General features: G+C 34.9%; 1 protein-coding gene across 3 annotated transcripts; it reads right to left on the reverse strand.

Annotated features, from left to right (window-relative positions):
* Window positions 1–44,128: 44,128 nt before the first annotated feature.
* Window positions 44,129–104,682, reverse strand: LOC117933708 (protein ARABIDILLO 1-like). 3 transcript variants are annotated; one of them, XM_034855206.1, is made up of 13 exons: window positions 104,473–104,682; window positions 102,915–104,308; window positions 102,495–102,653; window positions 102,341–102,421; window positions 102,107–102,238; window positions 80,122–80,249; window positions 73,764–73,851; window positions 72,469–72,563; window positions 54,480–54,543; window positions 50,144–50,319; window positions 45,133–45,354; window positions 44,792–44,876; window positions 44,129–44,669 (listed from the first exon to the last, which is right to left on the reverse strand). In XM_034855206.1, exons 2-13 carry the CDS (start codon window positions 104,250–104,252, stop codon window positions 44,493–44,495), a joined length of 2,745 nt encoding a protein of 914 aa, XP_034711097.1. In that variant the 5' UTR covers window positions 104,253–104,308; window positions 104,473–104,682; the 3' UTR covers window positions 44,129–44,492. The 3 variants fall into 3 exon arrangements, with proteins under 3 accessions (XP_034711097.1, XP_034711096.1, XP_034711095.1); XM_034855205.1 differs by having other exon boundaries at window positions 102,915–104,371; XM_034855204.1 differs by having other exon boundaries at window positions 102,915–104,682.
* Window positions 104,683–144,179: the final 39,497 nt, after the last annotated feature.

Consider the following 144,179-nt stretch of genomic DNA (forward strand, 5'->3'; position numbering starts at 1 on the left):
AATTTCTTGATGCCCAAATGAACCTTATACATGCTTTCTTACACATATCCTATCGAAGGCCTCTCATCACAATCAACAATATGCAATAAACGCATTAGTGGAGACATAAGATTCACAACAATCAAACAATCATTCCAAAATATATTATCCAAGATGATGAAAACAAACTTTGCTTTTATTAGCCCTTGAATATCTAGAGTCCACAAAAAACTTACTAGTCACCAAAGCTTGCTAGTCATGCTTATGATCATGAAGACTCTTGAGTGCAATGAATGTAGTAGCAAAGCGAGTTGCACTAGGTCGGAGAATCTCTGTCCATCCGTCTCTTTTTCTCAACCAACTTAACAAAGCAACATGATTATACACAAGAATTGTCACATTTGATGCACGTCTTACAAGTTCAACAACATTGTCCATCTTACCAATATTCTTAAAGATCAAATTAAGATAATGAGCTGACCAATTGACGTGTTTATGATTCTAATAAATCAATCTCCCCACGACCACATAATTTGTTTATTAGTCACTATATGAACTACATTGAGTGGATCCACCCATTCAATAACCTCATCAAATAACAGAAACAAAGTAGTTGCATCCTTGACAATGTATAAAGCATCAACAATTTCACAAACAATATTTCTTTAGGACAATACACAAGGAAGTTGATGAGTGTTCTTTGTCTATTATCTGTCCAACCATCACCAATTATTGTACACCAAACTTTTGCCCTAATTGCACCATAAGAGTCCAGAAGTAACTAAACTTCCTTCTCGGCATCCTTTAAAAGATTAACCAATTGTTGATGGTAATTTGGACCCTTATATCTAGGACAAATGGCAGATATAACATCTAACATTGACTTGAAGTATAAGGAATTCACAACACTAGTAAGAATGCATGCATCATAAAAGAATCTTCCAACTACCATATCTGCTCTCCAAATAGCTTATTTCCCAGCTAATACACTTTTCATGGAAGGTTGAGCTCCTTGAGTATTTTTTTGGTACAAAATACTTATCCACTATTGATTTTTTTTTTCTTTTTCCACTACTAGCTGCCATAGGACTTTGTATTTCTTGAACCTCTTTTTCACCTTTTGCCATATCCCCTTCAAATTGTGACATATTAGGACCGTAAGGATTTTTATATTCATATGCTTCTTGGGTTGCTTTCTTGGAATTCACAAACTCTTGCAAAGAAATTTTCATTTGAAATCTGACATCAGGAGGAATCGATTTACATGGACCAATATCTCATTTCACTCAAACAAGATGTTGTTTCATTCTATGAATACCCCCACCTTTTGCAATCTTTTTACAATACAAACAAATAAGAACTTTCATTCCATTTGTATATCTTTCTTCATAAACATGCTCCCATGCGGGGTTGGTCTTACTTCTAGTTGTTTGTGAATTGGTAGTTGAATCTTGACCAAATGATGTGGTTGAGTTTGATTCCATTTTTTAATTTCTCTATCAAATTAGAAACAAAAATCCCACATTAATCTAGAGAATGAAAGTCATCAACAATTTAATGATTTATAATCAAGTCATCAACAATTTAAAAAAAAAAATCAAAGAATTAAAAATTTTGAAATTTATTAAAGAATTTTTTTTTAAAAATGAGAAATTTACTTTCAAACCAAACATTTATCTAAAATTTATAAATTGTTGCCACCACAACCGGGAGGGGGGACCTTATGAACATTTGAAAATTGAAAATTCATATCTTGCCACTATAGCCCACATGCTTAGTCAAATCTCACACTCTTTTTACTTCATCTCGAAAATAGTCTATGAAACAGTGGTTGCATTCATCATGAGTTTAAAATTTCACCAAATCTCACTCTTAATTTAAAATTTTTATCCAACTCCTCAACAATGGATTATAGACAACAACAAAATTTATTTCAATAAACCATACACCAATGAAACCTAACATTTGAGTTGAAATGAAGGTAGGGGTTACATCTTACTTAGGATGAATCAATGGGTAAAGTTATCTAAAATTTATAAATTAAAATGTGTAATAAATAAATTAAAAATTGAATATTAAACATAAAAAATAAATTTCAAAATATCAGACCTTTGCAATAACTACTGGTCAGAGTGGGTCGGGTGGGGCTTTATAGCGAGGGGGGGGGGGGGGGGGGGTTAGTTTACAGTGGTAAGGGGGTTTGCAACGGCGTGGGAGAGAAGAAGCGGTGCTGTAATGGCCGATGGAGGGAGGTTTTGCAAGGTTTCCAGGCCGCCGGTGGCAGTTGTCCCGACGTGGGTGTCGCGGTGCGTTGAGGGCGGCAACTGCAATGCTATAACGACCAATGGTGAGAGGTTTTGGTAGTTTTGCAAGGCTTTTAGGCCGCCGATGGGAGTTGTCGTGGCGCATTGGGGGTGGCAACTGTTGAGGTTTGGACTGAGAGAGGGTTTGGAAGGTGCTTTTATATTCTCCAAAACAATGTTGTTTTGATGCTGTAAAAAAAAATAAAAAAATTAATCGAATCGTTCGGTTCAGAGGGAACTGGCTGGTTTGTTCGATTGGATCATCGGTTCAACTAGTTCGATCCTGATTCAACCTATTTTCGGGCCAATTGACTAGACCGAACTGGAATCGTGACTAATCGGTGGCCGGTCCGGTCCGATTTTTAAAATCATGGTATTTTTTACTTATCAAAATTTTGAATATAGGGTAAACTCACTTTATGTTTCATTCTTTTTTAGAATGCATTTGAAAGATGAAAGCAAATATCTTTTTGAAAAAAAATCTTGAATTTTTTTTTTTTTTTTCTTTCGAGCTTTGTTTTATAAAAAATTGTTATTTTATTTTCTTACATCGAATTTCTTTTGATAAAAAACTAGAAAGTGTTTTTTTGGCTAAATAAAAAAGTCGAATATTCAACTAACATAACTAAATTTGTTATAAAAAATAATTTATTGATATCAACCAACATAACTAAACTATGACTTTTTCTATTCAACATGGGTTTGTTTTCTTAACTTGAAATAAGATATAAGATTTTTATTTTTTATTTTTTTACATATTTGCTTTATTCCATCATACAAAGTAAATGATAATAACTTATAGATGGTATGAGAAAAAATTATGAAAAATAATATATCATACCTTGTAGTTCTTTGTTTTTTTTTCCTCTTAAATGAAAGAACAAGAAATTTTTTAGAACTCTTTCTTATAAATTAATTAAATATGATTTATTTAGAATTCTAATTTTATTATAACAAGGAAGATTTTATCTAAAAGAGTTTAATTTAAACTTAAAAGAAATTCAATAATCAATTAAAATTTTTTTTTCATGAATTTTAATTTTATATACCAAATATAAAATGTTTTTATTTAAAGGTTTTAACATAATAGCACATTTTATTGAATAAAAAAGGATAAAATTTTATAAAAGCTTGGAATACATTAAAAGTAAACAAAATTTAGGCTATCAATTGACATTTATACTTAAAATCTTACATCCATCACCTTTTTTCATCTTTTATCAAACATTTATGGAGTATAAAATGCTAAAAATATATAAATAAGAAGAAAAATTATCTTAGAAAGACATTTTTAATAAAAATATATTTCAAAAACAAGACTTAACCTGTTTCGTTATGTGATTTAAAACCAATTTTTTGTTTTAAAATATAGAAAGCTGTTTTTAAAAACTTCTAACATTGTTTAACTATTGTTCTTTAGAAATAATTTTTAAAAATAAAGTGAAATAAAAACCAATTTTTAGATAGCAAGTAGGAATTATTTTCATTAGTTTTTAAAAACAAAAGGAATACATGGGTATGTTTGATCATATTTTTTAAAACTTGTTTTTAAAAACTGTTTTTTATTTTTTAACTTAAAAATAATTTTTAAAAACAAGTTTAAGAAAACATGATCAAACAGATTCTTAGATTATTAAGGTGTTCTTACATCCCAAAAATTTATTAAAAAAAAAAACTTTTACATAATACTCATGAAAAACACACAATTACTACCAATGACAATTACAACAACCAAATTTAAAGCATATTTTTTAGGGTTTAAAATAGAAAACTTTTATTTTTTATTTTTTTAATTCTTTTGTGTAGATGTATAATTTTGATAATTCCTTTTTTCGTTAAGAAATACTTTTTTCTTCAACTTATAATTTTTTTTTTTAAATTTCTATGATATTTCTTTCATACTGATAATCATAACTATGGAGAAAATTTAATTAGAATTCATAAAATGTCTTGTTTTCATTGCATCATTTCAAAAATAATTATAAGAAAGCTAAATACAATGCCATATTTTTCTAATTTCTAGTTTGTATTTTTTCCCCTATTTATTTCTAATCTTATGTGCATATTAGTCAAGTTGTCAATGATGATTATTATTATTTATAATAACTTGAAGTTAAAAGCATCCTCGACGTATCTCTCTCTCTCTCTCACACACACACACACACATGCTTACAATTCCCTTGTTTTTTCTCAAATGTTTTGATATATATATATATATATATATATATATATATATATATATTAATCCTATCAACAAACAAGCAAATCACAAGCAATTATAGATGCACCAACATTCTCCCAACAAGTTAGTCAATATAAGTTACATACAAATGAATCAACACTCTCCAATCATGACATCAATATTAAAAATTGAAATGTACTATGTTCTTTCAAAGCTTCAATATTCTAATTTCAACTTATATTTCAATTAATTAACCAAAGTAACTCAATGGAAATATCACAAGATAATGAAATACTAACCAGAAGATGAAATAGAATAAAAAAACAATAACACCAATATTTCAACGTAAAAAACCTTCAAAGAGTTAGAAAGCCATGGACCTCAAGCAATTAAATCATCCACTATAAAGAAAATTAATTGAGCATAATGATTTACCTAACTTTAGCCTCCCATCCTCTCCTAGACCACTTACTTAGAAACTTCAAGCTTTAGCTACCCATCTTCCTTTTTCAAAGATTGCTTGGCACTCACTCAAGCTTTGATCTTGACCTTTTCCTAAATCCACACAAGAAGAAATTTGGGTTTCATCCCAAATATATTGAATATGAGAGTATGATTCAAGAACACACTAAAACAACCCATTCTTAAAAAAAATTCAATCAAAAAATGATTTTCAACTCAAACCTATAAGATTTTTTCTTAGAGGCAAACACATTCCCAATTTGATAAGAACCGTAAATCTCAAAGGGGTTTTTCTTTTTCCTTTTTGTCTAAGCTTTCATAGTTGTTTCTTCCTTATATGGAAAAAAGGGCTTAAATATTACAGTTTTAAAACCCATCAAATGGTTGAAATTAATTCATTTGGAAAAAGATTGAAAAATTGCATATGTGATTGAAGTTTAATTGATCAGACGAGACTAAAAAAATCTAGGTATAATAGAAACTATTATCCTTTAGTATGATCAATAAAAAATCGATCCAAATGTTTTACACACAATATTTTACACTATTAAACTTCAATTCCATTTTTCAACAAACGGTTGAAAGATTAAAACTTAGTTTACCAATGTTTGATATCATGCATCACCTTTCAAAAACATTTACCATCTCATCCAGTAATCTTATTCAATTTCACAAAGTTTAATAAGGACAAAAAGAAATGAATGAATTATGCAATTTCACATTTTCTATGTCCTAAAAAAGAAGAAGAATGAATTGAATATAAAAAGATGTCAAGTTAAATTATAATTATTGATAGGGTGATGTAAAATTAGCAAATAAACTAATGAAGTTTTTATTCAATTCTAATAATAATATATAGGAACATGAGTGTTTTAATGATAAAATTACAAGGTGGGATGCAAATGGTTGAATCCTCTCTAATCTTCAAACTGATGTATAATAATTTGACACCTGGTATTTTAAAATTTTAAGATTTTTTATAAAAACACTTCATCTCTTTGTCTTTTTATTACAAAATTGAATAAAAACTTCTAATAATGGTTAACTAAAAAATGATTAAAATTGTGAATAAAAGTAAAATCAAAATTAAAACTGAAAATATAAAAATGAAATAAAAAAAAAAAGCATTAAAACTAAAATAAAAATAAAAGATTAAAAATATAGAAATAAAATATTGATTCCCCATTGAAAATTTATAGCTTTCTCAATATTCATATATTTTTTTTCTAGAGCAATTCTTCAGTTGATTTTTATTTTTTTATTTTTAAAAAATTTTGAAAAAATGTGAAACTAAATATAATTAAAGGTGAAAACTCGATAATTCTTAACAAATTTGTGAACCTAAATCTAACTAATTTAGTTCAGAAAATAAATTACTGTTGATTTATCTTTTAGAAATAAAAGTTAATAAAAATTAATTATTACACTAAAGCTTCTCATTTTTTATATCCTATGCATGTGCCAAGGGATTAAATGCACACTATCCATTCAAATACATAATCTTCAAGTTCATGTTTAGTTAACTATATATCGTATGAGATAAAATAAGAGAGAGATATTATATTCTATCCCACATTTAGTTGGTAATGAGATAGGATAAATTATCTCATCACTTATCTTATTTTATATTCAACCAAATATGAAATATGATAAATGGTGGGATATGCTATGCACCCTATTTATTTTTTTATTTTTTATTTGATCATTTTTACATGGGAGATGTCAATTTCAAGTTAAGATATGAGATATGTATATTCATGTATCATAAATTTATTTTTTATTTTTTATTTTTTTATATACTCATTTTGTAAAATATATTTTTTTATTATAAATTAAATTTATGGTTAAAAAAGAAAAACTAAAAAAAATATATAAACTAATATTAATATATAAATTATTTTTATATATTGAACAACATAATATATACAAAAAAAATAGTTATAAAGTTTGAATATTTTAGTCACGGATATTGTTAAATATAAGAGAAATTTCAAATTTTAAAATAGAAAATATTGGAATGTGATATAATTTTTATTTTAAATAATGAAAATAATATATATTTTATATTATTTTTTATTCATTTCACAAATTAATATATAAATATAATATATCATAACATATCTCATTAAATATGCTACCTTAAACTATCATGTTTTTGTAGGATATGTATATTATTCGAAATCATATCATAACATATGTATTTTTTATCTAATGAGATATAATATTTTAGGATATATATATATATATATATATATATATATCATATCATATCTTATCTTATTATATCATATCCAACCAATTAAATGTACTCCAAATATTTATATTGAAAATAAGTAAATTCCATTAATCAATACCTCATGTTTCATATTAGAGGAACCGAGTATATATTAATTATAAATTCTCCTTCTTTTATAAAAAAATATTTTAAAAATAAAATATTAAAAAAAAGTAGAGTATTCAAAATAGAGAATACATATGTATCATAGTTGAAAATGAAATTTTGGGAACAAAAATAAAAGATTTGTTCATTTCAAATGGTAAACCCTAGGTTAATTATCTTAGAAAAATGTTGAGCTTTTGACTTACATTTTAGGGTTTGGCCATGGTTTTTGATTTGAAAGATCTTTAAATTAATTGTTTTTGAAATTTTCTTTGGGCCCTTGTACTTATGCTTTAAGGGCGTGTCTTCATGGAAATACAATTGAAGATGAAGTTTGAAACTTGAGTGCATTAGATTTTGACTTCTCTTACAATCTCCATTTGTTTTGCCTCCAAGAATAAGATTGCATTTATTTTCTCATGATGGTGACCAACGCCCAATGAATGGAGGAGGTTGGTGCTACCACTTTGCAATCTTGTAATATAGTACAAATTATAATATAAGTTATTTATATCTGACTTCAAAGCTAAACTCCAGCATATTCTTTCTAAAATCAAATCACCTTTGTATCTTTCTTCCTTATTAAACCATTTTTTATGAATGAGTCCTTCTCAAATTTGAAAAATAGAAGCAATAAGCTTATCTTTAAAAGGCTTAACATTCAATCTTTTGATAATCAAACTTCATAGGGACTGAGTGGATGGTTTGAGTGTTAGAATTATTGAGTGAATGAAAAACACTTTTCTTGTTCTAAAACAAGTACCTACTTATTTTTAATTATTATTTTTAAATTAAAAACTCTATTTGGATATGCTTTTGAGAAGGTAAAAATTATTTTTTAAGCTCAATAAAAACTTTTACGTTTGTTTGATTAAAGTGTGTTTGATTGATTTTGAGAAGTGTTTATAACATTTTTAAGTATTAAAAAAAAATTAAAAACACTTTTTAGAATCACTGTCAAACACACTCTAATTATTTATTTTTTTAATAAAAGTAGTTTAAGTGCAATAAAGTGTATTTGAATTTTATTTTCTTAAAATTTTTAGAAATTTTGAGTTTGAAAATTATTAAAAGAGTTGTGACTTTCTTTGAATAAAATCTTAAGGCTATGTTTGGTTCCTCGAAAGTACTGAGAAAAAAAGAAATGTTCAGCAAAATAGTTTTTTAATGTTTTGTTTAGTTATGAAAAATATAAAAAAATCAAATATAATTAAAATTAATTAAAAATTTATGTATCTTAAAATTATTTAATCTTGATATAATAAAGAAAAATAAGTAAAATAAATTTGAAGAAGCATTTAAAAATAATTTATTGACTTCAAATCTATTTTTTTTTCACTTTTTCTTTCTTTTTACTTTTCCTCTCTATTTTTTATTTTTTTATTTTTTGCATTTTCCTTTAAATTTTTCAGTAACCAAACATAGCTTTAAAGTCTTGAGTTTAAAAATTGTTAAAGAGTTGGGACTCTTTCTAAATAAGATTTTAAAATGAAGGTGGTTTTTCTCAACATTCACATCTAACCATTCGAAGATAGTAGTAACCAGATCAATAATCACTTCTTTTACTAATAAGGTGAATTTTTATCCTAGAAGACACAAAAAATATTTTCCTTAACAAATTCTTCGAATTTCTTCCATTTTCCTAAGAGCATATCTTTCCTATTATGATCATTGTTGGTAGAAGATTAATGTAACTTGAAGAGCAAATGCCTACAAAATTGTGGTACCATAGCAGGGGCAATGTTGCTTTAAGACATTGCATTCATGCCTAAGCCTTCTAATTTAAGAGACAAGTTTATTTTTCTTCAAATGCTCTATTTCACTCAAATTCTTATTTTAGAAAAGCCGATTTGAATTCTTGAGGTAATTCTTCTATATAAAAGTATTTTGTTTTTGAACATATTTCTATCATTCTAAAGTGAAGTTATTTCTGTTTTGTTAGTTGAAGAGGATTCTTGAAAGTGGGAACATTATGGTTTTGTGTTGAAATTTATATCTTAAATATAGGCTAGACAACATATTTTACAAAGTATATTCTTCTTTTGGTACTTCCACCAAATTCTAGGAACATAAAAAATATAAAATAGAAGAATTAGTCAGCTATATCATTGTCTACTATATCATGTAATAATATCTAAATAATTCATAAAAATAGAGTAAGATTAATAAAATATATACAAGGTAATTTATTTTTTCTAACAATTTTTATATTATAAAAACATTCATAATGCTTTATTTGGGCTTACGAGTACAATCCGTATTAACTTCAACCACTAGTTGCAGACTTTCGATGCCTAATCTTTATAACAAATCCTCACAGTCATATTTTTTCCTATTGATTGTTGCGAATGTAGTATCGTTATTTATTCATTATTATTTATCATATTTATTTTTCTTATTTTCATTATTGCTAAGTGAATGCATATACAATCTCAAAAATTATAGTCATAAGCTCTAGAATGGAGGCATTGTTCACTATTGTTTTTCATCCTTGTTAACCTAAGGTTTTTCTATATATTCGATTTTGATGATTACAAAACAACGGATAATTTTATTTAATTATGTGCATAAGTGTTTTATATTAGGTTGAAAAAAATGAAGTCATTAATAGTTTTGAATTCCAGCGAAGGACACTACATCATGCATCGTAGAGAATCCATCAAGGTTAAAGACAAGTTTTAAAGATAAAAACGTTGTTAGGTTGAGGTGCACTAACCAAGGATGCATGAAAATACTTTTAAGGCACCAAAACATTTTAAGACCGAAAAATCATCAAATTGAAACGTAATTAGTCCTAATTTTTTAAAATTTGATTGATTTTTTTTGTTTTTTCAAATGAAAACTTGCTTCAATCTAATGCATTTATTGTTAAAATGGTTTTCAAAATGATTAAAGAGTTTACAATAACATTTTCCTCAAGGGTATTGGGCTCAACATTGAGAATCTTTTAACATTGCTAGAGCATGATAGGGAGAGACGTGTTACAGATCTACTACCTGATCAACTAGTTTGGGCAATTCTCAAAGGACTTCTCAAGTAGTCTTGGACTACCTAAGGTTAGCTTCAACTAGGGAAGGATTAATTAAGCTAACCTCAACTAGTTGAAGGGTGGCTTCAGTTGATTAAGGGTCAATCGAGCTAACCTTAACCGATTGGGTGGCTTAGAAAAGAATGTTGGTAATGGCAAATGGATGCAGAACAATTAAGATTTTTGCTTCAACTAGTTGAAGACCAGTTGATTAATCCTATTTCGTTTGCTTCATTGCACTACTTTTTTCTTTTTTTTTGGTCATATGCACTAAAATTTGTCAAAGAGACCAACACTTGATTCAATTCCTCTCTTGAGTGTGTTAGTGCAAGGTTTACCCTGGGTTTTGATGATAACAAAAAGGGTTAATATTATTAATGACTCAATTGAGTTAATTATTTCAAGTTTTCACGAAAATACATATAATTCAAGTCAATTCAATACTCGATCTTAATCACTAAAGACTTGACATTGTTGAAGACCTAAAATAATTAGAAACCAATGCAAGATTATTCTTGTTAGTGCACTTTAGTCATTTAAAATCATTCATGTACTTAACGATTTCAAATCATCCTTATATGCTTTAAAATTGAATGTACTTTTGCAAAATTGGGTGATTTCTTATTTTAAATAAACCCTAGCTTGAATTCTTTCAAAAATGATATTTAAAGGGTTGATAAGCATAAAAGCGTTTTTGTATATTCATAGTCTTGATTTGACCTTAAAAAAGCTTTCAATTCATCTAGTAGGTTGTGAGGAATTAGTTGAGTTAGTTAAGCTCGACCAGTTGAGGACCGATCAAGCTCCAAGCCCCCAACAGTCACTTATCAGGGCATTAAATGCCTGAGGGTTAATCAATTAGTTAAATTAATTGCTTGACAATTGAGCCTAATTTTTAGGTTTTGGGATCTTTGAGTTACCTAATTGTTGATTACTTTAAGAACTTTTATGAATAAGAGACCTTAAGCATTCAATAGCTTACCAACCAAAAATCTCATTCGAAATTATTTAGTGCATTTACTCATTCTTTCGCAATTCTCTTTGTTTATCATCTAGTCAATCCTAGTTTCCTTTATTATGAGCCAAATTGCATCACTAGGATTGAAGTTTCCTTTTACCTTTTTATTCTAAACTAGTGTGAGAGTGGTATTCAAGTGTGGTAAATTACTTGAGATGATTTGTGAAGGTTCATTGGAATTTTGAAATCCAATTGTATCCATTAAAAGTTTAGGTTGGAGCCTTTAAAGATAGTAGAACCCTCATTTGGACAAGAGCTTCAGGAAGGTGAATATAAGTAGATTTTCAAACAACTATAAATCATATTTTGCAATCTCTTCTCTCTATTAGCTTTACATTTGTGTATTACATTGTATTTATATTTCATAAGTTATTCTTTTCATCAAAGTTTTAAAAAGTGACCTATACCTAATTCACGCCTCTTGGATGCATACTTAGATTTAAATTAGTTTATTTTCACAAATTATTTACCTAAAATTGTTTATCTTGATTTTACATTTATTAATTAATTGCAATAGTTATATTAGCTTAAGGCTGCAACTTGAACGGGTTGGTTGGGTTGATGACTCAAGCCTAACCTAAATTAAGAAACAACCAACCCAACCTAACATCTAACTTGAGATACTCAGCCTAAGCCTAACCCAACATCATTTTTCTAAACTCAGGTTGAACTCAAGTTGGTTAAGTTAAACTCGGATTGATCGGGTTAAACTAGGATTGATTGGGTTACACTTGGTCAAATTGATTGGGTTGCATGCATGATTCAAAATCCACATGTGGTTTTTAATTTTTTTTTTTATATATATTTATACTAAAATTTAAGTAATGATAACACAAAAGATCAAGATAATAATAAAAAAAAAATAAAAATGTGTGATATCAAAATAATATAAACTTATATGTTTTCTTAAAAAAAACATATGATATAATTATAATTTGATTTTTTTTTAAATCTAAAAAAAAAATATTATCATATAGGATAATAAACATCATAAATATTATAAAAATATTAAATTAGGTATGAGTTAGGCTCGGGTTGTTCGAACCTTGACCCAAGTCTAATTCAAATTAAGCTTAGGTTGAGAAAATCTAACTCAAGTTCAACCTAAGTAATGAAAATATTTGTCCAAACCTACCTAAACATTGGATTGGGTTCAGATTAGATTGAGTGCACCCGTCCAAATTACATCTCTAAAAACACTCAATCTTAAAAAATAAGTTTCAAATAAGTTTTTTCTTTTATAAAATTATTTTTATTAACTCAATTAAACATGTTTTATTGTTTTTCTTTTACAACAAAATGCTATTTTTTAGAATTTAGTTTTAAATATAATTTTATTTTTAAAAACACCAAAAAAAAAAAAAAATTGCAAACAAAGCTTGAAATTCTCTGTTATTTATTTATTTATTTATTTTCTCTTAATTTCCTTAAACAACTCTTGGGGCCGTGGTATCAAATGAGGAGTCCTGCTGAGTCACTTGTTTGTATTCACTTCCATATGACATTCATTTACACACGTTAAGCCATTATGACAAAAGATCCACGTCATATTCATACTCCATGAACCTAACTATGTGATTCACGTGTTGTGTTTTCCTTTTTCATACTACTTAATAAATTAATCTCACGCTCTATGAACCTAACTTTGTGATTCACGTGTTGTGTTTTCCTTTTTCTTTTTTCTAAGTATTTTCATAACTTTCAATAACCTTGTCATATATGCCTCTTTTTTTTTTTTTTTTTAAGTCAGCATTTGGCACGTCCTAAAAAAATGAAAAAGAAAAAAAGTGAGTTTTTCAAAAAAATAATTCAAATTTCATGTCTTTATCGATCAAAGGTAATACTTAGGATGATCAAATATAATATCTATATCATTAAAATATAATACTTGAATGATTAAAAGTAATAATTTTTACCAAAAAAATATATAAAATGTTATAACTATTTAAAATTTATATTTTATAAATTTAAATTCGTATTTTATGGGTTTTTTTTTTTATATGAGTATACGAAAACACTTTTTTTTTTTTTTTTTTTTTTTTATGAAAAAAAACAATCATCAAATAAACTTCCCCCTCCTATGGTTTTATAAGAGGCTATCTATGACATTTGAGATCGTGTTTATTTATATTTAAAATGAAATTATTGGTAGAAAATTTTTAGGGTATAAAATCAGTACCTACCCAACATTGAATATCTTGATTATTAAACGTGTAGTGCGAAATTCAGGTCATTGGATGAGGGTGTCAATATAAAAATATATTGGATTAAAATACAAAAGAATAAGACTAGACAAATATGTGACCACGTGAATGTTATTAAGGCATTTTTTTTTTCCTTTTTCATTGTATTTTGAAAATTTTTAAAATATAATAAATTATCTTCTTTTTAAAAAAAAAAAAACATAATGGTTATTTTTTAAGAAGAAACTCACCTGATTATCAAGTTTTATATACATTTTTATCCTATAAATAATATAAATAAAAATAGCATTTAACATAATTCAAAGCTTAATAAAAACATACATATCATTTAAATTTAAATTTTCAATTCTATTCATACTTAGAATAAATCAAATATTGAATGTCTCCAATCAAATAGATTTTTAGAAAAAAATCACCTAATAATTTGATATTAATTGAAATTTTTGATGAAAATGTGAAAGAAAAAAAGAAAAAGAAAAAATGATAGAAAAAAAGATTAAAAATTAATAAATTATTTTCATATCCTACTTCAAACCATATTAACTTATTTTATATCTTCTATATATAAATTAAATAATTTAAAATTATATAATTTTATAACTAATTTTAATTATATATATATATATATATATTTGTATTTTTATAATAAAATAAAAAATAAAAAATATATATTTTCCTTATATATATTTTTTCCTTTATTACTTCCCTAGAACTAAATATACCTTAAATTTTGGACCTTACTTCTCCAACCCAACAAGGGTAAGGTGATAGTTTTAGAGAAGCAACATCCTCTATCAAATAGATTATTGATTGAAGGCCACATAATGAAATCTTGGACCTCTTTGTGAAGAGAGTTCTTCAATCATATTCATTCTATTATTGGGTGAAGCTCCACATGCCCACAACATTCAAACACTAAACTCTAGATCCCCTCTACATATCAAAACCTACCCCACTATTATTCCCAAACAAAAGGACTAGATACTACTATAACATGACAACCCCTCTATTATTCACATACTCAATAATGCTTGTATTTATTATATATTTTTTTTATTAATCTCAACCCTCCATTTGCAAATCCAATTGGACGGTTGTAACTGGTCTTGAAAATATAGTCATGAGCCAAAGACTTGACAAGGACTTGTAGGGGGTACACACACCTTAGAAGATAAGGTCGCATTTTGTAGAAGTTGGACCAACTTCATCGGCATTAAGCTTGTGGGTTATTTAAAAAAGGGCCTACAACAGAAGAAGAATTGAATCAAGTCATTCATGTGGTGGAAAGTTCTCTACATTTCATATCATGGAGGGGACCTCAAATTCTTGCCACATTTGAGCAAGCTCACATATAAGTTTCTTTTTTCATTATTATTATTATTATTATTATTATTATTGAAGAATATTTATTTTAATTTCATTTGTTAGGGGAAGTAAGCAATGAAAACAAAAAAACACAAAAACAAAAAACAAAAAGTTAGCAAAAAGGCAATCACACTAAAAAAAAGCACAAGATTTAATATGATTTGACCTATCTTTATACCAATGTGGAGAGAAAAGGTAATTACAATCCTCAAATTTCTTAAATCCACAAAATAAATTTGACACTTTTAGCATCATTGCATTGAACATATACAACTTTTTTTAATTAATATTTTTTTGGGAAAAAAAGACATTAATTCAATTATATTATTTTAAAAGTTTTTTTGGGAAAAAAAGACATTAATTCAATTATATTATTTTAAAAGTGCGTTTGATATTAATTTTAAAAAATATTTCTAAAATTTTTAATTCTTCAATTTTTTTATTTATTAAATATTAAAAAAATTATAAACAGTTTATAAAATCACTGTCAAACATATTTTAAATAGAATTAGTTAGTAACGTGAGAATGAATTTTGTAAAAAAAAAAATAATAATTTGACAAAACCCAAATTTTCATATATTATTATATATTTATTAGTTTTAATTGTTATTATTAATTATTGTTTTTATTATATATTTATGTGCAATTTTTTTCATTTTTAATTACATTATACTAATAAATTATCATTCTTGTCTGGTTCTTAAACTATTTTTAAATATTTAACCTTGAGTTTTGAATTGTCATTTATATTAAATTAGTAATTAATAATATATTTTATATAATATATTTATATTGTACAATTTTGAAAAAACTATTTTATTTATTTGGAGACTTCATTATAAGTCTTTTGTTTAATAACCATTGAAACCCTTAGGACCCATAGAAATCCGAATTGCTCGAGGATTGATGTGGTTGAGAACAAGGATTGAAATATCGGTTTTTATGGATATATCGGTACTTCGATATTACGAATATATCGAAAATATCGCAGAAATATTGGTGGATATTTTTTCACAAATATCGGTAGAGTGAAAATTATTTAAATTAATAGGAATGCTTGAAAAAATTTTAAAAAAATGATAAAATAAGTAAAAATACATATTTTAAAGTTATCTTGTAAGTGTAATTGACATATATATAATTAAGAAGAAAAATATCGTAAACAAAGATATATTGGTAGATTTGATATTTGAATTTTAAAAATAATATATATGAATTTTGAAAGTGTATAAAGTTAGAATTGAGTTAAAAAAATATTTGATTTTATTGAATAAAAATAATTTATACATAAATATAATACATATGAGATTGCAATAGTCCTTATACTAAGGAAGAGATCGATGTGGTTTCATTATATTGTTAGATGAAGGGAGTTCATCTTGTTGAATATAGTATTTATTTTAAAATTTTTAAAATAATTTTATTAAAACATATTTTATTATATTTTAAATGAAAAATTAAATTAATTTATATCAAATATCTTATTTGAGATTTAATTTTTAAAATTTTATTAAAAATACGTGGTAACAACTTTTTCTATTAATATTAATTTATTTAATAATCAAAATAAAGGTTGATAATTAATAATTATTTATATAGAGGATGGAAAATTGTTCTCATGATTTTTTATTTTATTTTTATCTCCACTAAATCTAAAAATCAAAAGGGCACCCACTTCTCTCTCAGGCATCAAGAACCCTTTTCTGAAGTTGTCCTCCAACGAGAGAATCCCTAAAAAAGCCCTATTTTCCTCTACTACTCTCAAATCTCAATCCTCGCAGGTACTAATATAGTCATGTTATTATTATTTTTTTTTGCAACCCCCGTTTGATTCCCAAGAAAATCCATCCCCCATTCGATTTCCGGGAAAATTCATTCTCGTTTGATTTCCGAGAAAATCCATTCAAAACCCTTAAAGAAAACAAAAAAAAAAAAATTGCTTTTCTTTTGCTCCCTATGTTTTCTGGATCTGTTTTAGGGGTCTTTTTACTGTTGTGCCATTGGATTTAAATTTCACGAACCCTAAATCCATGATTTTTGAGCCAGATTTTGTATCCTGTGCACGGGTTGGACTGGTAGGAAATATTGGGAAATTTTCCGAAAAATCGGTAAAAATACCGAAATATCGGCAATATTTTCGGCGATTTTTTGAAATTCTCCTCTGGTTGCTCCGCGCGTCAGATCCATTCGCGATTTTTCTCCTATTTATCGGTGCTTCACCGATATAGACAATTTTACCGATTTTTTAGAGATATTTCTGTGGATTGATAATCGGTGGCGTCGTTTCGTTGATGACCGATATCCAATATTTCGGATTCGACGATATTTCCCGATTTTTCAATCCCTGGTTGAGAATTCCCAATTGGACCTCAAATTAGGTTTGCAGTGGTTGTAAATATTTGTAAGTAGATTTCATGCAAGTAAGCCTTCTAACACATCCAAATTGCAACTTTAACTAAATCCATTGCTAGAGAGGACTGATAACTTTTATGATGATACAAGATTATTAGAACTTTTTTTCCCTGTACCATTTGGTTGTTGGAAAAGTTGAGGTTAAAAGTGACGACAAGGAGAATATGGACAAAAAATAAAAAGAAAGATGTTTACATTTAAAATCAACAAATTATTTTTACATATGTTTTTAGATTTATTTTATTTATTTTTTTCCTTTTTAAAAATAAAATATTAAATAATCTTATAATGCATATATTTATAATTAATTTTAATTATATTTAATTTTTTATATATTTTATAATATAAATTAAACATAAGAAAAGTGCATTATTTTTCCCCTTTTTCACTATTTTTTTACACTAAACATATATTGATGATCATAGTTTTAATGACAAAAATAGAGTTAATTTACAACAAACCTTTATTCTCGAAACCATATTTTATTATTTATTAATAATTTAATGATATATTTAAAACTTTTATTAAACCTTAAAAATATTTAAAGATTTTTTATAATGGTTTTTTGTCCTTTACAATAAAAATGGTTTTCTGACTCCATTTGTATTTGAGATTTGACATTTCATTTATAATTAATAATTTTTTAAATTTTAAAAATATTTTATTTATGTTATGTTTGATTTTTAAAAATTTTGAAAAAAAATTGATATAAAAAGAAAAAAGAAAAAGGGACGTGTAAAAGAAAAATATAAAATATATTTAAAGTAAATAAAGTATTTTTATGTATATAAAATAATTTGAATTTAATGTAATATTAGAGTACTAAAAAAATGTCACCTCAATTTGACTAGACAACACGCATGAAGCCTTTGTCCCTTTTTCTTTTTCTTTTTTGAAATTTTGTGCCCCAACTAATAATATAAAATAATTTGAACTTAATGTAATATTAGAGTACTAAAAAAATGTCACCTCAATTTGACTGACAACACGCATGAAGCCTTTGTCCTTTTTTCTTTTTCTTTTTTGAAATTTTGTGACCCCAAATGTCCCAATAATGCATAAAACTATTCCTTCCTAATATTTAAATATTTTTTAAACATAAAAATCAGTGCCCATTTTATTTTTTTAAAAATAATTTTATTTTAGTATTTTTAAGAATCATTTTGGGTGTTTTATTATTATTATTATTATTATTTTAAAAATATATTTTAAAGTTTCATTTAAAATTTTTTAAAAACAAATAAATTTTAAAATAAAAAATCAAATCATATCAAGAATACAATGTTTTACTTTCACTTGCAAATACCTTTAAAAATTATTAAAAATCATAACAAAATTATCAATCACTTAATCACTTTTTATATATAAGTGATTGATAATTTTCTTATGATTTTGTGATGATTTTTAATAATTTTTAAACATATTTGCAAGTGAAAGTATATATATATATATATATATATATATATATATATATATATATATATATATATATATATATATATATATATATAGATATTAAAAAATGTTTTATTTTCAGTTTTTAGAAAATAGCTTTTAAAAACAAGCTTTAGAAAAATCAAACAACTTTATGTTTTTCTTTTGTTTATATATATATATATAAATATATATATATATATATATATATATATATATATATATATATATATATAAAAGATGTTTTCATTTTTAATTTTAGAAAATAGTTTTTAGAAACAAGTTTTAGGAAACATGATCAAACAAGTCTATTTTTCTTTTATTTTTAAAACTTGATAAAACCATTTTTACTTGTTCTTTAAAATTTTTTATTTATTTTACTTTGTTTTTAAAAATTATATCTAGAGAATAATGACTAAATAGTTGCGGACCCCACATTTCGCTTGTTGTATTCCCACTCGATGGCGAAACTTGTTTTTTTTTATTTATTTATTTGGTGAAAATATGATTTTTATAAAAGACTTGGAGTCGCCACTTTTTTATATTTTATTTTTAAGAAAGAATAAAATAAGAAAGAAAACTCTAAGTGTGACTCCTTATTTGGAAAAGACAATCTGTAAAAAATCAAAGTCGGGTTCGGGGGTTAGGTTACTTATTAGAAAGGTACAATGAAAGACCAAAACAACCCTCTAAGACCCAAAAAATGGGTCTTTACTAAATAAGGTGAAGCAAGCGTGTCAATTAACTAGGAAATCAATAGATACCAATGAAATGATCAAATAATAAAATGAATCATGTATGAGAATAAGCAAAGTGGGAGTGAGATCGTACCTTAGCAGCAAGTAATAATATGCTATCATGAAAACAAGGTTAGCTTATGTATAAAATTATCGCATGCATATCAAAAAGCAAGATAAAGATCAAGCAATATTCATTAAACATGACAGTTGACAATCAAAGGAGAAAACTCATATGTAGGGCCCCTACCAAATCCCAATTAATTTTGCATGAATTAATCTCACAAATTTCATTACTTTGGAATTATGAAAATCATATGCATGCTTATTTAAAATTAAGAGAAACAAAAAAATTATTTTAAAATCAAAGAAAATTAGAGAAAAGTGTTTACCTAAAAGGAAAGGTAACAAGTTTATTTAAAAACGAGATTTTTAGCGACTTAAAGCCCTAATGAATGATGAAAAGTGGTAGAATTAATTTTTTTTTTGAAAACTGGAATGAAATTAAAATTATTTGAAAGAAAACTAGAGTTTTGAAATTTATTTGAAAATTGAAGCCTCGAAAATTATTTGAAAATTGGAGTTTTGAAAATTAAATTTAAGAATTGAAATTTTGAAAATTAAATTTGAAAGAAATTGAAATTTTGAAGATTATTTGAGAATTGGAGTTTTGAAAGTTAAATTTAAGAATTTGAATTTTGGGAATTAAATTTGAAAGAAATTGGAATTTTAAAAATTGTTTGAGAATTGGAGTTTTGAAAATTAATTTTGAAAGAAATTGGAATTTTGAAGATTATTTGAGAATTAGAGTTTTGAAAGTTAAATTTAAGAATTGGAATTTTGGGAATTAAATTTTAAAGAAATTGGAATTTTAAAAATTGTTTGAGAATTGGAGTTTTGAAAATTAAATTTGAAAATAATTAAAGTTTGGAAAGTTAAAGTTTTGAAGATTAAACTTAAAAAATGGAGTTTTGGAAAATTAAATTGAAAATTGGAAATTTGAAAAATTATTTGAAAATGAGAGTTTTGAAAATAGGAATTTTGAAAAAGTATCTTACGATTAAAGTTTTGAAAATTAAATTTTTGGCATCAAAAGTTGAAGAAAAATAAGAAAATAATAATAATAAAAAAAAGACATATGACCTTGCATCATTGGCCAAACGTGTACAGACATAATCTAAGAAATAAACAAATAGAAAAGGTGAAGCACCAGCAGCACCACAAACCCATTTTCCATCTGGGTTACAATAAGCACCATAGAAACTAGCAGCAACTCCACCATATCCCATACCATAAACGTCATATCCACCATAGCTACTGTAGCCACCATAGTCAGCATTTTGATGGATCAATATGGGAAGCCGTGATCGGACATGATGGAAAATGAATGATTATGGTGGAGAAAATGGGTAGCTAGGAGCCACTGTGGTGATGATTGCAGTGAGGTGTAGATGTTGGGAAAGGTGGAGGTAGGGGCTGCAGCGGCGACTAGTTGTGAGAATGAGGTGGCCGCTGCAAAAACTGGCAGTATTGGCGACGAGGGTGATAACGGTCCCTGTCTTTCCATGTTTTTCAAACTTTTGGATCTTCCTTCTCAAACCATACCACTCAAATAAATCTCAGTTGTCCTCCACGAACACAAAAACTAGAAATCCCACAAGCAAAATAGAGCAACCTGAAGCATGCACATGGATTGATGATATATAGAGATGAAGATAGAAATACAAATGCAGGTAAATGAACAACCCAGAACATAGTATAACTAACATCATAAAAAAAAAAATGAAATGGTCCATTAAATGGAAACCCATACCATGCTGAAATCAATGGGTTCTAAGACCAGTGATTCAATCATGAAAGTTCAAAGCAAATATTAAGGTAATGTCACCAACAAGCTCCTGCTAAAGAGTGAGCCATTTTAGATCAAAACATGAGAGAAAAATAGTGCAACATCATATCCATTCCAAACAAATCAAATAGTGATCAAAGTCCACCAAAAATCTTGAAAAACAAAGTGATGAAGAGAATAAATATGAAATATGCATGGAAACGGTACTTGAAAGTGCTCCTCTAAGCTTTGTTTTCGCTTTTCCTCCTAGAATCTTTTTCCCTTTCCAACCTTTTTCTCCCATCCCAACTCTCACCCTCACATGCTAAAAAAAAACTCTCTCACACATCTCTTTCCCGTTAATCTTTCAGACCTCTCTTCTACATCCTCTTGCTCTATTTTTCTTCCAAGCTCTCACATTTGCTACCCGCTCCACTATTCCTGATTTAGCTAATCTATCACTCTCTTCAACCACCACCATGGCGAGGTAGTGACATTCTTCGCCACACGTTCCATGCAGCTTGCCTATGGAAATAGTCCCCCACCTTTCCAAAAAATAAAAAATAAATGATTGGTTCCCCCCGGGTGCTCCTCAAAGGTGGTAGAAAAAATTAAAAAAAAAAAAGGGTTTACAAATATACCCCTTTTCGGTAGAGTTCACAAGTGCAAAGAATGTGAACATCGAAATGAAATGAGAGTGTGAATAATGAGTATAACGAAGTGAACTCTATTGAAGAAAAAGAAAGACCCCTAAATGTAGATAAGTATAACACAAACTTGATCAAACCAACAGAGGAACTAAAAGGGCTCTAAAACCCTAAGAGAATGGTAGCTATTGGAGTGCCTCTAAAGTTGCGCTATGGATCCAGGCTCCCTTTAAGATGCCTCCGAAAGTGACTAGAAGATCAATGTAAAAGATGAGTAACGGTCGAACCACCTTGGAGTATAGGAAAGAATGCGTCTAAAGGGGACTGCCCTATGTGAACTACATGAGAACACTAAGTGTAAGGAGCCCAACAGCATGACCGAAATATGTGCCATGAACTCAAAGGACTATGTCTTGTGCAATGGAAGGGGAAGTATAGAAGAGCATGATGAACAAGAGATAAGCACAAAGTAATGAGGTGAGGAAAATGAGGATGAATGTAAAATTGTGAAGGCAAGATGTGTAATGCCAGTGAATATGAATGCCAAGAGCTATGACTCTGAATGATAAAGCTAAGGAAAAATGGCTCTGAACGCCAAAAGGAGGAAATATGGTGACTCTAAATGCCTGAATGAGTATGCACAACGGCTCTGAACGCTAAACTGAAGAAGATGATGGCTCTAAATGCCAAACTGAAAACATGGCTCTGAACGCCTAAAACTGAAGACATGACTCTGAACGCCAAACTGAAGACATGTGATGATGGCTTTGAATGCTAAACTATGGAGAGATAGTGGCTTTGAATGCCTGAAACTGGAAGAGATGAGTGGCTCTTAATGCCTAAAACTAGAAAAGATGGCTTTGAACGCCTGTGAAGGAAGATGGTGGCTCTGAATGCTAAGCTGGACAATGGCTCTGAATGCCAAAATGAAGACACAAATCTGAACGCCAAACTAAAGACATGACTTTGAATGCCTAATTAAAAAAATGATGATGGCTTTGAATGCCAAACTATGAAGAGATAGTGGCTCCGAATGCCTAAAACTGGAAAAGATGACTTTGAATGCTTATGAAGGAAAATGGTGGCTCTGAACACCTAAAAGGTGAAAATGGCTCTGGATTGTGAGCTTAGGGTTTTAAATGCTAAGAATGACTCTAGGTCATAAATGAAAAGAACGACTCTGGGTCGTGAGCTCAGGGCTCTAAATCCTAAGAATGACTCTGGGTCATAAATAAGAAGAACAACTTTGAGTCGTGAGCTCAGGGCTCTAAAAGCTAAGAATGACTCTGGGTCATAAATGAGAAAAACGACTCTGGGTCGTGAGCTTATGGCTTTAAATGCTAAGAATGACTCTAGGTCATAAATAAGAAGAACGACTTTAGGTCGTGAACTCAGGACTCTAAAAGCTAAGAATGACTTTGGGTCATAAATGAGAAAAACGAATCTAGGTCGTGGGCTCAGGGCTCTAAATGGAAAAAAAATAACTTTGGGTCATAAATAAGAAAAATGACTTTGGGTCATGAGCTCAGGGCTCTAAATGGAAAAGATGACTCTGAGTCATAAATGAGAAAAACGACTTTGGGTCGTGAGCTCAGGGCTCTAAATGGAAAAGAAATGACTCTGGGTCATAAATAAGAAGAATGAATCTGGGTCGTGGGCTTAGGGCTCTAAATAGAAAATAAATGACTCTGGTTCATAAATGAGAAAAACGACTCTAGGTCGTGAGCTCAAGGCTCTAAATGGAAAAGAAATTACTCTGTGTCATAAATGAGAAAAACGACTCTAGGTCGTGAGCTTAAGGCTCCAAATGGAAAAGAAATAACTTTGGGTCATAAATGAAAAAAACGACTATGGGTCGGGAGCTCGGGGCTCAAAATGCTAAAAATGACTCTAGGTCATAAATGAGAAAAATGACTCTAGGTCATAAATGAGAAAAATGACTCTAGGTCGTGAGCTTAGGGCTCTAAATGGAAAAGAAATGACTCTAGGTCATAAATGAGAAAAACAACTTTAGGTCATGAGCTCAACGCTCTAAATGGAAAAGAAATGACTCTGGGTCATAAATGAGAAAAACGATCCTGGGTTGTGAGTTCAAGGTTCTAAGTGGAAAAATATGACTCTGGGTAATAAATGAGAAAAACAATTTTGGGTCGTGAGCTTAGGGCTCTAAAAGCTAAGAATGACTCTGGGTCATAAATGAGAAAAATGACTCTAGGTCGTGAGCTTAGGGCTTTAAATGGAAAAGAAATGACTCTGGGTCATAAATGAGAAAAAGACTTTAGGTCGTGAGCTCAAGGCTGTAAATGGAAAAGATGACTCTGGGTCATAAATGAGAAAAACGAATCTGGGTTGTGAACTCAGGGCTTTAAATGCTAAGAATGACTCTGGGTTAGAAATGAGAAAAACGACTTTGGGTTGTGAGCTCATGACTCTAAATGGAAAAGATGACTCTAGGTCATAAATGAGAAAAATTACTCTAGGTCGTGAGCTTAGGGCTCTAAATGGAAAAGAAATGACTTTGGGTTATAAATGAGGAAAACGACTCTATGTCGTGAGCTCAGGGCTCTAAATGATAAGAATGACTCTAGGTCATAAATGAGAAGAACGACTTTGGGTCGTACGCTCAGGGCTCTAAATGCTAAGAATGACTCTAGGTCATAAATGAAAAAAATGACTCTGGGTCGTGAGCTCATAGCTCTAAAAGGAAAAGAAATGACCCTGGGTCATAAATGAGAAAAACGACTCTAGGTTGTGAGCTCAGGGCTCTAAACATCTAAAATGAAAAAGATGACTCTGAATGCTAAATTAAAAGAAAATGAGAACTCTAAATGCTGGCAATGTGGCTCTGAACACCGAGCTAAAAGAAAATGGTGGCTTTGAATGTCGGGCTAACTAATGGCTCTGAATGCCAAACTGAAAAACGATGGCTTTGAACGCCAAATTGTGGAGAAATGGTGGCTCTGAATGCCGAACTGAAGAAATGGCTTTGAACGCCAAACTGTGAGGGAGTGATGAAGGGGAATATGCCCTAGTGTGGCATGTCGCCTGATTACTACTCAAAAAGTGTTATTTGATAGCTTGTAATTAACTCTTTTAAACACTTTTGAGTAGTAGTTATTACCTTTTAACCCAATTAACATATTAAGGACCTTTGCAATTATTTCTAATCACTTTGTGTAAGTTTTGAAGTTTTTGTTAGTAATTTGATCACCAAATCAATCCAAGATTGAGGAGAGTTCTTTGGAATCCATGGAAAAGCAATGGAAGGCTCAGAAACATGAAGAACCAAAGCTTTGAAGTCCTTTGCCATGAGCAAATCCGGAATGCAAGGAGGGGAAGCAAAGAGAAATCTGTCATGAAGCATTCTAGATGACAGTCATGATAGCCACTTTTGGAGCACTTCATGGAGTTCAATTTATGCATGCTATATGTTGTTTTGAAGCTCAGGAAGTCAACAATCCAATGCTTCAAATGGTGTGCGATTCGGAGTTGAAATGAAGGAGTTATAGTCATTGGAAGCCGATCACTCCAAGCTGAAGGAAAATTTCACACGACTGCGAAATCAGCCTTGGGCTGCGAAATGTTGTCCTTTTTGCTGCGAAATTTCGCAGCCCTCTCGTACGCATAGCTGTGGTGTTCTCCTGAAGCTTTCCAATATTTGCGACCGACATTTTGAGATATTTTGCTTTAGATATTTGATGTCTAAATCCCCAAACTCTCCTTGTAACCCACCTATCATAGGATTCCTTATTCTTTAAGTAAGAACAAAGGGTGAATAACCTCTTATATATAGTTTGTAATTTTCTTTACACAAGCATGATCGATCTCGGGAGCTTGTTCTCAGAGATGCATCCTTTGTACAGTTTTGCAAGGAAGTAAAATACAGAGCCTTTGCTCTGCCTTACCTTCTCGTTTTGATTGTATTGTATATTATTTACTTTTTCTTTCTAACCAACCAAACTCTGAGGATTTTTCCTTAGAGGATGAGAGGCTAAGCTCTTCGTCTCTTGGAGTGAAGAAAGCCGGGTAATTTTTCACATGCATAAATTGGAAGTTTTGTTGTTTTAATTTTTAATGAAGAGAAAGTGTGACTCGTTAATGGTTTTTATCTTTTTAGTTAACTTAAAACGCCTTTAAATCACCTGAGCCAACACTTGGTAAGGCAAGTGATCTCCGTCCATTGAGATGCACTAGTTTATCTCTTGCGAGCCTTTGGGAGGTGGTTTGAAGGTAGGATTTTCTAGAATAGCCAACACTTGGTAAGCTTTTGGACTCTAAGGAGACATCCATTAGTTATCTCTTGCGAGCTTTTGACGGGTAATCCAAGGTTAAGGATCATCTTGGATGGTAAATGCTAGGTGAGAGGCATGAGTCATTGCAAGATGCATCAGTGAGAGAGAATTAGTGTTTGAATCCATTAAGGGGAAGCATCTGTACCACACCGGTTAGAGAATTAACTATATGTTAATTCTCTAATGCGAGGAAAAGAAACAAGTGACTGGAACTCCCTTTTTGTATAAGGAACCTGAGCCTAGTGATCTGAAACTCCAAGAAACACTTTTCTTTATAATTAAAATCAGTTACTATTTTTGGTTAGCTTAAAACCAAGCCTTTTTCAACCAAAGTTTATGTTTTCTTTTAAAGCTAACCTTGAAATAAAAAGACACCAATTCAACTTTGGATTAATATCAATTGTGGAGTGAAAACTCATCCCAGTGAACGACCCTAGAGCCACTATGCTATGCTAGCTGAGGCTATCCTAGTACATGGTGTAATAGGTTATAAATTTTGTTGATTACTCCCTTCTAAGGACCACAATCAAGGGACACCAGCTGGACACGAATCAAATGGTACCACTGTCAGGGACCATTGAGAGGACATGAATCAGCTGAGACACCAATTGGGAACGAATCATCGCCACAACTCTCAATCCATAAATCATAAAGCTTGAAGAAGTATCATAATAATTTGGATGTCTCTAGCTCAAGATACTCCACTGGAGAAACCCATCGTCGTCTCAAAGGAATGATTGATTGGGGGTCTTAAGAAAAATAGTCCACTAGGGCAACTGTCACCATCTTAACATAACGATCTACTGAAGAGTCATAGGTAACAAGACAATCAAAACCCAAAGGTCAGGCTCCTCTGAAGGCTCATCTCAGCATAAATAATTGATACTGTGACTAGTAATGCGAATAACTATCCCTTAACTGAATAAAGAAAATGGTAACAACTCCATGAGAAGACGATCATCTCCACAATAGGAAATGGGAAATATGCCTCAGTATAGCAACTAGTACATCTAATCCGTCATAATGACTCGAGAATAACTCAATGGGGATGTATAAGAGATTTGACATGCACTCTACTGAAATGATGATATGAGAGTCTATGCGCCTGAGATAACTCCATCAAAGGATCACAACAATATCATAAAGTATGAGCCTGATTGAATGAATTAAGAAATGCTACACTAGGGAATCATCGTAAAATAAAAACAAATCATCAACTCGACATGTATCTCGTAAATAGGTATGATCATACAAATCAATGGAGATCTACAAATCTCAACCAAAATGGAAATTTGCCCTAGTATGGCATCCGATGTGTGGTAGGTGGGAAAATCAGATGACACCAAATCATCCATCACTAAGTGTGTTATCCTAATCATCCACATCCATAGTTGAATTAGATCCATATATCAAAGAAGCGTCCCCCAAAAAAAGAAGCATGATGATATCTAAATGCCGAAAAGTGTGAGCCTAACTGAATGGCCTAAGAGAGACTCTACTAGGGTATCATGATAAGATAACAGTAGACTATCAACTTGACATGCATCTCATGAGTGATGAGGATCATATGACTCCATGAAGATCTACAAATCTCAACCGAAAGGGAAATATGCCACAGTATGGCATCAGATGTATGGTAGGTTAGAAAATTAGACAACACTAGATCATCCAATCATTTTGTTCCATTTTTAGTAAAATAGTGAAGGATATTCCATTAGTAATGAAAAAGGGGGTTGAGGGGATCCGTATATGTTGTTCAGGTCGATCAGAAGGTGCAGAAATAGCTAGAACTGAATGCGGAAAGTATGGAAAAACATCTCGTAATGTATTTAACCAGAAAATCGATTATGCTCCTGCGGAAGTATCTACTCGTTACGGAATCTCAGGTGTCAAAGTGTGGATTTCATATAGTAAAAAAAAAAAGGGACGTGCTATATCCGAAACGTACGAAATATAGTAAATATCGTAAAGGCAGATGTAGTAGGGGTCGCGAACCGGACGGTACACAACTTGGTTTTGGAAGATATGGCACTCAAAGTTGTAGAGCTGGTCGTCTTTCATATCGAGCCATTGAAGCAGCGCGTCGGGCTACAATCGGACAATTCCATCGTGCTATGAGCGGACAATTCCGAAGAAATGGTAAGATATGGGTCAGAGTTCTCGCGGATCTCCCTATTACCGGGAAACCCACAGAAGTCAGAATGGGAAGAGGAAAAGGAAATCCTACGGGTTGGATTGCTCGTGTGTCCACGGGACAAATCCCATAAGGCAAACCATCATCTAACTCTGCCTCATCAATCAAGCAATAATAGACAGGAACTGATCTCGACTCAATCAGTAAAGGGCGAACAACAATATCAACAAGAATATCAATCATGGAAGCTAAAGTAGCTAAGACATCAACAAACTGGTTCTACGCTTTAGGCAGATGTGTATAACTCAAATCATTAAATCTCCCAACCAATAGCTCTAAGTATTCATGGTAAGGCTTAAGCTTCACGTCTCTAGTCTTTCAATGGCCCTGAATCTGTCTCAATACTAGATTAGAGTCACCAAACACTTCCATCTGTCTAATCCCGAACTCAAGAGTTGTCTCTAATCCCAATATACAAGCCTCATACTCAACAATATTGTTCGTGGTAGGGTGTTGATTAGAGAATTCCAAACGAATAGATCTAAGAATGTGGTCACCATGAGGGGATATCAGTAGAACACCTATCTCGTATCCAGAATGGTTGGCCGCACTATCAAAATACATGCACCAACCTGAAAAACTAGTCACTGTAGTGATATCCTCATTTGGAAAGTCATCATCAATAGCTCTACCATCAGAAACTGGTAATGAGGCTAAGTGATCTGCAATAATGCTCCATCTGATAGACTTTGGAGTGACATAATGAATATCGAACTCAGTTAGAAGTACCACACATCTCATAAGTCGACCAATCAAAGCAAGTCTGTCAAACAAATATCTTAGAGAATCTAAACGAGATATTAAGTACACTGCATACTCCGTCATGTAATGTCTCAATCTCCGAGTAGCCCAAACCAATGCCAAGCAGAAGTGCTCAATCATGACATATCTCGTCTCATAATCAAGCATCCCCTTACTCAAATAATAAATAGCTCACTCATTTCCCGAATCATCGAGTTGAGCTAACATGCATCCCAAGGCTATATCTGAGACTAACGAGTATAGGAGTAAGGGACGACCCGGTGTAGGAGGCACCAAGACTGGAAGTGAGAACAAGTACTCCCTGATCCTCTCAAATGGGCGTTGGCACTGATCATCCCAAATAGTAGGTTGACTCTTCCTTAAGAGTCGAAAAACGGACTTGCAGATATCTGTCAATCTGGCGATGAATTTACTAATGTACTGAAGTCTACCCAAGAAACCTCTGATCTCTCTCTCAGTCCTCGGTGCAGGCATGTCAAGGATGACTCTGATCTTATTTGGATCTACCTCTATGCCTCTCTTAATGACCATGTATTCTAGCAGTTTCCTAGAAGTCACTCCAAAAGTGCACTTCTTAGGATTCAGTCTCAATCTGAACTGTCTAATCATCTCAAAGAATCTCTCTAAAGCTGCTAGGTGATCTGCTCTATCTCGGGATTTCACTATCATGTCGTCTACATAGACCTCGACATCTTGATGCATCATGTAATGGAAAAGGGTAGTCTTTCCTCTCTGATAAGTAGCTCATGCATTCTTCAAACCAAACGACATCACTCTATAGCAGTAAGTACCCCACTCGGTAATGAAAGACATCTTCTCCATGTCCTTGGAGCCATTAGGATCTGATTATACCCAGAAAACCCATCTATAAAGGACAATATCGAATTACCTGTTGTACTATCAACTAGCATGTCAATGTGTGGGAGAGAAAAATCATCCTTAGGATTGACCTTGTTGAGATATCGAAAATCAACGCAAACTTTCACCTTACCGTTCTTTTTGGGAACAGGGACGACATTGGCTAACCACTCAAGATACTCAACCACTGATAAGAATCCCACACTAGGCTGCTTCTGAATCTCCTTTTTCACCTGTAAACTCCAACGAGGATGTAATCGTCTCAACTTCTGCTTAATTGGTCTGACATGAGGCAGAAATGACAAGTGATGCTGGACTATGAATGGATCAAGGCCCATCATGTCCTCATAAGACCATGAAAAAACATCCAAATATGATTTAAGCAACTGGACCAGGTCATCTCTCTCATCTATAGACAAATCCAATCTAATCCTCAGCTCCTTAGGCTGATCTGGTGCACCAAAATCAACAATCTCAGTATCTCCTATGGTAGACGAAACTCCCTAATCATTAGGACTTGAATTAGAAGCAGAAAAAGAATCCTCATCTGAATCATGTTGTATAATCTCATCATCTATATCAAATATTGGTGATGTGGGTGAATGAGGTGCAAATAAAGTGATGTCACGAGAGATAGGCAAATACTAAAAAAAAAACTCATATCCATATATGAAGAAAGAGTTTGTACATCATCAGAACGAGAGAAAAATCTCGATAGTACATCAAAAGAAAGTGGTCGGTCCACATGCCCGGACTCTACCATGACTGGGCTAGTAACGCCCTCAAATACATCATCATCAAGAGCAACAACAGTAAGCAGCCCATGAGCAGGGACAAGCTAAACATCCTTAACCATCTCAATAGAAAGTACCCCAAACAAATCAAGTAGAGAAACAATCTCTGGCTGAACATCATCGGTAATTTGACTTATGTCTACAATGAGCATCTCATCACTATACTCGTCACATGGAATAGCCCCATTTATCGTGTTTGCAATCTCGACAAATGTCCCATACTCATCGGTCTTCTCTGGGAAATAAAGCGTTAACAGGCTCATACGGTTTAGAGACGGAGGAGTAACCAAAATAGAAGTGGAAGTGCTAGGAGCTTCGTCACTCAACTGCAACTGATGAACTAGACGGTGAAGCTCAGTCTCCTGACCAACACTAAGTCCACTGGTGATCCTCTCTAAATGCATCTATGTCTTTGGTGCTCTCATGAAATAATCTGCTAAGCTCATCCTGTATGGGCGAACAGGATAGTCAAATGGTATGTGGAGCAAATGAGCTCTGAGTCTCTCCGCAGAAGCGCCATGTATCTATAATCAACCTCAGTAGGAACAAAACCAAGACCGAAAGGGGTATTGTGATCAACTGTAGAAATGAACTCTCTAGAGCCATGCTGACGACGCCCTAAACCCAAGCCAGGTAAGAAAGACATAGATCTCATCATGTTCAAAACCATTATACTACCATGCTCATCAAAGGGAAGCACCACTTGATCTCTACAAAACTGATCAACCTCCACAGTCTATATCTTGTCAAAGGTGAAACTAGTCAGAAATAGGTCATCATCGCCATGAGTAATCTCTAATACTGGATTGGAAGTAGAATAAGTGTCTCCAGTAGACTGTATAGTAATGACTTTGCCCTCATGGATGAACTGCACCTTCTGATGAAGAGAATATGGTATAACTCCTGCTTTATGGATCCAAGGCCTAGTAACATGTTAAAGGATGTGGGAATCCTCAAAACCTGAAATAAAGTAGAAAATGTGACTGGGCCTATCTGCAAATCCAATGTCAACGTACCCCAAACTTCTCTACGTGTACTGTCATAGGCCTGAACTGTCTGAGAAGATGGCTCAAAGTCTGAAGGTTCGAAGCTAAGAGTGGCTGTTGTAGCTAGCGGGCAAATGTTTAAGGCAAAGCCATTATCCAAAAGGACAGATGAAACTCAATACCTAGAACAACCAATAAAAATGTAGAGAGGTAGAGTATGGTCAGAACCTCTAGGGGGTTGATCATCAATAGAGAAGACAATGCATGTGGCCCTATCAGCTATCAACATGTGGATCAATCCCTTAGGAGAGATAGATGTCTCAACTCGTATCTGACTCAATGCCCTGACCAGAGCCTCCCGGTGGGATGTAGATGATGCCAAAAGACTCCAAATGGAAATGCAGGCTTGAGTGCTCTAGAGCTACCTAAAAATCTCATCGTCCTCTTGTCTGGTCTCATCTTGAATGGCATCGCTCTCTAAAGGTTTAACAACTGTGGGAGGCTGCTGTCGTACCACCCTACCCCCACAGATGACATCCTAAACATACTGAGTAACCATCTCATCAGGATCTCGACTCAATATAAACGGAGACTGAATGTTATAGCATGAGTGAATCAATGACCCAAACCGTGGTCAACTGCAATGGTGGCATGTTAGAGACCAATCTAAATGGTACAGATGCCTATGAGTCTGAGATCACTTCATTAACCTCATAGCTCTCATCCACTACTATGGGCTCTGGCTCATTATAATCCCAACTTAGCATGTGAATGCGATCATTAAGCTCAGTGAAATCCATGAAATGTATACCGTCGATTGGCGGAGGGACTACATGTGAAGTATGAGGTGGTAGAGGGTTAGTGGTTACACTTGGTTGACCCAAGTGAACCACACCCTGATCTATCAAGTCCTGGATGGCGTGCCTCAAAGCAACGCAATGGTCCGTGTCATGCCCTAGACCTTGATGGTAGGAACAATGTAAATTCATCCTAAAGTGAGGTGCACGGGTTGGGGTACAGGTCGAGGAGCTTCTGGAAAGCTCAGCTCAAAGGAATACCTAGCTGGGAGAACTGTCGTGTTGACCTTCACACAAAAGGAATAGTAGTCTGTGGGGCTTTGAGTCAAGGGTATAAAGCAAGAGGTCTCTTTGTGACTTGTGCGGCAAAAACAGGCTATGAGATTGGATGTAGATAAGTAGGAGTCATGGGTTTGGAGAGAGCAGGCGGCTTATACTACACATGAGGTGATGGTGGGTAGTAGAATCCAAAAGTTTGCCCAACTGTCTGATAGAGTCTAGGAGGTCTCAACCCATTGAATTGATAACACCAACATCTCCTGATCTTTGTCCTCCTAAAGGCTTCTCCCCCTTAGAGTCAGTAGGGGAAGACTCGGACCATAATCCTCTAGCCATGCCCTCATCTATACCGTATGAAGCCTGTACCATAGATCCAAAATCCGTATGAGGAAATCCCATCAAGTGCCTAGCAAATCGAGGCTGCAAGCTCCTCATGATCATACTAATCTGATCATTCTCTGAAGGACAATCAATAACCTATGAAATCTTCTCCCTTCAGTGGGAGATAAACGAGGTAACTAACTTCTCTAGCCTCTACCTCAAAGCCTCTAACTCTCTCCTCGAAACATCAATGACAATGTTAAATGCAAACTGTCTCAAAAACTCCTAGGCCAAATCATCCCAAGTCCAGCGGCATGATACATCCAATGAAGCAAACCAACGTTGTGCTTCACCACTCAAGGACATAGGGAAAAACATAACCATTTGGGCCTCATCCAATCCATGGGCCCTCATAACCGTACTGTAAAGCCTCAAATGGATGTGAGGACAACCAATGCCCGTGTACCTCTCTATCTCAGGCATCCTAAACTTGATCGGTAAACTGGCCACTAGTGCTCCATCAAAATCTTCCTAAGTAATAGCTTCGTCTGAAGCCCTCATCTGCCTCAACCTGTACTCAAGTTTATCCATACGTGTATGTGGGTCCTCTAAGTTTGGGATAGGCAATGTGACAAGAGGAGGGGCAACCTCGGTCTGACTATGCAGAGTGAAAGGTATAGCCAGTGGTGTTGACTGACTGGGTGGAAGGGGTGGTGGTACTGTAGGGTCATATTATGCGCCATCCTAAGGCAAGACCTGCCGGGCCTACTGCCCATTTATCATCTGGCCAAGACCAACTATAGCCTCCTGAATTGAACCCATGGCTGAAGCAAACTGATCAATGGTAACCACCTGCGAATCCATATCTCTCTGATCTGATCTTTGGTCTGATTGGTCTGATACTCTAATCAATCTACCTCTAACCTTAATCCAAGAAGCTAAACCCAGACCGGACGTATCGATACTCCTACAATAGTAGAAATACTAGATAAGATATGGTGTAAGGGAAACTCTACAAGGAATGTCTATCAAATATGCTGAAAGGTAACCTGGAAGTATTCAAACTGATATCCAATTCTAAGCAAATATATAAGAGACTACTACGAAGGTAACTATACCTATCACTACTGACTCGGCTCTGAAGGCCCACAGATGCACCCACGTGTAGGAAAAGAAATCCTGATCGAATGATCTAAGACTCAACCTACAAGGTCAAGGTGGCTTTAAAAAGAAGAGATATGGACTTTAAAGGATCCCTAGCATAAGCGATCATACCCTCCAGCGATACGCAACCCTCTACATGTCTCTGAAGAGACGGGGCGCTTCTATGCAAGGTGGTCATCATCTTCACACCTGCACTACCTCAACATCCTAGGGAGGTTTCCTATAGTAAAAGCTCTCGCAACTCTCAGCACTCAGTAGTCAACTAAAGTGCACAGTGAGTGGTGTGGGTGCATCCGAAAAACCTATGAAGCTAAATTAGAAAAAAAAAACACACTGGTCACACAAATATCCATGAAACCTAGCTCTGGGCTATATGGCTCTTCAAAGATTGGACTCCAATCAGCATCTATGTGTCGGCCTCCTCCAGAATGCTCCCAAACATCGATATAGCTCGTCACTAGACCCTACTCCTAATCATTAGCTCAGTTGAAGAGCAAACAAAGCAACAAACTCATATCAAATACGAGATTAAGGAAAACAAGGTCGACCAAGACTAAGGAGTTGGAGATAAGGAGATAGGTGTGTGTCCCGCATAGAAAAACAACTCATGCAATCACACGAAAGGAGAAAAGTCATGCAACAAACAGTCATGCAAAGCACATATATATCATCCAAATCTACACACATGCTAATCGAGATAAATATCTAGCAAGAATAGCATGCTCCATAACAACCATGATAATATATAATCAAGAGAATCAATCATATCAAGATGAACGAGATAAGCAACAAGAAGAATGTACATGTCAAGGTGAGCAGAGTGATCATACAACAAGGAGAGTCAATATGTGAGGATAAGCAAAAGGATTAATCAATATAATCAACATGCCAATGCCTCAAGCGAATACAATAACCAAACATGCATCGAAGATAATGATATCAAGAGCTCTCAATGTGTAAACAACAGTCAAGCAAACAAAAGCAAAAAGAGAGGTAGGTATCCACTGATCGACCAATCAAACGCCACATTTGCCTCATCTTAAGTTCAAGCTTGACCTTCTAAATTCCCAGTAAAGTCGCCATTTTGTGGACCCTGCATTTGGCTCGATGCGTTCCTACTCGATGGTGAAACTCGTTTTTTTATTTATTTGGTGAAAATATGATTTTTAGAAAAGACTTGGAGTCTTCATTTATTTTTGTTTTATTTTTAAGGGAAAAAAAATAAGAAAAAAACCCTAAGTGTGACTCCTTATTTGGAAAAAACAGTCTGTGGAAAACCAAAGTCGGGTTTTGGAGTGAGGTTACTTATCAGGAAGGTATGACTAAAGACCAAAGCACCCTTCTAAGCCCCTAAAAATGGGTCTCTACTAAATAAGGTGATACAAGCATGTAAATTAATTAGGAAATCAATAGATACCTTTAATCATTTAAAATGATTTTATATATTACACAACCTATTTGGGAGTGATTTTAAAAGATAGTAAAAGCACTTCCTAATGCATCAACACGTCCTCTTATAAAAATCATGTGAGTGTTTAGTTAGGTCAGTAATTTCAGACAAAAATTCTTGAGTATCCCCTAACTTAATTTTCCGAATCCTTTCTTGAACTACTTGATTGATAAATTACAAGATGTAAAAATTTCCTAGAGGTTAAGATATGTAGTTGAGGTTATAAATAGATGAAATTGAATCAATCAATTTTTTCAAATTGCTATTTTTTTGAAGGTTTTTTTTTTTTTCAAAAAAAAAAAAGTTGAGGAGGCCAAACCAATAGTTTTTTATCCAAGTGTTTATGTGCCTTGTTCTAGGATCAATCCAGATTTGGGTCGGCCAGTAGTTGTCGTACCCAACTTCTTTAGATCAAGCAAATCTTAAGAGATTATTGAATGGATTAAGGAACCATGGTTGTTTTTTGTGATAATACCAATGTGATCCATATCTACAAGAATCCCATTCTTCACTCTACGACAAAACACATAGGCATTAGACATCACTTCATTTGTGACTTAGTAGAAGATAAAGTCATATCCTTGCATAGGTTTATGTACACTCGGTTGACTATCTCTAAAAATTGTCTAAAAATTGACTATCTCGATGTCTTTAGAAGTTCCTAAGTGTCATCATGTTGATGTTTGTTTTATCTTGGTTATTTTTCTCTATTTTTTTTTTATCATAATTGATGAGTAAATGTGAGTGGCATATTTGTCCTTTTTGTATAAGAGTGAGATTGACTCATAATGATTTTAAAAGCTTCAAGATGTATTTGTTTCCATGGTTGATTGATGAACATGATACCGAGTCTTTTGCCATTTTGATTTGCTTAGATAAGCTATAAAAGATTAATAGCATATCTTCTAAGTGAGTAAAAGTTTGATGTTGGACTTGTGGTTTCATAAAGGTGAGTAATAATCTTTAGGATCCAAATGCAAGCTTATGTCTATCTAATGTGCCTTAGAGAGTGATTAAAGTCACCCAAAATCTTTGTGAGTGTTTGGGATTTTTTTTCCTTGATTGTTTGTCCTATTTTTTAGTTTAAAAGAGGAAAATAAAATAAAAGGAAAAATATTATGTTCTCCTTGAATGGTTATGACACCTTGGTAATGTTTCAAGTGTAAAAAGCCACCATTGCAAGATTTGGACATTCCTTATGTTGTAAAGGCCACCTTAGTGATCCTTGAGTCAAAAACTTATCCTAAGTGAAGTATGTTTGTGTAATCATCAAAATGATAAATGTGAAAAACAAGTGAAGCATGTGTTTTTGAAGGGATGTGAAAGGTTGTACTTTAGCCAAGAGAGGTGCAAATTAACTTTAAGAGACATACTCTTAAATTTCTCTAGGTGTGAATGTGTGTTCTTGAAAATGATTTTTTTTTTTTCTCATGGATAGATATAATCTTATAGGTGGAAATTAATTGGCATTCTCATTGTTTATGGATTCATGAGTGAATCTTCCTTAAGCTTGAACTTTCTTGTTAGATTGTTAATAATCATTCATTTATTTTTATCTATATGTATGATAATTTGGTAATATTTCTCTTTCATTGCTTTTTTTTTTTTTTTAATCCTTATAGTCTCTTGGTAGCATTTTCGATCAATATGCATCAATTTTAACTTAATGTTTGAAGGTAAGTGTGTCACTCCATGTTTCTAATTTTGTTGGGATTGGGATAAAGCCCGAAAAAGTATGACATGATGTAACAGTTTTAGATTCATTAATACGTTTATTTATTTATTTATGTTTTTGATCACTTTACTATCCCTTATGCATGAATTGGTTATTTGAGTATACAACCCCATATCACTTGCATTGTCCATGACTTCGATATATAAGGAGTTGCACAAAAGGCTATAAGTCATAATTTCCTTGTAAGATAATAAGTTGTTTTGCAGTTGGTTCCTAGATTTAACAGTCCAATAGAGACTATAGTGCATAAGGGCGTTTACGAGAGTTATCGAGAGAAATATTATGGGTTTATGAGACTTCCAATGACCACGATTTGATTCTTCATCACATGGATTTGATTTGGGAATGTCCAAATCTAAGGTAAAGTTTTCTAAAGCATTTAATCTAGATCCTTTAATGTTAAAAATTCTAATTTTACTTTCGTTGAATAGGATCTAAATGCCTTACGTAGATTTCATGCTCTTAACCTGGTCTTGGATAGGGAACGAAGAGATCTAAGATTTCCTATGGTTGGATATATATATATATATATATATATATGTGTGTGTGTGTGTGTGTGTGTGTGTGTGTGTGTGTGTGTGTGTGTGTGTGTGTGTGTGTGTGTGTGTGTGGTTCTCTAACAAAAAAAAAATTGTCTAAGTCATTTTTGTGTTAGGTTTGGATCGATTTGATCTAGGGTTAGATCAATCAACTGTGTAGTTAGTCCATGACTGAGAGTCCATGATCGATATGTGGATCAATCTAGCAAGATCAATGTCAAGTTGTTTTTACATTTAACCTTTTTTTTTGTGCTAGTATCCTATTTTCAAGCTTTTATAGTCTTTGACCGAGAACTCAAGATCGAAAGGTGGATCGATCCACCAAGATCGATGTCATGCACACTCCACATTTCTCACTTACTTTTAGCCATTTTTTTTCTACTTTTAAGCTTGTTTATAGTCCTTAACTAAGAGCTCTTGATCGATAGGTAGATCAAACTAGCAAGATCGATATCACTTCAAGTTTCTTTATGAAAATTGCCATCTTAACCTTAGTTCTACGTGTTATCCAACAAGTGTTTGAGTGGTTAAACTATCTTTTACTATATATTTAAAAAATAAAAAATAATTTCACTTTGTAGTTTTTGAAAAAGCTAAAATCCTCAAATCCTTTTAATCATTTTATTTTATTTTGCCCTAAGTTCTCATCTTTCCTAAGAAGAGAATCCTTTCCATTGGCTAAGCTCTTCTCTCCATCACCGCTAGCAAGTTGCTTTCTCTAATAACTATTTCTCTTATAGTCACTTTGTTAAGGTTCTCTCTTTAGCAACCATTATTGTTCAATCAATCCATTTTTCTCTTTTGTTAACCTCGTTTGGATTTTGTCTATTTGTGAGACATTCTCATAGTAGGTTTTTTCTTTATGTGGGTTTCTTTATCTCTAGATTTTTTTTTTTTTGTGTTTGGGTTTTAGCATATCTTGCTTAGGGTAGTGCCTCTCAAATGCCGTGGTGGTAAAGCCTTTGTTAGAGGATCAAGCTCTAGGTCTTGGAATGGAGGTCGGGATGAGAATGTTCCTATTGATTCTCCTCTTCTAACTCCCACCATTCCTAGGGCCCAGAAAAATAATCCATAAATGACATCTCTTATTGCACTTTCCCTACTATGACCTATAAAGAGAGGTGTACAAAGTTCATGGGGACCCAATCCCTTGTTCTTGAGCAGCAACTTCATCTGGAATCTTTTAAGGACACTTCGAGTTCTAGAATTGTTTGCAGAATTTAATTAGATCCCCCTTGCATTTTTCACTAGGATTGCATGCGCTCAGATTGTCCATCTATTCTATTCAAATATCATCGAACATGATATGGATGAAACTTACCTCAAATCAATCATTTTAAGGACTATGGTTGAGGTAACTCCTAAAGTGGTAGTTAAGGTTTTAGGTATTCCTTTGGTTTATGCATCTTTCGTGTTTGAACTAGAAGTTTCTAAAGAGTTGTTGGACTAAATTTCGATTGATCTATAGGACAAGGTGAATGGTTAGTTAAACACTGCAGTTTATATTGGTAGTATTTCACGATTAGGTTGGGTTTTAGCCACATTCCTGACATATTCGATTTATCTTTCATCTCACCAAGTTGAAATCTATAGGTATGGGTGCATTCTCTTATCCCACATTCTTCATCGGGAACCTATAAAATTTGTTGCTTGCATTGTAGATGAAATGATTTATATGGGATATCCATCAGTATCCAAGAAGAAGGTTATTTCATATGGGATTTTGATTACTAAAATTTTCTAGAGGGTTGGGGTTGCATTTCCATCAAATGCTTCTTTTCTTAAATTAATGGGTCTTATTAAACCTTGTCATGGAATCATAGTAAGGGGTAGATTGATGGTGCAATTTATCTTAGGAAGAAAGTGTGTCGCCCAAGGGAAGATGACATCGTTGGTGAGGATGACACTCATTTAGTCTTAGGAGCTGGTGTCTTAGATTAGTTGTTAGCAAGGTTTGATGCTTTGAAGACTCGGATTTTTGCACAGTCCACTCATTTCTCTTAGCAACTTTCCTGACTTCATCAGCATATGGAAAAAGGTATCTCAATGATTGATGGTTAGATTTTTTGCTATGTGGATCAAGTTTATGCACTTTAGGAATCCCTCCATAAATGTCTTCCTTAATTTTCTTATTATAGCTGGATGTATGTGTTTTGGATGGTTTATTTTTGTTATTTTTACCCACTTTTGGTCTCACTACACTTTACACATTTGTAGGTCCTAGTTTTTGGATACTTTTCCATCACACACACACACACACACACACACACACACACACACATATATTAGTGTTAAATCTTTTCTTGGTTATACATGTTGGTGTGAGGAACTTGTTTGTTTTTGGATTTTAATATACATGTGAGATTTCTTTTGGAATACTTTGATATACATGTTGATATGAGATACTTGTTGATATATTGTGTATATTCAATTGTTTCACATAGGTGTCACTAATTGTTTGAGTTTTAATTATAGAATTTGGAGTACCTAGGTGATGAGAACTCAAATAATAAACTAGGATAGCTCTCAAAGAGCCAATTCTAGTATATTTGAGGCACTCATCATAGACCCACTCCTTCGTTGCTAATGCCTTAGAAAAATTCATTTAAAAGTGTTTTGTGAGAATTTTACAGGATTAAGGACTCTTTCAACATTTCATGAATAGAGAGTAGATAAGTAAGAGACACACTAAGAGCCTTAAATTTTGCATTAAGTTGGGTTTAATGAGAATAGCGCACCTAAGAGGATAGCAGGTCACATTGTGTAATAGTGCAACTTTAAGTGGTGGTGTGGATTGTGCACTTAGGGAAGCCATCAAATTGCGCACTTAAGACACTCTTCTTAAATTATGTTATGTCTGATAGTGCACTTTTCTTAGACACTCCAACTATGGCACACCTCCTATTGCATACTTAAGGAACCTCCATCAAATTATGCACCACTCAAGCGTGCTGAGAAGGAAGCACACCTCATCCTAACTTGCATAATGCTCACATAACCAACCACTCATAAGTGCACTATTTATTTCACAATAAATCAAGCTCACATCAAACATTCCTTAGTGTGTAATTTTGTTGAGTAATAAATCAATGCACTACCCTCCTTAATAAAAGCGACTTATCTTCTCCATCATAAAACACACCTTAAAGTTTAACTCGGTACATTACCTTGGATGCTTTACTTGCACATAAGCTATATCTTCCCATCTACGTGCACTCATTAAGCTACACACCAAATAGTGCCCTTGAAGCTCTTAGACGTTCTATCATTCACATCATCATGTTGCCACACTGAAAAAAGACAGGAGGCATAGCTACCACCCACACCAAGCTAACATGTTTTGATTAAGGCAACCACATTGTTACATCACCAACATGGGTAGGTGGGAAAGCTTAGAGGGATTAGCTTTGGAACAATGATGAGGAGAGAAATTTTGTTACCTATTAATATGAGAATTGTAATTAGTATTCTTTTACCGGAGGACTCTCTTAAAGAGGACACTCTACCTCTTAAATGAGAGATACATTCTCTTTCTTTAGAGCAAAGATGTTAGAAAAATAAATTAGTTTGTTTGTTTCTTTTCTTAGTGTAACTTACTTCAATTTCAATAAAGTTTACATCTTTGTCTTAGAGGAGATTTCCTTTTTGTTTTTATGTTTCTGTTTTTGGTTTTCTGTTTTAATTTGACACACCATAGTTTAGTTGTCTATGGTTGAAAAAGGCCTTACAAAGGTCCGTGGTCACGAGAACCAAAAGGAGCCTCCATAGGCTAGAGTTAGTGGTTATGAGGACCAAAAGGAGTAGCCATGGTCATGAGTCTAATATATCATAAACAAACTTTTTGACTCGAGAATAAACCCATAATCATTTGATTGCAAGGACCAAAAGGAGTAATTGGACTAAGTTAGGCTTTCATTGAGGTGGTTGATTCTCTTGTTGATTAGTGTCCTATTGTTGGTGTAAACCTCTTGGTTGATCAAGAGGCCCATAGCACTAGGTTAGGACCCAACGTGTGAGTTGAGCTTGAGAGAAGGAATTTAAGTGACTTTCTTTTCCAAAAGTTTGCATTTTTCTTTTAGTTTCTAGGTTTCCTACATTTCACCAAAAAAATACAAAATATGTTTCTTCCCCTACGCTCACACCCAAAAGTCCTACCTTTAGTATTGTTAATCTGAAGTTCCCTATGAATACGACCTAACCACTATACACCTATTAGTTCTTTTTTTCATTTTCTTTGGTTCAAGAACTAAGAGTGACAACAAGTAATCTAGTTTAAAGTTTTGTTCCTATAAAACCTTATTGTTAAAATTAATTTTGGATTTTGTTTTAAACCAAAGAATGTCAAACCACTAGGTTGTGAGGTTGAGTGGGTAAGCGAGTGGCCTTGTATGAGAGAAGGTGAGACTTTCTTGCTTGTACTTATTTGTGTTGTAAAGGGTTTTGTCCCAAAATTATTAAAAAGGAAGATTGCGAATGTTTAGCTAGGTTGGTAATTGCAGACAAAAATTCCTAAGTGTCTCTTAACTCGGTTTTCCGAATCATTCCTTAGACCACTTAATAAAGGTTAAGATGTAGAAATTGTCTAGAGGTCAAGGTATGTAGTTGAGGTTGTAGATGGATGAAACTGACTCAACCAAGTTTTTCAAATTGTTATTTTTCTTAAACTATTTTTTAAAAAAAGAGATGAGGACCTATAGTCATCTTCTATACTCTCTTGAGATTTCTCTTGCTCATACCAAATTAGGAGTGTTTGGTTGCCAAGAAAATCCTCTTTCACTTGATTTCCAAATCATTTTTCCATAAGATTCTCTTAAAAATGGGTTGATTCATCCCATTCATTCATCTCTTATTTTCTCATTTATTTGAGCTTGGGTGAAAACCCATTTTCTTCTTGATTAAGCTTCAAGAAGAGCCCAAGATCAAGCTTGGTCAAGTATGTTCTAGAAGACGAAGACATGTAGCTAAAGTGAAAAGATGTTGATCAACTAGTTGGTAAAGGATTAGTGGACTTGAATTAGGTAAAGCCTTGTACACATTGCTTGTTTTTTATAATGGAAGTTTTTTATAGTTGTTAGGCTCATGGTTTTTGATCTCTTAGGAGATTTTCTATGTAAAAGTTTGGCGTCATTGTTTCTCTTTCGTTCTACTTTTTGATTTATTTTCGATTATTGAGATCATTTGTTATTGAGCATGCATATTGGATGGATGAAAAATAAGTTGAAATAGATGTAACCATCCTTTGAAAATCTTGATTAATTTTTTATTCAATTTGATTGATATCATGTAGTAATTGGAAATATATTAAGGAAGTAATTGTTTTTTTTTTTTTTTTTTTTTTTATGAATTTATGTTAGTGAGTGTTGAAACATTTGCATACAACTTACATTTATAAATCGTTGTAAATGTATTGTTGCATTCATGCTTGTATGTGATTTTCGTTCTTTTTTGAAAGGTTGTCAAAAGAAAAGAATATAAGAGAGTATTGTTGTATTCATGCTTGCTTGTGATTTTTATTCTTTGTTGAAAAGTTATTGGAAAAAAAGGATATAAACTATGAGAATTTCCAAGGATATTATGTCTTTCTTTGGGGGAAGGGTAGCATATCTTTCTTTGGGGAACTTCCCCCATGTAGTTCATCATTGAGATTCATCCTCAAATAAAATATTTGACAAATTCCAGAAAACCACGTTTATTATTTCAAATTATCCAAAGTACTGATTTACTGTGAAAATGTTTTTAATGAAAGTACTACTAACAAAAAAGTTAGGAGTTTAAAAACTTTTTAATCAAAATCATTCCTAAATGGACTATGAATGGATGCAAACACTATCAATAGAAGTGCTAAAACCTAAAACCTTTAATTACTTTGGAAGAGCTACTCTCATTTTCAGGAGTTCATGCCAAAAAGAGAAGTCAGAAAGCAGTTACCAAATTCAACTACAACTTGAGCGGAATTTGAGCATTTTGCAAAGAGAGATATCAAGGAGGAGACCAAAATGGGGCTTCTCGTTCATTATCATTAGTAGTAGAAAAAACCCAAAAATGCAGTGAATATATGAAATGTAAACTGCTCAATTATCAAATTTTGATATGGAAATGTGGAAAGTAAACTTAATCACACAAAACCATATAAAACAACCTTAAAAACCCAAGATCTATTGGGGAAAGAAAGCCGAATCCATCCTTATTTCCAATTATCTCCCATCCCCTACTCGAGGAGACAAATTCTTGTTGGTTAGTCTCTGTTGCAGAGAGTCAAGGTTGTGTCTGGCTTCAAAGTTTCTTGATTTTGTAATGGGGGAGACCAAGAATTCATGGGAATCAACAAATAAGATTGGTTTTCAAATTGAAGCTTCTACCTGGTAGTGCTCTAGGTTTCGAAGTACAATTCTTGCAAAAACTTTGGCTTCGACAGGGGCAGTTGCGGCTGCAGCTGCAGCACGCAGGGTCCGCAATGCTACTGCCTTTTGCAAGAGGCTTGCATGGTGCACTGCATGCCTGCTGCCTGGGATGGTAAACTGCAACCGAATATATTCATAAATGGTACCAAATCCTTAGAAGTCTGTAATCTCCATCAAATTGCAGAAAGAAATATGGTAATGGTAACATTCTAGAAAGAGATGGAGCATGTTTGGTTTACCTGGAGAAGAGCAAAAGCAGCACATGACTTGAGCACTGGAGAAGGGTTCTTTAGCATGGTTACAAATCTTCCAATCTCAGCCCCACTGTGAAAACACCAAAATAAAAAACAGAAAGCAAAAAATGAATAGAAGGAAACACGTGAAAAACATTAGATGAGATCTTACAGAGAAGTTTTCCTTCTGAAAAGCTGATGTTAACATCATACATGTATTTGAGTTTATGAATTAATTTTATTATATATTTTTCATAAAAATATATCCTTCTTATTACAAATGAAACAGTATTTCTGAATTTGAAGTTGGTAAAAAGTAAAGGAAGAAGAAGGTCAAATAAGAAAACCTGCATCTCAGATGGCCTGCTTCTTGAATGCATGCCATCTCTATGACTTGTACAAGAGCTGTGGGGGCTGATGATGCAAGAGCAAGACCAAAGGTATGTGGGTTTGTAAATGTAAGCACAAATGCTTCGATATTCTTCAAGGCCATCTTTCTAGCCCCATTGATGTTTCTACTCTTTGAAGCACCCTCTGATGAAGGCCCCACAAGTGCAACTTCATCCATTCTGTTTCATCAACATTTTTCCACAGTACAAACATCAGTCAAGCACAAAAGCTCGCACAACATTTCCATTTTTAGTTTATTATGTTTCCTTTCTTCAGTCTTTTTATCACAATATCATGGCCATTTATTTTCGTGCAAAATAGTAGGCTGGTCATTTCAAATTTCTCCATACTGTTTCCTTCAAGAATCAATGTTTGCATGGGTTTGGGTACAAAGTAAACCGCCTCCATGGAAAAGGGGGAGAGATAGGAGTAAGGGAATTGAAAGAAATACTTCTTATTGATATTTATTTTAATTTTTCAAGAACACAGTAGTTCTGGTGCAAAAAGAAATAGCTCATGGAATGATCTTCATCAGAATGATACTGAACATTGCAATATTCTAACTACCCAATTTTGTTAGTATTTTTCTAAAATAATGAAAACTTTTCCAGTCAAAGACAAATATATCACTGGCGTTAGCTTCAGAGAATACCCGTGGACAATGCGAAATCATGAAAAAAAATCAATCATAGGTGCAGAGGACAGAATCCCAAATCTGGTATCAAGATATCTTTTGAGATTTGACACAAGTTAGCATGGAAAGAAAAAGCTAAGCTACAGTAAAATATGAGTAAGACATGCTAAGTGGATAGGATCTAATAATATGAAAAAGGCTTTAACTATTGTTGATAGACAAAAAAAGCTGCAATTTTTCTTTTCTTTTTTTAATCAGAAACAAACTATATATTGATAATAATAAAAGTTTGAGAGAAGGATGAGAGCTTCTTCCCCCAAAATATAAAACCTAATCACAATAAGACTATACTCCACTATACAAGAATAACTACAAATAAAGGCTTGTACAAAATATCTCAAAAACTAGAATCAAACTATCTCAACATTATCTACTCCTTTCAAATTGCAAACTGAAAGCCAACTAAGTTGATAACGCTAAGTGGAATTCCTCTAAAAGCAACATCACAAGAGGCCCAAAATGAGTAGATGTGAAGAAGATCCCACAACATCCCTTCTAATCTGCACTTTTCCTAAAAAATCCTAACATTTTGCTCTTGCCACACAATCCACAGCACAGTGAGGCAAAGCATTTGCCAAAGAGTCTTGCCTTTGATTGAATTCCCTAATCCTCTAAATGAGATAATAATCATATCTCCAATACTCCTAGGGGGAACCCAATCCATATTAGCTCAAGTGAAGAGCTTATACTAAAGTCCTAATGTTATTAGGCAATGTAGAAAAAGATGGTCAATTGATTCTCTATTCCCTTGCATAGAATGCATTATTGAGGACTTAGAGAGTTGTAGGGTCTTCTCACTTGTAGCATGTCATTGGTATTTACCTTCTTGTACATCACTAACCAAGCAACGCCCTTGACCTTTGAAAGGGCTTTTGATTTCCAAATAAATTTGGTCGGGATGAGCGGGATTGGATTGAAGGACTTGGACAAGAGTGTGAAAAAAGATTTTATTGAGAATGAACCAGAGGAAAAAAAGGACCAAGCTCTTGAATCCACGATAGAAAGAGACAAGTACATTTAAGTTAGTGAAAACATAAGTTTTTTGAGAAGTTCAATTTCTACATTAGTGAGATTGCGTAGGAAATTAAAATTCCAAGACGACGGATAGGAATTACCAAGGATGACTGAGATGGTAAGATTTCTCATTGAAACAACTCTATAAAGACCTAGAAATAGTGAACACAAAGGTTCATCTCCCCACCATAAATCTTCCTAGAATTAGATTCTCTCCCCATTCCCCACTACAACTTTCCCTAGGAAACCTCCAAAGCCACTTCCTTGAGAGAGCACAATTTCTCAAGGAAGTCTTCTCAGATCTCCAAATTCCTTTGGCCTACACACTACATCCCAATTAATAAGATGATCTTTCTCCTCCTCAGTTCTTGACTAAAGGGAATCCTTTTGCATTTTCTCAATCTTTAAGACTATTGAAGCTAGGATGTTAAAAAGAGAGAGAAAATAGCTAAGGATGTGAGACATGACTGAATTAAGGTTATCCTCCTACCCAAAGGCAAAAAAGCCTTTTTCAACCCATCCAACCTCGTCAAGATTCTATTAATCACTAGGTCCCAAAATCCTATTGTCTTTGGATTTCTTCCTAAAGGAAGACCCAAATAAGATAGTGCCACTTTGAAACTCTACATTCAAGTGTCAAAGCCAACCTGGATATCAAGTCTTGGCTTACATTAATACCAAAAAGAGTACTCTTCTCTAAATTGATTTTCAATCTTGATAATTGCCTAAAAACCAAAGGATTAACTTAAGGTGTTGCAGAATTTCTGGAGAGACTTTAAAGAAGAAAATAGTGTCATTTGCAAATTGTAAAACAGACACTTTGGCCTTATCCCTACCAACTATGAATCCCTTAAATAAATCAATTTCCTCTGCTCTGGTCATCATCATACTAAGGACATCTGCTATGATTGTAAAAAGGAAAGGAAAAAAAAGGTCTCCTTGTATTAGTCCTCTAGAGGCCTTAACTCAACCTTTGGCATTTGTGAGGACAAGCATTCCCTAATCCAGGATCTCCATTTTGTGCTAAAGCCTTTTCTTTCAAGCTCATTGTTTAAAAAAACCCCAATCCACATGGTTGTAGGACTTTTCAAAATCAATTTTGAAGAGCACCCCTTCCTCTGTTGACCTCATTTTCTCATCCACCACTTTATTGGCTATCAAAATCGTATCTAGAATTTCTCTCCCCTCAACGAGGGCTCCTTGAGATAAAAAAATTATTTCATTAAGTACTTTTCTTAAGTGCCCTAATAAGACTAGCTATAATCTTATATAAACTTGTAACCAAGCTAATTATTTGAAATCTGAAATTTTGGTTGTTTGACTTTTTTTAGCACAAGGGCAATGAAAGTGGTATTGGCGTTTTGGTTTATTATCCCATTATTGTTGAACTCTAAAAACACTCTTAAAAGATCCTCTTTTATCACATCCTAGCACTCTTGATACATCGTAATAGTAAAACCATTAGGGTCAAGGGCCTTTTCCTTTGTTTAGTTGGAAAAATAGCAAGGCACACCTCCTCCTCAAAAAAGGGATGGTCTAGCCAAGCAACACTCTTTCCAAATATGGGTGACCACTCTAAACCTTCCATTCTCCAAGAAACACTTGATAGTTTTCAGTAGAGCTTTTCAAAAAAATTCAAAATCTCCTCTAACATATTTTCAATGTTGTTTAGAAATACCCCCTCTTTAGACACCAAGGATTTTATGAGTTTCCTTTTTCGCCTCCCATTGGCCACTCTATGATAGAACTTAGAGTTGCAATCTCCTTTAAACCATTAAACCCTAGATTTTTGCCTTTAGTGAACCTCTCCCTTTAACAATAAATCCTCTAGATTCCACTTTCCTATGGCTCTCAAAGTTAAGAGATCAGGAGTCAACTTTCCTTCCTGATCAATAAAGTCAATCCTAGCAATGTTTAAAAGAATATCATTCTTTTTCTCTTCTAAATCTCCAAACGACTCTCCGTTTCACTCCTTCAACTTAGATTTAATAAATTTCAGTTTCGTCATAAATTTATGACCTTCCCAACTATCAACCTGACACTCTTGCTACCAACACCTAAATCTTTCCTTAAAATCAGGGTGGAGCAGCCACATATTTTCAAGTCTAAAAGGAGTCAGGCCCCACTTAAAAAGGGTTTGTATCCAAGCTAATTTGGCTTATAATCCAAGGTCCATCTAGGAAGTGCTTCTTGAAGACTTTGAGGGAAGAATTGATCCCACTCATTTGAGAACAAGAATCCATCCAACCTCTTGCAAATAGAAGTTTGCAGATTTGACAAGTAAAAGTAGCATTTCTAAGAGGGGGATCTATTAGCTGGCTTTCTCTTATAAACTCATCAAGACACCTCATGCTAGGGTTTAACCTAGGAAAAGTAAAAACTTGCCTAGTTGAAAAAGTAAAAACCTCATCATTGAAACACCTCATTCTGGCAAATTGTTTCCAGACACTTGAAAAAGTAAAAACTTGCCTGGTTGTATGACGAGTGTGGCAGGATTCTTATAGAGACAAGATAGCATTCTTTCGAAATAGGATCTTTTGACATCCAGCAAAAGAAAGTGGATCCTTTTCCTATACTTAGGATGGCTTATTAGGCTTTAATTTTTGACAGTCAGAAATGATCTTGCCTTGATCTTGTCAGGTGACTTAAAGTTACAGGACAGGCTACGTTGCCAGGAAAATGCCAGTCTTTATGAGATAATAGCTGGATTTGAATAGTTCAGATTTCCCCCTATAAGATTTCAATTTTTGGGGTTTCTTAAATACAAGAATATGTTCATGGATTATTTGGATTTAATAACTTTTTAATGGGCTTCTTGGAAGTTTCCCTCAATCCTAACCCTTTAAATCAAACTAATTTTAACCACTAATTAAAACCTAAAGGAAAAATCATAAAAGTTCCTAAGAACATTTACTAATCCACTACCATGCTAAAATGAACACTACAGCCATAGTAACTGCAGTTCCCAATAACTATAATATTTCCGAACTGTAAATATAAAAACTATTATTCCACAAATTATAGATTCAGACAAGAAAGAACAAGTGTCCAGAGCAAACTGACACCGGATGATAGCCCTAGTGTCAAATAGGTTATTCCTCCTCCAGGTTATCTATGGCTATCATATCACCTTTTCATGTAATTTATCTCCTCTTTTGGTGCATAATAGGAAAGCTCCTCAGGACTTGCATATAATTGAACATGTCTTTGTTTTTATATGCTTCTGTTATAACATGCAGAAAAATGAATTGATGATCTACCTTCCATCAAACATGTATGCCAATGCCAATGCAGCCATGAAGCGTGCCATTTTTGATAGTGAGTAAGAACATAAATTAACAAGAGCTTGAACTCCCCCATCCTCCACTATACGGAGAGCATTATGAGGATTGAAAGCAAGATTCCAGAGTGCTCCTGCGGCAGTCTCATGGACATCCTGAAAACAGATCAAATACAAAAAAATTAATTAATATTGAGTTAATTAATTCGGAAGAGCTTGTCCTGAGGTCCACAAATGCAGTTCATCGAGTATTATTGCAGTTTTGCAAGAGTATAGATTTCATAATGACCTTGCAAGAAGAGTAGTAAGATTCTTATTGGAATGGACATCCATTTCTGTATTCTGCCAAGATTCAACAATGATTTTATGTTCATATGGGTTTAGTTTGTCACTATAGAGGAGGTACTTTTGCAATATTTTCAAACAAGCAGCATATTCATTGCCTACTGTTGAACAACCAGTTTTCCTAAAAGCTTAAACTTATAAGATTTGGGCTTACAATGTATATCATGTATGTACTCTAGCACTGTCCCTCGTGTGTAGACTCCATTTTTGGGCTTACACATGGTCTTAATAAATTGGGTAAATAAATATAGTAGTGAGGTTCAAACACTTGACCTCCTACCAAACAAGGCTATGATACCACGTTGAACAACCAATTTACCTAAAAGCTTAAACTTTTAAGATTTGGGCTCAAAACATATATCATGTATGTACTCTAACACTTACCTTGTGCATACTCTTCATTTACATTTTTACATGTCATGGCATTTATTATTTATCCAAAAATAACAATCTGCATTGAGCAGTATGGAGACTCCAATTTAAGATCATGACCATAAAAACAAATTTTTGGTCCATTGGAACAACTTTAATCACAATAATGCGGACAAAGCAAGAATGGCTGGATTTTCTAGGCTGGAATATGAAATCAATTGCTTTCAGAATCTCCAATATGAGCCATAGTCATGTAATGAACAACATGGGGCCAATAAAAAACACAATCTTCACACAATCTCCACAATATTAGAATTTAAATTTCTGACTCAATAAGAATGTTTTATTGAATAGAAAACAAGCATTCATTTTAAAAGTGGAACTTTTTAGCAAGGGAGAAGAGATTCTAGCTTTAATGAAAGGCCTGGAGGAGGCAAAAGCTTTGGGTGACCCAAATGGTGGATCAGGATTCAACACCCTTTCTTTCTTGGATTTTCTAGGCTGGGAGAGGACCATGAAAATATGACCATTGTTTGAGGAGGACAGATCTTAGATAGGTGCATTCCTCATATGCTTCAAAGTTAGAAACAGAAAATCAGGAAGCTCATAGGCAGGCCGTGCTGAACTCCTTAATAAAAACCAAGAAGACATCCAAGCAAGTTTTATGTTGGGCATATATTTTCAATCCTTGTACACAGTGAAAGCAGGAAGGAGTACAGTATCAAGAAGATACTAGCATTGGTATGAGAAAATCGCAAAAGCAATTTCCCCATTTGAGGTATTCTTCCTTTCTATTTTAGTTGATGCTGGAGTGACATCTGACAACCAACACAAGGAAAAGATCATAATAAATCAATGCATATTTCTAAGTTAGGACTAACAGCAATAAATTCAAAATGCATATATGTTTTTTCTCTATGGAGATTGAATTTCTGAAGGGCTGCCTTAGCATAGACACAACCATGAGACACAGAAAAATGTAACTCATATATCCTCTGACTATAGGTTGTGAAAAAGTAAGATATGAACACATCAAGGGCTTGTAAATATAAAATTTCATACATAAAATATGTTACATATGTTTTATTAACTTTACTAAATCATTATACTGCAATTGCAGAGGTTAGAACAAGAAGATTGATATGAGTAGTGTATATAATTATATATAATACATTTACTTAATTTCATATAGTTCTAGCATTAGTCATGTTTCATTTCATTTTTATATTTAAGGCAAAATAATAATGTTTCTACATGGCTTTTAAGTGTTTGATCTGTATTGCACTGTAAATGAAGTTGGAAAAAAAAAATCTTAATGTACTTCACCAATCAAGATGTGCCTTCATGTGTCCGGGAGTGTCATGTCCAACACAATGTCAAATGCAGATATGACTCCCTTCTAGAAGTATCTGTGCTGCATAGTTGAAGGTGAGAAGCTTTAGCATTGGTGCTCACATAATCACTTTTTTAGGGATTTTTGTGATATATTGTTATAAAGGTTTGCTTCTAGTTTGTTTGTATTAGGTTTTTTGCTCACAACTTATAGGGTCACATTTTGGTGTAAATCTTTTACATAACTTCTCCTAGTTAAACATAATATTAATAAAGGATAAAAAAAACAGTGATCGTTTAAGGCCAACTGCTTGTTCTCAAAATATCCCTTTTTTCATAGAAACCATGTATTAATGAAGAGGGATTGCAAGAAGGACAAGTAATCCTTCAAAACCAAAGACTATCAAAATACAAGAGAAAGAGGAATGGTTAAACAACCAAGAAAGTAGGCTCACAGAGGCAGCATAAATGAACAACAAAAAGATCAACAAGAACAGCAATTCAATGAGGCAAGAAGCACCCACAATGGCCGCAAGTATCAATGCACCTAGATCTGCAACTAGGTTGTCTGACCTAGAAATCCAACAAGGAGACTTAGCCAACTCCTTGAACTGTCAACGGAATAAGAATGCTGTCAACAAAATAAGTATCAATTCAACAAGAACAACAATTCCAAGGGCCTCTTTCCCCTACCCACAAAATAAGAATGTTTAAATCTCCTTCCACCAAGATGGTGGGGAAATTCCAGCGTCCTTGTCTGAATCAAGCCCCCCAATTAGACTAGGATCTCAACCTTAATTCCTAACTTTAGCTCCTTTGGCTTGGAAAAGAAGTCCTCACCAGCCTGCCACAATGATCTGTAGATACTCCCAATATCTAATTGCCTCGGATTATCCAAGGAACAGACATCAAAAACCAACTTTAGACAGCCAAAAGAATGGGGTTACCAATGTAAACAAATCTCATCCACCCACTGGAGCAGGCCTCTTTCTGATCTAGCACAATCAGACACAGAATCTCTAGGAATTCCTTGAAACAAATACCTAGAAAGATATGGGTTACTATATAGAGCGTCCCACAAGAATTCCACCAATCTCCACTAATCCTCAAAGATTCTTATGATCTTGTGCAACCTAATCACCCTTGGAACAACAAGCATAGTCTCATAGCCCCCTACTAGAGCACCCAGCTCCTGATAGAAACTCCACAGCTCATAAAAGTAAAGATCACTATGTCCTCCAGATAACCACAACTATAGGAGGAACTGTTAGAAAGCTGAATTTTCCTATTTGGGGTTTTTTGTATATATTTATGTAATTGTATATAGTTGTAAATTAGATTAGGAAATTGTGTATAACTGTAAATTAGATTAGGAAGAATAATTCCTGATTTATAAGTACCGTCATGATTTATAGGGATTATTAGTTTATTAATTTCCTTAAATTTCTTTGTAAATATAGGATATAAATTAGGATTGTAACAACTGATTGAATAAGAATTTTTTACCACTTTCTCCTATAGAAACCAACGCAATCAAATGATGTGCTGCCTGAATAACATGTACCATAGTCTCTGAGCAATCAAATGATGGAGGAAAAAGTGGTCCACAATTTCCCCCTAGTATAGAACACAATGCTCATGGTCTTAGGTGGCTTTCTTTTATGCAACATGTCCTTGCAAATAATAAGATTTAACTAGGACAAAATAAAAAAAATAGGTTAATCTATTTATCAGTTTAACTTTAAAGATTCTACGTCAAACTAAATAACAAAAAGCTAACCATCAGTAAAAACATGCCCTTGCTAGTGATAAGATTTAACGAGTACAAAATAAACAATAGCCTAAACTATTCATGATTCTAGGTCAAAGCAAATAACCAAACTACAAAAATCCCACTATTTACTCAGACTATCAAGGTTTGAGATTGTTTTACGACTGATTCTCAACCTTATATCAGCCCTCTGTGATTGAAGCCAAATTCCTTGTCGGTGATTTAGGGATTAGATGGGGGCCTTCCCAAAACTTGGCCAATACAAGTTGGAGAGGGAAATGTACTCTATTTGTTATACAGTTTAAACTCATGTACTGAGGAGTAAAATCATGTAATTATGATGCAAATATTCAATTGTAAATGAAAGTGTTCTAGAAGAATTTGTTTGCAATTGCTTCAGTCAATATTAAGGACAAAAGATATATTTATACTGCTTCTAATGACAATGATAATGGTCACTATGATTCCTGTACAACATGCCTTAAGAAACACTTACTTCAACATTTGAACGTGCCAATGCAATAAGGGGTGCAACACCTCCCTGTCGTCCAATGGCAATACTAAACAAAGAAGGAAAAAAAAAGGTGAACATTAATAATTATGTTACAATATGTTTGAAATATGAGCTTTAGCCACAACAGATGTTAACATACTTCTCTGATAAAAGTAATAAATATCAAACGACCAACCAACAAGAATACCACAGGGACCTATACACAGTACAGTTCCTGAACCAAGTAATTTTTAGTCAAACCTTCATTGCTAGATGTACGTTCACTTGTTCTTTACACATCAAGGTAAGTAGGCAGCCAATTAACAAATCCCAAACAACCCATTTAATCAATAAGTTACAAGGAAAAGGAAAATAACATAATTGAAAAAATTATGTTGGCAAATTTTGGTGCAACATGTCAATTGTTGAAGAAAACAAATTGAAAGTGGTATGTTTGAGAAAATTCAAGGTAATATAGAGCTAGTTGATGAGAAATATCAATTGTCACTAGTCTCATCTGTCATTATCATGGTTGATATTGAAGCATTGTGCTTTATTCAAGGTTTCAAATTGCAACATGACTACAGTCATAGTTGAGGTTGTGGCATTTGGAGCAACTGGTGGTAAATAATGGGACAGAGTGGCCAAGGCCATGAATTTTTTCTTTTTGTTAACAGACTTCTCAAAACTCACTAATATGAGAGTTTGATCCCAGCATCCACCATACTGATGTTTATAATTAGCTTTACCGAATTATGCTTTATTTAGGTACCGAATTTTATATTGGTTTTTAAGCTGCTTTGGGCAAAAAAAGTTTGAATGCAATTATTATTATTATTATGATTATTATTTAAAGGCAATGATGTAATTCATTAATAAAGTAAAAGCACAACAAAATAAACTGAAAGTATAACAAAAAGGAGACAAGGAGCAACCAGAGTGGGATTACAAAAAATACCTCCCTCCCTAAATAAGTACCCAACCACTCAACAAAATCCATTAGAGAAATTGAACCATCACATATATACAAATTTAACCACAAGAGAATATTACTAAGCAATGTTTTTTTTCAAACTCTGGATATCTATCTCCTCATTCTTAAACGATTTCTCTCTTCCTACAAAGTCCAAAATATGCATAAAGGAGCAACTCTCCAGACCTTCTGCTTTTTACCAACAAAAGAACCATAACACCCAAGCAAAGTCTCGCTCACCATGGCTGCCTGAACCCAAAAAACCTGAAACAAAGAAAACCACACCTACGAAAGAACTCTTGCCTTGTGGCAATGGAGGACATGACCAATTGACCCATCCATCTTAGAGAGGACACATCTGTTAACCAGTGTCCACCCTCTTTTCTGTAGCTAATCAAGAGTCAAAACCTTCCTTGGATGGAGCCCATGGCTTCCAGATGACCCTTGCTTGGAAAGAAGTAGGGCTCCTTGTCTTTAAGATAACATAAAGAAACTTCACTAGGAATGTTTCTATCCTAAAAAACCGTTCACACTACTTATCCTCCTCTCCACTCATTGACATGCCTTGAAGTTTAGCAAAAAAAAGATAAATGTTTTCAAGCTCCCAATCATTAAGATTTCTATTAAATCAAAGGTTTCACCCCTCCCTTGTGTCTACTCCCACAAATCTTCCACCCAAGCGTCCTTTGATGAGGTGAAAGCAAATAGAGAAGGGAAGGAGGCATACAAAGGCCCCTACACCACTTGTCCTACCAAAACTTCACACTCCTCCCATGTCCCATGATTAAAGATACTCTACTATAGAAAGTATCCGAATCCTTCTTGATAGCCTTCCATAGCCCAACCCTATACCCTCCTCTCACTTCACAAGACCTCCCCTTCTTTTGCTCCATATTTTTCATGTATCACTTGTCTCCAAAATGCTCCCCTTTTGGCTACAATCTACATAGCACTAACTCCATTTACATGACAATACTTTATCGAGTAAAAATAGTCTCCTTACTCCAAACCACCTTTTCTTCTCTCCATACGGATAAAAAACCACTTCACTGAATGAAGTTCTCTCTCCAAAGCCCTGCCTCCCCATAAGATATCCCTTTGAATCTTCTTGAGCCTCAATCTAACTTTCCTTGGGACGGAAAACAAACACATGAAGTAGATGGGCAAATTGGCTAAGTTACTCTAAATCAAAACAGTCCTCCCCTTTTTTGAAATATATTGCCTTTTCCACAATGAAAGCCTCTTACAAAACTGCTCTTCTACTCCATCCCAAACCCATACTAACTTAAAAGGAGCACTCAAAGGAAGCCTTAGACAAGTGGTTGGAAGTTCACCCACCTTACACCCCAATTCCAAGGCCAACTCCTCTATATTGTCTACCTCCCAACTTTAATCAACTCACTCTTATCAAGGTTAATTTTCAAACTCGGGATGGCTTCAAACCACATGAGTACCCAAAAGCCTCACAAAAAACAGCAGTATCATATGCAAGCAATAAATGTGAAATCCCTTCCCCAGCTCCTCCTATCCCCTCTACCCTTAAACTCAACAGAAAATGACCTCCCTTAGCCCTCACAAGTAGACTACTAAGGGCCTCCATTGCTATAACAAATAAGTAAAGGAGAAAGGGAGTCACTTTGCCTCAATCCCTTCAAACTTTGAAAAAACACAAAAAGGTGCCATTGACTAGAACCAAAACCTTGCGAAAGAAATAAACCATTAAATTTATTCTATCCATCCCTACCAAAAATTCATCGTCATCGCTCCTGTGCTCGGTCTTCAGTTTCAAATTCAGCTACTAAAGTGGAGAAAGGAAGGGGGAAGAGCTGTTTGGGCCCAACGGCAGGAAGTGTTGACGGGCCATCAAAACCAGAAGCCGTTTTTAAAGGCCGTGTTGCTAGGGCCCATTTTGAGGAGAAGAACATTGGGCCTTTTGCGGGTCCAGTCCACGAAACTGAAGCAGAGTCTTCTAATGGTGGCCCAGCAATGCCTTCGTCTTCAAAGCTTCAGCGATCAGGAACCTCTGCAAAGGAAGTGATGCCGATAGCACATTCTCAAGAGTCAGCAAAGCTAAAAGGCAACTCAGTTACTGCAAGACGCAAGGTGAGGAGTTGGCCGCCGAGCCTAAAGGTGACGTCTCTTGCCCCAAAGCGCAACCTAGATGGGGATGGCGCACCGAAAGCAAATCGAGGCTTTATTTGGGGCAGATCGGTCTTCAAAAAGGGCGCCCTTTCTCCTATTTCAGAAAAATCCCGACACTTCACCGGGGGGACAGAGGGAGACGAAGGGATCTCGCCTTGCAACTGGGTAAAAAAGGTATGTCCTCCTTCCTTAGCTCTCTCTGAGAAGGGTCTTCCTTTGGTTGGGGCTTTTAATCCAAATATTCTTTCCGACTCCTCTGTTTCTTCGGTTCTTCCTTCTCGATGTCAAGCTTTTTCTCCGATTCCGTTGGAGTCAAGCCTTGTCTCTCAGCGTAGTCCCCTTCCGAAATTTGCTGTTATTGAGCCCAGTCGTCCTGTTGGCGTGTCCCGTTCTGAAGGAGTTGCGTTTCCCCTAGAAATCTCTAACCGAAATTCTGAAGACTGGCCTTTATCTAAGGATTCTCTAAGTAGCCCAGAGAAGCTTTGTGTCTCAGGGAAGGCTCCGTCCCCAATCCTAGAACCTCCCATCCTCCCGTTGGAAGGTTTTTAGGTTGAGGGACTCATGCCTGAAAATATGGTCAAGGTTCAGTCGGTTTTGGAGAGTTTGAGGATCAGAATTGTCAGAGAAAATGGAAAAGGTGCGGAAGAAGAAAACCAGAGTAAGTCTTTTGCGGACAAGGTTTATTTCAGAAGGAAGAGGAAAAATGCTTCTGGAAACCGAGGAGAGGATTAGGTTTGGGTGCTGGTTGTGCTGGGTTGTTTTTGGTTTATATGAAGATTTTAAGCTGGAATACGAGAGGATTAGGATCCAAGAAGAAAAGGAGGACTGTCAGAAGGTTTTTAAGTACTTAAAATCCAGATATTGTGATGCTTCAGGAAACAAAGAGGGAAACTTGGGACCGGAGGTTTGTGAGCAGTGTTTGGAAAGGCAAGAGCTTGGAGTGGGCTACTCTTCCAGCCTGTGGGGCTTCAGGGGGGATTGTGATTTTGTGGGATTCTAGTAAGTTCGAGTGTACAGAGAAGGTGTTAGGATCCTTTTCTGTAACTGTGAAGTTTAACTCTGGTGAGGAAGGATCTTTTTGGTTAACTTCAGTGTATGGCCCGATTAATCCGTTGTGGAGGAAGGACTTTTGGTTGGAGCTTCAAGACCTATATGGTCTAACATCCCCAAGGTGGTGTGTAGGAGGGGATTTTAATGTTATTAGGAGGATATCTGAGAAATTGGGTGGGACCAGATTAACTTTCAACATGAGGTGTTTTGATGAGTTTATAAGGGAGAGTGGCTTGCTTGACCCCCCTCTAAGGAATGCGGCTTTTACATGGTCAAACATGCAAGTTGATCCTATTTGTAAGAGATTGGATAGGTTCTTGTTTTCTTCTAAGTGGGATACCTTTTTCTCTCAAAGTTTTCAAGAGGCGCTTCCTAGATGGACCTCTGACCATAGCCCTATTTGTTTGGAAACTAATCCTTTAAAGTGGGGTCCGACTCCTTTTAGGTTTGAGAATATGTGGTTGCTTCATCCTGAGTTTAAGGAGAAGTTTAGAGTTTGGTGGCAAGAGTGTACGGGTGAAGGGTGGGAAGGTCATAAGTTTATGAGGAAATTAAAGTTTGTTAAGTCAAAGTTGAAAGAGTGGAATATAATGGCCTTTGGTGATTTAAAAGAGAGGAAAAAGCTCATTCTTACGGACTTAGGTAGGATTGATCTAATTGAACAAGAAGAGAATTTGAATCTTGATTTGGTGTTAGAAAGAACCTTAAGAAGAAGGGAGTTATAGGATGTGTTATTAAAGGAAGAGGTTCAATGGAGACAAAAATCTAGGGTTAAGTGGATTAAAGAAGGGGATTGTAACTCTAAATTCTTTCATAGAGTGGCCACAAGTAGGAGAAGTAGGAAGTTCATTAAGTCTCTGATTTCTGAGAGGGGGGAGACTTTAAACAACATTGAGGTTATTTCTGAGGAGATTGTTAATTTCTTTGGGAATCTTTATTCCAAACCTGTAGGTGAGTCTTGGAGGGTTGAAGGAATTGACTGGGTCCCTATTTCTGGAGAGAGTGGAGTTTGGCTAGATAGGCCTTTTACTGAAGAGGAGGTTCGCATGGCAGTTTTCCAATTGAATAAGGAAAAGGCCCCTAGTCCTGATGGTTTTACTATTGCAGTTTATCAAGAGTGTTGGGATGTGATAAAAGAGGATCTTATGAGGGTGTTTCTCGAGTTCCACACCAATGGGGTAATAAACCAAAGTACAAATGCGACCTTCATTGCTTTGGTGCCTAAGAAAAGTCAATCTTTTAAAATCTCAGATTATAGACCTATTAGCTTGGTTACAAGTTTGTATAAGATAATTGCTAAGGTCTTATCAAGGCGGTTACGCAAAGTTCTTCATGAAACAATATCTGGTTCTCAAGGAGCCTTTGTTGAAGGGAGACACATTCTAGATGCTGTGTTGATAGCCAATGAAGTGGTGGATGAGAAAAGAAGGTCAGGGGAGGAAGGAATTGTTTTCAAAATCGATTTTGAGAAAGCCTATGATCATGTGGATTGGGGCTTCTTAGATCATGTGCTTCAAAGGAAGGGGTTCAGCCAGAAATAGAGATCGTGGATAAGGGGCTGTTTGTCTTCTTCTAGTTTTGCAATCCTAGTTAATGGGAATGCAAAGGGTTGGGTTAAGGCTTCTAGAGGTTTGAGACAAGGAGACCCTCTCTCTCCTTTCCTTTTTACTTTAGTGGCAGATGTTCTGAGTAGGTTGTTGTTCAGAGCAAAGGAAACTGGGCTTACTGAGGGTTTTTCTGTGGGGAGGGATAAGACAAGAGTGTCTTTGTTACAGTTTGCAGATGACACTATCTTTTTCTCTAAAGCCTCTTTGGAACATCTTCAAAACCTCAAGATTATCCTTTTGGTTTTCGGGCAAGTTTCTGGTTTAAAAATCAACTTAGAGAAAAGCATCATTTCAGGTATTAACACTAGGCAGGAGCTATTGTCTAGTCTGGCCTCGGTTTTTTATTGTAGAGTGTTTGAGTGGCCTTTATCTTATTTAGGTCTTCCTTTGGGAGGGAACCCAAAGACAATAGGCTTTTGGGACCCGGTGGTTGAGAGAATTTCGAGAAGGTTGGATGGTTGGAAAAAGGCCTATTTGTCTTTGGGAGGGAGGATTACTTTAATTCAGTCTTGTTTGTCTCACATCCCTAGTTACTTCCTCTCCCTCTTTAAAATCCCAGCTTCAATTGCTTCAAAGATTGAGAAGATGCAAAAGAATTTTCTGTGGTCTGGGGCAAGGGAAGGGAAGAAAGATCATCTTGTCAGATGGGAGGTTGTTAGCAGACCAAAGGAGTTGGGAGGTTTGGGTTTTAGGAAGATTTCTTTGAGAAATATTGCTCTCTTAGGGAAATGGCTTTGGAGGTTCCCTAGAGAAAGAAGTGGTCTTTGGCATAAGGTTATAGTGAGTATATATGGGACACATCCTAATGGATGGGACGCCAACATGATGGTTAGATGGTCACACAGATGTCCTTGGAAGGCTATTGCTCAAGTTTTCCAGGAATTTTCCCCTTTTGTTCGCCTAGTGGTGGGCAATGGGGAGAGAATTCGCTTTTGGGAAGATCTTTGGTGGGGTAACCAATCTTTGTGCTCGCAATTTGCTGATCTTTATAGAGCTATTTCTGTGAAAAATCTCATTGTTTCAAATGTCCTTGGCAATTCCTTTCCATTGGCTTGGAATTTAAATTTTCGCCGCAATCTTACCGATTCAGAAATTGATCTCCTTCAGAGATTAATGTCCTCCCTCAGTTCAGTGTGTTTCTCTCCTTCTTTGGCAGATTCTAGAGCGTGGTCTTTGTCTTCATCAGGCTTGTTTTCAATGAAATCTTTTTTCTTGGCCTTGTCAAAAGTCTCTAATCCTATTTTGTTCCTTCCGGCCAAGTTTTTGTGGAGTTCAAAAGCCCCTTCAAAGGTTAAGGCCCTTGCTTGGTTAGTAGCTCATGGGAAGGTGAACACCAATGATAAGTTGCAATTGAGAAGACCCTACAAGTCCCTCTGTCCTCAATGGTGCATTCTTTGCAAAGGAAATGGAGAGTCGATTGATCACCTTTTTCTTCATTGTCCTATTACCATTGGACTCTGAAACAAGTTGTTCAAGCTGGCTGGGTTGGTTTGGGTCCCTCCAAGGAGTTTTGAGGACATGTTGGTTATTGCTTTTAAAGGCTTGGGGAACTCCTTAAGAGGCAAGACTCTTTGGCAAGTTGCTTGCCTTACTTTGGTTTGGATAGTGTGGCAAGAGCGAAACAATAGGATTTTTGAGGATAAGGGGAGATCGGAAGAGACGTTATGGGATTTGATTTTGTTCTATTCCTCTCTTTGGGCTTCTTGTTCTGCAGCTTTTAGAGGAGTTCCTTTAAATGTGTTACAACTCAACTGGAGTGAGGTTTGCGCTTCAAAAGTTTGAGTTTGTGGGGGTTTCTCTTTGTTTTTAGCTAATGTTGGGTGTTTTTCTGTTGTTCAGATTGTGTAGGAAGGACCTCTCATCCTTCTAGTGGTTTCTTTTGATTCTTTTTTCTTTTCTTTCTCCTGTATCTTTCCTTCTATTAATATATTTCTCTTCGTTTCTGATCAAAAAAAAAAAAAAAAAGAACTGCTAGCAAGCAATTCCACTTAATGTGATCATATGCCTTTTAGATGTTGTAATAAGACCTTTCTCAAACCTTCCATGATCCTAAAAATCCTTGAAAAACCTCATAACCTCATCTTTTACAAAGTCCCAACAAAATTGCCAAAAAGCTATAGAGAATTAATCCAATCCTAGGGCTTTGTCCCCATTCAACTCTAACAAGGCACTAAACCCCTCCTTTTCCAAAAATGGTTCCTCCATCTTACCTGTTTCTAACCCATCCAAAGACTCAAAATCCAACCCATTGATGTTAGGTCTCCAATCATTTGTCTCAAATAAAATTCCTCAATCTCCCTATCCTCAGTAAGCCTCTGATAGGGGAAAGCCTTTTAAAGTTTATTCAAGGAAGAAAGGGAAGACATAAGTAAACTTTAAGTAGAATTAATATTAATTAGAATTTTGGGATTGGTATTTGTTGGAGTCAAATTAGGATTAGCTAGTTGAGTTATAATATAATTAGAATTTGAGTCATGATAGGTTATTAGAGTCCTAGTAGACTTTGGATGTTATAATTAGAATTAGAATCATAATAGGTTATTAGAGTCCTAGTAGATTTTGGATTTCTTAGAGAAGTCTATAAATAGGTTAATCAATGTAAATCAAATGAATAAATTATTATGAATAATATTATATTTTCTTTCATTGCAAGGTTGCAACCCTCAATGATGAGACTCCATTGATTTTCTTCTAGGTGAGACTCCTAGAAGGCCTTAGTGAGACTCTAAGGTTTTCTATCTTTTCTTCATTGTTTCTTCTTTCTCTCTATTTCTTATCCTATAATTTTTTTTTTTGATAAGTAAAGGATATGCATTAAAAAGGCAAAACGCCGCAAAGCATACAGGAAGTATACAAAGCAGCTTAGGCCTCAAAAAACAAAAACAAAGAATCACCTCCCTTTAAGTGGAAGCTATCCACTCTAAGAAGCCTATAAGGGAGAACGCCTCCTCACCTACATACAATTTGGCCCAACTCCACAAATTATAAACAAAAAAATTCTTTAACTTTTGAACATTCAATATCCCCCTCCTAAAAGCTAATCTATTCCTCTCCTTCCACACCGTCCAAAAAATACACAACAGAATGGCATCCCATATCTTTGTCCTTTTCTTTCCCACAAACAATCCCCTCCAACTAGCTAAAACCTCCTTTACAGTTTCTGGAAAAACCCATTTCACATCAACTAAACCAAAAACAATATCCCATAAGGCTCTAACCACTGTACAATGTATAAGGATATGATTTACACTTTCTTCCTCACAGCCACACAAGAAGCAACGGTTTGGCAGTTGAAATCCTCTTCTTTGAAGTCTATCCAAAGTTAACACCTTCCCCCATGTCGCCTCCCAGGCAAAAAAAGCAACTTTAGTTGGCACCCTTGCCACCCAAATGCTTCTTGCAGGAAAACCTATATCATCATATTTCGCCAACAAACTATAAGCTTCCTTGACCCTAAACTGACCACTTTTTCCCTTCCTCCACAGAACTGAGTCTTCCTCCAAGGAGGGTTTGAAACCCCTCAATATGTGGAGAAAGTCCCCAACCAACTCCAACTCCCAATCATTGAAGTCCCTCACAAAGTGAAGGTTCCAATTTCCTTGACCCGAATTTTGATCCCACATTTCCTCCACCGTTGAATTCCTTTGCACAGCCATACCAAAGAGATGAGGGAAACACTGAGACAATGAAGCTTTTGAACACCACACATCTGTCCAGAATCTGATCATGTTGCCTTTCCCTACTCGGAATGTCATGTTATCCCAACACCACTCTGATTCTTTCCAAATCTCCTTCCAAACCCCTACTCCAACCGCCCCATTTGCCTTTTTGGGCCTCCAATCAAGACCCTCTTGCCCATACTTCACCTTGATCACTTGTCTCCACAGATTGTCTTTGTCACAGGCATACCTCCATATCCACTTACCAAGTAAAGCTTTGTTCAACAAAGCTAGCTTCCTAAGACCTAGCCCACCTTTATCCTTGTCTGTACATACCACCTCCCAATTAACCAGATGAACTTTTCCCTCCATATTTCCCCCTCCCCACAAAAAATCCCTTTGCATTTTCTCAATCCTTCTAACAACTATCTTGGGCATTCTAAAAATAGACATTTAATAGATTGGCATGCTAGCCAAAGTGCTTTTTATTAAGGTGACTCTTCCTCCTTTAGAAATATATTGTCGTTTCCAAAGAGCTAGTCTTCTCCTTACTCTCTCCTCCACCCCATCCCATATATAAGGCGCTCTGTTTGGAGCCCCTAAAGGAAGACCCAAGTACTGAGAGGGTAAAGACCCCACCCTGCAGCCGAGCTCAACAGCCAACTCCTCCATCTCCATCACCTCTCCAACTGGAATGATTTCACTCTTGGCTAAGCTAATCCTTAGCCCTGAAGCCGCTTCAAACCAGAATAAAATCCAACTTAAGTGAGTTAGATGATCCTTTCTGGCCTCACAGAATATAATTGTGTCGTCAGCAAAAAACAAGTGAGAAATGTTCATTGGAGGACCACTTCCACCCCTTATGTTGCATCCTGATAAACCCCCCCCCCCCCCCCCTCCACAGCTCTCCTGATAAGAACATCTAGCACTTCCATCCCCATAATGAAGAGGTAAGGAGACAAAGGATCCCCTTGTCTAAGTCCTTTAGTGCTAGGGAAGAAACCTGCAGGCACTCCATTAACCAACACTGAAAATTTAGCTGAAGATAGGCAACTCCACATCCACCCCACCCACTTAGACCCAAAACCCATCTTTTGTAACACCTTCAACAAGAACTTCCAGTTGATGCTGTCATAGGCTTTCTCTATATCCAATTTGCATATAATACCCTTTCCTTTTTGTTTCTGCCATGTGTCTATCACTTCATTTGCAATTAAAGAGGCATCAAGGATTTGTCTTCCCCTCACAAAGGCATTCTGAGAAATGGAGACCACCTTACCTACTACTTTCTTCAGTCTATTAGCTAGCACTTTAGCCAACAACTTGTAGAGCCCCCCCAAGAAACTAATAGGTCTGAAATCTCTAAGATCCTCAACCCCACTTTTCTTGGGAATCAATACCAAGAAAGTATTGTTGAGACTCTTGAGGAAAGAGCTATGATCGTAGAAGTCTTTGAACATTTCTAAAATCTCCTCTTTAATGAACTCCCAACAACTTTGCCAAAATGCCATAGTAAAGCCGTCCGGACCGGGGGCTTTATCCCCATTCATCTCCATCAAAGCCACATGGATTTCATCTTCTGTAAAGGGCCTCTCCAAGTTCTCAGCCTCTTGTAGGCTGATCTAATCAAACTGAAGATTCCCTATGTCCGCCTTCCACCCCATATCTTCTGAAAGCAAACTTTGAAACTCATTAGCTATTCCTTCCCTGATTTCCTGCTCCTCTAACAGCCACACCCCATTGATCTTTATTCTCTCCAAAGAGTTATTTCTACGGTGAGCGTTTGCCATGCAATGAAAGAAACCCGTGTTTCTATCCCCCTCCTTCAGCCATATTTCCCTAGAGAGCTGTCTCCAATGAGTTTCCTCCATAATCACCCATTTTCTATAATTATCCTTTGCCTCTTTCTTGATCTCTGTTTCCTCCACAGTCAGAATTCTTTCACTTTCCTCCCTATCCCAGAATTCCACCTACTGCAAGGCTAAGGATTTGTTGCTCTCCAGCTTTCCAAAGACTTCTCTATTCCAAACTTTCAATTTCTGTTTGATTTCCTTCATCTTAGTAGCCAATCTGTAACTAGCACTGCCCCTAACCTCAATTCCTTGCCACCAGCTGTGAACAAGATCATTGAAGCCCTCTACCTTAAGCCACATATTTTCAAATCTGAATGGAGTCGGGCCCCGTCTTATCCCCCCCCCCCCCACTAACGTAATTGGGAAATGATCGGATATCGGACGTGGCAGCCTACACTGATTAATCCCATTGAATTGATCTATCCAACTAGGGGATACTAGGAACCTGTCCAATCTTGCCCATGCCTGATTGTTTTGTCCCCCATTCCAAGTAAATTCGCCCCCCTGAAGGGGAAGATCCACCGGCCCAAGATCATCTACAATTTCAGCAAATTTCCTCATTGCTGAATTCATTCCCCTCTGGCTACTCCTTTCCCGCGGAAACAGAGTGATATTAAAATCCCCAAATATACACCAAGGGTCTTCCCACAACCCTCTGATCGCCCCAAGCTCATCCCATAATGCATCCCTTTCCACTTTGGAGAACAATCCATACACTCCCTTAAAAATCCATATAGCCCCATTTTCTACGTTCCGAAATCTGCAAGATAACGTAAACTGACCCTCTTCCCAATCTAGAATATCCAAAGTCCTTCTATCCCAGCATATTAGAATTCCTCCCGAAGCCCCTTCCACATTCACAGCTTTCCAAGCTAGGAATCTTCCGGATCCTAAACTTCTCGCAATGCTGTCCAACATAGCTTGAATTTTTGTCTCCTGAATACAGATTAAGTCCACCCTCTGGTTCCTTATGAACGTCTTAATAACTTTTCTTTTAGAGCTATCATTTGCTCCCCTCACATTCCAACTCATAATTTTCATCTTCATTGGGCAATCACAATCTGGCGCCCTTTGCCCTGTACCGAGCCTTTCTGTTTAATTCCCCCCTCATAATTAATGGAGCATTCCAATCTTTTTAACTCCCTTTCGAACTTAGATTTTTCCAGTAGCTCTTTACTATGGATTTTCTCCCTTCTTTTCTGATTTTGGCCAGAAAATTCAGGATTTCCTTCTCCAACCCCTCCGTGGAGAAACCCAGGAATTGGCTGAATTTCGCCAAACCACTCTCCTCCCATTTGCCCTCCTGCTCACCTCTCTCTGTTTGGGCATCAAAAATATCTCCGACCCCAAACATCCCCCTGCCCTTATCGCTGTTACTTATATTTGCTCCCGGTTCCTTACCTCCATTGCTTCCTTCATTACAGCCCTCATACACCGTTAACCACATTGTATTATCAGCCCGATCTTCCTCATTCCAGTCCCCAGAATGATCGAAAAACTCCCCCCCGGGAGTCCGATCAAAAGAAAAAGAATTGAGATGAGAGGTCTCCAAAACCCTTTTCCCCCAAGAGCACAAACCCATTCCATACCTCATTGACTCCTCTTTAAGCGCCTTATCCGTCTATGATATCCTAGCCACTCCATATACCTTCCTCAATTCCTCAGTCTCCCGCGCAACAAAAGGCTCTGGCACATGAGGATTACCTGGAACAGGTCCTGTCCACAGAGAAGCCTTCTTCTGAGTGTTATTTTGATCTTGGGCTGCTGAGGAAGTTGGGCCTTCCCTTTGCTTTACAACTAAATCAGGGCCTTTGTTTGACAATTGGGCTTTTGGCGACTCTGGGCCTACAGTAGAGCAGCCCACTTCATCACGCCTGTGCGACGGACCTGCTTCTGGGCTAGCAGCCACACCTTTCATCTTCAAGCCCATGACTCCGCTCTTCAGACCAGGCCCACCAGCCCCTCTTAGTTCCTTTGAATTCACAGATGGGCTTAAGAGGTGCAATGGACCAGTTGGAGACCAAGACCTGGATGTCGGGCTTTGAGATACAACCCGACCCAATCCAACCCCCTGCTCACCCGTCCCATCAACTGACGAGTGCAGGGTCTCGAGACCCACGCTCACCCACCCCTTCCTCACTCGCTTCTCCGCGCGTGAGATCTCCTCACCCCTACCCTCACTACTGTGACGGCCATCATTTTGTCTGCAACTCCTCCTTATCACCGGACGACATTCCCACCATAAGGATACAGCATAGACCTCCTCCTCCGCTTCAACTTCCAGGACACTCGGTCTCGCTTCGCCTCTCCCTTTCACCAAGATTCTGGCCCACTGGAGCTCGCCCATCGATTTCGTTTGGTCATCGACTGTGATAAAGCCGCCACATTCGTCCCCCACCTTCTTCAAGACCTCTGGGCTCCAAAGCGAAACTGGGAGCCCAAATAATCTCACCCAAATTTCCTCTGTCTCTTCCTCCTCTGTCCAACATCCACTCCTAGGGCTCCAGAAATCCAGCCCTAACTGAATCCCATCCATCGTGCGATTTCCTGAGGATACAACACGATGGGCCTCTTCCAAATCTTCAAAGTCCAGTAGAATCCTTCCCTTATCCAACTTAGCCAGCCCTAAGCTACCCTTAAGCTCCCACGATTTTGCCCAAAGTTGTCCCACCTTCTCAAGGTCATCTTCTCCCCCTAGGTTGTCTTTCCTGCTCGCCACGACACAATGTTCCAATTTCTTTAGCAATTCTATTGATTCCTCCCTTTTCACCTTCACTGCGATTGCATTTAGGTTACCCGACAGTGCTCGTTTTGCTATTGCTGCATACGATCTCCCCCCAACAATCTTCCCCATGTCCTTTTCTTCCTGGGTTTCTGGTCTGCTACCAAAAGAGCCTACCATCTGGTTAAGCTTCTCCACCATGATCATCCACCCCCTTTTATCCCTTCTACCTCTCGGGATGAAGATGCAGAATCATTTCTTCTCTAGATCAGAAACCCCTAGCCTAATAAATCCCCCCGCTTTGTTTTTTCCTCGTGACATGGAATACATTCGGCCCTGCTCCTTCCATTCCCTTCCCTATCTTGCTTCTTCCTCATCCTTGATGCAGAGATTCAGGCCTTCCAAGAAAAACCCTAGACTGTACGATCCCAATCGCACCCATGACGAAACCCCTCCCTTCTTCTCCACAATGAGGACCTGGATTTTTCCTTTTCTATCTTCCCCAATAATCTCGAACGCCTTGGATTCCACTATGAATCTGCACTCCTTCCTTCTGCTTCGCGGCGCCGACTCCTCCTCCCCCTCCTCACCATCGCACTCGCCTACACCCTAAAAATAAAACCCTAGTCCACCTACCCTTGAGTGTAGGCAACCATCCTAGGGTTGTCCTACATCAGCCTCACACCATTAACCTTAATTCGACCATCAAATTCCTTCTTTTATGAGCATTGGCCATTTTTTTGGAACAATTTAGTGTTTTTGTCCCTCTTTGACAACCAAATCTCCCTAGATTTCTATCTCCATGTTGCTTCCTCAAAAAGAAACTACTTGTGAAACTCCTCCTTAGCTAACGCCCTAGCTTCATCCTCTTCTTGAACTAAGGGGCCCACCCACTCCTTGGAGTCCTAAAAACCCACTTGATTTAAAGCTAACTAATTTCTAATGGATGCATTTCCAACCTTCAAACTCAATTTTAAAGCTTTCAATTTTGTAGCTAATGAAACTAGTGGTACCACTGAAGTTAAACCCCATCCACCAACCCTTAAATAAGTCTATGAAACCCTCCTCCTTTAACAACATATTTTCAAACCAAAAAGGGATAGGACCTTTTCTCAAACTTCTTTGATCTAGTAAAATAGGAGCATGATTAGAAACATGTCTTGGCAAAGAAATTTGAACTACCCCATTGAAGTGACTCTCTCAACTCTTAGACACCAAATACCAGTCTAATCTTGAAAATGATTGATGATTCAACCCCTTAACCCCCACCCAAGGGAGATCTCATAACTCAAGCTCATCAGTAATCTTTAAAAACCTTCTTATGGCCAAAGTCAATCTATTTCCACAACTAAGTTCCCCTAGGAATCATACCACATTGAGATCTCCTCCTACACACTAAGGATCACCTAAAAAACCTCTTAATAGTCCCTAGCTTTGCTTAAAACTCTTCCTTTTTTCTCTTTAAGGTGGGCCCATACACCCCTAAGAAAATCTAAACGAAACCATCCTCATAATTTTTTTATCTACAGAAACTGAAAATACACTCACTTTTGTATCTAGTAGCTCTACCACTCTGCTACCCCAAAAGATTAACACCTCTAAAAGCGCCCCTAGCACTCATAGCTCCCCATTCCAAAAAATTGCCAACCCCTAAACTCCTAATAATCTCCCTCGACATCTCTTGAATTATTTTTTTCTTGCAAGCAAACCAAATTGGCTTTCTGCATTTTAATCATATATTTACTCAATTTCCTCTTAACACTTTCATTAGCCCCCCTAACATTCCAAGAAATAATTCTTAGCTTCATTTTCTAATCGAAGAGAGTTCCTAAACATCCATCCCAATACCTTTCCTACTTTACAATGACCCTTTATCAATGTTTTTAAAGATGTTAGTGAGGTGTGACACATTCACTTCCATTCACCCACTAACCCATCCTCCACCCATATTCACTCCCATTGAGAACCATCTGGCCCAATCCACAACCCTCTTGGTTTGAATTATTTCTACAACTTAATTCCCTTACCAAGCTTGTCCTAGCTTGGCCTTATGAATATAATTGAAATTGAGAAATCATCATTAAGAAAGTTACAAAATAATTAAATAAACTCATTTTTTTTATAATATATCAATTATCAAAACTTTTAACAAAAAATAATAAAATGATAAATAATTTCAAAATATTACATAAAATAATTAAAAAGTTGAAGGAAACTGAATCAAATACGATAAAATTTCTTTTAATTATTCAATCAACACTTTTTAATCTAAAATTCCTATTAAAATATCTCATACCTCATTTAAACCAATCTAATTTGTTGTAATCATTGGACTAACTATTGTAAACTAAGACCAAAAAGAAAAGAAATTAAAAATAAAGACAAATTTCAATGGGTTTAAGGAAATTCAAGGTTTTGGATGTTTTGTTGGCCCCACCTTGGTTTTCACCTACATATAACCATCCTAGAAGTTTTAAAAATTAAGATCAAGGTTATACATACACTCTTACTTGGTCCTCGAGGAAAACATGATCATCTACAACTACAAACTGAAAGTTGGATTCTTTTTCCCTATCCCTGCTAATCTCAAACTCCTTCACTAGACCATAATCCTCAATTCATAGTTATCAATCTACTTGGCATACTACCACTCCCAATGAACCCCACTAATAAATTCTCGCTCTATACTTTCCAATTTCATCCATTCTGGTTTTCTTTTCTTCTTGTTTTTTATTTTTTTTATTTTTTTCAGTTTTTATTTTTTATTTTTAATTCAAAGGAACATTGAAATTTGCAAATTCAATAAATTCAAGCAAAGAAACTTAACTTTAATGTGTTGAAATTGTGCCTTAAACATTTTGAATAGCTTATGGCATAGAAAGTAACAAGTTTACCCTTACCAAACATCTAGGAGTTCTTACATCACTCATTGAAATTGCATCAAACTTAATTGACAACTAACTTGGATTCTGTCATTTTGGTCTTATGTTATTTCAACCTTTGTTAAGCAGCACCAAAATAACACAATTTTGTTTATAAGTAACATTCCTATTATCAACAACTTAAAGTATTATGACATTAACCAAAGTCCCACTAGATCCAACAAATCCTGTAAATATTTGGAAACTTTTTGGGCTTGGCTTCCACATAAATTGATATTCTCTGGCCAATTAAGACTGACTTCATTAACAAAAAACATGCTTTTCTAACGCAACCCACTGTTTCAGCTTCTCTATAAATCTGACCCAGCCTAGGGAGTAAAAGCGGAGGAATCATCCTTTTTTTTTTCTCTTTTTTTTTTTTTTTTTTTGATAGGTAAATGTTTTTCCCCATTGGGACTTGAACCTGGAACCTCTCACAAACCCTCCCCATCCCTTTACCACTTGAGTTAGGCCTCAAGGGCGTGGAGGAATCACCTTGTACCCAGAGGTTCCCATAGCATCCTTGATATAACTAAAACTATGTGAGAACTATCTTTGATAAAATAGCATTACATGGTAGATAATGCTGCCCTACCCAAAGAAAAAAATTGTAGATAATGATGACTTTCTAGTACTAAAAAACATCATCAATTACATTAATCAAAGGTTTCAAAAATCAAACTCATTCTGCCTCTTTGAGGGATTCCAAAACAGAGTCATGATTTGTCAGGGGGACCAATACTAGGACACTTACCCTCTGGTGCCTAATAGTAAGAATCTCCTGTGTAAATAACTTCTGATACACAACATGATATAATGTATCAACTTAGCACAGAGCATAATGACTTCACATGTGCATCTCAATGACCACTTCTATGGCCTATCGTTCATAGAACCTGATAGGAAGTTTATTTAAAAGGGCAATTATTTCTTCTAACACAAAAAATGGAGCAATCAATGAAAAGAATGTCTTGGTTCACCAGTGATTTTTAGGATTAGAAATGCAAAAGTATAACTCCAAATAAAATTACACAATATAAAGGAATTACATGATTCAGTCAATACCTGTTAGCTTCTGATACTGACAATCCCCAGAGAGCACCAGCAGCCCTTTCTTGAAGACCTTGGGAGGCATTTGAGCAAGTTTGTGCAAGAGCAACCTACATAATCAAAATCAGACAAACTTCCACTAAGGTAAAATACCATAGCATTGCTAGATGATAAAAAATAAATAATATGTTAAAAAATAAACAAGTAAACAAAAAATTACAGCACAACTCAATTTTTGTAACAGTCCAGGGTAGCAAGCAAACTATGAAAAGTTAGAAGAGGGGAATTTTGCCAAATTGATGAGTAAACAATCATCCTGAGATCACAAAGCCATATATAAAGTTTCACCCATTTGAAAACGGAAAATGCTGGTGCATGTGCTATTTTGTGCAACATTCAATCCTATGTATCTTATCAACAAAAGGTTGCACTAAAAGGAAAAACAAAAAAGATTGTGATAAACATGGACATCAACATCCCTAAGGCTGCATACATATTATCACACCTTAGAGGTCTTACATTACTAAAAAATGGAAAAGAAATATCATAACACACATAAAAACATACATGTATATACTTTATACATGTTATTGTAGCAATTATGTAATGATTACATCCATTATCTTTTCTTTCAAGACTGCTGCAAGAGATAAAGGAACCTGCAGAATCATCTGCATAGATAATGGAGACTCGGCACCCATTTTGACACCAGCTAATGACCAATAATTTCCTTTGAGTTCCAAATTATAGGAAACCAAAGAAACCAAGGATTGCCCCAAAAATTTTGTTCTTGGAATTGTGCTGAAATGATACGATTTTTCTGGATGCACAAATCAAACTAAAAATGAATTAAGAGGAATATAGAATGACCAAAACATAAGAAGTTATGCTTACAATAAGGTCGCTAAGACGAAGAACCTTGGACATGGTAAGAAAGAAGAGACTAGTAAAACCAAACAAACAGCTGCCATATTGCAACAATGCTCCCCTAATTCTAACTCTAATATGGAGAAATGTATCATATATCATTCATGATCAGCAAATTAGGTCAAGCAATACATTAACACCTTAATGGTTCATAACTAACATAGACCTCAGTTCATTGCATCCTTGCTACAAGGGCAAAAGGCCATGTTAAACTTAGCATGAAAATACTGATAGGAGGTGTCCTACAAAGACATTGAGAAGGCATCCAGCAACAAAAAGCATTGAGGATAGGATATTATCAGATCAAGACCATAAAGCATGACCACACCAAATGTTTAAAAACATTCAATAAGATGGCACTGCACAATAACAAAATACTATACCAAGGCCTCAACACCACCAGCTGCTGCAATGGCTTCTCTATTTCTATCATCAAATGACAAATTCCACAAAGCACCAGCAGCTTCCTGCCTGTTTGTAAGTGAATATGTGAAATCAAATTAGATGAATAAATATTAGGAAAATATAGAAGCCTGTAAAGTCAAGCTAACACCATGCTATTCTTGTCAATTCAACTTAAAATTAACTCGCACTAAGACAACAGAATATAAATGTAAAGAAACAATTCAAACTATTCCAATCACCAAGATTAACCACACACACGATAATGACTGCATCTAGTTATCTGCAAAATAAAAGTTAGAGCAGATTTTGTTGTAGACATCAAACAAATAAACAAAGATGGCAAGACACTTGACAATGTGTCAAGTTCAAATTCCTACTGTAAGGGTGAATTAAAATTAAACTGAATCTATTTAGAACTTAACTCACAGAATGCAAATATATACAGAAGGCACATTAAAATTGTAGACAAGTAAGCACACCTTCAACAGGAATATTAATTTAAACAAGCAGTAAAAAATAAAGCACATGTTATACTGCAATTGGGAGGAAAAAAGATTAGGAAGCACAGGCAATTGAAATGTAGGATCTTTTGACAATGATCGTTAACCAAGGATTGGAGCTTATGAATAAATCTAAAGAGGAATCTTCATAAGACAGCAACAATACATGCAAATAAAAAAGATAATGTTTGACAACAGGATTATAGAATATATAGTTGAGATATTGATGTCTTTTGTTTTTCATTTATTTGGACATTTTCTTCAATCTTTTGTGGCAAACATGTGCACTCTCTAAATTTGGAGGTAAGACTTCTGTTTCCCTTCTAATTAATTTTTTTAATCAATAAATGGTTAGTGGCCTAAATCACCCTCAAACATTGGGAAAACATGGTCAGAAAACAAAATCTAAAGCAAATAATTAAAAAAGAAAAAAAAATTAAAAAGATCAGGTTCATATAGTTGAGATGAAAATGAGAATTGACAAGCATCCTCTGTGGGGTGTTCAATGGGCACATACTCTGTTCAGAAATGGGAGGTCCCAAGTTTGAGTCCGTTGTCTATTTGATATGCAATTCTTGGGGAGGGAAGGTATGTCCATTGTCTTCCACAAAGATGAGGAAAATTAACATGCAATGAATGCATAAATGAAGACTTGAAAGTGAACCAAAAGAATCACATATAGTGACAAATGCTAATGAATAGAGGAATGGCCCACATCTCCTACTAAGCATGTATTTGTTGGCAACAAAAATTATGAATGGGCATTGCTTAGAGCTCAAAACACTCATTAAGGGCCTAAATAGGATCATCCAACCCTCAGTCACTCCAGTGGCCCTGCCTGTACCTTACTTTCCAATCCTTAGCCAGGTCCCGTGGGTTATGCCTAAAAGCCTAAGAAGCTCGAAAGGTTCGATCCTTGGCAATTCCTCCACTAAGTGCCTGCTAGTGCATCATAAGCACAACCACTCAAATATAAAAGACACCAAATTTCTTGGATACAAGAGAATATATTTGACTTTCAAAAGGAAAGGTACATCAAATATCCAATGGATATAGGAGTTTCTCAAAAACTACCAAACTGATGGGAACATCCGATAGTTAAAGGAGAGACATTCTCCCCTGTTTTTTATAATTAAGAAATCATATAGATAGGTGAAACCAATGATATCAGGATTCGACTTCAATTGTACATGATTATGGATGCATGATCTTTTTTGGATACACCTATTTTACTTCAGATATGGTTATTTGATTTTTTTTTTAATCAACTTTTCATGGTTGTGGATATGGGGAATATATCGAATAAGCTTATTTTACTTCAGACATGGTTATTTAGTATAAATATTTTTTTCCTTTCAATTTCTATAGCACACAATTGCATAAAGGAATCGTTTGCTAAAAAAGTGAATTTTACTATTCAAACAATAGAAAAAGGATAGTCTTTTGTGTTATTTGAATATAAACGTTTACGAATAATAAACAAAAGATAACAATAAGAGAAAAAACATGGGGAGTTTAGACTTTTGTGTTATTTGAATATCACACACACACATATACACTTATACTTCGTACCATATTCCTAATGAATAAGAACTTTTTTTCTTAAATATCATGGTATTAGAACATCAATCCTAGAACTCTAGCTACAAAAACCTAGGTTGATATTTGTCTCTTGAATAACATGGTATCAAAACATCAATCTTAGAGCTCTAGCTGTAAAAAAATTTAGTTTCATTTTCTTCCCCATGATCTAGTACCCCACTACAGTAGCCATGCCTATTATTTTCTTAATAAATAAGACAGCTATTTCTCTCAAATAAAATGGTATAAAAAAAGAATCATAAAACATTAGCCAAACAGATCACAAAATATTAGCCAGAAAAATCCCTATTTGTATTATCATCCCTATGATACAATACAATACTGCAATATCATGCTACAACATCCAAGTGTTAAGTCACTTCACATGCCTATGTGATATAAGTACTAGTCTGACATCTTAAGTACAATAACAATTCTCTTACTGCTAGTGTGGGAGATGTGTCCTCGGATGTATCAATGGTCATGGTGTGACATGCAAGTATAGTGCAACTTTGCATCAATGTTGAAGTTATCTAACATTCCTTTCCTTCACTGAAAGTCCTGTAATACCTATTTTCCCCCTTTAATAGTTATGTAGTGTTTGGTAGTAATCACAAATTTGGAGAGAGGATGGAATTCAAATTATTCCAATGAAACTAAAGGTGTAATACCTAGTAGTAATTAAATTAATAATAATGATTATCTTAGTACTTAAATTTAAATGTGCTTAATAAGAGGTTAAAACTAGTTTAACGCTAATCATATTTAATTATAAGTTTATCTTTGATTAAGGTTAATTACGATTAATTAGTAGCTTAAGCTCATGAATTAGCTCCATGGGGGTTAATTTTAATTAAGAGGACTTGAGGGACTTATTGGTGGGTGTAAAAGCACAAAAAGCTACAAGTAGGGGGACTTAAGTACAATTTGGAAAATATTGGTTAATAGTAGCTTTAAAGCTTGTCACCTCATGCTTGCTTTTAGACCTTATGTAAAAAGATTGTTCGACTTCATTTGTAGCCTCAATCTCTATAGAAACTGGTGGGCTTATAGACAGAAGTTAGAGAGAGAAAGTGAAGGAGATAAGGGGAGAAAGAAAACAAAGGTTAGTGTTTTTTGTATATTTGAATTCCAAACAATCTCTTAAAGCAAATAAATGGTAAAGTTTATTTGAAAATTGAATTTAATTAGTTATAATCATGTTTTAATTATAAACTAAAGTTAATAAGGGTTTTAAGTATTTTAATTTAAGTATCTTTTAAAGGAAGGAGCAAAGGTTTGCTTGTGTAGTTTACTTTAATTAATAAAATCAAAGTTGGTTTGAAGTAATAATAAATAGGTTGATGAATTATGTGATTTATTTGGGCTTATTTGAACACTTGGAGCATGCTAATTGATGGCTTGGGAATAATCAGAATAATTACAACATGCTAATTAATTAAGGTATACAAGTTTGCATAGGGAAGACTATTTACTCACATTAATTTGACTTAAAACTTGTAGGCATGGACGGGAAATATCAGGAAATATTGCCAATTTTTCGTTGATATGTTGAGTGTCGGATGGCTTTGACATGATATCCAACTCAATATCTCCTTTCACAGATTTTTCGGATTTTTTTTATGTTTGTAGTGGATTTATTGGCAATATATCAATGTAATACCAACTTTTTTGGTGATATGGCCAACTTTTCAACTCCTTATCAGCACATCTCACCATTTCTATTTAGGCATGTCTCCCCATTTATCTTTCTATTTAATAAACAAACCATGCATTTATTGCAAGTATCCAAGAACACAAGCCCAATTGCCCAATCAAGCCCAACCCGCATAAAAGCTAACCGTTTACTACAAGCACTCCATCTAATAAATAGATGTTTGTGTTCTTTGATGTTTCTAATGTGGGATTGCCTTTAGATGAAAAGCAAAGAAAAAAGCCCACACATGAAGTCTTGAACCAGGTGCTTAAGCTTGAGAGCAATGGCGCAAGCCACTGCACCAATTTTCCTTTTGTGTAATAAGTACATGAAAATATATGTATTAAGTATCCTCTTATAAGCCAAATATAAATTTATAAATATTTTTAAATAAAAAAATACTTATATACATATATTATCATTTCTTTTATATTCTTCAATATATCCAAATTAAATATATTATCATTTTAGTATTAATGTGTTTCGAATTCAATATATTATTATTTCTTGAGTTTATCGGTCTAAGGTTATAAATTTGTTATACATATATTAATTTCTTCATTAAAATTATTTCAATATATGCATTATTATTTTTTCTATAATCATGTTTTCCCCTCCATTGATGGAATTGATGTTCATATCTCTATTTAAATTGTTAATGGTAATATGAAATCTACTAGTTTGTTTTAGGATGACTATAACAAACTAGCTCAATTGTCTTCAAATATTTCCTTTGAATCTGACATTTGTGCTCCTATGGTTACATTGGCACATTTGGGTACACATACTCCTTTGCTTCTAGTTAGTCTTCCTTCCCATGCGTTATAGCTTTTGGAGATTCTTGTCATATACTTGGGGAGTGCTCATAACTTTCTAAGTTAACTTTCTAATGCACCCTTGGTCCTTGCTAATGGAATTATTTTCATCTATTTTTTGCTTGAGTAATCCATCTCATTTCCTTGTCTTCATCCAAACTCAATTCCATTCCATACAGACCTACATTTCATGCTAATTTGTTGTATGTTAGTTATCTTACCAAACAATTTAATTATGTTGTTACCTTGTTTCCTTCTCATTGTGTTTTTCAAGATCTCCACACAAAAAGCATGATTAATGGAGAGCTTGAGCAAATAGGGATCTACTATCTTGACAAATAGTTTGAAAGTTGGTATCATGATTAAAAGATGTCAGATACTACTGCTCTTCCTTCACTCTTTACTCCTCTCTACCGGCATTGCAAATTGGGTCATGCTTTTCTAGCAAAAAGAATTATTGTTGCTACCCTTTCTTCACTTGTTACTCCTCTTTAGTGGCATTATAGATTAGATCATGCTTCTTTGGAGCACTTACATTCTTTAGGATTATTTCCAAAGATTTGGAATAAACTCGAGTGTAAGTCTTGTGAACTTGGCAAACACCATAGATTATCTTTTCCAATTAATAATAGGAGTTCAAGCCCTTTTACTTTGGCTTATTTAAATGTAACGTTGTATCTCTAAAATTTAAGGATTCAGGAATTTTGTTAGTTTATGGATGATTTTTCCTAGATTACCTAGTTATTTTTGCTAAGAAAAAAGTGTGAAGTACTAGTTGTATTTAAACTTTTTTATGACTAAATAAAAATCAATTTGATCTTCAATTGGTATTTTTTATTTGATAACGCTCTTGACTATAAACTACAATTATAGACTAATTTTCATGTGTATATACAACCAAACAAAATGGGGTTAATGAAAGGAACAATTAGCATGTGTTGGATGTTGCTTGTTCCTTATGTTTCATATCAGAGTTCCAAAATTTTAATAAGATGATGTTGCTTTCATTGGATGTCACTTTATAAATCAGTATCCTTCTATGCAATAAAACTTTATATTTTGTGTAATGCCTAGTTGTCCCATGGTCTCTCTGTTCTACAGTTTGAGCTTGTTTTCTTTGTTCATAGTTCTCCAAACAAAGACAAGGTTGATCCTCAATTCATCAAATGTGTATTCTTTGGAACACTCTAAAGCACATAAAGAGTACAAGTGCTTTGATCCTTACAAATATTTTGAGACTAACCCTTATTTTTCTAATCATGTTTTAAAGTTGGACCATGGATTGTTTATTTCTAAATTTACTTTTCTCCTTGTTGTTACTAATACTTTTCCATCTACAACTAGCAAACTATTGCAAGTAGATCAATAGAAAAATGTACAAATTCATTTCAGAGTAATAATAATGTTGAAGTTTTATTCATTCATTCCTTATCTTCAATTGTTTTTGAAGTTCAATTCTTTCGTCAATTAGAGTTGGTTTCTTTCCAAACAAAAATAGTTTTAGAGTCAGTTTATGATAGGATTGAAAATGCACCATTCAACTTAAATGTATAAGACACTGAACTCTTCTGGTTCATCTCAGGTGAAAAAAGTTCAAGCCAATTCTTATCAATTGATGGCCTGAAATTTGTATCACAAATGATTATTCATGGTCCTAAAAAGAAAAACAACTGCTAACATGGAGCACACCTCAAATATAAAATTTTGTGAAATCTGATAATTAAAAAAAAATAAAAAAAATTACCTGACCCCTTCATGTTGAGAACAAGTAAGTTGAACCAGTGCTTCCAGTGCACCAGCCTCTTGCCCAACAGCAGAATTGTTATTGTTGCTATCTCCATGGGCAGCCAAATTAGCCAAGGCACGAGCAGCCTAATCAATCACAGAAGAACCTCAATCCCTCTCCAACTAAATTATTTGCTCATAGAGCATAATTTACAAATAATACAAATGTATATACTGTCACTAATTTGTTCATGGACATACACATCCATGTGCAGTTGGAGCAACTGAAACCTGGTATTGTAGTGAGTTGGTTGACAACCTCTTCCTTCATTGTCTAGTTGCCTTAGGGCCTTGTCATAGGTTATTAGGCTGGTAGAGATGCTTTGGATCATTTCCAAGAGTGTGGTAGATATAATCATTGTTGCCTTTCCGGGTTTTGATATTCTCTTCCTAGAGGCAAAATTTTGTGGGAAGTGGTCTTTCTCACTTTGATTTGGATGATATGGGTCAAGAGAAATGCCAAACCATTTTAGAAGAGATGGAGGTCTATGGGGGCTTTCTGCAAGGCTGTACATTTTTGTCCTTCTTAGCTTTAGCCAAACATGTTTTTTGCGGGACACCTTTGTGCTTCATATGGCAAAATTGAAGTATTGTATGTTCATCCAGGAGTGCATCCAAGATGCAAACTGAATGAAGACCTCCCTCAGTAGGTACTCTCAAGCTAAACTTGATGGTTATTCTTCAGGTAAACTAGACTAGCTGGGACAGGAGGTGCAATCAAGGAGCATGGGGTAGCATGTTCAAGGCCTTTAAATTTTCTGCTTTTAGCATTAGCTATTGAGATGAAGTTTCAGGCCCTCTTGGAGAGATTGGTTTTGACTAGAACTATGGCACTACCCAATTTCACTGTGGAGGTGATTTCCCTATTTTCATCTTTTGGAATGCTAATCATGTCATTGGAGATATGATAATTGGCTGCATCAAATCATTGATGTTTCTAGAGTTTTGGAGTCCTTTTTTACTACGATTCCACTCAACTAGTTAGATAGTGGATTTTCCACCGAAGCATGGGACCTCTCAACTAGTCTTCGTAAGGGAATTTTTTTTTAACTCTATGACCACTTATCATCATATTTCCTTTCTGGAATTGTTGTGCATCAGAAGATTTTTTGTGCCTTTTGCTTCTAGACTTCCATGTTTGCTTTTATTTAATGCTTCTATCTTCTTTTTAGTCAAATTTCATGTTTTTTGGAAGGATAAATCACCCTTGTTTGGGTTTCTTATGCAATTCAAGGAAATGAATTGTTTGTCTATTAAAGAAAATTTTCTCCACTAGCTCTGATTGATCCACTCTTGAGAGTTCTTTTATTGTCCTTTCTCCAAATAGTCCAATCAAAACAAAGAGGAGCAATTTTCAAACTTCCTTGCACCTCTTGTCTACAAAACCAACATGTCATCCAAGCATCATGCTTTAACCTATTATGGGAGAGAACATAATTCACGTCAGAGAAACACTCAGACTCGATAAGTTAGACACTCATAACAAAATTAGGATGTCATTAGCGGATTCCTCCCGGCATTTGCATCGACAACATCTATGAACAATGTCCCAACTTTGCTTCATTAGATGATCTTTTGTTGGAAATTTCACCCACATTGCTTGCCTGCGAGGAAACCTGCCTTTAAGAAATTTTGAAACACCCCTATTGATTCATGCCTAATTGGTGTCTTAGCTGATTCGTGTCCAGCTGGTGCTCCTTGATTGAGGGATTAATCAACAAAATTTATAACCTATTACACCATATACTAGGGTAGCAAAGACAAAGCTACTATAGCATAGTGGCTCTAGGATCATTCACTGGGATGGGTTTTCACTTTGCAAATGATATTAATTCAAAGCTGAATTGGTGCCTTTTCATTCCAAGGTTAGCTTTAAAAGAAAACATAAAAATGTTTGAATGAAAAAGGTTCGGTTTTAAACTAACCAAAAATAGTAACTGATTTTACTTACAAAGAAAAGTGTTTCTTGGAGTTTCAGATCACTAGGCTCAGATTCTTCATACAAAAAGGGAAGTTCCGGTCACTTGTTTCTTTTCCTCGCATTAGAGAATTAACATATAGTTCCTTCTCCAACCGGTGTTTTACAGATGCTTCCCATTAATGGGTTCAAACACTAAATCCCTCTCACTGATGCACCTTGCAATGGCTCATACCTCTCACCTAGCACTTGCCATTCAAGGTGATCTTTAACCTTGGATTACCCTTCACAAGCTCGTAAGAGATAACTAATGGATGTCTCCTTGGAGTCCAAAAGCTTACCAAGTGTTGGCAATTCTAGAAAATCCTACCTTCAACTCACCTCCCAGAGGCTCGCAAGGGGTAAACTAATGCATCTCCATGGATGGAGATCACTTGTCTTACCAAGTGTTAGCCCAGGTGATTTAAAGGCGTTTTAAGTTAACTAAAAAGATAAAAACCATCAACGGGTCACACTTTCTTTTCATTAAAAACTAAAACAACAAAACTTCCAATTTATGCACGAGGAAACTTACCCGGCTTTCTTCACTCCAAGAGACAAAGAGCCTAGCCTCTCATCCTCTAAGGAAAAATCCTCAGAGTTCGATTGGCTAGAAAGAAAACTAATGAGAAAACAAGAATATATAGAAGAAACAGAGCAAGTGCTCTGTTCGTCAATTTCACATATATTATATGATGGATTCTCCTGGAACAAGCCCCTCCGAGAGTCTTCCTGAGAGTTTATATAGGAAGGTAATTTACCCTTCCTTGGATACTTCCTAGCTAAGGAATTACATGAGTGGCTGAATACAAGGAGAAAATGGAAATTTAGACACAAAAATATCAGAAGAAAAGATCTAAAAGAGTCGGCGCACAACTATAGGGAAGCTTCAGGACCGTTGCACTGTGCAAAATGAGGTCTGCGAGATTTCGCAGGTGCACAAGAAGGGCTGCGAAATTTCTTTGCAGCAAAAGGCTGATTCAACACCTTTGTGAAGCTGGATTACATCTTGTGGTGTTTGGCTTCCATCGCGGCGTGAAACTTCAGGGGAAATCCATGGCACTGTGCAAAAAGGCTGCGAAATCACTTCGCAACAAAATGGTGATTTCGCAGCACTTTTCTGAAGCCTTCCTTCAGCTTGGAGCAGTTGTCTTCCAAAGGCTGTAACTTCCTCATTTCAGCTCCAAATTGCACACGGTTTGAAGCATTGGATTGTTGACTTCCTAAGCTTTCAAATGACATATAGCATGCATAAATTGGACATCAGGAAGTGCTCCAAAAGTGGCTGCAGTGACTGTCATCAAGAATGCTCCATGGCTGATTTCTCTTTGCTTTCCCTTTGCATTCCAGACTCGTTTATGGCAAAAGTGCTTCAAGGCTTTGATTCTTCATTCCTCTAAGCTTCACATTGCTTGCCAAGGATTCCATATAACTCTCCTCAATCTCCTAATGCTTTGGTGATCAAAATACTAACAAAAACACCAAAACTTACACATTTTGATTAGAATTGATTGAAAGGGGCCTTAACATGCTAATTGGGTTAAAAGGCACTAACTACTACTCAAAAGTGTTTAAAAGGATTAATTAAAAGCTATCAAATAGCACTTTTTGAGTAGTAATCACCTATCTCCATAGCAGGGAAAGATGCCATATTGTGCAACCAGAGCCTTGTGGTAGGACTATAGCAAACTCGTTTCTTTGAACTCCTCTAAATTAACTTGTTCCTTATATCACTTGCAATACTCTCCACTTGTAAGAACCCCAGAAAAGGATTCAACCAACTCTAAGTCTGTTTGCAATGATTGTTCTAAGAGTTTTAACTTATCTTGATAATTCATCTGATTTATTCTACGAATTGAACAACCATAAATATATCCATAGATTTCAGCAATCACAACATTCTTCAAACTGCCCAAATATTATGTAATATGAATAACTTCCAAATTGCGTTGGAAATTCTCAAATATGTTGAATCCCCACTAATTATAGTTAAGAATAACCTAATTATTTAGAAATTTTTTAATTATCCCATTACATTTAAATTATTGATTTATGAACTCACTCCACGGCCAAACCATTCAAGATCTGAGCACATCAATGTCCCTGCCACCTCAGATCTCTTTTCAACATTTTGATTAATGTGAAAAGAGAGAAGGGAGAATCCCTAATTTTTGTTATTGAAAAATTGTTAATAATACACATTGGACTTGGGTATATATATACATGTTAGTAGAACCCACAATACAATAAGGAAAGAAAAGGAAAAGGAAAAGTAAATAACCTAAATAACTGTACACTATCTAACACTCCCCCTCAAGCTGGAGCATATATGTTATGTGCACCAAGCTTGTTACAAATGTATTTAATTCTAGGACCTCTGAGAGATTTAGTAAAAATATCTGCTAGTTGATCATTTGAATTCACAAAACTAGTCGTCACACATCCTGATGCGATCTTCTCTCTAATGAAGTGACAGTCAACTTCAATGTGTTTGGTCCTTTCATTGAAGACTGGATTGGATGCAATATGCAAAGCGGCTTGGTTGTCATAGATGAGCTTCATCTGTTCATCCTTTCCAAATCTCAACTCCCGAAGAAGATGTTTCAATCATATGAGTTCACATGTTGCCAGAGCCATAGCTCGATACTCGGCTTTAGCACTAGATCTGGCCACTACATCTTGTTTCTTACTCTTCCAGGATATTAGGTTACCTCCAATAAAAACACAATACCCGGAAGTGGAACGTCTATCTGTGGGTGAGTCAGCCCAATCTGCATCTGTGTAACCAACAACCTGGGTATGGCCTCTGTTCTCGTACAACACACCTTGGCCTGGTGTGCTTTTGATATATCGAAGAATGCGGATTACAACATCCCAATGGCTATCACATGGTGACTATAGGAATTGACTAACAACACTTACAGGAAAAGAAATGTCTGGACGAGTAATTGTGAGGTAGTTCAGTTTACCTACAAGTCACCGATATCTCCCAGGATCTCCTAAAGGCTCCCCCCGTCCTGGTATAAGTTTGACATTTGGATCCATAGGAGTGTCTACCGGTTTACAGTCTAACATACCGGTTTCTTCCAAGATGTCTAAAGCATACTTCCTTTGGGAAAAAACCACACCGGAACTGGATTGAGCTATCTCAATCCCTAAGAAATACTCGAGTTTCCCCAAGTCTTTAGTCTGAAAGTGGGTGAAAAGGTATTGCTTTAGTTTATGAATACCATTCTGATCACTGCCTGTAATGACAATGTCATCCACATAAACTACCAGATAAATACACTGCCCCGAAGAGTTATAATGATAGAAAACGGAATGGTCTGTTGTACTGCGAAACATGCCAAACTCCTACTAAACAACAGAACTAAAACGGTTAAACCATGCTTGAGGAGGTTGTTTCAAGCCATATAGAGAATGGCTTAACCTGCACACTAAACCAGACTCCCCCTGAGCAACAAAACCAGGTGGTTGCTCCATATAAACTTCCTCAACAGGAAAGAAAGTATCACCATAATCAAAACCATAAACCTAAGTAGCCTTTAGCAACTAAGCGGGCCTTACGGCGATCAACCTGACCATCAAGGCCAACCTTAACTGTGTCGACCCAACGACAACCAACTGTAGATTTACTAGAGGGTAAAACAACAAGAACCCAAGTGCCATTGGAGTGTAAAGCAGCCATTTCAACTACCATTGCCTGTCGCCAGCCTGGATGGAAAAGAGCCTCAAGGGTGCTCTTGGGAAGAGAAACAGAAGATATAGCATAAACAAATGCAGAATAGGGTAAAGATAATCGATGGTAACTCAAAAAATTGTAAATGGGATGAGGATTACGAGTAGATCGATTACCTTTCCGAAGAGCAATGGGTAAGTCAACAGAAGGAGGCAAAGCCGTGGCAGGAAAAGCCGAAAGGATAGGAAGAGAGTCAGCAGGTACCTCGGCCAAAGAAGGAGAAACAGCGACACGATAACAGCAATGATAAACCTGAAGTGGGCGAGAAGGCACTGCATCAGGTAGGGAGATAATGGGAAGGGGTAAGACCTCAGAAACAGGAAGAGACTCAGAGATGGAGAAGAATGGTGAGTCCTCAAAGAAGGTGACATCAGCGGAGAGAAAATAGCGATGAGTCTCAAAGGAATAACAACGATAACCCTTTTGAAGTCTGAAGTATCCCAAGAAGATGCATTTTGTGGCTTTGGCAGAAAGTTTGTCCTGTCCAGGAGTGAGAATATGAACAAAGCAAGTACAACCAAAAACACAAGGAGGAAGGAAATAAAGTGGTTGGTCAGGGAAAAGAAAGGAATGATGAGGGCATACGATTAATCAAATAACATGTTATAAGAACAGCGTCCCCCCAAAAATGAAAAGGAACATTACTATAGAGAAGGAGAGTACGAGTTGTCTCAACAAGATGTCGATTCTTACGTTTAGCTACCCCATTTTGTTGAGGAGTATGATCACAAGAAGACTGATGAAGGATCCTATGTTGGGACATAAATGAAGTAAATGGTGCAGAGAAATATTCCCTGGCATTGTCACTGTGTAACACACGAATAGAAATATTGAATTGGGTTTGGATTTCAGCATAAAATTTCTAGAAAATAGAGAATAACTCAGCTCGATTTTTCATTAAAAATAACCAAGTACATCGAGAATAGTCATCAATGAAAGTGACAAAATACTGAAATCCTAAAGTAGACGCAGTCCGACAAGGACCCTAAACATCAATGTGGACAAGTTCAAAAGGAGACTTTGCCCGATTATTCAAACACTTTGGGAACGAGACACGAGTATGTTTCCCAAGTTGACAAGACTCACACGCAAGCGACGACAAAGATGAAAAATGAGGGACCATTTTCTGGAACTTGGATAGACTAGGGTGGCACAGGCAACTGTGGATGAGGAGGGGAGCATCAGTGGAAATGCAAACTGCAGGAGTTGAAGGCGAGGTGAGGTGATAGAGGCCTTGAGACTCATGTCCTATGCCAATCGTCTTCCCCATACTCCGATCCTGCAAGGTCACAAATTTATCAAAAAATGTAATAGAACAGTTAAGAGTACGCGTGATTTTGCTAATGGAGATAAGATTAAAAGAACACTCAGGAGTATAAAGGACAGAAGTGAGAGGTAGAGAAGGGAGAGAATGTGCCAAACCAATGCCTTTAGCCACAGTTTGAGAACCATTAGTTAAGGTAACAATAAGTAAGGCAGAAGTAGTAGTAATAGAAGAGAAAAGATCTTTATTACCAGATATGTGATCAGAAGCGCCAGAATCTAGAACCCAAGGTCCAAGAGAAGATGTGTGGGTAAGACGAGCAAAAACATTACCAGTCTGGGCAACAAAAGTAACAGAAGCTGACTTGGTGGCCTGATAGCGGAGATAGTCATCATACTCACTGTCAGTGAGGGAAATACCCTGAGATGTGGAGCAGCTCCGAAGCTGAGGCGGCTGAGGATCAAATGACTAGGCCACGTGGGCAATACGGGGAGGTCGCCCATGTAACTGATAACACCGATCACGAGTGTGGCCAAGCTTATTTCAATAGGTGCAATGAGGACGTTGGCCTCTACCTCGGTTACCACTGCGTCCTTCTCGAGAGTTAGTTTGAGAAACTAACACAAAAGAATCTGAAGTGTTATCAGATGGCAAAGTCTGAGTGGAGGAGATATGGAGGAGGCGAGCAAACACATCATCCAAGGATGGAATGGAAAAACTGCCAAGAATCTGATTGCGGACGGTCTCAAGATCTAGACGGAGGCCAATAAGCGTAAAAACCATGAAGAACTTGTCAATCTGTGTTCGTTGATCCCCAACATCAATAGTAAGAGGCATCACGGTCAAGAATTCCTCCTTAAGAGAGGCAATTTGGCCAATATAAGTAGATAAATCCATGTCTTATTGTCTGACATTGACAATAGAAGAACCCACCTTATAAAGACGTTGGATATCATTCGTGTATAGCCCTTTCGCCTTATTCCAAAATTTAAAACATGTTTTATAGGCCCGAAGATGAAGCAAAATCTTAGGATCAACTGATTGCCATAACACACTACATAACTATGCATCTATCTTCCTCCATTGTACTTTGTCAACCTCAGGGATATCCGCCTCCTGCGTAACAAGGTGATCCTCGTAACCCTGACCCATAAACCAAAGCTCCACAGAGGCAGACCAGGACAAATAATTTTCACTGTCAACCAATTTCTCCGAAGTAATCATAGGAGATCCAGATATAACAGAGGAAAAAATAGAACTTTTAGTAGCCATATCTACTTATCTGGAGAACGAAATATGTTTGGATCGAAGAGAGCCCTAATATGGCTTTAGATCGCGGTTCCTAAGACACGTGCAGGGCTCAAGGTGGAGAGGAAGTCACCGGAGGTCGCCGGAAAGGCTGTTTAGAGGGCCGGCGGAGATAAAAACCCCAAAAAATGCACTTGCAGGGCTCGGATGGCACAAGCACAAATGGAGAGTGGCTAGACGGCGTCAAGCGAGGCTGGAGGTGGAAGCGTGTTGCCGGAAAGTGCTCCACTCGCCCTCACAAGCCGACGCGTGAGGTTCAGGTCGTCGGAGAAGAAATGCGCGTGGTCGGTGCGTAACTGAGATTCTCCCTCCGGTGCTTTGACAAAACTTGAAGATCTCCTCCTTGCGCACCTGATGGTATGGTCGGTGTCGGAAAAGGACTTCGCTGGAAAAAGTCGCCGGCGGTGAGGGTTTTCTGACGGCGATACGGTTGACCAGAAAGCTTTAGGAGTGGGGAAGGTGACCGAAATGAAACACGGTCATTGAAAGGTTTCCCAGAATTGATTCATGGATAAACCAGAATAATTAGGGTTTTTTTTTTCCTAGGCTTTGATACCATGTGAAAAGAGAGAAAATGGAGAATCCCTAATTTTTGTTATTAAAAAACTATTAATAATACACATTGGACTTGGGTATATATATACATGCTAGTGGGACCCACAATACAATAAGGAAAAAAAAGGAAAAGTAAATAACTGAAATAATTGTACACTATCTAACAACCTCCCAAAAATGTCTCATAGTTGAGGACAACTTTAAGGCCTTGCTTTGCTCTCCTGGAAGTTTGACTGAATTAAAGTAACCGCCTAAACACCAAGGGTCCTGCCACAGCCCCCTTATAGACCTTAATTCCTCCTAGAAGGCCTCTCTAGCTCTCCTGGCTAAAGGATCATACACCCGTGTAAAGACCCAATAGAAATTGATGAGAATCAACAAGCATTCAAGGATCCATTGCATGTTCCAGTTGGGCCTATTACTAAAGCAAGATCTAAGAAGATCAAAGAAGCACTTATTGGGCTAATTCAAGAGATTTGGGTTGATTCTAACGTAGGACATTCCAAGCTTAGCCTAAAGGAAGATGAAAGTGTAATAAATTTAATCCAAGCTATTGAGGGCTAATCTAGCTTGATTGGGCATGATTTATGGCGTGGATTAATGACTGATTGACTTTCCAGCTTCATATCAGTTATTTCCTATTCTAGAGCTTCTAAATTTAGGCCAAATCTACCTTAATTTTAGGCTTTTAATATTTAGTACGTTTTTTAGCTATTTTCCTATTTTGGATCTGCTAATTTCAGACCAAATCAACTTTTATTTAGGGTTTTAATATTTAGTAAGTTTTTTTCATGACATATAAATAGCATGCACTCATTGTATTAGGGGATAATTTTTATTGAATAAAACAATCAGAAAAGGTGAGGCTTTGCTCTTCTTTTGGTTCTTCAAGAACTATGAACTTATTAGGGATTCTTCCTTGTGGCGTTCAACTTTATACCTTCGGTTCGTGATTCCATTGTAATCATTGGGTCAAGGTCTGTTACTTATACTTTTGGTTCACGTTTCACTTATAAACGTTGGGTCAGGGTTCTATCAAAAATCTGTATTTTAGCTTTCTTGGGCAATTATTCCAATACTGTTTGTTGGGTCTCAAAGCATGTCGATTGAGGTTCGCATCAAAAATCATCTCACAATTTTTAAATTGATAGGAAATTGAGAACACTCCAATCTCCATTCCAATCAATCCTAACACCTTGTTATCCCAAAAAACCAGAAGCCCTCTTACTAACCCTCACAAATTCAAAGCACCCTACTCTTAAGAATCTCCCCACCCCTAGAGATCAAACAAGATTATTAGACATTTCTTAGATCTTGGTTTCCTGAATACAAACCAAATCCGCCCTTTGAGAGTTGACCACTAACTTGTTGATTTTTCTTTTGTTGTTATCATTGGTCCCTCTTCCATTCTAATAGAGAACTTTTATTTTCATTTACCAATAGAAACAAAGTCCCAGTTGTCCCTTGACCTCTTCTGCCACCTTTATCATTAAAATTCATTGAGCACTATAACCTTCAAAGCTCCATTCCAAGTAATAAAGTCTCATAGATCATTGATTTAGGGGCTTTTGACCATATGATCATTCTAGGAGTCAAAAAATACGGATTGTTGATGGTACATTATCATCAACTGCTAGAAAATGGTCTATAACTATTTCAAAAAACTTGACCTTAAATTTCATTCTTCATGTTCCTAATTTGTCTTGTAATTTGTTTTCAATCAATAAATTTACCAAAGATAGTCATTGTGTTGTTAAATTCTCATCCCATTGTTGTGAATTCCAAGATTTGGATTCAGGAAAGATAATTGCAAGAGCTAAAGAGATAAATGGGTTGTACTACTTTGAGGATGAAAAATCTCTTAGAAAGGCAAGCTCAAGTGGCAAATCAATCTTCAGCTGAAAAAATCATGTCATGGCATTTTAGATTAGGGCATCCTATCTTCTCTATGTATTTTTATAGGTAAGGCATCCTAGCCTCTCTTATTTGCAACGTTTGTTTCAAAAGTTGTTAAAAAATAAACAAGTTTCAAAACTTCAGTGTGAATTTTGTCAACTTTCCAAACATCAAAAGGCTAAATTTCTGCCACAACTATATGAAAAACCTGCTCCTTTTGTCCTTGTGCACACCAATATACGAGGACCCTACAGAGTAAACAACATTACACAAACACGATGGTTTACCACTTTCACTGATGATCACACACAGTTGTATTGGATATACTTGTCAAAGGAAAAATCTGAGGTTGAGTGTTTAAAAACTTCCATGAGATGATCCAAAACCAATTTGGAACAAAAATAAAAGTGTTACAAACTGATAATGGGAAAGAATACTCTTCCTCTATCCTTGGTACATACCTTTCAGCAAATGGTATTGTTCATCACTCGTCTCAAAACATCCCAACAAAATGTAGTAACAAAAAGAAAGAACAGACACCTCGAGGTATCTCAATCTTCACAAATCGTGTCCTAAAACAATTTAAGGGTGAGGCTGTTTAAATTGCTTCTTATCAAATAAATAAAATGCTTACTCAAGTCCTCGATTTGCACACCTCTGTCTATTTTCACTCAATTTTACTCCACCACAAAATTATTCACTTTTCTTCCTCCAAAAATCTTTGGCTACACAACATTTTTTCATGACCATGATCCTCATTGTAGTAAGCTTGACCTTAGATCCATTAAAGGTCTCTTCCTAGGTTACTCACCAACCCAGAAAGGGTACAAGTGTTTCAATCCTATCATTAAAAAGATGTTTGTCAAACTCAATGTCACCTTTTGTAAAACCAACCATATTATGCCCACACTCACCTTCAGGGGGAGAATTTTAATGAAGCCTCGTTTTGGGAAACCATTCCTCTACTCGTCTCATCATCCAAGAGCGTGCCTTTTATTCTTGTTCAATCACCTGTCTATTTTGCTATCCCTTCCTTACCTTCCTCATCATTGTCGTCTCCCCTATCCAAAATGTCAACACAACAACTAAGGGAAGAAGGTTTACCACAACCAAAGCTTCATGTCTACTCTAGGAGAACTAATCCGGGGAGGACAAAACAACCATCAGAGCATTGTTAAGAACCTGAATTGATATCCATTGATGTAGAAGGCACAAGTAATTCTTATTCTTCTCCTATTGTTGATGATCTTGATTTACCTATTGCTTTTAGAAAAGAAACTCATCCTATCATGGTCTCTCACATTCCTATAAAGCTTTTTGTCTAATATGTCCAGTGTAGTTGTTCCTAAGTCAATGCAAGAAGCTTTCAATAATCCTGAGTGGAAGAATGCAGTCATGGAAGAAATTAGGACACTTAAAAGAAAGGGAACTTGGGATTTGGTGAAACTACTAGAAGGAAAGTCTCATGTTGGATATAAATGGATTTTTTTTTTTTTTTTTGTGAAACACAAACCAAATGAGACTATTGATCGATTTAAGGCAAGATTGGTGGCAAAGGGATATACCCAAACATATGAAATTGATTATCAGGAGATGTTTGCACTAGTTGCCAAGATGAATATTGTGAGAGTTTTGTTGTCTCTTGTGGCAAACTTAAATTGGCCTCTCCACCAACTTGATGCCTACAATGTTTTTCTAAATGGTGAACTTGAAGAAGTCTATATACAGTTACCACCAACCTTTGAAGAAAATTATGGTAGAGAAAAGGTGGGCAGGTTACAATGATCATTGCATGGATTAAAACAATCTTCTATGGCTTGGTTTGATCATTTTGCAAAGTCTATTAAGGGAGTGAGTATCTACAAAGTTAGTCAGATTACACCATGTTTTTCAAATTTTCCAAGAAAGGTAAAACAACCATCTTAATAGTATATGTTGATGACATAATTCCGACAAGGGATGATATGTTTGAAATTGATCACCTGAAAAAGGAAGTTATAAAGGAATTTGAGATGAAGGATTTGGGTCTTCTAAGATATTTCTTAGGTATGGAAGTGGCACATTCAAAGACTGGTATTGTAGTCACACAAAGAAATATGCACTTGACTTGTTGAAGGAAGTAGGAATGCTAGGTTGCAAACCTACTAAAGTTCCAATTGACCCAAACCACAAAATTGGGCTTGTGTAGTAAAAGTGTCGATAAGGAGAACTACTAGAGACTTGTGGGAAAGATGATTTATTTGTCACATACCAAACCAAATATAGCCTTCCCTTTAGTGTGTTGAGATAGTTCATGCATGCACCTAAAGGGGAGAATTAAAAAGTTGTGTACAAAATCCTAAAATACCTCAAGAAAACTCTAGGTAAGGATTTATTATTCAGAAAGGATGAACAAATTTGAGTAAAAGCATTTACAAAGGCAAATTGGGCAGGCTCAATTAAAGATAAAAGATCTACTTCAAGTTATTGTATGTCTGTTAGTGGAAATCTTGTAACATGGAGAAGTAAGAAACAAATAGTGGTGGCAAGAAGTAGCGTCGAGGCAGAATTGGGAGTTGTGGCTTAAGGTATGTGCAAGCTCCTCTGGTTGAGAAAACTACTTGAAGTATTAAGGATCAAGATTGAGGGACTAATGAAGCTCTACTATGATAATAAGGTAGCCATAAATATTGCTAATAATCTGGTGCAATACAACAAAATCAAACATGTTGAGATAGATAGATATTTTATTAAAGAAAAGTTGAAAAATGGATTAATCTACATGCCTTTCATGTCAACTAATGAACAACTAGCAGATATCTTCACCAAAGGTCTACTCAAGCAAGCATTCAAGATACTAATCAACAAGTTAGGTCTCATTGATATTTTCAAACCACCTTAAGGGGGAGTGCAAAAAAACAGCTCCAATTATTTGTTGACTTTCGAAAATTAAGGCCAAGATTTCTTCCTAATTCAAACTCATAATATTCTTGGGTAGCTAAGGATAGGATCAGAATTAGGGAAATAAAGATTATTCTTTAATGCAACCCTGAGGGGTAGCTCAATTGGTCTGGCCTTAGGTTTGCTCCCCAATGGTCACCGGTTCGAGTCCCTTCAGGGCCACTAGAGGTTTACCCGGTCGTTAACTTCAGGGCCCTGTAGGATTAGTCGAGGTGCGCATAAGCTGGCCCGGACATCCACGATTATCAAAAAAAAAAAGTTTATTCTTTAATGTATTTCCATGTATATTACAACTAATTTCTAGGAGTTCCAGGTGTACATATTTTTTTCTTTTTCCTATATATTTTGCATCTATTCATATTGTAAAGTATCAGAAAAAGTCTTCCTCAAAAAATTTTTATTCAAATTTCTCCATGGTTGTACACACATACCTACCTTTCCTAATGGCCTTCCACAACCCTATCCCAAAACTAGCCCTACCTTCTTGAGAACACCAACACTCCTCTTCTTTATCATACTTCCCAACAATCACCCGCTTCCACGTGAACTTGTTCTTTGAAGCAAATCTTGAAAGCCACTCTACCAAAGCTTTGTTGAGGATGGAAAGATCTTACAAAGCCCAACATTTCGTTTCTTCTTGCATGAAATCACCCAGTCCATCATATGTAGCCTTTTCTCTAAAGCACACCCTTGCCAGAAAAAATCTCTTTGGATTTTATCAATCCTCAAACTCACTCACCTTTCTTAGTATCATGAAAAGAGACATATAAATAGGTAAGCTTGCCAAAGTGCTTTTGATAAGTATGAGTTTCCCATCTTTAAAGAGATACTGGATTTTCCACACAACCAACCATTTATGAACTTTCTCTTCCATTGAATTCCAAACAGCCTGAGATTCGAAGGGAGCTCCAAAAGGTAGGCCTAAATACATGGTGGGGAGCTTCTCCCTCCTCTAACCCACATTTCAACCCTCATATATCTTGAAACCACATAAAAGCCCAACTTAGATAAAGCATTTAAATTCAACAAGCTTCACAAAAATGAGATTATCATTAGCAAACAAAAGATTTTTCACCTTCACCCCTACACCTCTGACTTGAGTGTAAAATGCATAGTTTTAAAGGCTTAATTGATGACATATCAAGACTATTTTACATTTAATTCAACCCTTTTACGATATGATTGTGCATAGTCTCTAATTGTAAACTAATATTGAATGTTAATGAGAATTGATGTAGAATTGATTCATTTCTTATAGTTTTCTTGTTAGTTTAAGAAGCAAGCAAGATTGGGACAATTGAGAGTTGTAAAAGAGAAGTTAAGCAAGGCAAGATCACCATTTTGATACAGGGCAATAAAGCAGTATTGAGCCTTTCAACATATTCACTGTATCGAGAGAAGGAATGAAGAAACTTCTAATACCTCAGTGGCATCAATTTCACCCTTTCGATAAAGTCCCAGAATGACTGATTCTGGGTAAGCTACAGTACCTCTATCAAAGTTAATTTCGATATCTATTGATACAACAAGCTATTATCAAGGACTATCATGGGTTATCAATTTTTCTATCTGACAACCAATGAACTCATCTCTAGTTGAAGAAGCTTATTTTGATACAGGAGTTAGGTATCATTGGTTATCACTTCAAGAAAGAAATATGGGAATATATTTCGATATGCGATATTTTCTTTAATACATAAAGCATCTATCTTTGGTTGTTGAAAGGCATCAGTTCATAATTTGATAGAGCTTTCTAGAAACAAGGATGTAGAGATGGTGTCGACTTGGTTGTCGAATTGTACAGTTGTATCGATCTGGTTCATAGTTGTCAACAATGATTTGAACTGTAGCAATTTCATTTGAATTTGGTTGTGTGTATGTCAGGCCATGATTGGACAAGGAGTTGCTCAGAGGTCAATAAATACCTTGTCATCTTGAAAGATAGGCACTCTCTTTTTGAAGAAAGTAGTTTTAGATTTGTAATTTCCTTCTAAAGTAGTTTAGAGAGAGATTAGGATTTCTAGGATTGTTAATAGACTTTCTTAGCTGCCAAACAAGATCTGTTTTGTAAATCTTGCCTTGAAAGTGCAAAGATTTTGTTGATGTCCAGAGAAACTTCTGCAATGCACTGAAGATTGAGAGGGTGGGTGCATTTCTTTGTAGTGTTCTTAATTATATATTTGAGAATTTTGTGTTTTCTTATCTTGAGTTTGTATATACTTCTGACGTTTGGTTGTAGAACTAGCTCTCATCATGATTAAGAATTCATTTGATGTATGTTGTGTATGCATCTAGTGTTTTCTATAAAAACAGAGGTTCAAGGAATTGAAATAGGAATGGATCTAATCAATGTAAAGCTAGATAATCAGATTTCTAAAAGATAATCTCAGATCTAAGCAAGTGATAGGAAATACTATCCTAAGCACTAGAAAAAGGTATAACTGTGCTGAGATAAGATTTTGCTTCATATCAATGTTTAGGAAAAGTAGATCAATGTATGGTATCTCTGTTTCATAATCAGTTCATGACTGAACATCTCAAAATATGATTCTTACATTCTTTGATTGATTTTGTTGTATACTAGATCTCTTTAGACTAAAGTGATTAATGATAAAAATTTGTTTTAGGATTCCCTGTGGAGATAACCTAGCTCCCATGCTAGCCTTTGTGTTTGTTTTCAATTTCAAAGTTAGAAATTGTTTTGGTTTGAAAACAAGAGGTTTCAATGGCAACATTATTGGGATAGTTGTACATTATTTTAATCAAGTGTAGATTTTCTTATCACAAAACTGTATACCAGTAATGAGTCAAACCAATCTCCTCTCCCACAAGCCTTAAACCCTAGGATGAATCATCCTTCCATGGCCCTCTTCAACAAACAACTAAGCACCTCCATTACTATGACAAAAAGATAAGGAGAACGGGGATTCCCTTGCTTTAATCCTAGAGCTCTGAAAAAACCAATAGGCGTTCCATTTACTAACATTGAAAAACTTGCATTAGAAATGCACCATTTAAGCCATCGTATCTACCTTTGTCCAAATCCCATTTTTACAAGTGTTACTAGCAAATAATCCCAAATGACATTATCATATGAGTCTATAACTTTTCTATGTCAAGATTGCAAAACATACCAATAGAAACATCTTTAACCTTGAGTGAATTGCTTCATTAGGAATATGCACTGCTTTCAAAATTTGATTCCCCTCAACAAAAATGTTCTAAGAAACGAAGACCAATTTTCCCACCACCTTTTTTAGTCCATTTGTTGAGACCTTAACAAGCAACTTGAATAAGCCAATCACCAAACTAATAGGTCTAAAATGTTTCGAGTCCTCTACACCTCTCTTTGGAATCAATGTTAAGAAAGCAGCATTTAGGTTTCTAACTCAAGAGTGGTTCTCATGGAATTAAACTCATTGTCTCGTGCTTGACAAAGTCCCAAAAATGTTGCTAAAATACCATTGTGAGCCCATTCAACCTTGGCTCTTTATTCCCCACTTATTGATGTCAAAGCTAAATAGACCTCCTCTAAGAATGGCACCTCCAAACCACCAACCTCATCCTTACCCAAAGATTCGAAAGCCATCTTGGTAATGCTAGGCCTTTAGTCTCCCGATTTCAAAAAGAGGCTATGAAAAGACTAAGTTACCTTTTCCTTCTCTAAAAGCCGAACACCATTATCTTTGAGACTATACATGAAATTTCTCCTTCTGTGAATTTGCTATTCAAAAAAATGTCTCTTCATTTTTGCCTACAGGGAGCTTCTTCCAACAAGGGTCATTGAAGGTACTCTTCACTAGCAAGCCTTCCATACTCAACATCCACCTTAAAAAGAATTTCTTGCCTCTCTTTGGAATTTTAAAAAACCTAACTGATTCAAGGCAGCCTCCTTTCTAACCAAGACATCGCCAAATACATCACAAATCCATACCTTTGGATTGGCATTTGATGCCTTTAGGTTATAGATGCCTTGAACCACTCGGTCATCTCTCCTATTTAACAATTTTGACCTAGAAACCAAGTGAATAGTGAGTCATTCACATTAGATAATTGGCTAGAATAAAGTTTTATGCATTATTAAAGCCATACCCTAACCACTAACCCCTTATTAGATATTTAAAACCTTCTACTTTTAGCCACATATTTTCAAACCAAAAGGGAGTTACCCCTCCTCATCCTGCCTCCATGTAAAAAAATGGGTGAATGATCTAACCTAGTCGAGGCAACACACTTTATAATATACCAATGAAATGGTTCTCCTAATTTTTCGATACTATAAAACCATCAAGTTTCAATAGAGATTGATTATTCACACCTCTGCACTAAGTGAATGCACTGCCAGTCATCAAAAATCACACAAGTTCAATTCCTCAATGATTTCTTTAAATGTCTCATGGCTACAATAATGCCAATACAATTTCTTCTTTCTCCTAAGTATCTGACTATGTTAAAATCCTCACCAACGCACCAAGGATCACCCTACAAACCTCTAATATCCCTTAACTTGGCTTAGAAAGCCTCCCTTTCTCTCCATTTCATTAGGTTTTAAACATCCGTGAAAACCCAAACAAAAACATCTTCATTAACCAACTACAACTACTTCCCACCACCTTTTCCTCTCCTACCGTCTTTCCTACCCTCTCCCTTGAAATTCATGAAGCCTTCTAATTTTAAAGCTCCCCTTGGTTTTTGAAGACATTGAAGCTTTCTCTTCTTTGTTAAAGTTCTGTTCTTCTTCCCCTCCCTAGCCTCCATCTTTCTAATAAGGGCTAAAAGATCCGCTTCATATCCCTCAATTGGCATGTTTAGAAGCCGATTAAACTTAGCCAACTTTGAAGTGGATAGCCATCAAAGGAGCAAGATCTACCCATGCTCCCACAAGGAACCGAGGACTCCCCTCCTCTCTCCTTCCCTGAAGCTTTTTCAAGGGGCCTTTGGAAATTGTTAGAGAATTCCACTAATCTACCATCTTGAAAAATCATCTTCAACCCAAACCCCCTGCCCACCCCCAACACAATTCCTTCATGCCAAAGCCCTAAAGGAAGCCCTTTGGCAAGAGGAACTCCCATCCATATACCACATAGCTAAACCACCCTTAGAGAAAGGAGAAAATGAGCAAATCTCAACCCCCGAAGAAGATGCAAGAAGGAAAAGAGCACTCAGAACACATTTGGCCAAGCATGGAATACATTTTGGCAACACACTAATTCACTAAGAGGAGAGCTTTCACATTTGTCCCTAACCATCTTGCCCTTATTTGACTTCAATCCCCTCCAATCCCCAGCACATCTAGAAGAAGATAGGGACTCCCTTTTACCATGGACAAAGCCCCACAAATTGAGGCCACCTTTGCACTTAAACACAACACTTCCAACAGCCTCACCTAGGCCATCTCTCTTCTCCCACTTAGTCCACTAAAGCTTACCCCATAGCCTCCTCCTTGGCTCCACTTAGGCTATAAGCCTAACCTTTAACAAACTTCAGGCAAAAATAGTATCCTTATGGGCCATCACTATCGTTAAAAGGCCTATGCTTTTATAAGACAAATATGTGCCTACCCTATTTTGGCCTACACAATCAGCCAGTCCATTAAGAGCTTAGGCCCTCACCTATTAGGAATGCTTTACACCCTCCAACCATCTTACGACACCTCGCCACCTATCCCCACTTTCCTTTCCTTTGTTTTCACAATAAGCCATACATCCATCTATCATATTCAAGCTAGCTTTCTTAGGCCCTTCCTAAAGCTTTTCAACTACCCTTTCAAACTACTTTTTCCCAACTTGAGACATGTCCTTAGCTCTCCTATTGATCAGCATATTCCCCTCACCCCACTTTCTCTCCAACATGTAGCTTAATTGCCCATCTTCCCTAACCTATGTGCCCTTGCGACCTCCTCTTGGAATAACCTTCCACACCCATGGTAGAATTTCCTACCATATTTGGATAGAAAAACAGAAAAAATCCACCACCACCTGCATCGTACCTGGAACTTTCATCCCATCTAACTTCACCAAGATCTTTACCCCTTAAGGCAACATCCTCATCCACAATCACAAAGTCCCTCACAAGAGTCTCCAACTCATTTGAATTACTCACTTTTCCACAAATGCACAAGTAGCCCCACTAATCTCACCTAAACTTCTTTCACATGAATTCTTGATAAGAAGCACCCTACCTCAAGTCCTATCCATCTAGAGATAACACTTAATCCTTAAAGCACCACAACCCTCTTCTTGAGACCATCTCTGAATTAGAGACCTCTCCAAATTCAAATAAGCTAAGGGCATCCCAAGCAAAGATAGGCACCCATACCCTCTCAAGTGCCAATTGTGGAAGAGTCGCCTCCTCGAAGGGGATAATTCTAGAGCTTGGTCAAAGAAGTCCCCCTATGTACCTACTAAGCAACACTACAAGGATTCCACCCTCTAATTCAACTATTTCTCACCTACTTGAATCCACATTGTGTCTCCCATCTCATCTTGAGCCTTCCTCTCCACCACTTTTGAGGCCCTCCCTTCTCAGTATTCTAAGTAACCACCGCACCCATTACTAGGGAGCCTCCTAAAGGAAGCACCTTCTTAGCCAAAAAATAGAAGCACTCATCTTGGAAGGATGGAATACCCTCATGTTTCGAAACTTCTTGACAAAGTAACCTTATCCCGTAGAAACCCCTAGCATTTTGGAAACACCAACAAAATTTTCCTTCCTCAATGCACACAAAACATTAGAGCCAACCAGCATCATTACTTCATAGCTCTAGATAGTATCCCCTTCCCCTTTCTTCCAAACTTTACGGAAACATTAGAGTAGCCTCTGACTCTCTCTAGAACCTTAGCTTCCACCCTTCCCCCTAAACTCATCCACAAAAATCTTAAAAAGACTTCGTTTCCACCATAAATTAGGCCTTTCCACACCGCATCTTCATCCTCTTTTGATTTTAAAAGTTTGTTGGAGTGCTTTACTTTTTTCTTAGCCACCTTAAATCCAAATTAGAAGGTCATTTTAAAAAACAGTTCTTGTGTTAACTATTGATTCAAGAAAAAGAATTGTGCAAACACATCATTCAACAAACCTATTTGATTAACCTACTACTTTCTCATAGAGTGCTAAAGCATGATATACGTTGTGGGTTTAAATCCTAATAGCTGAAACTTTTAGAAAAGTTGATGGTTTAATATGGTATTAGAGTTTCGATCAATTAGAAGTTTTGAATTTGAGTCCACCATCTATTTATCTATCTATCTATCTATGATTACAAATTTGTGATTTGACTGCTTATCTTTTTCTCCATGTATAGATATTAAAGAACAATATATATTGTGAACCCAATTTGTAGTATTACTACAAATTGGAGGATTGGGGCTCAAAAGTCCTAAAGTTTTTTGGGGCACTAAATCACCTCAATTATATGTGCAATTCTCATAGAATCCATATGATGAATTCTTATCCAACCAAAACCTAAGCCCCCACACTCAAACCAAGAAAAAAGAAAACTGATCTCCTTGAAATTTCTTCTCCTGTTTTTTTCTTTTTTTTTTCCTTTCCATAATATTAGTGTATATTTAGGACAAATATCCCTCTTAAGGACTTAAGTATGAACTCCTCCAAAGGGAAATTCTAGTAAATAAGCATATGTGACACTTGAGCTAAGTTCCAAGTTGATAATTTTTCGTTTTCTTACCTTTCATATCTTGAAGTACAGTTGTCAAATACACCTCTGAATAAAGAACCACAAATACTAGAGAAACAAACACCTATACCTAACAAGAGTAAGTGAATTTTAAAATTGCAGTCATTTTATTTCTGTCTTTCCATGACCAATGGAAAGAATGGAAAACATTTCTGAACAATTTCTAATCCCAGAGGTCCCCTATAAATACTGCTATAATCCAATATGAACCAGGAAATTAAGTGAAGTTCTCCAGGTTTGAAGCATAGAAAGGACTCTAGAGCTTCCCCAGCAAGACCTACTCTCAGACTTAGAGTAAGCCATTTTTCAAACCAAAGCCCCCCAAGAAACCATCCTCTAAGAACCCAAAAATAGTGTGTAAGCTTCTTCAGCATGCATAAATGAGGTTACACATCAAGAAAAACAGCATGCTCCATGTATACCCGATATAATTAATATAAAAATACAAGTACAAGGACTGTTATGCATAACCATCATTCCCCAAAGGCTAGCACAACACAGAATTGCAGACAGAAACGAGAAGCAGTTAAACTATAAAATCTGCTTATAAGTTACAAATGCAGTAAATCAAAAGTAGAAACAAGAATACCTGCTCCTGCACTCCCTCAAATTTGCAGGACCGAGCAAGCATCACCAAAGCATGGACACCACCCACCATTGCGACCTCCATGCTACACTTGTCATCGGCTGCCAAGTTTGCCAATGCACCAGCTGCACGCTCCTGATATTAAGCATGCAAGGACCAGCCCACAATTTAACCTTGTCATATCCCCAAACCAAATAGAAGGCAAACAAAACGATACATGCTATGCAAGGAACATACAAGAACTCCATCACCAGCAGACTGCCATTTGAAAATAAGGTCTACCAAGGCTCTTATACCACCGGTCTCAGCTATTGCACCCTAAAAATCAACTTTAGTTAATAATCAGAAGGTTTAAGGACAAGATATCATCAAAAAGCTTCCATCTAAGAACCTTGTGCTCTTCTCCCACAGAGAGATTCCATAGCCCTCCAGCAGCCTCTTCAGCAACCAATCTGTTCATTGACCTCGCCAAGTTACTAAGTATGTCAATTCCACCATTTTCAGCAACAGCTTTTGCAACTTTTGAATTCACAGACAAGTTTGCAATAGCCTGCACATCTCAGAATGAAATCAGGTCCAATTTATGAACTAAACCAAAATTATCAACCTCAGAATTCAGTTGAAGACCAGCTTAGTTTCAAGCAAAACACAAAAGATTTTGCATTCAATTTGAAATCTTCAACATCTTAAAACTTCATTCAGTTTCAACATAATTTATTTAAAAAAAAAAAATCCAGATCTCCAGAATAACTATTCAAAGTTCAATTTCTACCATGAACAGGATTGACTTTGAAAATATAACTATGGTCACCTTTGCTGCTTCAGACTGAAGACCCTCTTGACAAGAGCTAGCAAGGTCCAAAAGCAGCTGTACTCCACCATCCTGCATAACTGCCTCAGCCCTTCGACAATCAACAGTAGCATTGTCATCATCAATAACAACAAAGGTTGCAACTGCTGTGGCTGCTCTTTCTTGTACATCCTCTTGTGAGCTTTGCATTAAACTAAGCAACAATGCTGCTCCTTGCCTAAGCCAGAACTCATTGAACTCCTCCGGGTTATTCTCTGAAATACGCAGAAGGGAATGCGAGAGAATCCATTCAATCCATGTCACTATTTCATCCAAATTATTATCCCTATTCTTCAATTTCCTCCAATGAGAAAACACTTCCCTCTGATTCTCTATTTTATCAGCAAATAATGAGGCTACTCCCTTAAAAATGTCACTGAAAAGGGCAACTAACAATTTTCCTTTGTAATTATAGCTGGTGCTATTATTAACATCTGCCTCAAATTTTGGACAATTCAGAGCAAAGAAGACTTTCAAGTTTTGGGAAAATGACAACAACCTCGTAACAGAACTCAAACTTATATCGGTTCTTGACACATCTATCCCAATCAAACTATTCAATCTACACAAAGGTTGCACAGCTGAACCCCACTTCATGTTTCTTGTCCCTGCAACTGATAGGAATCGAACTGACTTCAAGTTCCCCAATGCTGCCCCATCTACATTATCTCCATCGATAAACCCGAGTTCCACCAACTGCCCACAATGCTTACCTAAAGCATTTATGGCATCTCCAGTAACAACCTGAACACCTGAAATTCTAAGCCTTTTCAACTTTGGACAGCAGAAAGCAACTGCTTTGATAGCATCACTGGTGATCTTATCACAAGCATCAGGCCCAAGCTGTAGACTCTCAAGCGCCTCATGTCGAGCTGCTATAACTGAAAGAGTTGCATCATTAATATCCCGACAAAATTCACAGCTAATTTCACGAAGACCCCTTGCCTGAAGTCTAATAATTGCATTTGCAGATTCAGCCCCACGGAACCGAAGCTTCGTAATATTCGCACACTGAGAGGAAAGATAATCCGCAGCATTATCATCAAACTTATGGGACCGGAGATCCAGTGAGGCCCATAAACAAGGTGAGGAACCCAATTGCCTCCATGATCGACAGGTTAATGACAAGCTAGCTCGGTCCCGATAATTTAGACGTGAAAACAGTTGAATCACTGTGTCATCAGGCAAGTTTGTCCAGTCAACATCATTAATAGCATCCCCAATTTCCAAACAACTCGGAAAGTTTGCCTTGGCTTTGTCCTTAGATTGTGACCCTTTTCGCCTAACCCTCCGAGTCATATCTCAATCAAACAGGTTCCAATTTCCCAAATACTACAGACCCCGAAACGAACAATCTATGCAGACAAGAAAGCCCTCGTAGTAAATAACAAAACCAATTTGCAGAATGCCATCTAAAGCTAAAGCATCACAGAATACACAAGTTTAAATGTACATAGGAAATGGGTACGAGCATCAACAGCAAAATTTTCAAATACCGGTAATCATGACATTCTTGTACCTGTAAATCTCTGGGCTTTATTGGTGAACTTTACAACTGAGCTTTGAAGAAATCCACAGAGGGATTTTGAGATTGACAAAGTGAAGACGACCCTGACGAAGTGGCTGGAGAGAGGCAAAAGCCTAAGCCTTGAAGCAATTATCACCTCCTTTGCCCCTCTTTATCGCTCTCCACCTCTCCACTACTTGGTAAATGGTCCAAATAGAGAGGACTTAGTACGTTTCTCCCATATAATCACTTAGGGGCAATGCCTATTTACATATTGATTCATAAATTGGTTATTCATGACACATGTATCAAGATTTAACTTAATTTTCAAAAATTTACAATCAATTTGGAAAATGTGTCATTTTCCTTATTTACATCAAATCGAGATTCACTATATAAATATATAAATATAATTTAAAGAGTAAAACAACCGTTAGATTGTTACGGATCGTAATGTATCAAAACAAGTTTCAATCAGGACGTAAATAACGAGGTTGGACAGTTGTATATCAAATTAAATGTGATAAGGAAATCCGTAATATAATTAGACAGTTAGCACGTATGATAAGAAGACACTATCAAATTTCCTATAATTCAAGAAGGTTTTTTAACAATATTAAGTAGGATCTTTTCATAATCTTATATTTTTTGTTAACAAATCTAGGTGAACCATCAGGTTATTAACATATTAATATAAATTCAAAGTTACCAAAAGCCCAACAAGTTTATCTTTGATTGACTATGACGATATTATATATCTCACCTACAAAGGAAGAAAAGAACTAAGTGTAGTGATGAAAACATGGATAGAGAAAACATTCATGATCGAAGATAGCTCAAACAAAACCAAGTAAAAGAGGATAGTCATGGTCAGAGATCATAACCAAAGCAGGATCTTAACTACTTAAATTTATTGTAGAATGTAACCTTCAATTGTCATAAAGGCAATTTGTTGGAAGAACTTTTGTTAACCACTTGTGCTAGGAGCTTCTATGTACAACTAAAAAATCATACAAGAAGTTCATTCGTTAAAAAGAAAAAGAAAAAAAATCCTTCTATACTAATTTAATTTTCTTACAAGTGTAGGAAGAAAAAGAATTAAGGAAAAGATAATTGTGTTTGGGAAAAGTTTTGAAAATAGTTTGAAAAATTTTAAAAGGGATTTGATAAAATGTAAGGAAACCAACCTTGTGTTTGATTAAGAGAATTTCAATTCATGGTTTCTCTAGCATAATGCTTGGACATGTGATTTTTGAAAAGATATTCAAGTTGACTATGCCAAAATAGATATTATAGCTAATGCGCTCTCATAAAAAAATAGTTAAAAGGAAATGAGATCAATCTTGACCATGCTAGGTTTTATAAAAGATACGTAAAGGATCTTAATAAGATAACAAAACCATTGTGTAATTTCCTCAAAGAGGTGTTTGTGTGAATTGATAAATGTAAGGTAATATTTAGGCTATTGATTTCTATGTTAACCTCCACACCTATCGTGTATGGCATTTGAAAGTAGGTTTTTTTTTTTTTTTTTTTTTTTTGTAGTGCTTGGTAAAGAAATAGTAATAAGCCTTATGTCATTTGTCATGTCAATTAAACCTAGAATGAAACACTAGGTTAACTATGTTGATGTCCTATTTTGTGAAATTCATGTGGAGCAACCATGGCATACCATGTGTCTTGCTACAAAATAGTACATGTTCAAGACCACTCTTTACTAACATGATACATACTGCATCTCATCCTTGATCTTCAATGCATAAAGGGATCCATGTTATTCACATATATTTGCTATGCCATAGTGTTGCACATTATTTGCCCTTTGATGTCCATCTCCAAACATATTCCCAAGTTATACAATATACCATCAACCATTGATTCCTGCCTATGGTGAATGATGAGAAGGTTCTCCTACTTCAACTTTTGGTAAAGGTGATATTAGGTACACCGTAGAAGGTTGATTGTTTCACCCTTATTACAAAAATTATGTCTCCTCTATAGTACTTATGACTAGATGATATCCTACATCCTTCTTGAAGGTATCACTTTTGATATAGTGCCTTGATGCTAGTATGCCTATGGGCTTGGGAGTTCCAAAATAGACTTTGTCACATCTTGACTATGGAACTAGCCTTCCCACCATCTTTACTTTAGGATTGGTTTGAAAGTCTTGCTTCGATGGCTAGAGTTGGAAACTTCATAAGATAAAATAAACATGCATTAAACCTGTTTTTTACTATAATAAGAGTGAAGGGGAAGGGAGGAGGTGCATTGTCTTTGTGACAAGTGTCATTTTTAAGAGCTTCCACATCATCATTAGTCCATTAATGTGAGAGTTACTAACTTAGAGCACTATAAAAAGACTTTATTTCCATCAAACAAGAGAAAAATTGTTTTCTCTCTCTCTTAGGTTCTCTTCTTGATTCATTACCACTCTCTCTCATCTCCTATTAGCTCTCTCACTCTACTTCACTCTCTTCTCAAATGATTGACAATTCACCATCCTACGTGGTTGGCCTTCTATAACTAAAAACTTTATATAAACAAACTACTAAGTGATTGAAAAAAAATGTTAACTGTTGTGTTTGCCAATGACAAATTTAGAAGTTTTCTAGTGAGATCTCCAATAGTAGTTCTATACATTGATCACTTTGCCTTGAGACATTCACTTACTAAAAAAATGCCAAGCCTACACTTATTATATAGATTTTATTATTACAAGAGTTTAATTATAAATGGAGAATGAAAGCCTATCTAGGATAACCATAGAGCATATACCTTTGTCCCCTCTTATGAATGATTAGTTTCTTGATAAGACTTTGTTTTCTATCAATTCATTGCATTGATATATTGAGATTATGACATAAGAGAATTTTTCTTATTGAGATTAAAAGTTTCCTTTTTCATGAATCTTATATATTTAAGCATTGCCTCGATCAATCCTTATAAAATATATTCCAAACAAAGAAATCCAAATAGTTTTATCTTAGTGTGGTTTCAAAGCATAAGGTGGTCATTTGTCTTTGAACATAACCTTTAAAAATTTGTATACAAGATTTTATTGGCATGTACTTTTCAAAGAAGCATATTGTGGACTTCCATTTCTCTATGAGGGTGAATGATGCATCCCAAATCGGTGGCGAGGCCTAAACTCCATGGAAAATGAAATTTTTTTATTTTTGAAAGCTCATTTTTACTTGAGTGTTGGGGTTATCACTTATTTTATTTATTTTTAGAAGAGGAAATATAATAAGAAAGAAAACACTAAGGGTAACTCCAAAAACAGGAAGATAAGTCTACAAACAAATGATGGATTTGGGAGTCAAGGTTAAGTATAGGGAAGGTGTTAGGCATTCGGCTAAACCTAAAATAAAATTGATATCTAGTAATCAAGTAAAGGGAACTTTAGCATTTTATTGATTTATTGATGGGTACCACATACTAAACACATGAATAATGCACAAGCAATAAATATAAAAAAAATGCATAATGGCATGATAAAGTTAATCATACATGTGGTAATATGTATAGAGAATTCAAACAAATGAACATGTGGATCATAAGGGAAATGAGACCAAATTCAATTTTATTGGTGTCCAAAAATTAGTTTGCAGAATCATTTAGGCTTGAAAATATACTAAATGCTTAAAAAATGATCCAAAATCTAAGAAGGGTGAAAATGACACAAATTGCTCAAAATCAACATCTCAAACTAAGTGTTTGAATTTTGATACAAGGAGAACCTCAAATAGATACCAAAGAAAGCATCTAAGTCCTTGCATCAATTTAATTTTGATACAAAATCGACCACAAAATAGCTTTTGATAATGTGCTTGAATGTTAGACTCCATATTGAATCAAATCGATACAATTTTTTTTATATATATAATGAACTAATTTTTTATATATTTGATATCACTTTAGTCATAGAATTAATTTCATTTTAATACCGAACACATGATTTTGATATAAATCGGTTAAGAAAGATAAAGCCTAGGTGCAATGTCAAAATGAAATTGATAGGACATTTCAATGTGTCATTATAAAGCAATATTGATATATTTCTCAATTCAATATGAAGATCTCTAAGATTTTCACAATATTGATTGAATTTGGATACCATTTCGATAGAGAGATGGATTTCAATGCACATTCTTACGTTGAATTGTTCATTTATTGGTCTTAATCGAACACTTTGGCCTAAATATTATAAAATCAATAATAGGCTAAACACAAACTCAGGGTTGATTTGAAATCAATAAATCACACACAGTAGCTAAACCAATCTTTTGTGATAACTTATATAAAATTGAGGACTCGAGGTATCAATCTAAGGCTTGATTTAATCAATTTCAGTCATCCACATTTAACTCCAAAGAATCAAAATAGTAAAAATTGTCCCATTTTTATGAAAAGAAGTTCAAATTTATAATAAAACCAATGTTTCCATAACAATTTCCAATTTATAGTTCTAAGTGTCCAAGGTGCTCACAACCATGTTGATCCAAATGTTCATGATTTGGATTTATTCATACAAATTACCAAAAAATTGATATGATACAAGTATAAATACTATACAATGAAAGTTTACAACAAACATTACAACAGAAATATGGATGTGTTAGAATAAAGCCCTTAAAAGTATGACATGATGTAACAAATTCAGAAATCATTGTTCATTTAATGACATTCTAGGTTCACTTTTATCTATCCTTATTCCATGCATTATATTTAATGAACATTTTGGCCGAGCATTTCTTGCATGGTATGTGACTTGAGTACATTAGGAGTTGCATAGAAGATCCAAGTCATGAGTTCCTTACAAGTAAATGATTAGTTCACAACCGATTCGTGGACTTAAGCAATCTATTTGAGGTTGTAGTGCACCACCTCCTAGTTGGAGGCATAACTGGTCTTAGCCATTGGGATGAAGTTCCCATGGTGAGTGCACTAGTGTGTATGGTGACACATCGGATAGGACCTAAGTCATCAGGCGGAAGACCAGGGGTTTATGAGATCATCTTTGATTATTATGACATTTAATGACCATTTTGACCACAAGGATTTTATCTAAGAACATCCAAATTTGCGGTAAACACTCCTAACTCATAGATCTAGATCTTATAAATGTTTTAATGCTTTGTTTCCATTGTGCATAGGATCTAGTAGTCTTAAGAATGGTTTCATGCACCTAACAAAATCTAAGGCTTGGGAATAGAGTAATCCATAGTTACCTACAATAGGGATAACATATGTGTCAAATGTATTCTTGATATGCTTTAAGGGTTAATGAGAAATTGTTAGGATAAAGCGTTCAAAACCATGACATGATATAATAATGATGTATTTATTATTTATTAATAAGATTCCTATTCCCCAATTTATCTATCGCATCCAAGCATTATAATTTTTTAGCATTCCGACTTGACGTCTTTTCATTATACATGGCTTGGGAGCACTAGGAGTTGCATTGAAGATCCAAGTCATGAGTTCCTTTGAAGTAGATGATTTAGTTCATAATTGGTTCATGAACTCATGCAATCCATTTAAGGTTGTAGTGTTTTACCTCCTAATCAGAGGGAAGATTGATCTGGGTCATCGAGATGGGGTTCCCATGGTGACAACATTGGTGTGTATGGTTACACATTGGATAAGTCTTATGGTGAGTTGTGACATTAGATATCGATTAGTCATGATTTCACCAAACCACTATACTCTCATCCTCGAGATGATACTAAGTTTATGTTAAAGTTTGTAGTAACTTTCACATACAATTAAGACTTTAAGATGGTTATATATTCCCTATGGATTGAGTTACTATTGATAGAGAGGTTAGTGACAACGAGCATTCTCAATAGAGGTACTATACTATCTCATGAGTTTGAAATACTGTGTCCTCTTAGTTGATCCTAAGGACATGTGTTCAAGAGATCCATGGTCATAGTAGTTCCTCAAACTTGACATATGGCTCTTTACGAGTTAGAGTATTTTAGTTGATATATCACACAATAGGAAGATTTGAGACTTAAGGATTGTAGAGATGATCTTGAGAGGTTGATAGCATTCACTTTGTTAGATTATGGACAGGAGTTCATAGGGAGCCTACATATAGTGAATAGTAGGTCAAGGGCCCGAGTTCTTATATCTTGCTATAATAACATAATATACTAGACTATAGTTGACTTTCTATAATGGGACGTTGAGTCAAATTCATAATTGGATTGTGAGAGAGCTTGTATTTTCTTATGGGTTCTAATGGTCCTTGCTCAAGCTTAGTTACCATGGTAACACAATATGAAGGTTAGTTGTGTTCATTATTCACTTGTGTGCATAAAAGAATTTTGATAAACATGCAAGGTTTCATAGGAGCTTGTGAATAGTCTCTTTGGATTAGGCTAATAGATTAATTGGAGTCTAATAGGGTTAATTAATTTATTAGAAACCATGAGGGCTATTTTAAGTGACCTATGCCAAGAATGGGCTCAAGTTACTTAAGCTTACAAGAAGCCTATATAACCCCCCCTACTTAAGGATTTAAGGCTTTACTTTTTGCCCAATCTCTAGAGAAAAAAGAATCGTAGCCACCAACCTTCCTAGAGGATTCTACCCCTCAAATGTTAGGAACAGGAAAAAGTCATTAGGTGAAAGACTATTAAGTTTATGAGATCTATTTTGCATTCATCAATTTTTCATCGATAGAAATTGATTTAGGAATATTCAGATTTGAGTTAAAACAAATATTTCTAGATCTAATATATTTTAAAAGCCTATAATTTCCATTATGTTCAAATCTAGAGAGCCTTAAGGATATTTAACATGCACCTTAATAGTCCAAGGATAGGAATGGAGTAATCTAGATACTCCCAACATTGCAAACTACTTACCATCTTGTAGAGAACTCATAACTTCGATCTTCTATGCAACTCTTATTGGGATTGAGCCCTAGAAAGTATGACATGATTTAACAAATAGAGATACATTTATAAATTTATTTATGTTTCTTGATTTCTTTTTATTATCCCATTTGTATTAATAAGTTATTTGAGCATACAAGTCTCACATCACTTGCATTGCATATGACTTGAGTGCATTATGAATTGTATAGAAGATCCAAGTAATGGGTTCCTTGCAGGGTGATGAGTTGTTCACAGTTAGTTCGTGGATTTAAACAATCCATTTGAAATTGTAGTGCATTACTTCCTAATTGGAGGGATGACTAGTCTTTATTGTCAGATGGTTTTCCCTTGGTGAGTGCACTAGTGTATGTGATGCATAATGGACTAGACCAACGATAAATCATGACGTAAGACTATCAATTGTCATAATTCACCAAGCTACTATACTACATGACTTTCAACATTGCAGAGGATATTGAGTTGTGTCAAAGTTAATAGGAAGTTTTGACTTATAGGTGAGACCCTTAGGTGGTCACATATCCCTATGGATTGGGTCATTGTTGACGGAGGTTGGTGGTAACAAAGATTCTCAATAAAGACATCATGATATCTCATGGATTGAGACAGCGTGTCCCTTTAGGTGATCCAAATGACATCTGATCTAAAAGACTATGACCATAACATTTCCTTTTGTGGAAATTTGACATATGCTTCTTAGAGATAAGAGCATGTCAATTGATCACATAACAATTTAGATTTATAACTCAAGGATTGGAGATGTAATCTTGATAAGTAATAACATTATTTTATTAGATTATAAACACCAATTCATAGGGGGTCTGCATGCAATGAATAGTAGGTCAATGGCCAGAGTTTCGTCTCATTATTTACACAGGATACTAGAGCGCAGTTGATTCTCTTTAATGAAATGTTGAATTAACTTCATAATTGGATTCTAAAGGAGACAATACTCCTATGGGTCCCAGTCGTCCTAACTTTGAGCTTATATACCATGATGACATGGTTTATAAGGATTAGATTAGCTTTAGGTTCACTCTTGTGCATAAAAAGGGTTTTTGGTAATTACGTAAGGTTGCACAGAAGATAGTGAACAATTTCTCTAGAGTAGGTTAATTAATTAATTAGATGACCTTGCATGGTTAATTAACCAATTATGACTCATTTTAGGCTAGATTAAGTGACCCAAGCTTTGGTGGGCTCAAGTCACTTAAGCCTAGCAGGGGAACCTTATAAGTACCCCTTAGGGGTTAGGTTTTTCATCACTTTTTGGGAGACAGTTGTCTTCATCCTCTAAAAAGAGAGAGAGAGCCTAGGGTTCCTCATTTCCAAAGCCCATACTTTGGAGTACCAAGATCGTGGGTCGAGTCATCGAGCGGAAGATCTTGGGTGTACAAGACTTTCAAATTCTTTGTTCTTCATCTTCATCGAGCTAAATTGATTTGAGAACATCCAAATCAGAGGTAAAGTTTTTCTAATGCCTTTTCTTTAAATCCTAGATTTGTAAAAATGTTATTTTTGCTTTTGTTGCATAGGATCTAGAGGCCTAGGGTAGTTTGTATGCACATATATGATCCAGGGTATGAGAATGGAGAGATCCAAGATTCCTAGCAACTAGTATCAAAGCCCTAAGATAGGTTTTTGCATGTTAGATCTACTTTATGGTGTGCTAACTTTGTTTTACAGGGCTTGCTTTTCATTACATGGCTCCAAGGATAAATGTATGTAGGTTTTCTATATAACATAATGATTATAACTATGATTGGATTGTCTATTTTTCCTAGAATGGGATGTATGCTTCATGTTTAGGAGCATAAGATTTTTCTTAGTTGTAAAAATCCCTCATTTATTAGATTGGTTGTAAACCCCATTAATGGACTATAGGATTTTTGTGATGTAAAATATCCATTTTTTTTTACCAATTTAGTAACCTATGAAAAGCAAGAAAGCAATCCAGGACGTCAATCATGGCATTGTGACTCCTACTCCAACCAACGTAAGTTTTCAAGGGAGAAAATGATCGAAATCTACAAAAGTTTCAGTCTTGAGTGTGTAGGAAAGCAATGTAGTAGTTTAGGTACTTGAGCGGTCACTTATAGCACTTGAATGGTACGAGCAATTGAGTAGTGCTTCTAGCGATGGTAAATTGCTTCCAATGTCCTAAAATTTTTTTAAGGGCTCAAGCGTAAGTGACAACAGATGTGCAATAAGATAGAAATAGAAACATGAAAGTGGCATTTTTGGGATTTTCATAATAGATTAAAGTTTTTGTGTAACTAACCTACTTTTGGTTGCAAGATTATTTTGGTAAATATGGAATTTTTTTTTTTTTTATCTAAATGGGTTACCAATTTTATGCAATAGGATCCCTAAGGTCATGGGAAGTATTTATTTTATTTTATTATTTATTTTATGCTATATTTTTACTTGGCATATGTTAAATAAATAATAAATTGGAAAATTAATTTTGAATTTTTCTTAAGGAAAATAAATTTTCATGAGAAGTATTATTTTTCAATGTTATTTTTTTTCTTTGAACTAGTTGTTGTTGAAAGGCATTGATATTCTTTTTTGGATTATTCATTTGGTTGGATAGATGGTTTTTCAAGCTCTTCCCCCCTAAGAGAAGGAGAACTACACTTATCATTGGTTCTTTAAGTTCTCTTTCCCTAAGAGAAGGAGGAAACCGTTTTGAATATGGATAGTCCAAGGATAAAGAAATAAGAAAGCAATTCTTTTAGTAAAGGAATTCCAATTTAAGAAGTAAATAACAGATTTGGAAAATCTCATGATAGAGATTTCATTTTTTTAAAAATTACCACAATTACAAAAAGTTTCTCTTTTCAAAAATGGGAGAGTGCCTTAGCAAAGCTCACGACCTCCATTGTCGAGCTAATATTGATTTAGACTCATCACCACCCTATTGGTATGTTAGGCCCTAAAAATCGAGGGATATGGACTATCCTTTATGATGAAACTTAACATGTCTGTAATGGGAGCAACCACCCCATTAGTGGAGTTCCTTACTTGGTGACCTTGATAGTTCAAGGACAATGGTTATACAATTAACATGTGATAGGAGTGGTCGAATGGCCCAATGCGGTCACACTTGCATAGTCAATAGGCCAAATAAAAAGGTACGTTGATATTCCCTTTAGATACCTTTATGGCTAAGGGAAGGAGAACAATTTGCGAGGGTCTCCAATTAGTAATAAGGTCATGACCTACTCATCATAAGCTCGATTCTTATGATACTAAGATACGTTGCAAAAGGATATGTAGTTTAAGAGCACTGCATTTTTTATCAATTACCAACTTGCTGTGTTTGCTCAATTAATTAATGCATGATTTTATTTTTATTATAAACATTATGTCTTATAACTTGATTAATCTCATTCTTACTACAAATAAATTGACCAAATCAAACATTATGGATAGGAAAATGAATCTGGACACAATACTCACTTTAGAGGAGCTAAATTAGGTAACTCTGGAAATTGCTCATTTTACTCTTATTGAACATTCAACTCAAGAAAAGAAGGACAACTATCATAGTTGGAAAATGGCGGATTAAAAGGCCAAGTGTATTGTACTTGGGTCTTTGGATAATGCGCTGCAACATCAACACATGACTATGCTAACAACTTATGATATTCTTGTTAGTCTCCTTGAGATGTTTAGTGATAAGGGCCGACCAACTAGGGAAACCGCTCTTAGGGCTATTATGGATACTAAGATGTTAGAAAGAACTCCTATTGGAGATCGCATTAATTTGCATGATTGGAATCTTTAATGAGATGGAGATCCATAGAGCTAAGATTGATGGAAAAACCCAGGTTGACATGGTTCTAGAGACCTTACTAATTCTTTCAGGTAGTTCAAGCTCAACTATAATATGAATAAGATAATGATGAGCTTAATCAAGCTGGTGAGGGAACTCTAGACAATTGAGGGTATTCTTAAGGACAAAAAATGTATTCATATGGTAGTGAAGGGTTCTTTTGGTTCTTCAGCTAGAAGATTCTAGTTAGAAGAAGAAGAACACTATAGAGTCCACCAAGCAAAAATGAAAGTTCAAGGTAAGGGGAAGAAGAAGAAGAGCAAGGGTCAAGACACTTGTTTCCATTGTGGTCTGAAGCTTTTTGATGTCGAAGAATTATTTTATGTTTTGGATATTTTATGAAATTGATTTATATTTTTTTATAATTAATGGAATTATGTTCTAAATGAATTTCAAAGTAAAAATGCTTTAGGCAATTAAAGTCAAATTATTCTTTTTGAAAATTAGGCTTATAGTAAATTTAATTAAGAATACAATGGTATTTCTGTAAGACAAAAAATCATAAGTCTAGTATAATTTGTAATTGTGGAATGTGAAATAAAGAGTAATACTTTATTTTATTAAAACAAAAGGACGTGCTTGGTATTTCAAAATTGTTTAATAATATATATAATGTGAAGTTGTTGAAGAGTTGCTAGGTTGTGGGAGTTTTAAAATGAAAAAGGAAATAAAAGAAAGAAAGAAGAAAAAAGAAGACGCAGAGGAGATGCGAGAGAGGTTTTCCATCATGTGCCTCTTACGATCAGACAATGAGACGACCTCCGATCGTGAAAAAATTTCAAATTGTGATAGTCTTCAACGTGGTGAACACTTCTATGGAGTCGGATTTTTGATCCCATGGTTAGATTTTATTGTACAGGCAGAGGTGTATTTTTGCTAAATTTCTCTCTCGACTTTTTTGGGGCTTTTCGTTTTGCTTTTATTTACTTTAAAAAACCTCCATGGAAATGGGTGAGTTGTTGGGTTGTAGTAGATCATCATATAGTTTTCATTTAGGTTGTTTTTGGAATCCCTAAACATGTAAAATGATTTGGTTTTGTTTTGAAAATGTTAAATGAGAAGTGAATGAAAGTTTAATGTAAGACAAAAATATTAGAATTATTGGTATTTAATTGTTGTTCTTGTGACAGAATTTACTGGATTGTTATGGTAGTGAAATTTTTTTATTGGAATATTTGTTGATATATTTTTATGATTGGTGTTATGTTGGAAATTATATAAATTTATTGGTGATATATTAGTGTTGAAAATAATGGAAATTATTTGTTGAAAATTTTGAGTATTAAGATATGTTTAAAATGATTGTTTTAAAATTATTGATATTATTAGAAATAAATAAAATGATGATATAAATGAGGTTTTTGGTAATATTTGAATTATTGGAAAATTTCCCCAAATGTTGTGGTGGCTTAATTGTGGGAAATTGTTGTATTGGTTGTTAAAATTATTGATATTATTAGAAATAAATAAAATGATGACATAAATTGGGTTTTTTTTTTAATATTTGAATTATTGGAAAAATTTCCCGATTGTTGTGGTAAATTAATTATGGGAAATTTTTTTATTAGGTGTTAAATTTTGAGATTTTTGGGAATTTTCTTAGATATTTGTGATTATTTAATTATGGAAAAATCGTTGTGTGGATTGTTGGAAATTATGAAACATAATAAGAGTAAATAGAATTATGTTTTAGAAAATTGTGGATGTTAAAATATGATTTGATTGCACTTCATATGCATCATGATTGTGTGAAGAAAAAGAAGAAAATTGAAGAAATGGTTGTGTGAAACAGAAATGAGAATGAAATGACCCCAAAGAGGGCAAAAATGAAAAGAAAAAAGAAATGAAAATGGAAAGACCCTAGAGAGGGTGAATTAAGAAGATAGTGAGATCCCTATGGTGAAAGACCCAAAAGTTTAACTCGGGAAGACTCCGAATGGGAGTGTATTTGGGTACGAATGTGTATCCTTTAGTGAAAGCCCGAGAACAATTGTGCATTGTGTGATTGTGTGTAGGAATTTGCATCATGTTGCATTTGGAAGAAGGATTGATATTATTTATCAATTAGATGCTTGAATATATTATTCGAGACTAAAATAACTTGTTTATTTAGGTGAATTTAGAATTGTTGATATGCTAGGCGTATGATTGAATAAGAGAAGTGATAATTTTGATTGGTTTAAATGTGTATAGTTGTGGTTCATTTAATGTATTCAATATAGATGTAATATTATATTTCAACATGCGATTGTGTTTTATTGACCTAAAATTTCTAACCTATTTAGGGTGTAAAACACCCTACTAAGCAATGTGGAAATGCTCACCCCTTTATTTTCTAAAATTTTTAGATGCAGATATAGGTTTTAAGAAACTACAAGAAGATTAGGAAGTGTTCTAGAAAGCCCTAGATAGTAAAAGAACCATGATGATGGTTGTTTTTTAGTTGTATTACGTTTGACATGTAGTAATTTGAATTATAAGGGTTTTTTTTTTAACTTAGACTATATTTTATTAGTTTGTAAAACTTTTTTGCAAAAATTTAGGTTATCATCTTGGGTGGTAAGATGATTGGCAGGTTTATTGTACTTGTGAATAGGTGTTAGTCTAATGGTTGGTTTTGAAAAAAAAAAAAAATCAAATTAGGTTATTAGAATTGATTGCTAGCTTAGATAGGCATAACCCTTAGGGTCAACCTTTGACCTGGCGTCACGAGTTGAATTCTGGATTGCCCAGAATTCGAGGCATGACATTCACCTTCAGTACTAAATCTTTTTGAGTCCATGTTGGATTCAGGTGGTAGGAAACACAAGATTCATAAGAATTATAACATTGTGAACTAAGGTTGCAACCATGATAAGAGAATTGCTCTTTCTAAGGCAACATGTAGGCTGTGGGTTTGCTGATCAATTTAAAAAAAGCGTATATTCAAGCTCAACAATAACATGAGTTGGGTGGAGTTCAAGATTTTGGTAACTCAGTTCATCAGCAAGACTCACAACTTATTGAACTTGTGTCACCTTTCAACCCTCTTAGGAAACCTAGATTGCTAGGAGTCTAGATTAAGATCTTCAATGTTTCATTATGTCCAAAATGATACCTTGATTTAGACTCTTTTGAATGGAACTGATGATGTCCCAGGTAACTAAAACAAATTAAAATTTGGAGTAAAAAAAATCATAGTTCATGTTGCAAAGGGTGCATAAAAAGAGGTCCCAACTAGCATGCAAGATGGGGACATGAAATGTGGTTGGTGAGCATGGTGATGTGGGATAAGCTAATGGTGGTAGACATAGTGATGAGGATGAGTTGAAGGTGGTGGGTACTATGTTAGAGATAAGCTGAAGGTGGTGGGTATAGTGTTGGTGATAAACTGAAGGTGGTGGGTAATACCCATGACTCTAATGAATTCAAGAGAATGAAACCAAACTCCTAATCCAATTCTTGGAAAAATAAAAACCTAAGTTGTGTTCAGGGAGTGAAGGCCCCAAGATGGTTTGACACTTTCATGAGCTTCGATCAACTTACAAAACTTCTTTATTTGAGATTCTTGTTAAAATTTGCAAGTTCTCCATTACTAGTAATCTATTAGAACCAAGTTCAAGAATCTATAGTTCATGAGGGTGGCCATGCACTTCCAAAATTACATGCACACGAAAAGTGAAGGAAAAGAACCAAAGATAGGTTGGACATACAATTGGAGCTGGCATTCTTTCCTCAGTAGATTCATACCACTACTTCTAACTATTGCCCATTTATTCTGGAATAATCTTTTTAGGAGGGACAATTTTACATATTTATGCCAAATTCTTCTATTATTAAGTACGGTTGGTACCATTTCGATGCTCGCGGCTAAATATGAATTGAGACGAAAGCTTTATAAAGCCTTTTGTAAAGATCCCGATCTTCCTAGTGATATGCGGGACAAACATCGTTATAAGTTGTCCAAGTTGCCAAGAAATAGTTCCTTTGCACGAGTAAGAAACCGATGTATTTGATGGATAATCGTCTTTTTCGACTCTTTTCGATTATCTAGAACGGGTACCCCTTCCCTTGACACCATTTCTACCACTCCTCCGTCAGAAGCTTGTTCAGGAGCTGGGGGCTTTCTTTTAGGAATTATTTTAAAAGAGACTGAAACAAAGATTGAGCTTTTAGAAAGTGGAGTCATGACCTAAATCAGAACCAGAGAGACCATCATCTTTAGATGAGTGTGTTAGGTTTACTTATTTATGCAAAATAAAATAACCTAATTCCTACAGAACGATTATAACTTTAATTTTTGCAGAATAATCATAACCCTAATTCCTACAGAACAATCAAACAAAAAATATGAATTTTTGAAGAGACCAAACAATAAGCATAATAGAAATTATGTTTCTCTCTCTTAACCCCTTCATTCTTAGATTTTCTCTTATGCATATTATTGATGGAATAAAACACTTTTTATAAGGTGGAGAGATGAGCAGTTTCCTTATAGAATTAGAAGTGCACTTTCCATCAAAGTGCCTTTAATTTGGAAAACTAACTTCTCAAAAATTGACCAATAGGATTTTAGCTTTATTATTTATTAAACCATAATACTTAATTTGATATTTAAATAAATATCACATAATAATATACATGTGGGCCACATAAAATTGTTATATTATCCCATTTGGCCCATGTGATATTTTTTTCACTTCATGGTTTAATAAATAAAACATAATGAGCAAAACATCAAGCTAAAACATTCTTACATTGATCACATCATAAATCATAATTAAGTAAAAACTAATGAGAGTCATGGTAGTTGTACATCACTATTTTGATGTAGTCCCTTCCATGTACTACACAATTAGCTCACTTAACAAGACTTGTAAATGAGAAGTACAATAATAGTCTACAATAATAGTCCACAATAATGTCTTTATCAAAGACTTTGCTTTTAACATTAATCTGCATGCAATTATGTATACAAAGCAGATATAAGGAAATTTCAGAAACATATAATCGAACTCCAGAGTGTTCGATAAATAATCATCATCATGAGATCAATACCATAATGTGCCTAAGACTCGCAATTTCTAAGTGGTATTCAATGTCTTAGTATCACTTTTTTCATCATTAGGTCTTCAATCATAAGTTGTGCACATGATCAATTAATTGAACACTTTTGTTTCTGAATTATCTCATATACAACAAAAACTTTAACCTTATGTCCTCGATGACATGATCAATTAATTGAACACTTTTGTTTCTGAATTATCTCATATACAACAAAAACTTTAACCTTATGTCCTCGATGATCATAAAATATTTGTTAGTTGAAAGAGAAGGGCAAAAAAAATCTATTATTTTTAGCAACTTGGCAATAAAGTCAACAAATCCAAGTTCTAAAATAATATTCCGCAATCGTAATTCATAATTTGTGACATATCACGCCACAATACATACTTTGATAGTAGATTGTCATACCTTTACATAATATTGTTCCTTTGCATAATCTTGAATTAATAGGAACAAATAACAAAAAAAAAAGTAGACTTTCAACTATCATTTAACATAATAGAATCTGAAAGTAAATGGAAAGCATGCAACATTAAGGTTCCTCTCTCATAACACTTTCAATCCATCAAATATCTCAAAAAGCTTTATATATATATATATATATATATATATATATATATATATACTTTAAGAGACAATCTAACAATTCATGTAACTTCACATAGGATATGTTATTCCATCACATAATATTGTCTCTTTTATATATTTTATCATAAAATTTTGAGATTTTTTTTCATAACTTAATGTAATAAATAGAAATCCAGTAATAACTAACAAGACATTATCAATATAAAAATAAGTTTTCTCCCACTAATCTTTGGATATATTCACTAAATGATTAGTGGTTTTCTTAAATCCAAAGAGCATTATGATATCGTAGAGCTTAAGATATCATAGAGGAATATTAAAATTTGTATATCAACTTTAATTGATTTTCAGTGATAGTTTTAATTGACAATCACAAGCTTATCTCTTAAACTTAATCATTAAAATATGAGCCACTTAATGAAAATATGATATTCTCCCACTTGGCTCACTTTTTACATTAATCGAGAAACAAACTTGAAGTATCAAATAAAACTAAAAGTTGAACATTTCATGCTAAACTTCTAACTTGAAAAATCTTTATGTGGTTATAATACCACATGGTTGATACTTGGAATAACAAATCTTTTCCCTTATAATATTTTTTATTTATTCATTTTTAATGTCATTCCTAATAATAAGAGAGGTCCAATTAACTTCATTTAAGAGTGATTGAGCATTTAGTTGATACTTATTAACTTTAACCTTCATTAATAGTTAGCAACATTTTAGAAGTTATAAAGTTAAATACAAATTTATTATAACTCCCTAGGTAACCATATTTCATGGTACTGATCACTCCCACTGATATAAACATTCTTAATGAACCACAAAATTATCAGTTTCAACAATCACTCATGATACTTCGGTTTGGATTGTAAATCTTATACCTTTGGGGTAGTAAGAGATACTTGATATACTCCTAACCAAGTTGCATTGAATTACAATTATACTTGATATAACATAAGTATCATGAGCATAAAGAGTTTAATAGCAATTGTAACATTTACCACCTTAAAACATAATTGTCTAACTTCATACTTTGATTCTATTTGTTTTTTAATCTCGTTAAAAAGAAAATTTTAATGAAACATGGTTTTAATAATACAAAAGAACAAAACTTAACGATTCTTTTAAATCATATTTTACAATTTATGCAATCCTTCAACTATTCATAATTTTCCAATGAAGTGATACTCAACATTTCGAGTTTCCTTTTATGATTCTTGCTAATTTCACAATAATCATTTCTTAATTGGTTCATTCATAATTATTGTAAACTTTAATCATTGACCTCTTATAAGTTTCATAAATCTTTAGGGGGAATGAATTTTCATCAAGTAGTCTTGTTTCCTTTCAAAGAAATATGATGACCAATTCAATCATATCACACTCATTCTTAATAGTGTTTTGGATAGATTTGAAGTGGTTTATACTAAAACAAGATTGCATAATATGAAAATTCATTAATTATTTCCAAGATCTTTAGTCTTGCAGTCATATCATGTTGAAGGGCTCATGATGATATTAATTAGTCCTCAATCATGGATATTCTTCATTTAAAGGAACAATAATAAACTTAATATTGCAAAATAATTAGCAAATTTGAGGACAATAGTGTAACATTAAATATCTTGCTTTCGTGATTAAACTTGTAAGCTATAAGCAAAAACACAATCAAATTCAAACAACTAATTTAGAAAAATAATACATATATATTGCAATTCTCCTTTAGGTAGATATTACAATATATAATCACATCATGCTTTTAATATATATTTTAATGGATAACTTCATAGCCCATGTTAAAATACATTTGCAATCTTTGGATGCACAAATGTAATCTAACCAAAGCATATGATTTATCCCATCATATTCATGATTCATAAAGTGGTTGGGTAAATCCTTAAATATATTTTACTATACTCATTCAACAAGTACTTAAATATGTTGCAAGCATCCATAAGTAATGAGTAATTGAATAACATAAGTATGTATTACCCAATATGAAATTCATGAAACTTCCAAGTTCAACCACTTTGGTGACTAATAAACTTTATATGAATTTCAAAATTTTGTAATAAATAATATTTACATCTTTAAAGGATGTTCATAAACTTTCTAGTATGGTCACTTTGGTGACTAACACACTATAAATAATATGAAGTCTTATGTGATAATGTAATAATGATTACTTTGTAATAAATCTATATTTAACTATTATTATAAAAATTATATAATAGTTAAACATACAAGTTTATTGGAAAACCATAATATTACAACAATCATAATCAAAATTGTCAAACATGATGAAAAAACTTAATGAGACTTTGTAAATAGGGTAAATATCAAAGGCTTTTTATACATCAATAATAATACAAATTTATAAACATGCAAGATATGTTACTAGAACAAAAATTTGAGATTATATAAGAAATTCTCACATAATTAGCTCCATTTATATTTATGTGAATTCTACCTCAAAATCTCATAAGTGTCAATTTGCATTACATTGACAATAATATCCATAATGTATAATTCATATAAATAATCACCCATAATAAGACCTTTAGCCAAATGGTCTTTAACCCATAATAATTCAGTCATTCTTATATCACCTCATACATGATAGGTAATCAATAATAATATTATACAAGTTGATAGATACAAAACTTTGAGGTTTGGCCACTTTGGTGACTAACAAATCGTTATAAGCGAATTTCAAATTGTATAATATAAATAATCATTATATAATTCGATATTCAAAACAATAAAGTTTGACCACTTTGGTGACTGCAAACAAGCATAATATGAATATCAAATTAAACAAAATCTCAATCATGTAAAACCTTCATAATACTATTATGGAAGCATAAAAGACAATTTGATAAAAATAACTTATGATCTCAAGTTGTACAATATGCAATTTCTTTATAAAAGGATCAAGTTTAACATAAAGTCATAAAGAATTCAATTTATTCAAATCATGCATTAATAGCAATAAACAATTATGTGGCAACAAATAATAATTGACATAAAATCGTAATTCATATAATAACTCAAAGCCACCATAATTGATTTCGGGAAGAAATCAAATACAAAAATATTGATAAAATATTTCGATTGTAGCGGAAAAGTATTATCAATAAATTTAATTCTCTCATCAAAATTTGATATCATAAGAGAGACATAAAATAATCTTTAAAGGAAAATCATAAGTTCTTGAGCCATGACTCTAATACCACATGTTAGGTTTTCTTTATTTATGCAGAACAATAATAACCCTAATTCTTACAGAACAATCATAACCCTAATTTTTGTAGAATAATCATAACTCTAATTCCTATAGAACAATCATAATAGCCAAGGATTTTAGAACAATATGAATTTCACAATTCTATTATCGAGAGAAAAACAAAAAATACATTTAATCCGTAGGGAATTTTTGAAGAGACCAAACAATAAGCATAATAGAAACTGTGTTTCTTTCCCTTAACCCCTTCACCCTTAGGTTTTCTCATATGCGTATTATTGATGGAATATAATGTTTATTTATAGGGTGGAGAGAGGATCGGTTTCCTTATAGAATTAGAAGTACACTTTCCATCAAAGTGCCTTTAATTTAGGAAACTAACTTCTCAAAAATTGACCAATAGGATTTTAGTTTTATTATTTATTAAACCATAATACTTAATTTGATATTTAAATAAATATCACATAATAATATACTCGTGGACCACATAAAATTCTTACAAAGTATATAGATCCATTATCCATTATTATAAGTGGATGAGCTCCTTTGCCAAATGTAACCTTAAACTTGTATTTTTTAAGGCATTCTTGTCCTTCAAAACCCTTGTGGCAGTTTCAAACTCAGAGGTTGTTATTTTCATTTTTCCCTGTTATTGGTTTGAACCATAAAGTGATAGCTCTTTAGGTCGATCTTTTCCTAAAGTTACTGCCAAACTCACGATGAGCGGTTAGGGTTATGATATTTTCAAAGATTTGCATAGGGATTTCAATAGCACAGAGATGACCATCTTCTTCATAGGAGTGGCCTTTGGTATAAAATACTAGAACACCAGCAATATCAACCATAAACATGGCATCACCAAGGACATGGCCAGTTTTGTATAATCAGACTAAAACAACTTGTAGATAGTCTTTGTTGCATGAATAGTGGGAACTCACCCTTAGAGTGTGGTTTTCTCCAAGAAATACGGAAGGGATGTAGCATGACCTAATTGAAAGTGTGTCTCTGAATGGACATTAATGATTGGATCAATCTCATCAAAGTCTGTGCATTATAGATGAATTCCATTGTCAAACAACATGGTTTTCCCATGACACATAGACAAAGAATGACCCACTTCATTTTCGGAACCTAGAGGGGTAATAATCAACTAGTCTCCTTCTCTTGTTAATGAGAAATTCAATCTCTTCATAGACTGTAGTGCTTGTTGAAGCCATTCTTCAATTGTACAATACTTAGAGCCTTAGACTCCTTCAATGAACACCACTCCATATTCATGCAAAATGCTTAAATATTTGCATTACCTGGGAGTCATCTTCATGTCTCATGCTGGCTTAAATGGTACTAATGATATTTGCAATAATATCCCTTCATGATAGTAGTTTTGATTGAAGGTATTGCCACTGTTGAGATAAAGAAAAACCTATTAGAACTCTAACCCTATATACCGTGAACAAAGAACCTAAGAAGTAAGAGCAACTTCTACATCCAACTAAATCACATCCGGAACCCGGTCCAACAACTTTCTTGCCTTGAAGAAGAAATACACAATTTGATTCAACAAACTACAACCATGTGCCAAACCCCATAAGCAACCGACAATGTACATGGTCCTCTTCAAAGTTTCAGTTTTTCTTAACATATTCATGCTATTATGACCTTAAAAGATTAAGGTATCAAAGATGGAAAATGGAAGAAACATAGATGCAAAAACATAGCAATGAAATCCAAGAAGAATAGAGAAGAAACAGGCAAAGTACAAATAACCAAATAAGCCACATTTCATGCTCTTTCAATGGATTTGAAACAACTAAACATACCAAGGTGAGTTTAAACAAAATTTTAACATGATTCCTCAAACATCAAGCCAAAAAAAAAAAAACCTAATAATCAGCATAAACATCAAGTAGCAAATAACACCTAATAATCAAGAAGAAAAGAGAATAATGAAAGATGAGAGATCCACAAATCATACCTGGAAAGCTTTCCTTTGTTATTTTTTTGTTGTTGTTATCTTGCTCCTTTATTTCTCTCACTCTTTCTCACAATTTCCAAAAAAAATTCCTTATTTCTTTATCCTATTTCCTTAACCTCTTACTTTGTTTTCCTTGTCGTCTTCAAGATTTTTTCGTGGAGATCCCTTCCGAAACCCCCATGTTGCTATTTTGGAAAGTCCACCAAGAATCATGCATGTGGACCTTATTTTCAAAATTCCCCACTTATTTCCAAACCATAGTTGCCTTTAAAAGAATCTCCACTTCCCATCTCGATTTCTCTATACCTAAAAATTTCGCCTATTGACCTTTTTTTTCCTTAATGAAATTCTGATCTTGATTCTCTATGCAACCTGTTTCCTTGTACAAAAATAAATGGAAAAAAAAAATCAGAAATCATGGAATAGAGGAACAATCACATGCATAAGAAATCAGAAAAAAATAAATTTATTTCATGTAGTCTAAAAAATTAGAAAGTTCAATCTCATGCAATTTTCTAAAAAAAAAAAAAAGGAAAACAAATAAATAAGATAAACCAAAATATGAATATCATGTATGCAATCAAAAGAATCCAAATATTAAACTAATGCGAGATAATAATAAAATGAAATATCAAATTCGTACAACCAAAGATCAAAAAGACATTTCATGTAATAAAAAAGAAAAAAAGAAAAAAAAGCAAAACTCACTTAATCCTAAAATTAAACAACCAAAAATCAAGAAAACAAATCTAAGTGAAACTAAGCCTAGAAAAGTACCTAAGTGAAGAAAACTTAAACTAAACTTGAGAGGTTGCCAAGATCATAGTAAGGGTCTAGATAAACCCCTCAACAAAGGGTTCCAAAAGGTGGCTCAGAAGGAGTAAATTGTATGAGCGTCAATGGGCCACCAAGGGATAACTACGAGTCAAAAGAGAAGTAGAGGTAAACACCTAGTGTCACATATGCTAAGAAGATAAAATGGAGGGCCTATACCTACCATTCTAGTCAGTTCTAGTACACTTATGAACTTTTGTAGTGGGAAGGTTGTTGTACACTAGATAGGTTCCTTTATTGGAAGAGTCTTTTGAGATGGTTCTAGAGGGATATGAGAATGATCCCATAAGTTATGATGAAGCAATGAGCAATGATATGCTATTCTTTAGCAAAGAGCTACAGAGGCAGAGTTAGAATTTATGTATTCTAACGTAGTTAGGGGTCTTGTAGAAGCACTTGAAGGGATAAAACCCATAGGGTGCAAGTGAGTCTTTAAGAGAAAGAAAGAGGTAGATGGAAAGGTAGAGACATATAAGGTTAGATTGGTAACGAAGAGTAAAAAACCTAGTTTGGACTATGAGGAGACCTTCTCACCAATAACCATTCTTAAATCCATCATAATACTCCTATTTATTACAACATATCTCAATTATGAGATATGGTAAATGGATGTTAAGACAATGTTCTTGAACGGTGATCTTGAAGATGATCTATATGATGAAACCATATGAATTCTTAATAAAGGGCCAAAAACACCTTGTGTGAAAGTTGCATAAATCCATTTATGGATTAAAGCAATCATCTGGCTCATGGTATAGGCACTTTGATTAGGCTATCAAGACTCTTGATTTTGATCAAAACAAGGATGAGCCTTAAGTGTACAAAAAGACACAATGAATCATGGTGGTGTTTTTGGTTTTGTATGTTGATGACATTCTACTCATTGGGAATGATGTAGATTTATTGTCATCAATCAAAATTTGGTTATCTACTTAGTTCCAAATGAAAGATCTAGGTGAGGCCTAATATATTCTTGGGATAAAGGTCCTTCTAGACCATATGAATAGCAACATTGCATTATCTTAGGCCACCTACATTAATAAGCTTTTGGTCAAGACTCCAAGGGTATGGAGTGTCTCTTTCTCAAGATTAGTGTCTTAAGACAACTAAGGAGAAAGATCACATGAAGATAGCACCTTATACTTCTGTAATAGATAACCTTATGTATACGATGATATGTATTAGACTAAATATTTGCTTTGTTGTAGGGATGGTGAGTAAGTATTAGTCCAATCTAGGCATAAAACATTAGATGATGACCAATCATATACTCAAGTATCTTCGGAGAATGGGAGATCATATGTTAGTATATCATTATGATGAGTTGTTACCTCTTAGGTATATAGATTTAGACTTTTAGTCTGATAGAGACTCTCATAAGTCTACCTTTGGTTTTTTAGTCACTCTAAGTGGTGGTGCTATTAGTTAGAGAAGTGTGAAGCAATCTTGTATTACTAATTCCACTGTAGTAGCTAAGTATGTTGTTGCTTCTGAAGTAGCAAAGGAAGTTGTTTGGCTTCCTAAGTTCTTATTGGGACTTGGAGTAGTGCTCTTGGTTGTACCGCACTTGGTATTGTTTTATGATAACAGTGGGGCAGTGGCACAGTATAAAGAACTAAGAAACCATCATAAAGGTAAGCACATTAAAAGGAAGTATCACTTGATACACGGTGTAATGAAAGGAGATGTAGCTATGGAGAGGATCGCTTATGCAGAAAACCTGACAAATCCCTTCTTGAAGACTTTGTCTACTAGAGTCTTTGATGGTCATAGGGATAGCTTAGGTGTTGGATGTGTTCCTAGCATGCTTTAAGGCTAGTGAAAGTTTGTTGGGATTAAACCCTATAAAGCATGACATGATGTAACAGATAGAGATACATTTATAAATTTATTTATGTACCTTGGTTTCCTTTTATTGTTTTATTTACATTAAATGGTTATCTGAGCATACATGTCCTACATCACTTGCATTGTATATGACTTGGGTGCATTAGGAGTTGTATAGAAAATCCAAGTCATGGGTTCCTTGTAGGATGATGAGTTGTCCACAATCGATTGGATTTGGGCAATCCACCCAAGACTGTAGTACACTACCTCTTAATTAGAGGGATGACTTGTCTTGGCTATTGGGATGGTTTTCCCATGGTGAGCGTACTAGTACATGTGATGCGCACTAAACTAAACCTAAGGTGAAACATGAAGTAAGACTATTAATTGTCATGATTCACTAAGCTACTATACTATATGGACTCTCAATCTTGAGAGGATATTGAGCCTATGCCAAAGTTAACAGGAGACTTTGACGTATAAGTGAGACCCTGAGGTGGTCATATATCCTTATGAATTGGGTTACTATTGATGGAGACTGGTGGCAATAGGTATTCTCAATAGAGACCCATGATATTTGATGGGATTGAGACAATGTGTCCCTTTAGGTGATTTAAAGGACATGTGATCTAGAAGACTATGGCCATAGCATTTCCTTTAGTAAAAATTTGACATATGCCTCTTGGAGTTAGAGTATGTTAATTGATCATATAATAAGTGGCATCTGTAAATCAAGGATTAAAGATGTAATCTCGATAGGTGATAACATTACCTTGTTAGATTATGGACACTAGTTCATGGGGAGTCTGCATGCAATAGATAGTAGGTCATGGACCCAAACTTTGTACTGTTATTTACATAAGGTATTTGAGTACAGTTGATTCTCTTTAGTGGAATATTGATCAACTTCAGAATCGGATTTGAAGGGAGCCAATACTCTAATGGGTTTTAGTGGTCCCTGTTTTGAGCTCATAAACCATGATGACATGGTTTATGAGAGTTGGATTGGCTCTAGGTTCATTCTTGTGCATAAGGGTGTTTTGGTAATTATGCAAGGTTGCATAGGGGATAGTGAACAAATTATTTGGAGTGGGCTAATTGATTGATTAGATGACTCTATATGGTTAATTAATCAATTAAGAATCATTTTGGGTTAGATTAAGTGACCCAAGCCTTGGTGGGCCCAAGTAACTTAAGCCTAGTAGACTTAAGTCGCTTAAGCCCAATAGGGGAACCCTATAAATACCCTTTAGGGGTTAATGTTTCCATCACTTTTTTTTTTATATAGATAATCATCTTCCACCTTTAGAGAGAGAAAGGGAGCTTAGGGTTCCTCATTTCCAAAGCCCACTCTTTGAAGTGCCATGATCGTGGTTCGAGTCATCGAACGGAAGATCTTGGGTGTATGAGACTTTTGGATTCTTCGTTCTTCATGTTTATCAAGCACAATTGATTCGAGAACATTTGAACTAGAGGTAAATATTTTTTAATGCCTTTTGTCTAGATCCTAGATTTGGAAAAATGTTATTTTTGCTTTTGTTGCATAGGATCTAGAGGCTTAGGGTAGTTTACATGCACCTATATGATCTAGGTTATAAAAATGGAGAGATCTAAGATTTCCAACAACTCTTAATACATCCAAGTCATTTACAACATAAGTGATATTAGTGTGAATGCTCATATAACATATATTGCATATAAGGATAGAAAAAAGGACTAAAATCAAAATAAATAAATTTATTAATGACACTTTATTCTATCACATCATGTCATACTTTCAAGGGCTCTGTTCTAATTGTCATTATTAAATGTGGGGATGTTAATAGGAACCATCTGTTAAATATAATATTCATTCTATTGTAAATATAACCTGACTCATAATCATCATTACCACCACCACTACCACCACCATCATCATCATCTTTATCCTCATTGCCACCTAAACTAGCAAGGATCAAGGACAAAAATATTGAGATATGTTGTTGATTTTTCTTTGAAATATTGCTTATTAGAGGGCCCCAACATGATACATACCACAAATAGTTCGATCACTAGATTTTTCGGTTATTTTATGCATTTACATCAATATATTGGTATATTCCAATATTTTAGCGATACTTTAACTTTATTGCCAAAAAATCGATGACATGTCAGTGTCACGTCAACAATCCTTTTAATGTTAAAATTATTGGGCTTATAAGCTGACATGAAGATCTAGCCCAGTATGAGGGGGCCTAACCCATTTTCACCTATGCACGTCCATGGAGGACTCCCTTATTAAATGCAACTAGATTTCTTTCCCAGTTTTTGATATAAGATTCACTTTACAAAGATTTTAAAATGAAAAACTCAAATGCACACTATCATATGAAATAAAATCATCTCATGAAATAAAAGCACGAGTAGCCTATTGGTGAGGACCTTATATAATTCATGAATAAAACCAAGGTTTGAAACTTAGTAGTGTGCATATGAGTATTTGATTTTAAAATCTTGTTCATGAATTACAAGGTCCTTACTAATAAGCTACTCATGCTTTTATTTCATTAGCATACAAATATATATAATTAAAATAAAATTATCATAAATAATTTAACTTTATTTATAATAATTAAGTAAAAAGAGAAATATAAATTTATAAATAAAATTATTAAAATTTTAAATAAAAACTTTTACATATATAAATATTTCTTTTACATTCTTTAATATATCCAAACTAAATACATTATATCCTTTAATATATATCAATTTCTTTGCAAAAATAATTTTAATATGTGTATTATTATTTTTCAATCATTTTTAGAGTTTTTCCTACATTTCTAAGTTTTTTTTATTTTTTTATTTTTTTTATTTTTTATCAATTTTCACTCACTGATATTTTGTGTCAAAATATTCTTTGATATTTCTCAATATACATATAAAATCAAGTTATTGATATATCCGTCAAAATTGATATTTTCATCCTTTGTGGGGATTGAGGAAAAGGATGCGAAATAAGCCTACCATGGAGGATTAAAAACGTTAAGAAACTTGCCCAAACATTTTTTCTTAACATCAATGGGTGATATGGACTGAAAAATGATGTGAGCATGCTCTAGCATCAACCTTCATTGGGATGTTCAATGAAGGCCTTAAAAGATAGCTAGACAACTTCCTTATTGAATTGACAACCCACACATTCTCTCCTCTATCAATGACTTGAAGATATGTCTTATTTCGGAATGGGGAATTCTTATCCTTAATATTATCATATTTCCATTCAACCATTACAACCTTTCCTATTCCAAGGTTCAATTGACTCGTTCATGTGTTCAAAATGCCCATGGATCCAATAGTGTAACACTTAAGGGTTAGGTTAGCCCAAAAATATAATTTTTGACCCATTAGCTTAAATTTTGAGCCCTATCCCTATGGGCTTAAATTTTGGGTTGTAGACTAAAAGAAAAATAAATAAAAATATTCATATTAGCATTAATAATATAAAATTCTAAAACATGTTCTGAATACACTTTTAGACATTATATAGAATGATGGCTAGAGAGAAGTTGAAATTTCAAATCCAAGGTGAAGAAGAGAAGTTATTTTTCTCTTTTATGAGAACTTCAAGGTAAGAGTTTTGATTTCAACTTATATTACTTCTTCTTAGAATATAGTTGTTATTTTGGTTTCATAAAGAAACAAAAAAAGAAATAATTAATAGAAAAGTATACAGATAAATAAATCAATGTTTAGACAAATTTAGAATTCAGAAATCTGAAATCAAAAGTTATTTTGATAAAGATTTGAGAAGAAGTTAACTCTAGGATGAAATTTTGAATTTTGTGGAAATATCTTGTGGATATTTTTTATTTTTAGAGAGTACAAAAAAAAAATAAAATAAATAAAGTGTTAGTGGCAAAACCAAATCCCACACTTATTGATATTTTGTTGTTGTGAGCAAATTCATAAGGCACTGCAAGTGAAGACTAAATGAATCCTAGACTCATTGATGTTTTCTTATTATGGGGAAATCTATAAGAATTGTATATGGAGATTTTAAGATTATTGTGGAGAAACTTTGAGAATAGTACAATGTGGTTATGAAAATTTTTGTAAGTGTATTTTTTGGGTTGGAAAATAATATGTTTTTTTTAAAGAATAATATGCATTTTTAAGCCCTATAGGTTATAGAAGTGTTTTTAGTGTGATTTTGAGGTATAGAAGAATTGATCTAAATAAAAGTTTGAATAAATGATTTAGATGGTTGGATGCCAAAAAATATTAGGCTAAAATTCCTTAGAAAAGAAAATTGAGGAATTGTTTAGGAAAAACAAGTTAAGTCAACTTAAGTAATGAAATTGGATATTAATTTCCTAGATGAATTAATCTACCTAATTTTGCTATAGGGTTAGTTAATAAATAAATACATAATTAAAGTAATATTTATCAGAATTTTAATACAAAGGATTCCTTTAAATTTCTTAGGTGATTCATATGAATTTTCCACAACTCTATTCTTTTGGGTTTATCCAATTCAGGTAAGGGAATTTTGTAAAAATATGTATATTTTTTTTTAAAATAAATAATCAAGTGTTTTTTTTTTTTTGTAAATTTTGAAAAATGTTTAGATAAGTTTAAAATACTGAAATTGAGAATTATTTTGATTTGACTATATTTTTACCATACATGTGCATTCTGGTTATCTAACTCTAGTCAACAAGGAAAAATATATTGATCTTTATTATCCTTGGTGGGGGTAATGATGATCTGAATAGCTAGTCAGTAGGGTGGTTACTAACCTATGGTATACCATTAGATGAGTTCTAGTTTTGCCCACCAACATGTAAGGAACATCTGAGGCTAGCCATTTATGTAAGTCCCATTATGATGGACACCTCTATAAGTCCTCTATGATGGACATTTCCATTAATGACCATAATTTTGTTTTGAATATATGCATATTTATCAAGAGATTTGATTTGATACTTTTCTAGAAAATAGCACATGTAATAAAATTTGTTTCATATAATTATACTCATGTTATAAACATTTCTTATTTCATTTTTTTTTTAAAAATAAATGTACTTTTTCTATACCCCTTATTGGGCTTTCGAGTTTACTCCTTTTATTAAATGTTTTCAAGTACACTTCATTTTTGGAAAGAGTGACATGGGTAGGAAGGACTCAATAAGTTCCTTTATTTGTTTGGTTTTGAGATTAATTTATTTGGATTTTAGTGATTTTTTATTTACTACTTTTTGGGAGAATTGTCATAATTTGGATTCAAGGATTTTATATGTGAAGACAAATTTCTAGTTAAGACTTTTTTATTAGCTTAATTATTATTTTAGACAGGTTTTATGATTAGGAAATTACTAATTATTTCAACTTGTTGAGTCATTTACATGTCAAAACTTTTGGTTTCACATGTGAAATGACTATGGTGTCTTTAGCTCGGGTTTGGGTCCTCACAAATAGCCCTTCAAATTCCTCATTCAAACATACATTGGAATTCCTATTGATTTAATAGCCCTTCAAATTCCCCATTCAAACATACATGGGAATGTGTCCCCAATCAATGCATCACATGTACCTCTTTAAAACATACAATTTCAAGTGGAAGTGGACTTTTACTGAATACATGTTGAAAGGTGAATCTCTATAATGGACTACACCTAAAGGGGGGGAAGGTGAATAGGTGTTGTTGAATTATATAAAAAAAAAAATACAAAGATCACCTAACCTTAGAATTTCTCAATGTTAATAAACTTCTGTTCCAACAATTTTTTCAACAAAGCATAACATCCACAAGCAAGTATGTATGCACCAATGATTCATGCCTAATTGGTGTCTCAACTGATTCGTGTCCAGCTGGTGCTCCTTGATTGAGGGATTAATCAACAAAATTTATAACCTATTACACCATATACTAGGGTAGCAAAGACAAAGCTACTATAGCATAGTGGCTTTAGGATCGTTCACTGGGATGGGTTTTCACTTCACAAATGATATCAATTCAAAGCTGAATTGGTGCCTTTTCATTTCAAGGTTAGCTTCAAAAGAAAACATAAAGACGTTTGAATGAAAAAGGAAAGGTTTTAAGCTAACCAAAAGTAGTAACTGATTTTACTTATAAAGAAAAGTGTTTCTTGGAGTTTCAGATCACTAGGCTCAGATTCCTCATACAAAAAGGAGAATTCCGGTCACTTGTTTCTTTTCCTCGCATTAGAGAATTAACATATAGTTCCTTCTCCAACCGGTGTTGTACAGATGCTTCCCATTAATGGGTTCAAACACTAAATCCCTCTCACTGATGCATCTTGCAATGGCTCATACCTCTCACCTAGCACTTGCCATTCAAGGTGATCTTTAACCTTGGATTTCCCTTCACAAGCTCGCAAGAGATAACTAATGGATGTCTCCTAAGAGTCCAAAAGCTTACCAAGTGTTGGCAATTCTAGAAAATCCTACCTTCAAGCCACCTCCCAAAGGCTCGCAAAGGGTAAACTAGTGCATCTCCATGGATGGAGATCACTTGCCTTACCAAGTGTTGGCCTAGGTGATTAAAATGAGTTTTAAGTTAACTAAAAAGATAAAAACCATTAACGGGTCACACTTTCTCTTCATTAACAACTAAAACAACAAAACTTTCAATTTATGCATGAGAAAACTCACCCGGTTACCTTAGCTCCAAGAGACAAAGAGTCTAGCCTCTCATCCTCTGAGAAAACATCTCAGAGAATGTTTGGCTAGCAAGAAAATGAAAATGAAAGAGAAAATAAGAATATAAAGAAGAAACAGAGCAAGTGCCCTGTATTTTTACTTCCTTGCCAAAACTGTACAAAGGATCCCCTTGAACACAAAACTCTAACACCCCTCAGAACAGGCTCCTCGGGTTCACTTTATACCACAATTACACTTACAGCTATTACATAGATATTTTGCCAAATTCCTAACTTAAAAGCTAAGGAATTCTATCACTGGTGGTTTACAAGGAGAATTTGGGCATTTAGGCAACAAAAATCTAATGAAAAATATCTCCTGGTGTCGGTTACAAATATCAGGAAGCTTCAGGACCACTTCGCAGGTGAAAGGTGAGGTCTGCGAAATTTCGCAGGTGCACAAGAAGAGCTGCGAAATTTCTTCATAGCAACTAGCTGCTTCAACACCTTTGCAAAGTGGACTTCCATCTTGAGGTGTTTGGCTTCCATCGCGGCGTGAAGCTTCAGGGGAACTCCATAGCACTGTGCAAAAAGGCTGCGAAATCACTTCGCAACAAAATGGCTGATTCCGCAGCACTTTTCTGAAGCCTTCCTTCAGCTTGGAGCAGTTGTCTTTAAAAGGCTGTAACTTCCTCATTTCAACTCCAAATTGCACACGGTTTGAAGCATTGGATTGTTGACTTCCTAAGCTTTCAAATGAAATATTGTATGCATAATTTGGACTCCAGGAAGTGCTCCAAAAGTGGCTGCAGTGACTGTCATCAAGAATGCTTCCTCTGTTTTCTTCACTCTGTTTTTTCCTCTTTGCTTTTCTCCTTGCATTCCGGATTTGCTTATGGCAAAGGACTTCAAAGCTTTGATTCTTCATTCCTCTAAGCTTCCCATTGCTTGCCAAGGATTCCATATAACTCTCCTCAATCTCCTAATGCTTTGGTGATCAAAATACTAACAAAAACACCAAAACTTACACATTTTTATTAGAATTAATTGAAAGGGGCCTTAACATGCTAATTGGGTTAAAAGGCACTAACTACTACTCAAAAGTGTTTAAAAGGATTAATTATAAGCTATGAAATAGCACTTTTTGAGTAGTAATCACTCCCCCCAACCGACATATTGCTAGTCCCTTAGCAATGAAGGAGAGAAAAATAAAATAAAAGTACCATAATTTACAACATCATGCTGATCTAAAAACAATTTTCAAGTGGCATGATTGATCAAACTCTCACATGGAACATTAAAGAAATAAAACTCAAACTTCAATAGGAGCTATCAAATAATTTGTATAGGAGCTATCAAATAATTTGTCTAATCACAATTCTTAAAGAGAAGGCATTATGCAAATTTAAGCTTCAAAAGAGTTTCCACTCCCAAAGGGTCAAACCTTACTCTTCCACAAAAATCTAAGTGTTACTTATTAGTTTCCGGATATAGTATGTCAAACTAATCTCTCCCCTCAACCTAGTTTTTTTTCAAAGCTTAGCAAACTAATCAACCTCCAATAGGCTAAGAACGCACCTCTTTTCTTTCACAATTTTTTTTTCATTGTAGGAGTACAAGGCTTAAAGGCATTCTTTTCTAAATTGTCCATGTAACGGGGGTCCATCGATGACTCCCAACCTATCAAGGTTTAGGGCATCAAGCTTTAAGGATCTTTCAACCACTAACTCCTCGGATTTCACCCCGGACTTTTGAGAATGAATTTTAATACCCAAGCACCTACAGTATGCTAAACTCCACCTATCTACCCTTGTAACGAGCATTGAGGTCGGTGACTCCCAACCAATTAAGGCTTAGGGCACCAGGTTTTAAAGATTTTCACCATATACCCCTCAGACCTTGCTCGGGTTTCAAGGTAAGCAAACATTTTTCTTTCTTTCTTTTTTTTTTCAAAGGCTCATTGGCCTTTCATAAGGTGTCCCAACACTATTAAATGAGGTCAAAGGTACCAAGTCTAAAATTTTCCTAAGTCAAGAGGGAAATAGTTTTTCATCTTATAATCGGAACCTAGTGTGCACAGTGTGTGGATAGCTTAAAGTGGAAGAAATAAGGTTGAATTCAATAGATGTTTCAACAATTCATCAACTTTAGTAAGCATAATACAAAATCTAAGTCAAGTAAAAAGACAAAAATTCAATTTCTCCCTTTTCATTTTGAAAATTTTTCCTTAATAACCATGGAGAGTAGAATAAAAACTTAAAAAAATTTAAAAATTAAGCAAAAAACAACTAAATTACCAAAATAACTTAGCATTATTAACAATACTTACTTCCTCAACTCTCCCCCCAACCAAGCTGAACATTGTCCTCAATGTGACAAAAGCGATTAAAAAATAGGGAGGAAGTGGTACCTCCTTAGTGACATGGAGTCTGAGTCGTATAGGAGAAACCACATGTTTCAAAGAAAACAAAAGAGTTAGTGAGTAGAGGAAATAGAAAAATGCCAAGTTTAAACAAGAATTGATGTCTATATATGAATCTGAGAAAGTAGAATATAAGATATGATCAATGGATACCTCCAATCCCAGAATATAAAACATCATAACATGGAGCTATGTATAATATATAAAGATAAAAAGTAAAGAGATGATCAAGTAATGGTAGGGTCATGTGGAGCTGATGCATCTGTGGTGGCCTCTTGAGTGGATTGGATCGGGACTTTGGCCTTTGCTCTGGTAGTCTCCTTAGGTGGCATAGTCTCCTCAACTGGAGCTCTCAGTTGGTAGCTATGGGCTTTGATGGTTTAAGGAGGTAAGAAATGGAATGAGAGGCTTCATGTGTGATCTCAGGGTGCGCGAGGCTTTCCTCTAGTCTTGGTCAAGGCTGAAATGGAGAGGTGGTTGTTCATGGTACTCAGATGGTACATGGGGCTCTGTTGGCATTTTAGCAACTTCCCTTAGCTTTGCAAGGTGTTTTTGCAAACTTCCCTCCATTTTGCATGTCAATTTCGGAATTTGAAGGTCATTTCTAAGCTTGGAGGTGATTTGGCAGCCATTTCGAAGCTTGGAGATCATTTCATAACCATTTCGAAGCTTGGAGGTGATTTTGCAGCCCAAAAGTGCCCTGCAAAATGGAGCTTTGGCTGCGAAATTAGAAGTTTTTACGTTCGCAGCCATTTTGCAGCTTTTAAATACCCTGCGAAATTGGGACTTTGGCTGCGAAATTGGGAGTTTTTATGCTTCACAACCGTTTCGCAGCTGCGAAATAAGGGTCACCGTGCTGCAAAAATGGCACTCGTGTGCCAAAAGTTGGTTTTGCAGCTTCGAAATCCTCTGCGAAATGAAGCTTTCTCCGCGGAAATGGGATCTTTCATGCTTTGGTGGTTCGCAGCCGTTTCACAGCTGCGAAATTGGGGTTACTGTACCGCGGAATGGCACTCGTGTGCCAAAAGGTGGTTTCGCAGCTGCGAAACATCCTTCGAAATGGAGAAATTGTTGAGAAATCGCTGCGGAATTGGGGCTTTTTACGCCTTAGTGGTTCGCAGACCACTTCGCAGCTGCGAAATTGAGGTTCCTGTGCTGCGGAGTGGCACTCGTGTGCCAAAAGGTGGTTTCGCAGCTGCGAAACACCCTTCCAAATGGAGCTTTCCCTGCGAAATGGAGGATTTCATGCTTTGGAGCTTCGCAGCCGTTTCGCAGCTGCGAAATTGGGGTTACTGTACCGCGGAATGGCACTCGTGTGCCAAAAGGTGGTTTCGCAGCTGCGAAAACTTTCGCAGAGGGCTCAAAGGTGTTGCGAAGTGATTTCGCAACAAAATGCCAATTTCGCAGAGGCTGCGAAATCTCGCAGACCCCTGTTTTTCCCCTGTTTTTGCTCTGTTTTCGCTCTGTTTTCGCTCCGATTTCTTCCCGATTTCTTCCTTTGCAATTCCTCTTGATTTTGATCATCCAAAAACCTATATTACATCAAAACAAAGTAAAATTAAATCATTAAAATCAAAATTAAAGCATTTAAATCAAAATTAAAACATTGAAATCAAAATTAAAACAAGTAATAAATAAAACAAAAAGCTATGGACTAGTTAGTCTTTAGAAAGACTAAGTCCATCAAAAAATTTGATCCTGATTTAGCTTGCCCGGATCCCATATGAAGTTTGCATCTCTCACTAGAGATTTGCATTGTATGATGGCAACAAAACCAATTCCCTTTTTGCCATACAAAGCTTGGAGAAAAAGCGGATGCATGTGTTTCTTCATTTCTTCCTTGATGACTATCCTCTGTGGTTCTTCATCCAATTTAAGATCATAGTCATCTTTCTCTATGCTTTTCCCCTTTTCTTTCCTTTGATTTCCTCCCTATTTTCTTTCTCTGTTTCACTCTCTACCTATGCTCTAGCTTGCATGTGGGCAGATCAACCTCTTTACCACTCAAAGTGATCACTTCTTTGACTTCCCTCTTTTGTGAAGATTCTCCCTCCTTAGCCTCCATTTCATGGATACTCATGGAATTTTGATAAGGTTGAGAAGGAGAGTTTTCTTTCTCTTGCACTGTGTTGAGGTTGGCAAACCTTGAGATTGAATCTTGGAGATTATCTATCTTCTGAGATAGATAATTTTGCACTTCATCCATCTTTTTCTCTACACAGTCATTTCTTTGACTGAGCTGAGCATTGATGGATTTGTTAGCTTCAACAAAGTCTTCCATGACCTTGTTAAGATTCATCATAGCTTGGTCAAGGTTTGAGGCTTGCTGAGGTGCTTGAGCAGGTTGCTGATACTGAGGTGGCTGTGGTTTCCAAGAGAATGTTGGATGGTCCCTCCAATTGGAATTGTAGGTGTTGCAATCACCAAACATTTCCCTCTCCATTGGAATGATAGGACACTCTTCCACCAAGTGCTCATAAGATAGACAAATGGCACAAGGCATAGCTTGCAATGGTGTCTGAGAGATGGCTTGCACTTCTTGCATGTTCTTCATTTCTAGCTCATCCAATCTCCTTTCCATAGCTGCAATCTCTGCCTTCATGTCTATGCCATCATTTAAAATATACATCTCACCCTTAGCATTAGGTTGAGACATCATTCTTCCCATATCTCTAGCATTTGGTTCACCCCATCTTCTTGAAAATTCAGCCACATAACTGATGAAGTTCATGGCTTCCTCTGCTATCTCGTATTCAATATGGCATGCACAACTAGCAATTTGTGAATTAAGAACAGAGAACACAAAAGAAAACAAAGAAAAACAATTCAAAAAAGATTAAGGTAACTAAAACTAAATAAAAGTATACTAAAAATGAACAAAAAGAAAAAAACAATAAAAAGAGTTAGTAAAAAGAAAAGAAAAGTCACCAAACTTGTGATGAAGATCACAAGTATCTCAAAAGATCATATCACTGCAAAGTGGCACCATCCCCGGCAACGGCGCCATTTGATTCATGCCTAATTGGTGTCTCAGCTGATTCGTGTCCAGCTGGTGCTCCTTGATTGAGGGATTAATCAACAAAATTTATAACCTATTACACCATATACTAGGGTAGCAAAGACAAAGCTACTATAGCATAGTGGCTTAGGATCGTTCACTGGGATGGGTTTTCACTTCACAAATGATATAATTCAAAGCTGAATTGGTGCCTTTTCATTTCAAGGTTAGCTTTAAAAGAAAACATAAAGACGTTTGAATGAAAAAGGAAAGGTTTTAAGCTAACCAAAAGTAGTAACTGATTTTACTTATAAAGAAAAGTGTTTCTTGGAGTTTCAGATCACTAGGCTCAGATTCCTCATACAAAAAGGAGAGTTCCGGTCACTTGTTTCTTTTCCTCGCATTAGAGAATTAACATATAGTTCCTTCTCCAACCGGTGTTGTACAGATGCTTCCCATTAATGGGTTCAAACACTAAATCCCTCTCACTGATGCATCTTGCAATGGCTCATACCTCTCACCTAGCACTTGCCATTCAAGGTGATCTTTAACCTTGGATTTCCCTTCACAAGCTCGCAAGAGATAACTAATGGATGTCTCCTAAGAGTCCAAAAGCTTACCAAGTGTTGGCAATTCTAGAAAATCCTACCTTCAAGCCACCTCCCAAAGGCTCGCAAGGGGTAAACTAGTGCATCTCCATGGATGGAGATCACTTGCCTTACCAAGTGTTGGCCCAGGTGATTTAAAGGAGTTTTAAGTTAACTAAAAAGATAAAAACCATTAACGGGTCACACTTTCTCTTCATTAACAACTAAAACAACAAAACTTCCAATTTATGCATGAGGAAACTCACCCGGTTACCTTAGCTCCAAGAGACAAAGAGTCTAGCCTCTCATCCTCTGAGAAAACATCTCAGAGAATGTTTGGCTAGCAAGAAAATGAAAATGAAAGAGAAAATAAGAATATAAAGAAGAAACAGAGCAAGTGCCTGTATTTTACTTCCTTCCAAAACTGTACAAAGGATCCCTGAACAACTCTAACACCCCTCAGAACAGGCTCCTCGGGTTCACTTTATACCACAATTACACTTACAGCTATTACATAGATATTTTGCCAAATTCCTAACTTAAAAGCTAAGGAATTCTATCACTGGTGGTTTACAAGGAGAATTTGGGCATTTAGGCAACAAAAATCTAATGAAAAATATCTCCTGGTGTCGGTTACAAATATCAGGAAGCTTCAGGACCACTTCGCAGGTGAAAGGTGAGGTCTGCGAAATTTCGCAGGTGCACAAGAAGAGCTGCGAAATTTCTTCATAGCAACTAGCTGCTTCAACACCTTTGCAAAGTGGACTTCCATCTTGAGGTGTTTGGCTTCCATCGCGGCGTGAAGCTTCAGGGGAACTCCATAGCACTGTGCAAAAAGGCTGCGAAATCACTTCGCAACAAAATGGCTGATTCCGCAGCACTTTTCTGAAGCCTTCCTTCAGCTTGGAGCAGTTGTCTTTAAAAGGCTGTAACTTCCTCATTTCAACTCCAAATTGCACACGGTTTGAAGCATTGGATTGTTGACTTCCTAAGCTTTCAAATGACATATTGTATGCATAATTTGGACTCCAGGAAGTGCTCCAAAAGTGGCTGCAGTGACTGTCATCAAGAATGCTTCCTCTGTTTTCTTCACTCTGTTTTTTCCTCTTTGCTTTTCTCCTTGCATTCCGGATTTGCTTATGGCAAAGGACTTCAAAGCTTTGATTCTTCATTCCTCTAAGCTTCCCATTGCTTGCCAAGGATTCCATATAACTCTCCTCAATCTCCTAATGCTTTGGTGATCAAAATACTAACAAAAACACCAAAACTTACACATTTTTATTAGAATTAATTGAAAGGGGCCTTAACATGCTAATTGGGTTAAAAGGCACTAACTACTACTCAAAAGTGTTTAAAAGGATTAATTATAAGCTATGAAATAGCACTTTTTGAGTAGTAATCAACCAACACTCTCCTAACAATTTATAAATGCAATTCACATACAAATGCTTTAACACTCCTCAAAATTTATTCAAAAGAACAATTATATCCTTAACTCATTTCAATTTACTACAAGATATCATTAACCAAAATGAACTGAAAAATAATTGAAGATATTTCCATGGATAAACACACTTATTTTAGCTCATATATTTTCCATTCAACATATATGCCCAATTATCCAATGATATAAAAAACTGAAACTGAAAATGAATCAAAGAGTAAAGTAAGAGAAAGAGACAATTGACACCAGATTTTAAAGTGGAAAACCTCTGAAGAGATAAAAAACCACCGGCCTACTACCGATCGAAAAAATCTACTATGAAATAAAAACTGAATACAAGGCTTTACCTAGCTTAAGCTAACTAATCCTTCTCGGACTACTTGTCTAGTACCTTCACTTTCAACTTCTCACCTTCTTTTTCCAGAGTACACTTGGAGTCCACACTAAGCTCGATCTCGACCTCTTCTTGAATTCACACAAGAAGAAAATGGTTTTTTTTTTTTTTTTTTTTGCAAAAAGCCAAGAAAATGAGAGATGAGTATTTTAAAAATCAACCCATGTTCTTGATTACTACTCAAAAAGTGCTATTTGATAGCTTGTAATTAATCCTTTTAAACACTTTTGAGTAGTAGTTAGTGCCTTTTAACCCAATTAGCATGTTAAGGCCCCTTTCAATCAATTCTAACCAAATTGTGTAAGTTTTGGTGTTTTTGTTAGTATTTTGATCACCAAAGCATTATGAGATTGAGGAGATTTTATGGAATCCTTGGAAAAGAATGGGAAGCTTAGAGGCATGAAGAATCAAAGCTTTGAAGCACTTTTGCCATAGCAAAGTGGAAATGCAAGGAGGGGAAGCAAAGAGAATCCAGCCATGAAGCATTCTTGATGACAGTCACTGCAGCCACTTTTGGAGCACTTCCTGATGTCCAAATTATGCATACAATATTTCATTTGAAATCTTAGGAAGTCAACAATCCAATGCTTCAAACCGTGTGCAATTTGGAGCTGAAATGAGGAAGTTACAGCCTTTGGAAGAAAACTGCTCCAAGCTGAAGGAAGGCTTCAGAAAAGTGCTGCGAAATCACCATTTTGTTGCGGAATGATTTCGCAGCCTTTTTATACAGTGCTATGGATTTCCCCTGAAGCTTCACGCCGCGATGGAAGCCAAGCACCACAAGATGGAAGCCAACTTCGCAAAGGTGTTGAATCAGCCTTTTGCTGCAAAGAAATTTCGCAGCTCTTCTTGTGTACCTGCGAAATTTCGCAGACCTCACTTTTCACCTGCGAAATGGTCCTTAGTGCTTCCCGATATTTGTAACCGACACTTGGAGATATTTTTCATTAGATTTTTG

Source organism: Vitis riparia, chromosome 16 (genome assembly GCF_004353265.1).
Source record: "Vitis riparia cultivar Riparia Gloire de Montpellier isolate 1030 chromosome 16, EGFV_Vit.rip_1.0, whole genome shotgun sequence".
NCBI classification, from domain to species: domain Eukaryota; kingdom Viridiplantae; phylum Streptophyta; class Magnoliopsida; order Vitales; family Vitaceae; genus Vitis; species Vitis riparia.

Excerpts from the sequence above, each read along its gene's own strand:
- LOC117933708 (XM_034855206.1), bottom strand. The coding sequence starts at position 104,252 with ATGACTCGGAGGGTTAGGCGAAAAGGGTCACAATCTAAGGACAAAGCC. Across the intron at positions 73,852-80,121 it reads TCTCAACATGAAGGGGTCAG|GCAGGAAGCTGCTGGTGCTT; the intron begins GTAATTTTTTTT and ends ACTTACAAACAG. Across the intron at positions 50,320-54,479 it reads TGGCACGTTCAAATGTTGAA|GATGTCCATGAGACTGCCGC; the intron begins GTAAGTGTTTCT and ends ATCTGTTTTCAG.